This window comes from Mustela putorius, unplaced genomic scaffold (genome assembly GCF_011764305.1).
Source record: "Mustela putorius furo isolate JIRA1106 unplaced genomic scaffold, ASM1176430v1.1 tig00000910_pilon_pilon_pilon, whole genome shotgun sequence".
In the NCBI taxonomy this organism is placed as follows: domain Eukaryota; kingdom Metazoa; phylum Chordata; class Mammalia; order Carnivora; family Mustelidae; genus Mustela; species Mustela putorius.
The window spans coordinates 26600-148495 of NW_025421513.1; the positions used below are offsets into that span (position 1 = coordinate 26600).

Sequence of the window (121896 nt, forward strand, 5' to 3'; positions counted from 1 at the left end):
AAGACTTTTTTGATGTGCAGTTTAGGTTTCTCATAAAATGGAGAGGAAAGTCGAGTGATTTTCCATCCCTCCTGCACCCACACACGCGCAGCCTCCCCCAAGATACTTCATGGAGAGGGACATTTGTGGCAGCTGGACCCCTCGTCATCACCCAGAGTCACCGGTTTACCTCAGGATTCCCTCTGGGCTTGCGGCTTCTGTGCATTTGAACGAACACGTATCCGTTGTGGGGATGCCGTACAGTGTATTCCCAGGGCCCTCAAAACCCTCTGGGCTCTGTCTTCGTCCCTCTCCTGTCTTCCTGGCAAGCACTGGCCTTTTCACCATCTTCCTAGTCTCGCCTTTTCCAGAATGTCCTGGAGCTGCTGGCGTGCCGTGTGTGGCTTCCTCAGTCGACTGGACGCTCTGCAGAAAGGTTCCTGCCTATCTTTTCATGGTTTGACAGTTCCTTTCTCTTCAGTGCTGAAAGAAGGTTTTATGTTACTACCTACAGCATGAAATTCTGATATATTTTTTATTTTTTATGTGACAATTCTTTGCTCCTCTTCCCGGAATGGTGAGTGGCTTCTCTACAGTCTACACTTGGTCCTGCACACGATCTCTGAAAATGATGACCCCTAAATAGTATCACGCAGTGAATTTTATATTCCAGATTCCCTGCCAAGTGTAGGACCTCAGTTATGCACTGAATCCCACAGCAACCCCCAGTTAGGTAGTGTCATTCCCATTTACAAACAAGGAAGCTGGAGCTGAGCCAAGGCTGGAAGCCGGTCCGTGCTAGATGCAAATCCAGGCTCTCACATCCCGGATCCTGTGTCCTTCGGACCCGGCCCGCCGTGCTCACCGATGGTTCTAACCATGTAATGTGGGTGTTCTGGGGGGCAGGGCGCAGGCTGCAGATCTCCAAAGATCCCCTGTGTTGGTCTGGACCACTTGCACAACCATGAGAGTTGCTGTCAGGATTGAACAAGGATCACTCCAGAAGACGCTCTCATAAACGCATTAGAGGTTTTAACCAAATAGGTTTCTGTGAGATGCAAAACCTACTCCCAAGTCCTTTCAGTGCGCGTTTTGACTGTTCATTAAATTACCCCTTGCCTTGACAGCTCTGTTCTCCAGCGTCCCACACCTCCTCTCCGGGTTTATTCTCTTGTCCACGGTGCATCGTTGTGTCGTGTTTGTCTTTATCTTTGTCCGGTGGAACCCTCCCTTCTGTGCTGTCAGTCCGGTCTGGGCTCGAGGCACCTGCCAAGCACTCCTGCTCCTCAGCTCCACCCACACCGTAGCGTGGAGGCTGGGGCAGGGGCGGGGGGGTGGACTGGGCTGTGGTTATATAGTTTGCATTTGCACATCTGGTAGACAGCATTGCCTGTGAAATCTATGTGAAATGCCCACGTAGGAGGTGTCAGGGTTCGGGGGCGTGGCAAGGGCTAGAGGTCCAGTTGGGTGCTAAGTTGCTGCTTAAAGATGCTGGATTACTGGGGCGCCTGGGTGGCTCAGTGGGTTAAGCCTCTGCCTTCAGCCCAGGTCATGATCTCAGGGTCCTGGGATCAAGTAAGGCTGCATTGGCTCTCTGCTCCGCGGGAAACCTGCTTCCCCCTCTCCCTGTGCCTGCCTGTCTGCCGACTTGGGATCTCTGTCAAATAAACAAACAAAATCTTAAAAACAAAACAAAACAAAGAGATGCTGGATTGGAGAAGATGGCCGAGAGACAGCAGAGAGGGGAAGGAGGCAACAGCAGGGAGAGGAACAGGTAATGAAGACTGGAGAAGCAGCCAAAGGAGAGTGGAAACGAGACACGGAGGACAGACCGTGCTGGAGCCTTTGTGTGCGAAGGGTCCGAGAGGAATGTCCTCCCGCTGTGCTGGCGGGGTTCTTGTACCTTGCCTTCCGTGGGACTTCTTGTCCCCTGCACACAGGCAGGTGATGTGGGTGGTTTGCCTGAAACGGCCTTCGGAGCCTCTTCGGGAGGGGGTTACGATGGCAATCATCCGCAAAGAAAAGGGAGCCCTGGGACAGAGGGCGCAGGTGTGCTTGGTTTCCCTGCTAGGGGCGCGGATATCGCCAGCGCCAGCGTGCCACCAGCAGATGCGCGGCCAGGCCGGCCCTGCAGCCTGGGGAGGTCCGGGAGCCAGGCGCTCCCTGCTCCTCCTAGGGTCGAGCTGACAGACAGGTGGCTTCGAGCTAGATCTGTTCTGACATTCAGGCAGCACTTGCCCGCTCGAAGCACCAGGTGGCTGCTCTAGCAGGTGTGCCACTCCTGCCCCCTGATTGGCCAGTCAAGGTTGTCTCGTCAAGGTTGTCTCTGCTCTGGAAAGTAGATTTTATCCTGTTAACCCTGGAAATGGCTTGCTGGCTGGTGGGGAGAAACACAATAGCAATATTTACTGTAAACATGGTGACTTCATATTCCTGCTTTAGAGCTGGGTGTCAGGAAATTTGACGTGAGCTGCCACTTTTTTTTTTTTCTTGACCTATAACCTGTGCTTCCCTGTGGCTTGGAGGAGAGGGCCCAGAGCTGATAGGAAGGAGGGGGTGCTGTGTATAGGCACACGTGGGGGTGTGTGGCCCATGGTTTCTGGGAGTCCTGCCTCCCCTATTCGTCCCTCGCAGCTGCTCCTCCTCCCGAGCGTCCCGCTTCCTCCATCCCCTGTATGTATTTCTTGGCTGGTGATTCAGGTAAAATCCAACCGCTGTTGGCCTGCGTTTCCTCATCTGGAAACGGGGCTGGGAAGCCCTGCCTTGCAGCACTGCTCCGGGGTCCGAGGGCCTGACAGGCGGAGGGGGCTCAGCGGAGGGGGCTGGGAATGACCAAGCAGTCTGTGTCTCCTCCCTGTCCTCTGTGCTTTCTGCTCCCTTTGTTCCTCCTCTCTCCCTCCCCACTTGCTACCCCTGCCCCGTTGTCTTAGTTTTCGGCAAGTGTCTGAATTCACGCATTCGGAGTGTGCGTCTCAGGGACTTCGTAAACTCAGACTTACACAGTCCGCGTTTTTCCACCATCTCCATCATCCGTGGGAGATCCTTTGTACCCTCTGTCCCTCCCTGTTCCCACCTCTGCCTCAGGTGACTTCGAATCTTCTGTCCTCAATAGATTGGCCTGTTCTGGGGGTTTCCTGTCGATGGTAGTCCTGCCCCGCTCTGGCCTTCTGTATCTGGCCTCTTTCACTCAGGATACTGTGTGAAGGCTCATCCCGGCCCTCGTCTTGTCTCGGTTCTGCATTCCTTTTCCTGCCCAGTCCTGGTCCGATGTGTGGCCAGACGACACTTGTGTGTCTGTTCCCCTGACCGTCGTGCTGCTGGTTACCTGTGCTCCCGTGCAGGTGGACCCCCCCCTTCCCATGCACTTGAGGGAGGTGGCCCGGCTCTGTGTCCTGGGGGGATGGGCCACTTAAGTCTTTGGAATAGCCATTCCATCACTTGTAAGCAGCGGTGGGGGTTTTCTCCTCATATATCAGGATTGTTAGAAAATCTAATAAACCAAATATCTGAAAAATGTGTCTCATGTCTTTTCTCGCTGACCTCAGGAAGTAACTCTAAATTCTTGTCATGTGGAGAAAAATCCCCAGCTTTATCAAACTGACAGCTAAATGGAGAGCGGCTTCAGGAGGCATATTCTCTATGTAGTTTTTTCTGAAAACGTGTGGTGTGCACATGCCTCGTCTTGCCCTCGTGAAAGCGTGGAATGTGTACTGACCCGAGCAAGGGAAGCCCTGTTGCGGTGGAGACAGGCTTCCGCGCTCTATGTGCTGGTGGGCCATGTCCCGGGGTCGAGCTCTGCGTTTTGTGGTGCCCTGTTTACTTTGCGGTGTGCATCTGGAATGAGGGGTTCAGATGCTTGCTGCCCTGTGCCCCTGGGGCTCCGGCTCCTTCCTCGCGGGGTCCTGGATACGGCAGGGCCCCTAAGTCCTCCCGGGGCCCGGGCTAGGAGGCAGTGCCTTGCATAGGGCTCAGCAGTTGGCCGTCGTAGGCCGCTGTAGGTGGAGAGGTGGGTGTCCCCATTGATCGCTGGAAGAACCAGAGCTGACCCGCCGTTTGCACCTGCTTAGAGCAGGGCATGACGAAAGGGTAGTTTTTCATGCAGGGCGGCCTTCCGGCAGGCCCGGGAGGAGCAGTGTGTCTTCCTGCCATCTGCAGGTCTCGGCGGGAGCCTGGGGAGCCACGCACCCACAACACAGATCAAGTCTTCACTACTAGGAGTCAAAGTGATTTGCACAGAAGCATCTAGAATGGCAAGCAACGCCTCATGCTAGATCCTTTGTTTCTTCTCAGACTTGGAGTGGAAGCCCTCTGCAGCTAAACAAGCCAAAAGGAAACTTAAGAGAACTTGAAGAGACCCTCCCCTTGATGCCGACTTAATTTGGAAAGCATTTGCATACATGGGTCAAAGGGCCGGTGCTTTGTCCTGAACCAGCCTCTGCTTTTGTCACAGGGGGCCCCCAAGCGGTCCCCACTAAGGTGTAGTGATCAGCCTTCCATGGAAGGAGATCGGACACCCAACGACGGGGCTGGATGTGTTAAATTGTGGCATCGTTTTCTGGAATGAAATTTCACCACGTGGCTCTTGCTATTGATAGACGTCCTGGAGCAGGGTCCAGTATACGCCGAATGTTCTCGGTCCCTTCCTGACTGGTGTACTGGTCCCAGCAACCTCTGTGTGTGCTGTGTGTTCTGTGAGCCAAGAGCTGTTGGGTTTCCATACCGGTGGTGTGGGAAGAGGAGGCTGGGCTCCCCGGGGCACCTGTGCTCTGGGTGTGGCCTATTCGAGTGATTGGTGGCCTTGTCTTGTCACCCATGTGTCCTTACCCCCTCTGGGGGGAAACGTTCGCTAGTATGGCGGGTCCTGAAGGTGAAGAGCGGCTTGGCACCCCCTAGCCCTCCAGAAAACAAGTGACTGAGAGCTTTTGAAAACTGTTAACTGAAATTCTTCTTAACAGACTTAGGTGACTTTTTTAAAAAGATTTGTTTACTTATTTGAGAGTGATCATGAACAGGAGAGGGAGGGAGAATCTTAAGCAGACTCAATGCTGACCCTGGAACCCAGCTCGGGGCTCGATCTCAGGACCCTGAGATCACGACCTGAGCTGAAACCAGAGTCGGACCCTCAGCCCGCTGCACCACCCTGGTCCGCGCTGCTTCCCACGCAGTTCTTAACTGCTTAGAACCAAACCATGAGCCCTTGCACAGTTGTTTGAGAGGGATTTATTTATTTATTTATTTATTTTTTTGAGCCTTGAAGGAGTAGAGTTGAGCTGAACAGTTCAGTGAGGTTTTGACTTATGTATGTATCTGTGAAACCTCCCATGCTTGAGGGAGGGACACCAGCCATCACCCTGGAAGTGACCTCCTCCTGCTTTGTCACGTCTCCTTCCGCCACCTCCCCAGCCACGGCCCCGACCTGCTGTCACTGCAGGGCCGTGTGCTTGCTCTGGAGTCCCCTAGGAATGGAGTCCTGGGGGGCGGGTGGCAGTGAGCATTTGTGTGTCTGGCTGGCGTCTCCTGCTCAGAATGAGCGACGTGTTGTCGAATACGCCCGTCACACCTGTCTCCCTGCGTAGTGTTGCGTTGGCAGGTCATGTGTTAGATGCTGGTGGGCTTCTTTCTTTTTCTTACTCTCAGGGGCTCATTTTCAGGAAATCACTGAAAGGAGAGCCCACAGGGGAACAGACCCTCTCCCTTCTCTGCAAATGTACCTCTCCAGGCTGATGGGTTGGGGGCGGGGGCCTGTGTCTTTTCTGACTCTCATATTTATAGCACATGCCACGGACCTCTAACTTCAACCTTCACTTGACTTTCCCAGTTGAGATAAGACCTTTTTTCTGCCAGATTTGAAGTCCTTGGAGGCCTTGGTTGTATCATCACCAGGAGGACAGGGGAAGGTGGCTGGTGATGACGGGGTATGATGTCACGTTAGAAAGAGAACTCCGCTCTCCACGAACCCGGCACACCTTAATTTCCACGTATCATTTCTAAGCCCCCTTGCTATGCTAATTTTTAAAATTTGAAGGGGTGTATATTACTTTTATACAGAAAATTGTATCATCTTTTCTACAGAAAATTCTATGAATTGAACTCTCATGTAGCGTTAGTTTCTATCCTGCATTCTTGTGCATAGGTTAGACTACAAGAAGTTCAGTTTAACTTCAGGGTTAAGATCTATTGCTGCTGTTTTCCACAGTCGCTAACTGAAAAGAGATTCAGTGTTCTATGAAATTATTCAAACTGTGAATATCCTACAGCAATTCAAGCTGCTATTTGGGGAGTTTATAGGAGGGCAAATGCTTATAATTTAAAGTTGCATATATGACATAGAGAAAAAATTGAATACATCAAGGTGTTAAATTTTTTTAGTTAGGGAATGTAGGTGAGTGTTTTCCCACCCCGCCACACATACACTTCTTTATGCTTTTATACAGTGTAAAACTTCTTTGTACTGAGTATTTTTAAAAAAGAAAATGAATGTTGTATACAACTTTGCAGAACTTGACTTTTCCAACTAGGGTTCTTTGAAGATTTAAAGATTTATTTCTTTTACAAATTCTTTGTAGCCTCCATTGCAGTGAGTATGGTAAAATAGTACATGTGCCAGGCTTTGTATGAGGCATAAAACAGTGTCTAAGTTATCGTACTACCTTCTGATGAGACTCATGCCTTGTCCCTCTGGCTTGTGTGAGGACCAGAGAAAGCCCTGTGGGGTTTTCGATTCGGGCCATCTTGAATCCCCAGGAGAAGCGAGAGGGGAGGGGGCAGGAGAGAATATCCCAGAGGCGGGGATAGGAGAGCAGCAGTGTGTTGCTGTGTGCCCGTCGGGAGATGCTGGCTGCGTCATTCATCACCCGAACGGCTCCGGGTCCCCCTGCCTCCTGTCCTGGGCAGCCGTGAGAATCGAGTCTGTGGGCTCTTTCTTCCCAGCATTGCCTGGCACTCTCCAGAGATCATTCAGAAGGCGCTGGGTGCAAACATGATCTGTTTTCTCTACCAGGCCACAGAATGCGATCTTCGAGTTCAAATGTTCTGATGCTGGGTGGGGGGGGGGGGGGGGGTGTGTGTGTCCTTGGGCTTCTGTAATCTGGCGGCATGAGCGTTCTGTGTTGTAAATTTCTCTTATTTATGACTTCCCGAGAGTTCTTTCTTTCAGTTCCTCTTAAAGTTATGTAAACTTGGGGAGTTTGGACCGTTTCCCTTTTAACCTATTATACTTAGGAATAGATTTTTTTATTTAGAGAAATTTCTGAGGGTCCATGTGGGACTCAAAGGGATTTCTCTAAAGTATTCCTATTTTTCCTTTGAACCACGATGGGCACATGGACCCTCCTTAAGTCCTTGTGAGAGAATTCACACGGCCCTGGGCATGGTGGCTGGATGACTTTGACTTCAAGTCATAAACATGGTGGGCTCTTTTGACTGAATCAAAAGAAAGACCCTTCCCCACCTACTGTCCTTGAGTCTAAAGCGAGCACCTAATCTGATGGCCAGATGCCTGTGGTTCAGGGTTTGTGAAGGCAAGGGGAGCTGACACGTTTCAGGCCTGCCCTTTGGTTAGATGAGCCTGCCCCGCCTCTCTTTTCCTATCCCTTCCCTACTCCCTGTCCTAGGCATGGTGGATGGGGCTTTTCTTGGGAGGGAGGGAGAGAAACTTTGAGATCTGTCCCCAGTGATTCTATGACCTTTTCCAGCCCTGTCCTGCCTGTCAGTGATGCGGGGTGCCCTCTGTCCGCCTGGCGGGATCCCATAACCCCATGTGCCCTGGAGAACACCCGTGGCCTGTTGTCACCCCCTTCTCAGGGACACAGGAGCTCCTGGGGTCTCCAGACAGGAGAAGAGTGCTGGTCCCTCCTGGGGCCGGTTGCTCACGGCCTGGGCACACGCAGTGCACTGTGGCTGCTTTAAATAAAAGTTGTATTTTGGGAAGAGTGTGTGATGTATAGAGACATTTCACCGCTGGCCCAGAGCATTCCCAGATACGGGACACCCAGCTTTCCTGCGGTCAGGATTTGACGTTAGGACAGTAAGTTTCCCCGGTCCAGGAGCCAATATTGGTAATGATCAATAAGCTCATTCTCTGGTCAGATCTCCTGAGTTTCCCCCGATCTCCTTTTCTGTTGCGGGATTTCCTCCAAGGTGGCAACATGATGTCCTGTCCTCTTCTTGCCTTGGGCTCTCCCTGATAGCGACCTGTTCGTTCGCAGACGCCCTTGTCTGACTGCCCCTGACCATGTGGGGCAGGGCTGGCTGGCTGTCGTCAGCACTGCTCTGCTCACTGGGATTTGTCTGATATTTCTGTCATGGTGAGGCCCAAGGTTCTGGTTTTCTGGGAGGAAGACCACAGACAGAAAGCACCATTCTTATTAAGCGTGATGATTTTTACTTGGATTTTTCCAACTTTTCTTAATTCTAGAACTTAAGATTTTTTTTTTTAAGATTTATTTATTTATTTATTTGACAAGGAGAGAGAGATCACAAGTAGGCAGAGAGGCAGGCAGAGAGAGAGGGGGGAGCGGGCTCCCCCCTGAGCAGAGAGCCCAATGCAGGGCTTGATCCCAGGACCCTGAGATCATGACCTGAGCCGAAGGCAGAGGCTTATTAACCCACTGAGCCACCCAGGTGCCCCTAGAAATTAAGATTTTTTTTTACAACCTCCGTGCTTTGGAAATTTTGACACTTTTAGGGGAGGGAAATCAATGAATTAACTTTTGAAGGTTTCTGGCAAAGGAACTTTCCTCACTGGAATTGTCCAGGTGGGGTGATGGTATAGGCGGAATTTTGTACCCCAGAATTCATATATTGAAACCCTAATCCCCAGTCCCTCAAAATGTGACCATATTTGCAGATAGGGCCTTTAAAAAGGTAGCAAAATTAAATGAGGCTCCAACTCATCCTGACTGGTGTCCTCCTGGGGAGAGGGAGAGACACCAGTGATTCTGGCACAGACAGAGGAAAGGCCTGAGGACACAGCCACAAAGTGGCTGTCTTCAAGCCAAGGACAGCAGCTTCGGGAGAAAGCAATCTTGCTGACCCCTTGATCTTGGACATCCAGCCTTGAACTGTGCGGAAATAAATTCCTGTTATTTAAGCCACCCTGTGTGCAGAAGTTGTTATGGCAGCCCCAGCAGATGCATATTGGGGGCTGGGGGGAGCCAGGGATCAGTGCTGCTGTGCTGTCCTGTGTTTGTAGAGCTGATCCTTTGGGGCAGGAGAGCCTGCTGCAGGTGCCCCGTGTTCCTGGTCTTCATCCTGTCCTTCATTTTTCATTTCACACTGAAATATTTCAAGTCTCCAGGTAGTGTTGGGCATCCCGGGCGTGCACATGCTGCCGAGAACCTCTTATCCCCACATCGGGAGAGGGGCCTTGTCGGGGCAGATCTCGTCCTGTGGGGCCGACAGAGGGTGCTCCCTCTGCAGCGTGGGGGTTGACTCATGATCTCCAAGAGCGGACTTTCCCATTCCCGAAGCCCCGTGGCCGCCGTGACAGCGGGTCGGTGCCCCTGGCCGCCCCTGGCGCAGCTGCGGAAGTACATAGAGCCATGCCTCTTCCTTGTGCTTTGTAGTTATCTTTGCTTTCGTTTTTCTGCTTTTTTCCTAGGTGAGTCCCTCTGGAGACAACAGTCTGATGTGTTCATGTGCAAGTGTTTCCCAGGCACCTGGCATCTGCCGGGCTGCTAACCAGGGGCTCTGTGGCTCTCGACGGTTTCCGAGATCTGGAGCCACACGCCGGCGCTGACTGAGGGGCAGGCCGGAGCCACCAGACCAGGTCACAGTTCTCCAGAGTGTCTCCCCCTGAGCCTGCTGCCTAAACGGCAGGGTTTCATTTCAAGCTAGCATCCCCTCCTCCCAGATGTTTTTTCTCTTGAAAACAAAGGCTTTTATTGTCTCTAGTTGTCGGGAAGGATGAGGGGGTGGAAGCTTCCAGAGTTGAAAGGGCTCAGAGCCCAGGGGTGAACTTTGTCTGGATGCTAGCCCTTCCTGGCTCCTGGCCGCCCTCCTTTCTACTTTTCTCTGCCCTCCTGAGTCTCAGGCTCCCCCATGCTGCAGACTCACTGCCCCAGGGGTTGGACATCATGCTTGGCGGCTACACTCCGGCCTCGGGGAAGGGGGATGACTGGTCTGGACCCTGTGCCTTACCCAGATGCCCTGGTGTATGGCCTTCTTCTCCCTGGCCACAACTGGAGGCCACATCCTGGTTTCCTGATGCTTCTGCCGAGATGCCTTTTATCCGTTGGCATAACCTTGACTCTAGGGGCCCTAGGCCTCTCAGCAGGGAAGGAGCTGGCCGTTGCTAGATCCAGCTCTCAGACGGGAGCTCCCCGACGCCAGTGTTCCAATGTCCGTGGTATAAGGAGGTGCCACTCCGCACCCCAAGGAAGAGCTGGTTCCCTCTGGAAAGGAGCTTTCAGGGACGGGCTGCTGCATGTTCCCTGAATGTTGTTGCCATTAGGATTTGTTGGGAATGGTGGGGTCCCTTCATTTGTTAATAGATACATTTTGAGAATGAAACATAACTGCATTCAGAAAAGTGACCAGGCGGCTAGGACAGCTGCATGAGTCTTCACGGAGCAAACACGGGTGTGTAATTCGTTGTCCACATCAAGAAGCAGAACATTCCTGGGGCACCTGGGTGGCTCAGTCGGTTGAGCGTCTGACTTCAGTTCAGGTCATGGGCTTGGAGTCCTGGGCTCGAGCCCTGCATCAGGGTCTGCATCAGCAGCAAGCATCTGCTTCTCCCTCTACCCCTCTGCTGAGCCTCCTGCTTGTGTGCTCTCACTCTTTCTCAAATAAATAAAATCTTCGGGGAAAAAAGATTGATTTATTAAAAAGAAAGAAAGAGAGAGAACGTTCCTGTCTACATGTACTAGTCTCCAGAGCACCATTGGGCCTTGCCCCTAAAGATACTATATCTTAAATTTTCACACCGTAGATTACTTTGGTCTCTGTTTGATGTTCTTATACATGGACTGCATATGGACATCTGGGTCTAGGTTTTTCACTCTTCCTTGTAGCAGATGCATGTGTGTTCTTGCTTGGAGCTAGAGGAGGTCACTCAGTTTGTCTCCTGAACCACAGGGGTATGTGTGTGTGTGTACATGTGTATGTTTCAGGGTACTTTTTGAAAATTCTTCGTGGCTTTGACCTCCTTGTGGTCCCTTTTCATCCTTCCCTGGAGATCAGCCATCTTGAACACAGATTTGAGATCTCTTGCCTTAGAACTCATCCTGGCTGCTCTGTGGTTAGGGTCAGCCTTTCAGAAGATTCTGTTTTCCCACAGGTGCTTGTAACCAGTTCAGTACAGCATTGAGATTCATGCTAGCTGCTTCTGGGTTTCCTTTCCTTTCCTGGAATTTCATCCTTGGAATCTGGACTCCAAGACACATCAACTTCCTTTTTTATTTTTTTTTTTTAAGATTTTATATATTTATTTGGTAGAGAGAAAGAGAGATCACAAAATAGGTAGAGAGGGAAAGCAGGCTCCCTGCTGAGCAGAGAGCCCAACGCGGGGCTCGATCCCAGGACCCTGAGACCATGACCTGAGCCAAAGGCAGAGGCTTAACCCACTGAGCCACCCAGGTGCCCCTCAACTTCCCATTTTTTTAAGAGGATAATCAACTGCTAGAATATTGCCTTTGATCTGTTGGGTTTTGTCTTTTAGGTTTGTTAAAGCTGTTAACTGTTCTTACTGTTCTGTGTTTGAATTGGCTTCAGCTCAGTATTCATGAAACCAGGCGCATCTCCTCGTGGAGTAAGCCGGGCATACAGCCATGATAGCCATCAAACCCGGGGGCAAGGAGTTGGGCCCTCTGAGGTTTGGGGCTTCATTCTGAAGCATAAGATAACGTGCTCAGGCAGTGATAATATCTTAGGGACTTTCAGGGCCCATCCTGGTCTCTGAATGAGATGCAGTCACAAAGGCTCCTGCAGTGAGTGACCACAGCGTGTTGGAATGCAGTGTGCTCCAAAGGAAGGTGGGATTGATTGATCTTGTCCTAAAAGCTGCGTGAATCCAGATACGAGTGCAAAACGCTAACATACTCAGGTACTCGCAGGTGAGCACAAGAGGGGCGGTGGTGAGTGGGCGTCCAGACACTGGCATTTGATGATGGGTGGAAGGGAGGGGCTAGCAAGGAACCAGGGGTCTAGAGAGAATGAGTGACTGGTGTCTAGCAGTGTCAGCTGTGCTGTTCCTATGAAGTCGGTGGGGTGAGCCTCAGCCACTCTGGACATATGAATGCTACTTGGGATGTGATTCATTCTGTATTCTTGTCCTCACGAGTGGGTTCACAGCCTGCGTTCTGATGTCCTGCCAACACGCTTGTGCTGCCTTCCGTGCACTGCATTCCCCAGTCTCATTTAGTGCTGGCTGATTCTAAGGATTTCTCCCCTTTGATTTAATCATGTCCTAGTGGAATGAACTTTTAAAAATGGTTTTTCTTTCCTCCTTTGCGCCTGTGGCTGCATTTCTCCTTACGCATTGTGTAGGGGAGGGAAGCGAGGAGCTGATGTAATCAGAGAGTTAATACCCCCCGTGCCTCGGAGCCTACTGAGAGGCAAGTTCTAGGAGATAAAAATCTTTCGCTACAGGGTTACCAGGAGAGGGAGACTGTAGGATATGTTTTATGTTTCACCACTAATTGGATATATGACCTTGAATGAGTGACTTCATATCTCTGAGCTGAATAAACTGCCCTTTGGCCAACTTTTCAGCCTCATGAATCTGTTTTATCTCCAAGATAGGGGTGTTCCTAGGTACATTTCCAATGCGGAAAGGTTTCATAGTGCATGCCAGGAGCCCAACCCAGTGTCACCAAGTGAGCCGTTCAGTGAAGGGTCTTGTGTTGTTGTTCTGGGAATACACAGATTCTGGTCCATGCATCTGCCTTGATCACCTAAAGGGCCAGAGCAAAGGACCATCCACTTAGGACCATCCTCAGGGCAACAACATTTACCCAATAGTACAGCTAACAGTACATCCAGACTTGGCCATCTGTCTATCTGCGTGTGTGTCTGTGTCTGTTTGTGAGAGAGAAAGAGCATGGGATCACCGTGCAGCCTCTGTCCCTGCCCCATAAGCATGGCTCATCTGCAGCTCTAAACCATCCTGGGATGGCTTTTTTGGCAGCTAGTGCAAGAATGCTAAAGGCCACAGCCATGTGAGGGCTCAGGAAGCAGGTCACGTCCTCTGTACTTACATGCACGCCGCAGGACAGACTGGGCGTGCCACCGGCAGGAGTGGCCCTGGTGGAGGCCGCTACTTGGACTGCAACTCACTCACCGTCTGTCCTTCATCTTGTTGACTTTGTTCCTTCCATTTACGCAGAGTTAGGCGTCTGACTCTTGATTTCGGCTCAGGTTCTGAGATCTCAGGGTTGTGAGATCGAGCCTGTTGTGGAGCTGCTCGCGCTCAGTGCACAGTCTGCTGGAGATTCTCTTTCCCCTTCCGTTGCCCCCCCTCCCATGCTCCTGCTTGTGTGTGCACGTTTCTCTCTCTTACTCGGTCTCAAATCTTTTTTTTTAAGACTTTACTTATTTATTTGAAACAGAGCAAGAGCACAAGCAGGGAGAGCCACAGTCAGAGGGAGAAGCAGGCTCCCCCACTGAGCAGGGGGAGCCCGATGTAGAGCTTGATCTCAGGGTCCTGGGATCATGACCTGACCCCAAGGTAGACGCTTAACCTACTAAGCCACCCAGGCACCCTCAAATAAATAAATCTTAAAAAAAAAAAAAAGATTTTCCAAACATTTATGAATGCTTCATACATGGCATTGCTCACTGGTTTTTTAATAAGGTGAGGGTAAATGACAAGGGAGCACTCATTATACAAGTGTTGCTTTTTATTTTCATGCATTTTTTTTTTTTTTTGCCCCAACTGTGGGAGAACTGAGGAAAGGTGGGAGAAGCAATGACTTATGGGATACCTCAAGCATGGTGGGAAAAGTAGAGGATTGTGGGAGTTGTGGGGCATGGTGGGAGAAGAAATGGTTTATGGGAGATGGGAGACATGGCGGCTGAAGGAATAGACTGAGAGAGGCAGGGGATTGTGGGAAGGGGAATGGATTGTGGGAGAAGTGAAGAATGATGGGAGAAGAGATGGTTTATGGGGAATGTCAAGGATGGTGGCAGAAGAAATGAATTGTGGGAGATGTGGGCAATGGTGGGAGAAGGAATGGATTGTAGGAGAAAAGGCAGGTCTTATTTTCATGCATCTTTTTTTTTTTTTTCTTTTGGTCCAGAAAGTATCTGAGTGCTTACCATTACCTAGGCTCTGTACTAGGCCGTGTACTACATGAAGACTTCGAGGGAAGGGAGTTGGGTCTGATTTGGATTTATCACGTGACCGTTTCATAATTGTCCCGAACTCCAGCAATATGTCATTACTTCAGCCTTTTGATCATCTGTTCACGAGTCCTACTAGCAGTCGACCCAAAATAAGGCAGGACTACTTTTGTCAACTTCAAAGGCCTATTCCTTTAGAAACTTCCCAATAGGTACTCGAATGAGCATGTAGTTAAAAATCTCTTACTAAACGGGCACCTGGGTAGCTCAGTCAGTTCAGGGTCCGGCTCTTCATCTCGGCTCAGGTCTGGATTTCCGGATCCTGAGTTCACGCTCTGCATTGGAGCCTACTTAAAAAAAAAAATGTGTGTGTGTGTGTGTGTGTGTGTGTGTGTATGCACATGTATATAATGTTACTAAGAAGACCTCTTATTAAGCTCAGAGGGACACCACATCTAAATTCCAGGGTCTTGTGTTTCATTGAATGAGACATATTCACATCAATAAACTATTATTGATACTAGTGTGCAGCTGTCAATTAATTTGGAAAATGTACTTTATTATAAAAACTGAGTGCCTTTAATGCTGTTGAAACCTAACGCTGTTACAATGAGAGAAGGGGGCTGTGGGCAGTGTGCTATAGACCCCCGGCCCCTGGGGTTTCTTTGATCTCTGTAACTTTTGGTTAATTTTTTCTATGGGTGACTTGCTGACAGCCTCCTGAGTGTCTGTGACAATAAATGATGTTTCTGGAACTTTGGTAGAGTCTTTTTGGAAATACTTTTTTTTTTAATAAGATTTTAGTTATTTGAGACAGAACAAGCAAGGGGGAGAGAGAACACAAGTGGGGAGAGGGAGAAAGAGATGCAGACTCCACGCTGAGCAGGGAGCCCGATGCGGGGTTGACCCCAGGACCCTAGATGATGACCTGAGCCAAAGGCAGACACTTAACCGACTGAGCCACCCAGGTACCCCGGCAATATCGTAAAAGTAGCTTCAGGTCATACAGTGAGTTACTCACCTGCTTTTCAGCTACAGAGAGTCCTCATCTCCTCCAAAGTGCGCAGTGGATGTCGGTGCTGTGGGTTTTTGTGGCTCACACAGTACCCCTTTCTCACGGCACCCCCATTTCCTTATAAAAATCTCCCCATTGTTAGGCTTTGTCAGGAGGACCCCCTACTTGTCACCATGACCGTCTGCGGGTCAACGAAATCTCTTTGCTTCCTGGCCCCTGGTTGAAGCCTGGTAGCCTCATGATGTCTTTGCCAGTCTCCCCCAACCCCAAATTAAGCACTTACTTAATGCAATAACTGTAGATTGAGTTGCCAATGTGAAAAAGATCGAGGTTCCCTTGGTCGTTATTACATCTTGCAAAAACTCTAGTAGCAGCATCTCAGCCGGGATATTGTTGCGGGTAGTCAAGATCCAGCACCCTTCCTTCACCGTGAGGATCCATGCCAGTTTCACTCCAGCCCCATCCCACCCTTCTACAGCTGTATTTTAAGAATAGTACCTAGAGGGTGCCTGGGTGGCTCAGTGGGTTAAGCCGCTTGCCTTCAGCTCAGGTCATGATCCCAGGGTCCTGGGATCAAGGCCCCGCATCGGGCTCTCTGCTCAGCGGGGAACCGGCTTTCCCTCTCCTCTCTCTCTCTCTCTCTCTCTGCCTACTTGTGATTTCTGTCAAATAAATAAATAAAAGCTTAAAAAAAAAAAAAAAAAGAATAGTAACCGAGATGCAGTCCTCCAGTCTATACCCTCAGACTGGCAGTTTTTCACTGAACTTAAGTCTCTGGAGATTCGTCCAGGGTATCAAGAGTTCACCCGCATTGCTGAGGAGTAGTCCCTGCTCCTTTGCATATATCGTTCGTATCTGTTCATGTACATAGTACATGTTCACATATTACATCCTGACCAGTAGGTGTGTGTCTGGCCCTGAGGCCACTGCTGGCTTCCTGCTTTCCTGCTCTCCTCTTTGCTCTCTGGAACCTTCTGGGGCCGTTCTCAGTCCTGGGGTTTCTGTAATTCCCTAGATCCTTGAAATAGATGCCACTTTGCTATTGAGAGCCGGAGTATCTCTCTGTGGGAGCCTGGAGTGATGGGGAGCGCAGGGTTACCTGGTCAGATCCGTGCCTCTTGTGCTTACTGGCCGTCCCGCAGTCCGGGGCTCAGAACCAGCAGCACACCGTGCCCCCGCCGCTCCGATGTTTGAGCTCCTTTGCCCGGCATGCGGACGGAACTTTCCTGCAGTGTCTCTGTGGAGACAGTGCTGTCATTCAGGGGAAATGGGGAAAGGTAGGGACACCTGGGTGGCTCAGTGGGTTAAAGCCTCTGCCTTCGGCTCAGGTCAAGATCTCAGGGTCCTGGGACTGAGCCCTGCATCGGGCTCTCTGCTCAGCGGGGAGCCTGCTTCCCCCCCCTCTCTCTGCCTGCCTTTCTGCTTACTTTTGATCTCTGTCTGTCAAATAAATAAATAAAATCTTTTTTTTAAAAAAAAGAAAGAAAATGGGGAAAAGGTACAGAATTTCAGTGTGCCTGTCCCACACTGCTGCTTTCACTTTTTGCTTACAGTGTATGCTTTTAGCTTCTGCTCTGTCCTGCCTTTATAAGGATAAAAAGCTGAAAATCTTACTCTGTAGAAACTCTCTATTAATTATTGACTGTTCAGCCTGGAGTTAGAACGGAGGACGTTCCCCAAGTGACTTAGAGTGTGTTTGATTCCTTAAACTTCTGGTTGTGAATTAACAGGCGTTCACTGAATTAGAGAAGAAACCTGTCGCTTCCTCTTTCTTTCTGCTGCTTTCAAGAGTTACGGCCCAGTAGAAAGGGCCCGCTCAGTAAAGGCAGTCTCTCATGCAGACAGACATCTGTGGGAAGGCAGGGCATGACTGTCAGCTGGCTGGGCCATTCAGAGCTTTTCGGGAGGTTAGTGTCCATTGAAAAGGCTTTGTGGCAGTCTGCAAAAAACCCAGCGTTAGGTCCCGACAACACATTCCACTAAAGATGACTGATTGCAATATTCAGTTAAACAGCACGGTTTTCCACGTCTCTACTTGTTTTCTTTCTTTCTTGCTTTCTTTTTTTTTTTTTAAGATTTTATTTATTTATTTGACAGAGATCAGAAGTAGGGCAGAAAGGCAGGCAGAGAGAGAGGAGGAAGCAGGCTCCCTGCTGAGCAGAGAGCCTGATGTGGGGCTCTCTATCCCAGGACTCTGGGATCATGACCTGAGCCGAAGGCAGAGGCTGAACCCACTGAGCCACCCAGGCGCCCCTTTCTTTTCTTTCTTTTTTTTTTTTTAAAGATTTTTATTTATTTATGATAGAGAAAGCATGAGAGAGAGTGAGCACAAGCAGGGGAAGTGGGAGAGGAGAGAAGTGGGAGAGGGAGAAGCAGACTTCCCGCTGAGCAGGGAGTCTGATGAGGGACTCCATCTCAGGACCCTGGGATCATGACCAGAGCCCTCCCCCATACACCCCACGTTCTGCTTTTAAGAAAGGACCCCCCACATACACACTGCACCTTGGCAGCTCAGATGGTACCAAACATATTCCCTTCTGTTGCCCCAACCCCTGGCGCAATTGTCCTGTAAGGATCTGTCTCACTTTCTTGCTGGCTTTTCATAACATCTGAGGCTTACTTTTACTTACTACCACCACCACCTTGAGTTTCTCTTTGAACTGGGTCTGTCAAAGGGTTGCTTTCTGTTACCTCCAGTCTCCCCTGGGAGCACAGTTCACCCCTTGGTAATGCACAAACCTCACGAACTGTTGAATTAGACCCCCCCCCGCGAGAATGATTGTAGAACCGGAGTTTCCAGATTGGAAAGCGGAAAGAAATATACTCAGGTTGGAATTGCTGATTTTGATGCGTAAGGAAACAAAGGCCCAGAAAAAGAGGCACTGGTTTGACCCAAGTGTGTGTTTGTATCTCTGGGGAAAGCTGGACATTTAAGCTCTTTCTTCAGTCCCTGGCACCCCAGCCTGTGAGTTTTAAACAATGGGTGATGTAAGTCCTCTGTGTGTGCATTACCCTGCACCCTTCCTGTCCCTCCTCCCCCGCCCCCCGGCATACAATATAAAACAATCCAGAAAGCATCTTTAAAGGTTTGAGAATGTACCTCTGGGCTTTGTAGATGATTTCCTTTAAGAGAAAAAGAAAACTGGGACGCCTGGGTGGCCCAGATGGTTGCGCGCCTGCCTTCGGCTCCGGTTGTGATCTCCAGATCCTGGGATCGAGCCCCAAGTCGGGCTCCTGGCTGGCTCATCAGGAACCCTGCTTCTCCCCTCTCTCTCTCCTGCCTTTCCCGCTGCCTGTATGCTCTGTGTCTCTATCAAATGGATAAGTAAACCCCCTTAAAAAAGAGAGAAAAAAATCCTATCTTCATGTGATTGTCTCTTGGGTGTGTGCTCATAAGGGAGCCCCCCAGCCTGTCCTTGGTTGGGGTCGGGGGAGGTCCCTTATGCCACGGTGGGGCAGGGGTGTAGCCTTCCTCCTGCCGGGTCTCCGGAAGGCAGGTGGCCAGTAGGGGCGCTGTTGCGGGGTCCCTTGGAAAGCCCTTGCTCAGAACCTGGTCTTATCCTGGAACCCTTAGTCGCTGTGCCAGAAGGTCCTGTGTCCCATTTTCATCGCAGCCTTGTCCTTGCGGAAAAATGTGATGCAGAAGTTCCCCGGGGCTGTCATAACCCAGGACTGCATAAATTTTACTGCTTAAATTTACTGTCTCACAGTTCTGGAAGCTGGTTGGTAGAAAGCAAGTGTCCGCAAGGGTCTGGGGACGATCCTTCCTTGCTTTCTCTCTTCCAGCTTCCAGTGGTTCCAGGCAACCCGTGGTGTTCCTTGGCTTGTGGTCACAGCGTTCCAGTCTCCGGCTCTGTCTTCACGTGGTCTTCTTTCCTGCCCGGCTGTGTCCACGTTCTCGTTGGTTTCGGTTGTGCTTTTGAATCTTGGATGTTGCCGACACTTTAGGTCGGATATACTGTAGTAAAACACCTGATGATAGGTGTTAGGAATTCACCTAATGCTTGCATGGTAGGTGTATTTAAATGTTTGTTTTTTATTTAAGAAAACCTCAGGGGCACCTGGTTGGCTCAGTGGGTTAAAGCCTCTGCCTTCAGCTCAGGTCATGATCCCAGGGTCCTGGGATCGATTCCCGCATCGGGCTCTCTGCTGGGCGGGAAGCCTGCTTCCCCTCTGTCACTGCCTACCTCTCTGCCTACTTGTGATCTCTGTCTGTCAAATAAATCTTTAAAAAAAAGAAAAAAGAAAAGAAAACCTCAGACTGAACAGGTTTCACCTTTTGTCTGCAGTGGCTTCTTGGAATTCTGTTGTGAGGAATAGTTATAAAAGGGGTAGCTTTAGTAGCAGTAATCGTATTTAAATTAAGAGCTGGGGTGGAGGGGACGTGCCTTCATTCCATTTCAGGTAGGACCTGTGTCATGCTAAAGCATATCCCCCACCATAACTCGCATTGCTTTGCCACTGTTTTGGAAGGCTGCTGAGTCCTACGTCAGGCTGCTGTGCATTCCCCTTTTGAGTCTCTGATCTCTGAGGGGAGAGGGTTCTCCTCCTTGAGGGGTGGTCGTGGCTGCAGCCCACCTCCAGAGCGGGGCGAGCTTCCCGAAGCACCAGACGGGGGCTTTTCTCTCTTCTGAGTTTCTCTCTGTATAAAGGTGCCCACTCATTCCTCCCACTTCTAATGAGTGTCACGACACCTCTCTTTGTGGCCTTTGGTGTGCTTTTCTAGACAGCTGGAGAGAGGGCAAACTTGCCTGGCGTTCCCTGCAATTGTTTCTTTCTTTTGTTAATTAATTAATTTGCTTATTTGTCAGAGAGAGACAGAGAGCACCTGCACACAAGCAGGGGGAGCAGCAGAAGGAGAGAGAAGCAGGCTCCCCGCTGAGCAGAGAGCCCGTTGCGGGACTTGATCCCAGGACGCTGGGATCACGACCTGAGCCAAAGGCAGGCTCAGGCTTAATATTGAGCCGCCCGGGCGCTCCTTGTTTTTTAGGAGTGGAAGTAGAATCCGGCAGATGAGCAGTTTGTGTTCTGCAGGAACCAAGCAGGGAAAGAGTGAGAAACGAACTCGAAGCACGGAGGCAAGGCCATTTGCCTTCCTATTTATTTATTTTATTTAAAGGTATTATTTTTAACTAATCTCTACACCCAGTGTGGGGCTCGAACTCACAACCCCGAGATCAGGAGTTGCACACTCCACCAACTGAGTGCGCCAGACCCCCCGGGATGGCCATTCTTAAATTAGGGTGGGTCATACTATGGAAAGTCGGATTATACTGAATTGAGAAGAATCGGGATGAATAGGAACACGGGGTTCCGGTCTTACTATAAATTCCTCCTCGGTGATTTTGATTGGCACCAATAATTTTACCACATTTCTTGTCAGAGAATGTTATACATGATACAGAGCTATTCAAGGACTCTTCTTTTCTCCTTTTTCTTTTTTGTAAAGATTTTTTCCCTTTTTGAAGTAAGCTTTTGTAGGTCACTCGCTCGAGCCAACAACCCTGATGAAATGAGATCAAGAGTCACTGTTCACGCTCCACAGACTGAGTCAGTCAGGCGCCCCTCAAGGACCTTTTCTTTAAATGAAAGAGACCAGGAACACTGTTTGCTTTTTCTTTTGTCACTTACGTTTCAAAATCTGGCTTTTAAAAATCTTAATTATTATAGAATGTCTTCACTCTTTTGTAAACAACAAAAAAAACGCACTTCTTTCTTCTGTTCTGAATGTCACACACAGTGAAGAGAACCTTTGCCGGTTGTGTGTGGGTATTTTAGCTGTTATTTTGGTAATCTGTTGCTGTTTATCTGTGCTGACTTATTTTCCAAGCCCTTGGATAGAATCTCTCTTTATAGTCTGTCATGGGGAGACAGTTGCCTCCCTACTTTTCTGAATAGTGATTTAACAATCCCAAGTAGTTCCTATATTAGTCCTAACAGACAAATATATATTATACATCTAATTTTGTCCTTACAGGACTGGATCCAAAAGCATGAGAGACAAAATTAAGCCAGGCCACCTGCAACGTGCACAACCCCAGGGGTTTGTGGTGGGGTTCTTGGCACGTCTGGTGCCTTGCATCTGCACACCTTCTGCCTATCGTAAACTAAGCACATAAAAGTAAATCCATGTTTGTAGTTAACTGGTGAATAATTCCATCTTTAACCTGGGAAAAAGAGGAGGTGGACTACTAAGCCAGGTCTGAGATCTGGGAAAAGGTTGCATGCCCCCCAAATCACAGCACAAATCTTCGAATTTGCCTGGCTGGCAGTGGGCAGGGCTCTGCTGTGTTAGGGAAATGAAGTCCTTTTATTTTGACTCTTTTTTTTTCTTGAGACCTAAGAATGTTTCCCCTTTCTCCCCACAAAAGCTGTGAATGAGCTCGGGAGAAATAAATAACATTAAGGATCGAAGATTGAGCCTGTACAAGTTGGGCTGTTGGAAAAAGTCAGCAAAGCATTTCTGATTTTTTTTTTGTGCCCTCACCGTCAGAGTAGCTTAAACCTTCAGTGTTGTTCTTTTTCGTGACCAAGAAGAGTTCCAAGTTAGATAATCATTTGGCTATTTGGGTTTGAGTCTGACTTCAGTTTACTGTGGAGAAATAATATTACTGATGAGGTGAGGAATGTGTGTAGTGTCAGGAAAACCTGCTTTCGCGCAGTCCCATTGCGTTTGAACAATCAGATTTTAGACGTACCAGCCCCTCTTCTGCTCCAAGGTTTTTTGTGTTGATCTGTCTTGATTCTGTTACAGTGCTTTATACCACATTTTTTTCTTTGCCAGCAAGGGATACAAGCCTTAGATGAGGAGAAATGTAATGATTCCCCCATTCCTCCTAGATTGGGGCGGGGGGTAATGCAGATGCAGTAGTCTTAATAAGCAAGACATTATAGGTTTTTTTAGCCTGTTTTCTCAGACATAATAAATTATGCCCCTCCATACCTTGTTTGCTTTTGTAATTAAAAAAATTTTTTTTTTTGCTTTTTAGAAGTATTCTGTATGTTGATTTTCAAATTACAAGAAAGATCAAAATGATCCGGATTTATAAAGAATTCTGGCTCATTCGAAAGCGTCCGTGTCTGCTGGATGAATGTTCTGGTTTTCTAAGGACTTTGCCCCGGGCACTGGAAGGAGCGGGCAACCGAGGCCATTGAGTCTGCTGTCCTGCATGCTGTGTCCCGGCCCGGCTGTCTGCCTAAAATCCAGGGGCCCCTGGCGGCGGGGACTCTCTGGGTCCTTCTCTGCCTCTTGGCCCAGCAGCTGCAGCGTCCCGGGGACACCAGATGTTTCTGCCCCCTGCTAGCAGCCTCCCGCTGTCCCCTGTTCCCATCCCCTCTGTCCCTGCAGGGAATTGTGGCTGTCCGCTCCTGGGGCGATTCTGACTCTGGGGAGGGCTCCTGAAGGCAAGCAGTGTGGGGGGGGCCATCACCCCGAAGGACGCAGTCAGGCCTGCCGGACTTGGGAGTTGAACCCGAGGCTGACAGACGGCCTGCAGGTGGGCACACCAGCAGAGTCTTGGGCAAAGGGTCGAGTGTGCAGAGTTCCCGCGTGGTGCAGCAGAGTATCTCCTGACCCCCAACCCTGCCTGCACTGAGCCCTGGCCTGCGCCTGACTGATGTCTGTCTGGGGTTTTCTGGGCTGCTGTAACAAAGATTAGTGCAGGCCGAGCAGCTTATCCGAGAAGTTACTCCTCACAGTTCTGGAGGCCAGAAGTCAGAGATCAAGGTGCCAACCGCTGGGAGAGCCCCCTGCTGCAGTGCGGGACGGGCTGTCCCCCACGGCGGCCTCCTAGGGCGGGAGGGCTCTCGGAGCTCTGTGGGGGTTTCGTGTTAGAGCAGCCATCCCATTCCTCGGGGCTTCTAAAGAAAGCCCCTTGTGTTGATTGAGGTCATCGGTCATTTCCCAGGAAAGAGACGAAGGCTTGCCCGGGGAACTTGGGGTGTCCCCAAAGGAAAGGTTTGAGCTGTGTTTTGGGCAGCCCCCCTCGCTGGGCTCAGCGCGGCCTTATCTGCCCTGCAGCAGCAAGCGCTGCGTCTTTGAAACCACACTAGGCTGGGCACGTCCGTGAAAAATAAACAGCCGTGTGCTCTGAAAAGCGGGGACACTTTGTTCTCGTGTCCAGAAGTTCCTTTTCCTGTTTCGTGATTGCCCTATCAGCCCTTTCAGATGGGCTTTTCTGCTTTGAAAAATTGCAAAAGGCAGTCATTCCAGCCATGGTCTGCAGGTGGGACGGGCCGGGCTCCGCGCCATCAGTTTTCAGCCGCGCTCTGGGAGCAGGGTGAGAGCCCGAGCAGCTTGGTGGGGGGGAGCCTGCCTGCCATGCTGTTGTTCCAAGCGCCCCTGAAAGACCAGGACTATGGTGTGGACTTCTATTCCCATGACCCTAGGACAAGGTCAGGGCCTTAGGCAAAAACCTTGCGATCTTCAGGGATCCTCTTCTCCCCCTGCTCACCCCTTCCCAGCAAGGTTGCCGGCGGCCTTGGAAAACAGACACCGGGACTAGGGAAGGAGTGCAGATCCGTCTGGGCCATGTCCTTGCAGACGTGCTGGTCCTGCTGCCAAGCCAGGCACCTACACTGGGGACCATCAACAGGGTCCGGGGCGGGCCCTCAGCAACACACCCTGGACAGTCAGGAAGGCTGCGAGTAGGACGGCATGTGGTCCAGGGATAGAGGAGATCGGGGCCTTGTGCGGGATCGAGCCAGGCAGCGTGTGTCCGTGTCGCTGGCGGGGCTGGGGGGTGGGGTGAATTGCAGGGGAACCCGGCCCAACACGGCCTTGTGGACAAGAAGGACTGTTTTCTTCAGGGAGAAAGAACAAAGGCCTTCTTAGTGGGTGGTGGCTGTGTGATGACGGGGTGGGACTTGTGGCACCCAGAACAACAAGGCCTGTTTTGCATGGTGATGATGGGCTTATTGGACATGGCGGTTCCGTCCGGCCTGACGGGGCCCTCCTGCGGGGCTGCCAGTGACCACAGAGACTCTCTGTGTGGGGCTGCCCACTTCTTGCTTCTTGCCGTGCCCAATGCGTATTCACGTGGCAGGGCACTGAATTGAGATTTGGGAGGGACTCACTTTGAGTGAGAAGCGGTAATTGTCTTCTGGGATACTTCATCCTTTCTTCTGCAAAAAGGATTGGTTTTTTTGGTCCCCCTACCGGACATGGAGTCATATCTGGAGACATTTTTAGGTATGACAGTTTGGGGTGCCCAGATGATACTGGTATCTCGAACGAGGGGATCAGGGATGTCTCTGATAAACGTTCTGTGCCCAACACGGCCCCCCAGGCAGGGAATCTTCCAGCCCCAAAGGTTGGCAGTGCTAAGGCGGAGACAGTGTGACAAGACCGTTTGCGTTGTGTCCCGGATTTTACGTTCTGGACACCTGGGTCATCCCGCAAAGGTTTGCAACTTTCATTCACCGATGGCGCGGGTAATGGACATCCTTCTGTGGGTCTCTCTGGGTGACCGCACAGAATGCATGGCTGAGCTTCCGGTGGTGCAGCCTAGCTGTGTGGGTGGCCACATGGGGTCGAAACACCCACCCGTGTCTGCTCCGGGGTCCTGTGCCGGGGTTTTGCGGAGCTGGAAGCAGTGCCCGAGCGTCCACTGAGAGACGGGAGTGTGGACAAAAGGCAACGCAGGCATATGACGGCATTGAGGAGCGGAAGGCTGCTGAGTGTCCCGCCCCTGCTGTAACACAGGTGGACCCGAAGTCCTGTGAGTAGACAAGATGACAGACACCACATGGTCACACTTACACTAGTGTCTGGAATAATCCAAGTCGTCGAAGAAAGAAAGAGAGTGGTGGTTGGGGGGTCAGGGGGGGCAGAGGGGAATGGGGCGGCGCGGCTCAGATAGAGATTCTAGAAAACGTGGTTTCCTGTTTTTCAAAACCAGGAGGGACCCATGACTGATGCCTTCGCGACAAACACAGCAGACTTGGACTTACTGTCTGTTTCGAAGGGCCACCTGGGGATATCCGTGTTCCTTTCTCTCCCTTAGCTTCATGACAGATCTGCAGCATTTTAAAGCCGACGAGTTTCGTTTCTGGAGGCGTTTTGGTCTTACCCTGAGCATTTAACGGCCTACTAAAATAAGGCTTTTTTTTAAATGGGGGAACTGTGGCCCTGGTTTCTGCCTGATCCACTTAGGCTAAGTTTTTTTGTAAAACACCCCACTTATGATTCAACTTTGTCTACTTTCAGTAAGTGTTTCTGTAATGCCTTTAATAGCTAAACAGAGAGGAAAGGAAAATTTTGAGTTTAAAGGAAACGATAACATCTAGGAGTGAACACAACTGAACTTTTTGGGATTTTTTCCCCCCCAAACGGCCTTATCAAAGGACTAGAAACAATTCTACCCCCATAACTAGCGTGGAGCACTGTAGATGAACACTCTCCCAACTGCTTCAGCCTTTGCTTCCTGAACATGAAAGCCAAGAAGAGGATCCTTTGTCCCTGAAACTTGAGAGTCCAGAAGCCTAGCCAGCTCGTTTCCACCATGTACACACCAACAAAATTAGAAGTGAAAATTGTTTGTGAATATGCTTGTATAACACTCTAGAGCTTACAAAATAATTTTGAAAAAAATTTTTTTTTTTTAGGTTGACAAAACAGACAAAAATAAGTGACTTTCTCTCTAAGTCGGGTAGTTAAAGTCGTGGAGGCAAGACTCATACTAGTCTCACACCTCCTCTTTTTTTTTTTGTTTTTTGTTTTTTGTAAGATTTTTTATGTTTAAGTCCAGCTCTCTACCCAGCGTGGGGCTCGAAACTCACACAACCCTGAGAGATCCAAGAGTCGTACGCTCCACCCACGGAACTGGCCAGGCCGCCCCTCAGCCCCTCACGTCTTTGAAGCTTTCCCTGCCCCCACCACAGTATCGTTTTGGTGCTTGGCCCCCGGGCGTGTGTTACTGCACTGACCACCCGGAATTCATCCCGGTCAAGTCAGGTTCGGGAGACAGACCGTGCAGTAACTTGAGCAGGAGAAGGAAACGCTTCCCTCTGAAGCGGGGTTTTGGCACCCCGGCCAGACGGCGGCCCCCCACTGTGTGTTCTACGTCGTCGTGTGTTGGCTGGGCCAAGTGGGAGCCCGCGAGCCCTTGAATGCTATTACCGTGGGGGCCTCTAGTTCCGCTTGGTTTGCGGGGGGCCCCCAGGGCCAAAGGTGCCTGATGGTGTGGCCATGGTTTTTTTGTTTGTCCCCAGGGGTGGAAGCCGGGTGATTAACGGGGGTGACGGAGAAGTCCTCCGTTCCCTGGTGGTCAACAGCTTCCTGTCCCGGGTGAAGGTAACCTTAAAGAAGGCCCAGCAGGTGCTTGCAGGGAGCAGACCTAAACCCGGAGCAAGACCTTACCCACAGGACTGGGTGAAGGAGGGGAGCTCAGGGAGTGCGCACTCCTCCCCGCTGGACCATGGGGACTTGGGGACAGGGCAACGGAAGTCCCACAGAGCCCCCACGGAGCCGGGCCAGCGAGCGGCATGATCCATGGCCAAGGCCCATGCCTCCTGGGAACGGCACTTGGGATGCTGCTGGCCGCCCCTGGGAGGCCTGGCCCGCTGGAACTTGCCAGGAAGGCCGCCGTGCTTGCTGGGCCCCCTCGGGAGCGGCCCGAGCGGAAAGCAGGCCTGTCCTCCTCCCGGGGTCCCTTCCACGCCCTCATGGCGGAGCGGGAGCCGGCCTGCAGAGCGGGGAAGGTTTGCAGAAGGGTTCCCGCCGCAGTGTCCACACACGGGGCGGTGAAGGGCAGGGTCTGGACCCAAAGCAGAACGTGGGCCAGTGTGGCCCGCACTGTTGGAACAGTCGCCAACAAAGCCTTCTCTTTCCTCCTGGCTTGTCCCCTCCCTGCCGCACAGTGGCACATGCTTCCCCTGCATGTTGCCTTGCAGACTCTGCCCCTTTCAACAGACAGGCTGTGTCCCCTAAAAGGGCAGTGATGCGGCCGTGATCAGACGCGCCAGCCTCATGCCCTAGACCTTTGCCCCGTGCTTCTGAAAGAGGCCTGAACCAGCCACTTTATTGTACCTCGGGGCCTCTTAAACCCTGCCCCAGGCGGGCACTGGAGCTTGGCTCAGAAGGAAGGGCTCTTCTCCGGTTCCCCGTCCAGCTGGTCTGCCGGGTGCAAACCCCTCTCCCTGCTCCATGCCCCCTGAGCGTTCCTCCCTTTTTTCTGTCTAGACCCTCGGGCTGCTACATGCAGCCTCCAGATATCGTCCTCCTCCTCTGATGGACTTTCCCTTGACGTAGGTGGTTGTGATTGGCCGTGCGCCACCCCTTGGGGCACACGGGCCCGTCGTCACCCAGTCCTCTCTTCTTTCCTGGCTGTCTCATCGGCCTGGCCTCTGTCCGTTTAGTTGCCACGGTCCCTCTTGTCCGGGCCACATCGGCCTTTCTCTGTGGCAGGGCCTCGCGGGATGAGCATTCCTGTCCCAGAAGCTGGAAAGGAGTGTGTGCACATCTTCAGAGCAGACCCTCCCTCGTGTTCCTAAAAAGCCTAGGACTAAAACACCCAGCCTGCCTTATCTACCATCGGAAGCCTGTGAGGCGGGTTGTGGTTTTATTTGGTTACCTTTTGGGGTAACCAAAGGTAACCAAAATAAACCAAACCTTTGGGGGGGCATTGTTTTTTTATCTTTTCTCCGGCCTTTCCGATTTTGGGTTCTCCTCTATGGAGGAAAGAGTTTTTCCTGTCACCACTGTGGGATCTGTTCTGGTTGGTGGTTTTGATGATCTGTACGCTGACATTTCATTTTGTATGGTTTTTAACACAGATACCACAGATCTCAAAAGATGAAGCTCCCAGATGTCCTCCATGGTCTCTTTCCTAAACTGTTTATTCCGGCGACTTTCCAGCTTAAAATGTGGAGGCAAGTTTGTTTCTTTGAGCAGATATCAACTGCCAGTGTGTTCCATGTGGATAGTGTGCTTCAATCACAGATTCGCGCTCGCTCGCAGCATTTCGCCATTGACCTGTCCTGACCCAACACATGTTCGGATTGTCAGGTTTTCAAGGCACGGTTGACAGAGTGTGTAGGGAAACTGGACCCACGTGCTCAGGGACCGGGAGAGCCAGGATCAGGGAATTGGTTTTGTTTAGGCAGGGAATATAGCGGGAACTTCCAGTGTTCAGGGAAGTGTTAAGTATTCCCCACCGTGACTCCAAAATTGCCATGTCGTGCTGCTTTGTGTACCGGCCCCACCTGTGGAATGTCACACTGACCCCCCAGACAGCCAGAGCCTCCCTGAATTCAGTATCCTGCTCTTATCTGGTTGTACCAGAAAATAACCAGCAAATGAGTTTTATTTCTTAACACTTACACCTAACTTGGACGAGATGGGATTCCCTCCTTTAAAAAGTATTTCATAGAGCTGCTGGGGCAACCTGGGTGCTTCGTTTTTCCGTTGGTTGAGCGCCCTACCCTAGCTCCTGACTCTTGGTTTCGGCCCAGGTCATGATCTCAGGGTTTGTAAGCTTTGAGGCCCCGTTTGTAGGGGGTTCTGGTGCTCCGCATGGAGCCTGCTTGAGATTCTCTCTCCCTCTCCCTCTTGCCCCTTCTCCGGCTTGCACGGGCCCCCGTTTCTCTCTCCTCTTCTCCATTTCCCCAAATAAATAAATCTTAAAGAGAAATATTCCTAGAGCTACTAAAAAGCTTACATTTCCAAAAATAGGAAATAAAATCTTATGCATTTGTAACTGGGAGACAGGGCCCGCCGGGTTTTTTTGGGTAAGACACAGCATGAGTAGGATCTTAGACGGGTCTTCCTCCGGACTCTACTTCTCTGCAGGCCGGACTCTGCACAAGCTTTAGTTTCTCTGTTTTTGTAGTCTGTAGGCAGAGAGGTCTTTAGTTTCTGGGTTAGCCCCTCTGCCTGTTTTTCCCCTCGTGTTGGTACTTTCCTTTTCCTCTTTGAAGACTTTTCGCTTCATTCCCTATGGTCTTCTTCCCCGAGGTTTTGTGCATGGGGGAAGCGTTTTGTTTGTAGCCGGCAAACTTTGTGGGTCTCGCCTCTAGGGACCCCCTCCCTCCCCGCCCGTCCGCCTGAGTTGACTCTTTCTGTTGCATAACATCATCTGGGGCGGTGGGAGGGGGTGACAGAGTCAGGTGCCCGCCGAGATGCTGAAGAGATGAGTGGTTTGAGAGGAGAGAGCCTTTCTTGGATGCTGGGCTGCCTGGCTGGCGGGGCTCCTCCCGCCGCAGGGGCCGGTAATGATTTACCTGTGAAAGTCTTCCACACATCTCGGTGGAAAGTTTCCAGTTTTTTCAGTGGGCTTCTCTGTTACGATAGATACACACTCAGATTATTTCACAATGTGATACTTCCCCTGGGTGAGTCAGCTTTCCTTCTTCTGCAGTCAAACCGGGCTTCGAGGAGAATGAGTAATAATGATATTTCAAATTAAGCAAACTGAAGCATAATTTTCAGGGGATTTTCCTGTCTAACGAAAAAGCCTGTGCTTTTTTTTTTGCTTTGTCGTGGAGGGCCTATTCCCTTATTGTCTGGAGGGTTGAAGCATTCTTGAGAGAGAACTGATAAAATCGCAGGGTGTGATTCATGGCCTTTGAAATAGGATATTGGACTCAGTGCCCTTTTTCTTCTTTCATTTTGAATTCTTATGGTCATGGTGATTTTCTGACTCATTGGAGTCTCAACACCTCTTTATTTTTTTTTTGGCACCACTTGGCCTCTTTTTTTTGGTGGGTTGGCGTCATGTCTGACCCACACCGTGAGGGCCTCACGGATTCTGGAAGTCCTATTGCTCCTCACACTTGTTCTCTGCCCGGTGTTTGTGGTGGGAGTCCTTGTTTCACAAGGTGGGGTCAGTTCAAAGGATCCGTCAGCCAAGATGGAGTCAAGGGATCTTCCTGGGGGCGCCTGGGTGGCTGAGTAGTGGATTAAGCCTCTGCCTTCAGCTCAGGTCATGGTCTCAGGGTCCCTGGGATTCGAGCCCTCCATCAGCCTTTCTGCTCAGTGGAGAGCCTATTTCTCCCTCTCTGTCTGCCTGCCTCTCTGCCTACCTGTGAACTCTCTGTCAAATAAATAAAATCTTTAAAAAAAAAAAAAAAAAAAAAAAAGGATCTTCTTCCTTGCCGTTTTGTTCTTGTTTTGGGCAAGAGAAAATTCATCTTGCGTCTGCCTGCAGGATTAATCTTCCAGAAGAATTGGCTTTGAATAATGTCACTTCCCTGTTTCCATGTCCCTGCCTTCTCTGGGCCGGCCACTGCCTACAGGATATTGTCCGGTTGTTTCAAGGTCAAGTTTCCTAATCTTCCCCCTTCTGCCCTTATCGTCAAACAACCGTCCCTCGTGAAAGCCTCAAACACCCTGCCCAGGCTGACGTTCCTTGGTTGCGCCTAGGCTTCCTGCCTCTGACCCTGTCTCCACGTGGAGACCTCACCGGGGAATGTTGCTCCCCGCCCACCGCTCCCTCCTTTCAAGCCGTTGTCCAGGGCCCTTCTGATGCGTGAAAACATCATTTCCTTCCCCAAGGGCAGAATGAAGGCCCCTCGCATGCCCGCTGCCATGGGTGAGGCGCCCCTCAGTCCCCTACCGGACTAGACTCTTTTTTTTGCCTTCGTGGGGCCTTCGTTCTCATGATCCATCTGTGACGCCCCTTCCCCCAGGTCCAGAAACTTTTGTTTCCAAGAAGACTCTCGGTAAGCTCTTTTCTCTCCCCTGCCGTTTCCAGCCAGAACAGTTGCCGTGAGAACAACAATGAGACGTTCTGCACATTGTGGGTCTCCCGCACACGTTTCCATCTCGAATCCCTTAGAACAAGTCCGGATCGATTCCCCAGTCCGGCCCTGCCCCCGTAACAAGAGCGGGAGAGCCTCAGCTCGCTTGAAAATATATAGGATGGCTCTCGTGAGATCAAACTCACATAGCGTACCCTTCACCCTTCAAAGTTATACAACTGATTAAAAACATTGTATACAAAAGTTATACCGTGAATGCAGGTGATTCTTACTGTATTCTCAAAGTGGGGGGCAGCCATATTCAAACATCACCGCCCTCCATTCTAGAAACACCTCCATCCCCCTTAGAACATGCCCTGGACCCTTATGTCATCCCCGCCCCCCACAGAAGTCCCCCTCCCTCCCAGCCCCCGGTAGCCACAGGTCCCCCACCTGTCTCTGTGGATTTTGCATATTACAGACACTTCAGCTAATTCACGTGAAATGAGAGCACGCAGTATGTGATCTTCCGCCGCTAGCTCCTTATACTTTGCATTGATGAGGTCCACGGGGGTGGGGGGGGGCAGCAGGAGTTCACACTTCATGCCTTGTCATGGCCGGATCCCCGCCAGTTTGACCCCGCCGCACTCATCATCATCGCCTTGCCACTCGTTCAGTTGGATTTTAGTTCCAGACCGTGTGCGCGCATATATTCATTTTTGAAAGCCTCCCCAGGGACCACGGGCACACGTCCTCCATCTGGAATGCCGGTCGGGTAACTCAGGGTGCGGCCTGTGTGGCCTGCCGTGGGCACTTGGGGCTTCCGTGCTGGATGTGCAAAGAGCGTGGCACATGGGCGTGCATCGTGGGCATGGAAGGGTTTGTCTCTGCTTTGCCTGCCCCTTTGCGCAGGGGGCTCTTCCGAGGTGAACCCAGGGACCTCAGGGAGACTTTGCCTGACTGCTGCCAGCCACAGTGGCTCTGTGGTGGGCCCCCATGTTCTGCAGACGTGTCGCGTGTGTGGGTTTGCTGTAAAATGCAGACAGGCGTCGTCCTTCTACTCCGTGGCAAGCACAGACGTCTGGTTTATTGTTCACCAAGTTCAAGCCTAATGGATCCTACCTAATAACTGTTTTGCGGCGGGGTGGCGGGGGAGTACAGAATGGAAGCTTTCACGGCTGCTCTTTGTCTTATAGCTGCTTCCCCGATAAGCACAGTCAATACCAAAGAGAAACTTTTCTCTTGGCAAAGAAGCCGGCCAGGAGCTAAAAAACCCAGCAGCTCTATGTGCCCAACCCAGACCTGTTTTTTCTGGGAAGTGTGGGTGTGTGGAGCGTGGTCAGGACGAGGCGGAAGGGTGCTTTGCAACGCAGTCTTCATTTACAGACAAGAAGTCACAAGATCTTCTTGGCGAAGCCCCCGGAGACGACCGTGCTACAGAGGGTCTCACGGAACTGGTTCCTAGGAGGGTTAGTGGGGGGTGTGACCAAGAAACCCACCCCATGGTAGCTGAGCCAGACCCTGGTACCTGTCCCTCCTCCGACCCTGCAGGGCGTTCATCAGAGTGGTTTTGCCTCCAGACTTTTTCTCGTAACACTCGGATTCGGAGGCAGTTCCTGTAGAGAGGGCACTTAGGGTCGCTACTCCAGCCGGGCCAGAGTCCTTTTCTTGTTAGAGACTCAGGAGGGTGTGATGATGCTAAGAGTACGGAACACGAAACTTAACCGTTTCCACCACTTGCAAGCGTGTGACTCCGTGATGTTGACATTGGCATAGGGGTGACCCTTAACGAACATCAGGACTTTTTTTTCATCTTACTGCAAAACCGTGACTCCCAGTGCCCCAGCCCCTGCGGACCTTTGTCCTGTGTGTTGTCTCTGTGAACTGGCCTCTTCTGGGATTCCCCCTCCCCCTGAGCGGGGCTCACACAGCGCCTGTCTTTCTGTGGTGGCGTATCTCACGGTGCGTTACGTCCTCAAGGCCCATCCATGTGGTAGCGCATGTCGGGGCCGTCCTTCCTTTTTTAAGGCTCACCAACATTCCCTCGTGTGGCTGGACTGCATTTTCATTATGCATTCATTTCCTCATGGACCTTTCAGTGGTTTCCACTTGGAGTGCGTAAATGTTAAAGGGGAAAAACAAAATTGTGTCCTGAGAAATCAGAATGAGTTGTACATTGTAAATGTGCATTTCTGAAAAAACCACTCAAAATACAGGCCATGATGCCTGCGCGGCTCGGTGGGTGAAATATCTGCCTTTGGCTCGGGTCATGATCTCAGCGTCCTGGGATCCAGCCTTACATCAGGTTCTCTGCGCAGTGAAAAAGCCTGCTCCCCAACCCCCAACCCCCCCCCCCCCCCTGCTGCTCTCTCTTTCTCTCAAATAAAAAATTTTTAAAAATTGCAAAAGCTCAGCCTCTACCCTGGACCCGCTGAATCCGATCTGCATTTTAAAAACCCTGGGAGATGGGTCTGCACAATACAGTTTGGGAAGTGTTTGGTGTCTGAAGCCTAGAAAGGTCTTGGAGGCAGGAACTCCCATCTTGCAAGACCCCCCTCCCCCCCCCCCCCCCCCCCCCCGCCCCATGTAGCCCCGTTGCTTGTACAGAGGACTTACTCTCTAGATCGTTAGTAGTAGAAGAATAAATACCAAGTCTGAACTCACCCACGTGATGGCCTTTTTGCATTCAGCCCACCAAAGCATTTAACTGCTAGTGTTTAGGCACCCGTTAGTACCTACAGACCCAAGTTACTCTCCGAGTGCGCTCTCTTTATATTCTAGATTGTTCCTTGCCCGTCCCGTGCCTGGTGCTTGGCAGGCAGGGTGGTAGAGATGCAAGGGATCTAGGCACTACTTGGGCGGAGTCTGAGCCCGCAGGTCCTAGTGTGGGAGACTGGTGCTGCTGTTCCAGGTAGGGGCCCCTGCTGGTAAGCGCCCCCGAGGGGTCCCCCCGACTAGGACTCTGGTGGTGCTGGTGGTGGCAGTGGCTCCTGGGACGTTCACTCGTCCCTCCTGTATCTCCTGCCCTGTGACCTGGCCCCCTTTTCTGCCAAAGTTCTAATTACTCAGGTTTCCTGCCATGTAGTTCTCTGTCCGTGGGTTCTTTCTCTGTCTAAGCAATGTCCCTTCAGTCTCCGCACTCCTCCCGTCCTTAAATACCTTCTGCTGGGGGTCTCTCCATGTGTGCACCACCTGTCCCCCTGCCCCTGGGAGCCCTCCTCCCACCCCCAGCTGCCCCACTGCACCCTCCACCTGGATGGGCCCCTTGGCGTCTCCCAGGGGACGTGTCAAAAACCCAGGCTCTCCACTGCGTGTAACCTGCGCCTTGCCCGCACACAGCCGGGGCTGTAATCTTGGGTGGGTGGCAACTTCCTTACAATCTGTCTGTTACCACCTTGGGATAAAATTGTCTAGACTCTTGAAACCAGTTATTAACAAAAATCCGAAGCAGTCCATTCGGTGAACAGTAGCCATTTAATTTTGTTTATGGTGTTGACTTGCAACGAATAATTGCTTGGTGAACCGAAGAGTTCGGCTGTCCTTGATCCAGGTAGAGGTTTTAGGAAAATGCCGTGCACTTGCAGAAATGAGGCATTGTCGGTCACAGTACCCGGCGGTTCAGCCGCACAGGGAAAACGCACTGCTCCAGAAGGTGCGGAGGGCTGTGGAAGTAAGTCGTAGCTTAGGTGTGGCCAGCAGTGGACCAGTGAGCTGTCGGGCTGTACACAGATAGGCTCGTAACCATGAACTGTCTTCACTAGTTTTCATAGCAGTTTGTAAAGAGAATAGTTTTTTGGTCTAAAACCGGGGTTGGGCAAACTTCTCTCTTGTTTTTTTTTTAACAAGCCAAGTAGTAAATACTTTAGGCTTTGTGGGCCAAAACACTCAATTCTGTCCTGTCACAGTAGATAAACAAGTGGGTGTGGTGGTATTCCAGTAAAATTTTATTTACTGGGGGGAAAAAAAAGGCAACTGGCTGGGTTTAGCTCATGGGCCCTAGTTGGCTAAGTGCTAGTACAGAAAGCGGGCTGGGTTTGTTGTTGCTGAGTTGATGATTACTGTATAGGAAAAGCCAGGGTTGGAGTGCCTGGGTGGCTCAGTCGTTACGTGTCTGCCTTTGGCTCAGGTCATGGTCCCACGGTCCTGGGATCGAGCCCCACATCAGGCTCTCTGCTCAGCGGGAAGCCTGCTTCTTCCCTCTTTTCTGCCTCTTCCTCTTCTTTCTTCTTCTCCCTCTTCTTCTGCCTGTTTCTCCCCCTGCTTGTGCTCATTCTCTCTATCAAATAAAATAAATGAAATCTTTGAAAAAAAAAGGAAAATTCTGATTTCTCAGGATTAAAGTTCTCAAATGGGCCAACCTTGAAGCTTTGCGTGAGTCACTACATGTTCATGCATACGTGTTTAGCACGGAGTAATGCAGAGCGTGAAATGATCTCATGAGGACTGTAGTCGATGGCTACGTGTTAGCAGGGACGTGGAGGAATTGGAACGTTTGGATGCAGGCGGGACGGCCTGACCGCTCCTCCTGCAGAGCTCGCCACAAACGCGCCCTAGGAGCCAGCGGCTTCATTCCTGCGTGTAGACCCACGGGAAAGTGACGACACATGCTCACCCAGAAGCTCGAGCACCCTGTTCGCAGCAACATAACAGCCAGAAAGGAAGAACTGCAGTGTCCAGCTGCTGACGAACAGATAAGTCAGACGTGGCAATCCGTGGGAAGGGATGTCTGTCGTTCAGCCACAGAACGGAGTCAAGTCCTGACCGCGGCTAGCACGTGGGATGAGCCCTGATGCTCTCTGTTGAGTGAAAGAAGCCAGGCACAAATACCATGTGTCGGGGGGAGGAGTCTTTTTATTCTTTAATTTATTTCTGCAAGAGACAGTGAGCCAGCATGAGGGGCAAGGAGGGTGGCTCAGAGGGAGAGAAGCAGACTCGCTGCAGAGCTCAGAGAACCACACAGGACTCGATCCCAGGACTTTTGACCTGAGCCGAAGGCTGACGCTTAACCGACTGAGCCACCCAGGCGCCCTGTAGGACTCTTTTTATATGAGTTGTCTGTACAGGCACATGCATAGAGATAGGTAGTAAGTTGGTGGGTGCCAGGGCCAAAAGGGCTCAGGAAGTGACTGCCCACGGCTGCCAGGTTTCTTTCTAGGCATAGGGAAAGTGTTCTAAAATGGGACACGGTGCTTGCACAGTTCTCTGAAATATACTAAGTTTACTTGTATATTTATATGGGGGAGCTTTGTGGTTTTTCAGTTCTTTCTCAAGCAGTTACAGAAATCTAGGTGTGGGATTCATGTACGAGAAATAATAAGTAATGAAAACGATCCACCCTTTCTGCTTGGATAGAAGAGATCCAGGGGCCGAACCTGTGTCTCTGGGTCTGCGGTTCCAGGCTGTGAGTGTTCCTGAGCACGAGGGCTCTTTCCCGTTCCCCCTGCGAATGGTAGCCCCGGGTGAGGGTGGGGTGTGTGTCCCTTCTTCCCCAGGTAGGAATCAGTGCAGCATCAGGGCCCAGGAGGGGTCCGAGCTGATCCCAAAGCCCATCATAGATCCTGTGGGCCCCCCGCATCGCCTCTGTGTCGTTTCTGGCTGAGTTCTGAGCACTGGGTTTGCACATTTGGAAGCTCACGAGACGTGCTTCTCTGCCGCAGATTGAAGAAGGAAGTAAAGCGGCGGCGGTGGACAAGCTGCTGGCGGGGGACGAGATCGTCGGCATCAACGACATCGATCTCTCGGGCTTTAGACAGGAGGCGATTTGCCTGGTGAAGGGCTCCCACAAAACCCTGAAGCTCGTAGTGAAAAGGTAAGTCTAACCTGCGCCTCATGCCATCTTTACAGACAGAGTGGGTGAAGATACAGCCTATGCAGCCCATATGGCCTGTCTGTATCCCCACACGCAGTCCCAGCGTGGGCTTGATTGCGTGTGTGTATGTGTGTCTGTGTGTCTGTGTGTGTGTCTGTGTGTACACATAGAATTACATCTCTTGGCCAAGGATGAATCCATCGTCAGAATCTCAAAATATGCCTTCTTGTATTCTTAGGGATTGTTCATCTGATTTATGAAGTGAATTTTGAAGGCTTTGATCTTTTCTTCTAAAAGAAGTAGAGCAGCAATGCACTACGCCTGTGTTCCAGACGAAGTGTTGTTCCTGTCGTTTCCACAAGGTGGCAGGGCTGCTGCGTTTTTTTTTTTTTTTATGCTAAAATAAAGCCTGACTGCGCACAGAGGGAGTGTTTTCCAGCGCTGGGGCTGAGGTCTTGGGGGGGTGAACAAGCTGCCTGTTCCTACAAAATCAGATGGCGAGAGAGAAGTTTGCAGGACTTGAAGAGGGGTGGAAAAAAGCGGGGCGCCAGGGTGGCTCAGTTGTTAAGCATCTGCCTTCGGCTCAGGTCATGATCCCAGGGTCCTGGGTTCGAGCCCTACGTCAGGCTGCCTGCTCAGCGGGAGGCCTGCTTCTCCTTCTCCCATTCCCTCTGCTTGTGTTCCCTCTCTCTCTCGCTGTGTCTCTCTTTGTCAAATAAAGTCTTAAAAAAAAAGAAAAACTTGATAATCTTTCTTAAAAAAATAAAAAAGAGGGTGGAAAAAGCTGAATTAGGAACATGATGCTTTCAGACATGGGAGCTCCAGCAGGACTCCTGGACCCCCGTAACTTGGGATTTGTGGTCTTCATAAAGAATTATTTCCTCATCTTGCATTTTCTGAGTTGGCTAATTCCTAGTACAGTGTTTGCATGCCCCCCCTGCACCCTCCCCTTATTCATTTTTTATTTTTTTTAATTTTAGCAGAATTAGTGCAGTCTTTCTAAGCTTGGCTGTAAATATATTTTTTTAAGATTTACTTATTTATTTGACAGAGAGAGAGAGCGTGCACAAGAGGGAGCGGCAGACAGAGGGAGGAGAAGGAGAACCAGGCTCCTACAGAGCAGGGAGCCTGGCACAGGACTCGATCCTGGGATCCCGGGATCATGACCTAAGCCAAAGGCGGGACAAACAACCGACTGAGCCATCCAGGCGCCTCTTGCCTATCAATTTTTTTCAAAAACTAAATGGACTCAGGCATTTACTTCAGGTTTTTTAATACCAACTTGAAGCCCTGTTCCCAAAGGACTTTTTTTTTTTTTTTTTTTGGACTCAAACCATATCGAAGGAGGAGGCTCAAAAACAAGGAAGAAAAAAAAACAAAACTCTTAATCCGTTGCCACACTGAATTTGCGATCTCATTTCTAAGTGGTACAGGCTGTCGTCTTTGTAAGTCAGAAAAAAATAAGGGAGCAGTTTGGGAGCCGTTTGGAGAGGATGAGGTAGAGGAGAGATGCTGTCATGTTGTAAGTGACTCGTCTGGTGTCGTGTTTAGTGACCTTACTAAGGCAGGGTGTGTGTTCTCGAGGCACGCTGCGGGAGACAGCGCAGTGATGACGGTGGTAAGGGAGCGGTAAGCGGATAGCTTGGTCCACAGAGGTGAGCTTGGCGCTATCCACGATCTCTGGGCCTCCTCACCGGCCCCTAGGATGCCTGGGGTTGCCGTCCGTTTGTGTCCCCCTGCAAATCTGCAGCTTTACTTGACTGTCGGAGCGGGCAGACAGTAGAGTAGCCAGGCCTGTGAGATGGTGAGATTGCGGGGACCACGCACAGACCTGATATACTGCCTGTTAGAATGCGGATTAGACAGGCTTTCTGGTGGGGGCTTTCGCAGCGTGTTTCAGACGGCGTATCTGGGACGCACAGTGTGCGTTTCTGGGATCCCAGATACTCAGCAAAGGGAAATTACGTGAATGGGAGACCATCCGCTGTGTAAAATGCTACTATCACGAGTGCCATCAGCATTTGCTGACACGGAAGGTGCCCCACAGGGTCCAGCTGCGCGCAGTGCATACAAGCAGTCAGAGAACCGTGTATGTCCTATTCCTCCAGGTGTTTTTAAAAGATTTACGTATTTCTTAGAGCAAGTGAGGGTGGGGTGCGCGGCAGAGCATGAGAGACCAAATCCATTGGAAGAAAGAATCCCGAACAAGACTCCCTGCCGAGTGGAGAGCCCCATACGGGGCTCGATCCCAGGACCCTGAGACCATGACCTCAGACAGAAGTCAACAGTCAGCCTCGGAGCTGCCTGAGCCACCCAGGCGCTGCCCGTTCCTACAGTTTTAATTTTTTTTTTAAATATTGTGGAACGATATGTATAGCATAAAACTTAGCATCTTAAACATTTTTTTAAGTGTAACTTAAAGTAGCATATTACTTCTATAACACATAACAACCATTGAGCATTGTTTGTTTGCATTTTTAAAAAGAGTAGGAGCTTTTGGGGTTCTGTGTGCCTATGTTCCTAGAAGTCAGCAGGAGGTCTGGTCCCCAGAAAACCGTCAGATGTGGCATCGTGTTCTGTTCTAGGCCAAGCCCCAAAGGGCATTTATGTATTACTCTGTGATCAAGACAAAAAGAATGACCCTGGAAAGGGTGGGTGTTTGCGTGCCGGCTACAGTAGTCTCTCAGGCTAAGTTTGATTCTTATTGATTTATTCTTTTATTTTTTTCTTTTTTTTTTTTTTTAAAGATTTAATTTATTTATTTGTGAGGGAGGCAACAGTGAGAGAGATCACAGAGGGAGAAGCAGGGCTCCCCACTGAGCAGGGAGCCCCATGTGTGGGACTTGATCCCAGGATGCTGGAATCACGACCTGAGCCGAAGGCAGACACTTCAACAACTGAGCCACCCAGGCTCCTATTCATTTATTTGAGAAAGGCAGCACGAGAGGGGAGAGGAGCAGAGGCAGAAGCAGACTAACCACTGAGCAGGGCGTAGGGTTCAGTGTCAGGACCCCGACCCGAGGTCATGACCTGAGCCAGAGGCAGATGCTGAACTGACTGAGCCCCCCAGGCGCCCATATCCAGTTTTCTTTAAATCAGGGCTGCACAGAATAATTATCTGGTTTAAATGGGAATTCATGGTTTAAACAATATGCATATAACAAGATATAAAAGCAAACCAAGCACTGTGTTAACTTTTATTTTTTTGCAAACATACTTTTATTTATGTTGGGTTTTTTAAATGTATTTGACACAAAGCACTGTATCAGTTTGAAAACAGGTTATTGTGGAATTTTTAAAAATAACTTTGGATTTTTTTTTTTAAAGATTTTATTTATTTATTTGACAGACAGAGATCACAAGTAGGCAGAGAGGCAGGCAGAGAGAGAGGGAGGGAGGAAGCAGGCTCCCTGCTGAGCACGAGAGAGCCCGATGCGGGGCTCGATCCCAGGACCCTGAGATCATGACCTGAGCTGAAGGCAGAGGCTTTTAACCCACTGAGCCACCCAGGCACCCCATCTTTGGATTTTTTTTAAATATTTTATTTATTTGAGAGAGAGAGTATGAGTGAGAAGGGCAAGCAGAGGAAAAGGGAGAAGCAGACTCCCCACTGAGCAATGGAGCCCTATTGAGGTCACCATCCCAGGACCCTGAGCTGGAGGCAGATGCTTAACCGACTGAGCCCCACAAGCGTCCCTGGATTTCATTTGTAATTCTCTATGTGGGTATTACTTTTGCTTAGTAGAAAAAAGTGTGTGAAATGGTGTTTGTTTATTTTTAAGATTTTATATATTTATTTGACAGACACAACGAGAAAAGGAACACAAGCAGGGGGAGCAGCGGCAAAAGGGAGAGAGAAAAGCAGACTCCCCGCAGAGTAAGGAGCCCAGTGTGGGGCTCGATCCCAGGACCCTGGGATCATGACCTGAGCCGAAGGCAGGTGCTTAACTGACTGAGCCACCCACGCGCCCCCCTGGATTAATTTTTAATACTCTATGTGCATATTACATTTGCCTAATAGAAAAAAGTGCAAAATGGTGCTTTGTTGAGAAACATGAATGAAATTTTTCTAACCCGGTTTAATTAGTTAATATTAGGGCCCCGCAGCTCTCACCCAGTACATGGTGAATTACTGCTATAAAATCCTGCAGGTGCAAAGTAAGTGTGAAACCTCACACTAAGTTTCTAGATTTTCCTTATTACAGAGGCCTCGATGTACTTTTAAAAATAATTTCTCTGGGGCACCTGGGTGGCTCGGTCGTTCAGCATCTGCCTTCAGCTCAGGTCATGATCCCAGGGTCCTGGGATCGAGACCCCCCATCAGGCTCCCTGCTCAGTGGGGAATCTGCCTCTCCTTCTCCCACTCCCCCTGCTTGTGTTCCCTCTTTCACTGTGTCTCTATCAAATAAATAAAATCTTAAAAATAATAAAAATAATTTCTCTGAAATGGGTAACACGTATTCTTCTCTCAAATTAAATCTGTGCCTAAACCCCACCATTCTCCTCTTTGCCCGTCCGCGGGCAGCCGCCGAGCACGCATCTGTCCCACACATCCGTCAGCCTGGTCTAGCATTCGATGTAGCGCTCCAAAAGAGATCGTGTACTGTTCAAAAAAAAAAAAAAAAAGGAAAAAAAAGTGGCTCGTTTATAAAAAGGCGCCCTGTAAATTATTCCTAGACCAAACTCCAAACGCACAAGTGCCCTGTGTCGCCCTCCCGAGGAGTGTGGCCGAATGACCAGTGAGCTTCTCCGGCTGTCGTTTGACTTCATTCTACTACTATCTGCCGCTTCCCCAGGTGCCCTGAGAAAGGGGGGCATTTGTGATAAAGACCGACAGTGGCCAGCACGGATTTGGTGCTTCTGGGAGGTTACGGGGACGGGAGTGTGAACCTCCGTGTCAAATGCTGACCCAGAGTTTTGGGGGGTATTTTTGTTTTGTTTTGGTGTTAAGTAGGGTCTGCACCCACATGGAGCCCAGCGTGAGGCTTGAACTCAGGATCCGGAGCTCAAGACTCTGACGCTGAACCAGTGGAGCCATCCAGGCCTTTTTTTTTTTTTTTTTTTTTTTTTTAAGAGTTATTTATTTTCGTGACTCGGGCAGGGGGAGAGGGAGAGCGGCATCCCAAGCGGACTCAGAGCCTGACACGGGGCTTGATGCCACAGCCCCAGAACCATGACCTGAGCGGAAACCGCGAGTCGGACGCCCAGGCGCCCGCGCCCCCCAGGTGCCCCACTGTTGGCTCTCTTTTCCTCCTCGGTTGGCTTTATTTCAGTGTGTGAGGCGATCAGGGGACCCAGCAGCCAGGAAGGCATCGCCGTGGGCCAGTGGGACAAAGCGGTGGCCTCCTGTTTTCAGGGGGGCACGGGCGGTGCCGATGGGAAGCCGGGGCTGGGATTGGTGTCGCGTCGGAGCCGGAGCCGTGCGCAGATCTCTATCTGCGTCCCTGGTGACATTTCTTTCCCAGACAGATGAGAGCGAGCGCTTCCCTTCTGCCCGAGTGGTGTTGGCTACAAACAAAGGGCTGTAAATGGGATCCCCCACAGGTGCACACATGCCCAGGCGGTGTGTGCCACCTGTCAGATGTGGAGGCGCGACGGGGTCACCTGCCCGGGGCAGGGGTGGGGGAGCAGAAGGACTGCAGGACCCTGAGGCCAGCCCGAACGGGACGTCCTTCCCTCCCAGGCCCTCTGTGGTCCTACTCGGCCCAGAAGTGCTGCTCGCAAGAAGGTGTGGCACGGAGACGGGAACCTTTGCCCATGTGGGTGCGCACGGTTGTCATCTGCCCAGGGCCCGTGCTGCAAGGGCTGACCGGCGGCTCTGCAGGGGTCCCCTGCGGGCGTCTGCACAGACAGCCCCGGGCGCTCTTGCTGGGCAGCACCAGGGGCTTAAGCAATTGTGCTTAGGGAAGGTGAACTGAGACCGGAAACTGGGTCACAGGTGGCGTTTCCCTGATCCCCGTAGCCGAGGCGACAGGCCTTCGCCGTGGGAGAGGTGTGCGGCTCTGCCCGGGGCACGCGGTGCGTCGGGGAGGGCAAGCATCTCGCTCAGAGCGGGGGGGGGGGGCTGTTGCCGTGTGATTAGATAAAGTGCGGGCTGCAAGCTGGGCATAACGAGCGCCGGGCAGTCCTCCATCCCCCTCGCTTCGCAGGTCAGCTCCTCGCAAGCTCGGAGAACTTCCAATAGCCTGTGGAATGTTTCTTTTCCATGTCATGCCATTCGTTATTTTGGAAAGCTTGCCATCGCCCTTTTGGCTTCTCTTTCCAATCCTTGTGGTAATCCTAGTTTTGCTTGAAATGGAGTCCGGCTGCCAGGCACATCGTTCCTCTGACTCTCAGCCAAGACTCAGAGCTGCCGTGAGCAGTCGGACCAGGGCCGAGTTATCAGTAGGGTTTTGTGGACTCTTCTGCCTCTCAGTGGGCGGCCCGACACCAGCTGTGACTCTGATTACGGCCACTAAGCTTGCACTAAGCTTGCATCTGGGAGCAGATTAAGGCCCAGGGTTAAGGCAGGTTCTCTGCGGGTGGTTGTACAGGTTGGCGGGGCTGTGCAATGATTCCATACATGAAGGAAGGAGGTTTCAGATCTCGTGCGTGCAGCCATGCTTGCCATGAGCAAACTTCTTGGAACATGCGTTGTTTTCTGGAAGTCGCTCAGTTGCAGCGAATTTCACAGCAAGCCTGTGTTGTGCCGTGCCCCCCTCTGCTCCTGGCTGCTTGGAGCTGTCCTGGAGCAGGTGGCTCTGTGCGTGGCCCTGACATGGGGTAGCACAGATGTTCCTCGAAGCAGCTTCTTGCAGCCATGCCGCGGGAGCACAGGGATGGCCAGCACGTCCGCAGGTTGTATCCGCCCTACCTTCCCCTCCTGAGAGCTCTTCCTGGGACAGAACCTCTGTGTGTGTGTGTGTGTGTGTGTCTGTGTGTGTCTGTGTGTGTCTGTGTGTGTCTCTGTGTTGTTGCAGGCTGGGAGCCTTAGTAGGGGTGTTGGCAGGTGTCCTTGGAACCCTGTACTCTCAGAGGCCAGTCTGCAGGTGTTGGCTGTAGTGTCAGGGGAAAAGCTTCTGTTTCGAGCATTTTGGGACTCATGACTGTTTGCTCCATGCCTATTTCTTGTTAAACAGAGCAGACCCAGAAATTAACCTGCACAGATACCCTGACGTCTTTGGGCTCTTTTCCATTGTTGTTTTTATTGAGTAAAATCAGGAGAAAAAGAGAAGAATTGCTTCTCTTCAAATGTAGGCTCAGCTTATGGCTTGAGCGATTTGATCACATGAATTTCCATTTACATGAGACATTTCATATTCTAAGTCAAGGAGGGAGTGGTAAAAAAGTTAAGATTTTTTTCATTGAACAGCACATAAGTGATGTTTATAAAACTTAGTGTGAAAACTTTGAGGGTTTCTAATAGGTTATGCAGAGATGGTTTTAATAATATGCAGAGAATGTTTTATTTATTCATTATTTAATAATGTGCAGAGAATGTTTTACTTATTTTCATTTCTTTTATATATGACTCCTCAGCCCTGTTTGCTGATGCTGAGAGTTGTTTATAATCAGTTTTATTAATGCCTGCACATTTGAGTGTCCTGAGTGTCTTTGGCAAAAAAAATTTATTCTCTTGAAACGTAACCAGGAAGTTGGGTTGGCGCCCTTTTAAAGCACTGAGTTGGGCTTACTCGTGTGTTCGTCAGTTGACATAGTGGACATAGGCGGGTGAGATCGTCTTTCTTTTTTCTCTTTTCTGACACGAATCGGTTTATTGATGTGAAGATGATAGAAGTTACTAGAAAAAGCCAGTCATTTGGGTTTGTTCCCGTTCTGGCCATGTTCACAGCGTGACCTTCCTACACGGTGTTTTGAGCGGACACACGCAGGGGCAGCACCAGAGGCCAAACCAGAAACGAGGACTCGCCCTTGTGGGGGGGTGGTGAGGATGCAGGGCGCCCCGGCCTCGGGACAGGAACCCTGGTGCTTTCATGCGGTGGGAAGGCCACTTCTGAGCCTGGCCTCTGTGCGAAGTGTGGCTTTGATGTCTGGTGTCCATTTCGACTACTTAGATCCCTAGGAATTTCTATCTGAATTCTCACCGACCTGTTTAAAAGCAGGGACTGTCTGCCCCGTACCCCACAGTAGACGTAAGCCAGCGTGCCATCCCCAGGACACTGTCACATTGTCGCACCACTGGCAGGGAGGGGACCCGTGTGCCAGGTATGGAGTGCTGTGTGTGCTCCCGCAGCGGGTTAGAAGCGCTCCAGGGAGAGGTGAAGGTCACAGCATGAGGTCCAGCCCTCCGGGAAGTAGCCGGCCACTGAGTGTGCTCATAGGCACAGACCGGGAAAGCTCGAGCACGAGCTGAGCCAAAAGACGTCAAGAGGAATGGAAGCAGATCTCAGCAGAGTCTTTCTAGAGCAGAGGGGCTCTGGCGTGTCCTTGGAAAGCTGAGCCAGGGCTGAGCCGCCAGTCTGGTCCCACGTCAGCTGTACCAGAGCCTCCTCAAGAGATGGCACCCAAGGGAGCGCAGGGAAAGGGAGCCAGAGGCAGAGAGCATGGGGCCCGAGCCCGCATCTGAATGTGCCAGGAAGGTGAGCACAAACGCATCAGCCCACCCAGGCTGTGCCCAGCCGATGCCCATGCTGCTGGCCCGGGGGCACATGCCACACGACAGGTTGGCTGGATGCCTGAGAATGTGAGGGCTTGGGCTTCCTTCTGATCTTCTGCGGCCACTGGGAGCCGTCGAAGATTCTGGAGTGAGAGCAAGAGCTGTCCGGAGCAGAGTTGCCGAGTTGCAGAGATCTGGCAGGAGCTAGATAGACGCGCAGAGGGAGAGGCTGGTCAGGACATGGCCTTCCCTAGGCTTGGCAGAGACAGGAAGTGGCGGGGTCAGAGCAAGGTTTGCTTTTTGTGTTTGTAGACTGGTGCTTTTTTTTTCTTTGTTTCTTTTGGAAGGAGTAAGAAAGATGCTGGCACTCACCCCTTCTCCAGCAGAGACTCCTCACCCTCCATAGCCCCCCCACCTCCTCTGCTGGCCTGGACCCGCTCCCCTCCTTGAATTCCGGGGGCTGTCTGCATAGGGCCAGTCCTGCGCACACTCGGGCTCCCTGAGAACCATTTGCCGCGTTGTCCAGCTCCCCCTTTCTCTGGAACCCAGGTGTTTCCCAGTCCAGGCCCCCAGATGCTTTTCTGTGAGATGCTTTCCACACAGCCCTGTTGACGTTTTCTCTCTTCTCTTTCCTGTCTCTTCTTTTCTCCCGCCATGAGCCTTCCCCGACCCCAGTGTTGCCTGAAAGCCCTCACGCCCTGTGCACGGGCCCATCACGGTGTGCACCCAGAGCCGGGGCCCCTGGCCCATCCCACCGATGGGTCTGGTCCCATCAGGCTGATGGAGCTTGTGGTGACGAGGCACAGACTGCGTTTGTCTTGTGCGGCAGTGCCTGTTGGCTTCTCATTACGGAACTTACCCAGCACTCACGGGACTTTTCTTTTGGGTGCGGGGCGGATATTGTTCTTTATGACAATGATGAACATTTTATTGAAGCATTTATCTTCATATTTCCTTTTTGTAAAAGGATTTCTGATATCTAGATTTGTTTCTTAATTTTCAGGGATAGCATAGCATTTTTCAAATCTGTGATCTAAATCCTGTCCTTCCAACATCCCCTCAGAGACTACCTAGCATATAAAATTATTTTAAAAATTAACATAAATTTTGTATTTTGTAATTTGTGGGAAAGGCATTAGGAGAATTGTCATTAGGGTGAATAATTTTGTCTGGAGTACCAGAAAATATTCATGGTCAGTACTGTGGCTTTTCAGTATGTATATCAAAGGAATATTAAGCACGGAAGAGAGATTTCGTTTTGGAAGAGGGACAGCGGCCTGGGGGAGTGCACAGAAGCCGGCGGGCTGTAGAAGGAACGGACCTTGCTGTCTGCAGCATTCCCCCAGGTCGTCTAGAAGGAGATGGGGCAGAATGCGCACACGGCGCCTGTGGTCTTCTGTAGGTTGTGGCCCACTTTCCTCTGGTCTTCTCAGTGCCTTCTTCATTTTTAAATGTTCCATATTTTCTTTTCTTTAAGATTTATTTATTTGAGATAGAGCAAGAGACAGAGAGTGCACAAGCAGGGGGCAGAGGCAGAGGGAGAAGCAGACTCCCCGCTGAGCAGGGATCCCAATGCAGGGCTCCATCTCAGGACCCCAGGATCATGACCTGAACCGAAGGCAGATGCTTCACCAAGTAAGCCCCCAGGCGCCCCGTGTTTCCATGTTTTCTACAGTAAGCGTACACCGTAAGGATTACAAATGTCAGTAGCCCTTTGAATAGAAAGGATTTCTTCCGTGTACACTGGGATGACCGTAGTCCGGGGTGCCTCTAGACTGAACCCCATTTCTGGTAGTCCTGGTATTGTGGGGCTCAATGCACAGTGTGTGGCATTGTTGGTCTTTGTCTGGGGCACCCCTGCCCGCGCCACCCTGCACAGAAGCAGGACCTCGAGTGCCACTGGGACAAGCTAAGCTGCACAGGCCTTCGTGGTTCCAGTGAGCTGCGTGCCTGTCCGCCACTCGTGGCTCATTCCAAGGCCAGAACTGTCCCTGCCACACAGCAACAATAGGGGCGCTTGGGTGGCTCAGTGGTTAAAGCCTCTGCCTTTGGCTCAGGTCATGATCCTAGGGTCCTGGGATCAAGCCCGTGTCAGGCTCTCTGCTCTGCGGAGAGCCTGCTTCGTCCTCTCTCTCTTTCTCTCCACCTGCCTGCCTGCCTCTCTGCCTACTTGTGATCTCTGTCTCTCTCTCTGCCTGCCTACTTGTGATCTCTGTCAAATAAATAAACAATTTTTTTATTATTTTATTTTTTTATTATTTTATTAAAGATAAAAAAAATTTGTTTTAAATATTAAAAAAAAATAATAAAGCCACCCGAGGGGCGCCGGACCGGGGTGGCTTGCTCTGTCGGCAAAGCGTCCACCTTCGGCTCAGGTCATGATCTCCAGGTCCTGGGATGGAGCCCCGTGTCGGGCTCCCTGCTCAGCGGGGAGCCTGCTTGTGCTCGCTCACTCCTCTCTCCGTCAAAGAAAAAAGTGAAATCTTAAAAATAAATAAATAAATAAAGCCACCTGTGTGAAAAGAAACCCCACGATCCAGCGAAAAGGAGGATCTTCAATCCACTTGCAGTTCTGCTGCCGCTGGGTCTGGTTGAAGCGGAGCCAGAGGCGCAGTGACTGTATGTGCACACTGGGTGGCGCCAGAGCGCTCGGTCCCCAGAGCCTTCCTGTCTCGCATCCGCCCAGGGTTGGGACTGATGCACACATGGGTGCCCAAGGTCCTCCTTTCTCTTATCAACAAGTTTGAACCAGGAGAGGGGCTGACAAGCAGGAAGGAGCTGGAACCTTGCTAAATACGTTCATTATGCCCTAGGATGTTCAGAGGACCTGCTGCAAGCGCCTGTGTTTTAGGAAAACATCACTGTGTCCAGTATCCGTGAGATCCTTGTTTATAGCGGATAGGTGTAACCTCATCACTGTGTTATCATTTTGTTCTTTTTTAATTTTTTTAAAGATTTTGTTTATTTATTTGACAGAGAGATCAAAAGTAGACTGAGCCACCAGGCACCCCTCATTTGTTCTTTTTTTCAAAAAAAATTTTTTGGAAGCCTGGGTGGCTCAGTGGGTTAAAGCCTCTGCCTTTGGCTCAGGTCATGATCCCGGGGTCCTGGGATCGAGCCTCACATCAGGCTCTCTGCTCAGCTGGGAGCCTGCTTCCCTTCCTCTCTCTCTACCTGTCTCTCTGCCTCTTGTGATCTCTGTCAAATAAATAAATGAAATCTTTTTTTAAAAAATTTTCTAACATTTTATTTGCACGTGAGAGAGAACGAGCACGAGCAGGGGGAAGGGGCAGAGGCAGAGGGAGAAGCAGGCTCCCCGCTCAACAAGGAGCCCAATGCAGGACTTGATCCCAGGACCCTGAGAATCATTACCTGAGCTGAAGGCAGATGCTTAACCAACTGAGCCACCCAGGTGCCCCTGTTCCTTTCTTTTTTAAAGCCCTTAATTCATACTACAACTGCTGACTATGTCTTCTTGAAATAGATTTGCATCTGTGTGGATTATCCTTTTAAAAAAGAGAAAACATGCTTATGCTTGGAACACTGCTACCCCAGTAAGCCAGCCCGTACCCCAGTCTTGCCAGTTGCAGGGTTGGAAGATGTTGCCAGAGAAGACAAGGCATTTTCCTTTCCTGGCCTTTTTTTTTTTTTATTTGTTTCCCTTTGCCTCCATTCTCCGTCTAGTTTCTTTCCTTCATTAATTAACTATAAAAGAAGATGAAAGAAATTGTGGATATGGTAGCACAAAAAAAGACATCTGAAAATGAAATTCACAAGGCCAGAACCTTTCTTACGAGGATTCTGAGGAACTCTATGAGGTACAGTTTGGTTTTCAGTCCCTTTACTTCTGCGGTGCGATGAATTTGTTTCTTCTGTGGTTTTGTTCATGGGGAAACTCCTGAGGTCAACACATTCCACATGTCCGTACCCAGCGAGGCACATTTTGAGGTCTCTCTGTGTTCTTGAAGGGGATGTAGGCTGTCCAGAGCGAGCAAGTTCTGTGCCACACAGGAGAAGCGGAGAGTGCGAGCACAGGCCGGTGGGCCGCCTTCTCTCGGAGGCTGTCAGGTTTTCACGGCAGCCCCGCGGACTTCCGACTCCAGTTCCCTTCCCGCACCCAGGCAGTGCAGCCGGAACACCAGTGTGCCCGCCGCGGGGCGGTGGGGACCATGGGGTGGGAGCCCGGGCAGGGCGGGCCGCCGCCTGTAGGTCTAGGACCTCACGTTCCCGGAATGGGGACACTTAGCCGACTTCGCAGACGCTCTGAGGGGCCCAGGGGAGTGAACACACGTCCGCAGGTCTTCGTTCACGTAAGTAAGTGTCTGTGTCTCCTGGGTTAAGTGAGTAAGTCACGGCGGCCTAAACTCTGCATGACCCGGCGGAGCGGGGCACTCTCGGAGCTTCTGTCCTGTGCGGTCCGTGTTCCGCAGGGAGGCTGAGGGCTGTGCGCATAGCGGTGCAGAAGCAGAGACGGAAGAGTCTGTCTGCGGTCGTGCTGGTGGCCCAGGGGACAGCAAGATGGATTTACTGCTGGGAATAGATGTTGGAAAATAAGGGTTAATTCACATGTGGAAGCTTGAGATGGTCTCTGCATTAGCATGAGTTCTGTATTAAGAAATGTGTCACACACCGTGTTCATGTCCAGATCCAGTGGGAAGCACCTGGAGGCGATGCTCTGAACCGGACGGAAGTCACCGTGACTTCTTTTCCACGTTGCACTTCTGTCTTGGCACGGAGTCTTCCTTTGTTCAGGGTCCCTGAGCCGTCTGCGTTCTTTTTCAGGAAGAATGAAGTGAGCTGGAGGCCTCACTCCTGGCACGCCACCAAGTTCTCCGACAGCCACCCTGAGATGGCAGCAGCGCCGTTTCCCCCCGCCGGCGCCTGCCCTTCTTGGCACGGGCAACACCACACCAGGTAGGCACGCGTCTCCCACCGGGACGGGCGGTGTCCGTCGCTTCCCAGCCCTGCCACGAGAGCACCTCTCTCGCCTTCAGAACAGCTTCGTCTTTCTGATGAGGAAAAGCCACTAGCACAGCATTCCTGGTAAAACTTTCCAAGTTTTTCAGAGTAGGGAGGTGGCCAACCTCTGGGAACAAAACCTGAAACATCAAGAGCAAGGATTAGTAGGTGTGCGTTCTCCTTCCGGTGCTCATCAGTCCGTCGGCAGCCTGAGAGCTGGGCTTCTTGCCTGAACGCCTTTGGGCCAGCTGCCAACCTGACTGGGGCAGCTACCATGCCACCGCTTGCCCACAGCCACCACCATTCTTTTGAGATTTTTGTGCCTAGATTGGAAGACAGGCGCTACCTACGGGTTTGGCAAGTGTAGCTCACAGAGGCTCCCAGGCAGTCCTGGGAAGCATCAGCACCCTGTCCCCAACGCCCAGGCTCTCCTGTGGCAGGACAGAGGAAACCAGGGCTTCACAGCCCACACGCCAGGCTGGCAGCCAGCCTTGAGGGCCCAGTGGTGGTTCCCAGTAAGTGCGAGACCAAGACGGTGGGAGCTCTTGGTTGGCAAAAGGAGGCGGCGTTCTGGTCGACCTGGCATCCACATATCAGGTGCAGAAGTGCTGCTGGATGAGGTACATGTGTGACAGCCCCACAGCGGTGTTGGCTTGAGGAAACTCCAGCTAGGCACCCATCCTCTTGGGTCAGCCCCCAGCGTCATCACAAGTCTCCTATTAAAAGGATGACGGTGACAGCAAGTAGTGTGGGTTTGATATGTGTATCTATGTTTGTAGGTGTATCTGTGCATGCTTAGGATGTGTGCACGTGTGTGTGTGTGTTTGTGAGTGTGCGCCCTCAGGGCACTGGGGGAGGACGGAGTGGACGGTGTTCTGTGTCTGAGGGGCACCTGCTGTGTCCGTCCAGAGAAGGGTGTAAAACCCCCACAGTCCCCTCCCCTCAGGAATACCTCCCTGTCCCCAGGAGCCATGAGACCTTCAGAGCATGTAGGTATAATCTTTCTCCCCGTGTGTTTTCATTTGTCTTGTTGCTGTTGTTGTTAAGAGTCATTTAGCCGGTGCAGTCTCCTCGCTGTGCTGACATGGCTTGCTTTCTTATCCGGTTCTCCCCAGACCTAAAGTAGCAACAGTTGTGGGCAGTAGGTTTTGGTTTTTGTTTTTCTGACCTCGAAGCCTGCAGGTTCCAGCTCCGTTGAGCTTTCGTGAAAGTGTTTTCAAGGCTGGATAAAGAGCTCACCACAGAGGGCCCTTAGGCTCCCCTGTGCACTGTGACTGCCTGGTAGAATGCAGACTTGGTGATGAGTGTGCATCACCCAGCTTGTAGCAGTAAGCCTGGCTTTTGCATTTCCTCCTCCTAGACCCCCGTGCTAGTTGCAAACCAGAATGTTTGCAGTCCGGGTACAGCTCCGATGAACTCTGCCAGGCGTCATAAGGCCCCTGGCCCCGCAGTGTCGTGTTTTGCTGAAAACGCCTGTCGCTGGAGTTCTCTCAATCACGTGTTGCCTTCAGTGACAGCTGAAAGGAGTTGATGGTACTTGAATGCTTAGGTGTGGAAAAGTCACATTATCCTGCACCTCCTGCATTTTTTAAAATTTATTGTTATTGTTTAGATATTGTCAGAGGAAGAGTGAGCACAGCAGGGGGAGCGGCAGGCCATGAAGAAGCCGGTGGCGGCTCCTCACGGAGCAGGGAGCCCCATGTGGGGCTCAGTCCCAGGACCCCGAGATCATGACCTGAGCCAAAGGCAGACACTTCACCGACTGAGCCACCCAGGCGCCCCGGACGTCCCCTTTCAATGTGAAAGCTGTCATGGTTCAGTAGGTCCTTCTCTGTTAGTCATTCGAACAAAAAACCCTTTCGTATGCAGGGGTCCACAGACCTGCTCTAGAAAGGGCCATGTAGGAAGTATTTTAGGTTCCGTGGGCCCGTGTCTGTTGCCAGTTCCCCAGCTCAGAAGCAGTCACGGATGGCCCCTACTGGGTTCTAATCACACCTTATCTGTAAGCAGTGACATTTGAATTTCTTATCATTCTCATGAGTCCTGAAATGGTCTTTTGATCCACGTGCCCCCAACCTTTAACGCCTAACTGCCTAACCCCCGTGCTCACGGGCTGTGGACCGCCAACTGCCGTACTTTGTGATGGAGGATGAAAGCGCTCACGTAGGCAGAGTCTCCCCGCTGCTGACCGCTGTGGTTTTGGCCACCCTGAGGGCAGGAGTGTGTACAGCTAGCACATGAAGGCATGTGTTTGGGGAAAGAGCATCGAGTGAGTCGGGCTGGGTTTTTTCAGCCTGTTGTCAGAGTTACTGTTTCAAATGCTGTGCTGGTGCCTCTCCCTCTCTCACTCCTGCCTCTCTGCCTACTTGTGATCTCTCTCTATATTTTTTTTTTTAAGATTTTATCTATTTATTTATTTGACAGAGAGATCACAAGTAGGCAGAGCAGCAGGCAGGCGGTAGGGGGGAAGCAGGCCCCCCGCCAAGCAGAGAGCCCAATACGGGGCTCGATCCTAGGACCCCAAGATCATGACCTGAGCTGAAGCAGAGGCTTTAACCCACTGAGCCACCCAGGCGCCCTGATCTCTCTCTCTATTAAATTAAGGGGGAAAAAATCCAAAAAGGGGCACCTGAGTGGATCAGTGAGTTAAGCCTCTGCCTTCAGCTAAGGTCATGATCTCAGGGTCCTGGGATCGGCCCCGCATCGGGCTCTCTGCTCAGCGGGGAGCCTGCCTCTCCCTCTCTCACTCCTGGATGCCTGGGTGGTTCAGTCAGCGAGGTGTCTGCTTCTGGCTCAGGTCACGATCCCGGGGTCCTGGAGTCGAGTCTCACATCTGTCTGCTTCTCCCTCTCCCTCGGCCTGCCGCTCCCCCTGCTTGTGCTCTCTCTCTCGCTCTTTTTCTGTCAAATAAATAAAATCTTTTTAAAATAAATTTTAAAAATAATAAAATGCTGTGGTGAGGTCCCCTGTCAGGTCAGGTCCCCTGTTCTGGGAAGAGTTCTGGGCGTCTGGATGTCTCGTGCGGGCCATCGGCATTCAGTGTGCTGTCGCGCTCATCTTCCCCGCCGCTGCTCGTCGATTCTAAAGCAGACTCCCCTGTGCTCCTTCCCTGCTAGCTCTTCGTCTCACGACCTGTCGGGCCCGTGGGAGCAGACAAACCTGCAGCGAACCTCGGACCATTTCAGCTCGCTCGGGAGTGTCGACAGCCTGGACCAGCCTTCCCACCACTACCCCTCCGGACGCCTGTCTGCGGCCAAGTCCAACAGCAGCATCGACCACCTGGGCGGCCAGAGCAAGCGGGACTCGGCCTACGGCTCCTTCTCCACCAGCTCCAGCACACGCCTGACCACACCCTGCCCAAGGCCGACGCCTCCTCCACAGAGAACATCATCTACAAAGTGGGCCTCTGGGAGGCCTCCAAGCCAGGTGGCAGCCGGCAGGGCCAGGCTGCCAGCGATGCTCCGGGCCTGGAGGAGAGGCTCGGGTACTTCCCAGCCCCGGGTCCCCTGTGACAGCCGCAAAAGCCCCAGGCCGGAGGACAGTCCTGAGGCCAAGCTGGCCACCGCGGGGGAGGTCAAATTTTGGGCCCGTCTGGTATGTCCCTGAGAAGAAAAAAGCACCTTCGTCCCCTCCTCCGCCCCCTCCCCCTCTCCGCAGTGACAGCTTCGCAGCCACCAAGAGCCACGAGAAGACCCAGGGCCCTCCATTTTCAGAGGCGGCCAACGCACAGCACTTTCTGGGCCTGACTCGGGCCCAGCCCCGCAGCGACTGGAGAACAGAAGCTGCCGATCCGTGGAGGCCAGTGCATCCCAGTGGCAGGAGAGCCGTCGGGAGCTCGGACTGCGTGCCGGACGTCCCCCTGGACGGAGGAGTGCTGCCCTCCGACCACAGGGCCGGCGGCCTCCCAGGGGCCCCCGGCCAGCTGCAGGCCTCCCTGTCCAGCACGGATGTGCGCTTCCCGCCGTCTTCCCACGGCTGCCAGCACCCACGCCAGTACAGTGACGACAGCCCCTTCTCCCACGAGGGCCCCAGGGCCGCCACGTCGCTGAGGGAACAGCCCCGCCTGGCCTTCCCCGGGAGCCGCCAGGAGCCGCCTGCTGGCCGTTTCCAGGACGACAGCCCCCCTCAGGTCAGGTGGCCCAGTGCCACCAACCAGAAGGGGGACGGCGGCGGGCAGAGCCGCTACTACTGTGTGACTAGCAGACATTGCCCGCAGGGGAGCACACAGGCGGCATGGCTGCACGAGGAGGCCTGGCAGCCTGACGTGGTCCTGGGCGCCCCCGAGTACCCTGCCTCCCACCCGATGGGCCAGAGGCCCCGGTGCTCCCTGCTGCAGCCCGAGGTGGCCGCAGGCCCCCCCGAGAGAGACGGGAGTGACCCAGGGGACCGAGGGGCAGAGGGCCGCTCCGTAGCATGTGAGGACACAGAGGGAGCCAGGCCCGTGGCGAAGGCCGGAGCGAGGGGCTCTGCGGATGGCTTCGCATGGGCGGACGGCGAGAGCAGCCAGATCTCCCGCCAGAAGACCCCCATGCTGCACTCGCTGACGCGGGAGGGGACGCGGCGGCCCGAGAACGGGCAGGAAACCCACACAGAGAGGCCGCCCCCGACAGATGCCCCCGGGGGCAAACCGACACGGAGGAGTGACCGGTTCGCCACCACCCTGAGGAACGAGATCCAGATGCGACGGGCCAGGCTACAGCAGAGCAAGAGCACGGTGGCGCTAACCGGGGCAGGGGGCGTGGCGGGGGAGGCCGCCGGCTGGGGGATGCAGCACGGGGCTGCCACCAGCGCCACCCCAGAAGGGTCCTTCACGGGCACCTACAGAGACCACGTGAAGGAGGCCCAGGCCCGGGTGCTCAGGGCCACGTCGTTCAAGCGCCGTGACTTGGAGCCCAGCGCAGCCGATCCTTATGCAGGGTCACCGGAGCACCGGGCTGAGGACCACGGCACCGGTCCGGACCCCGTCCCCCGCGTCTGGGAGGGGGGCTCGGCCAAGCCATCCCCGTCGGGAGCAGGCGGGCCGCACGTTCCCCGCATCGGAGGCCGCAAGCGGTTCACGCTGGAGCAGAAGCTGAAATCCTACTCCGAACCAGAGAAGATGAACGAGGTGGGGCTCTCGGGGCACGAGCGCCCTCAGCAGCACCCCGGGACATCCGACGAGACACTTGGCACGTTCGCCGACCGATGGAAGTTCTTTGAGGAAACCAGCAGACCTGTTCAGCAGAGACCGGGGCCGAACCCAGCGCTCTGTGGTTTCCCGAAGGAGAGGCTGGAGAGGCCGCAGACAGCAGGCCGCGGGTACGAGGGTGCAGAGCCTTGGTTCCAGAAGCGGGCCCGCACCACCTCCTTTGGAGAGCACCCCAGTGGTCACGGAAAAGCGGGGAAGGTCGGAAAATGGGAACCGCCCCAGAGACTCGGGACGTTTGCTGAGTACCAAGCGTCTTGGCGGGAACAGAGGCCAGCTCTAGAAGGCAGGAGCTCCGGGCGGTACCACTCAGCCGACGACATCCTGGACGTGGGTCTGGAGCAACACGAGAGGCCGCAGTACGTTCACGGGCGGTCCCGGTCATCGCCATCCACGGACCTCTACACGCAGGTAAGCCTCGGGCCGCAAGCGAGGGGGCTGTCCCCCGCCTGCCGTCCTAATCACTCAGAGAGGAGGCCCCGAAATAGAACGGCCCGAGTCAGTGTGACGTGTGCCCAGCGGTTTTTGAGCACCCATGTGCTGTAGCCCTTCTGGCGTGGCCCTGTGGGAAAGGTCCCTGGGGACAAGTCAGGACATTCGTGACCCCTAGAGGGCCATCTTGGCGTGCAACTCTCGAGTCCCTAGCCGTCTCCTCCTCTGTCACTACAGCTGTCTTTCCCCAGGTGAACGTGCCCCAGCCTTAACACTACGCAGAGAATTTGGGGGGGGTCCTAGAAAATGGCTGCTTCTCCTCTGAACCAGAAAGTGGTACTTTGGGGAAGTGTAGGGCGGCCTGTCTTCAAGCCTTCAGACCATTTACAGTTTTTAGTGTTTGTTCTTTTCATTTTTTCAGGTTTTTTTTTTTTTTCCCCAAATTTTCAGAGACTGCTCCAGGGCCGATGTAAGTTAGCACGCGTGCATTAAACTGTTGCACTTTTCAGTCAGGTGAGAGTTCTGACGGTCAGGGGAACGTTAAGCTTGCCGGAACAACGGAGTACTCAGAGCCATAGTCAGAGTCCGTGCCACGCGATCCCTCCCTCTCTCTGCCTGTTCCGCCTCTTTTTTTTTTTTTTTTAAGATTTTATTTATTTATTTGCCAGACAGAGATCACAAGTAGGCAGAGGCAGGCAGAGAGAGAGAGGAGGAAGCAGGCTCCCTGCTGAGCAGAGAGCCCGATGTGGGACTTGATCTCAGGACCCTGGGATCATGACCTGAGCTGAAGGCAGAGGCTTTAACCCACTGAGCCACCCAGGCGCCCCCCCTGTTCTGCCTCTTAAACCTATCTCTGTGTTTCAGAGAAAAGGTTTGCAGGGCGCGATGCGGTTTCTTTTCCCAAGAAAAAGTCATGGGCTCAGGACGCGACAGTGTGTCTGTGTGTATAAGAAGGGTGGCCTATTTGTCCATGGCGCCCCTGAGCTGACAGGCCTACCACCACCGCCTGTGTGGCTCTCTGTCGTGGCTGGGTCCCAGCCCGCGGCCCGCGAGGCCTGACCTCGGAGCCTCCCACGCTTGCTCAGGCCAGAGAGAAGAGCCCCAGACTCTGCCCAGTGCTAGGGCTTGGGGCTTTGCCGCAGCGAGCTGTCACCGGCTGTGTGCAGGCTGGTTTCTGTCTCATTTCCGCTTGGGCCGGCTGTGTTGCGTGGCTCCACGGGCCTCCCTCTGGCTTCCCGCCCCCTGCCTGGGACAGACGTGGACTCATGGTCTGGTGCATTCGTTTTGACAGACCGGTTTGGAGAGCTGAGCCAGCCGGCCCCGTGGCCGAGCGTCAGCACGGGACGGCAGGCTGCGTCACTGCCTTCGTGGTCCAGGCCCGCAGGGCAAACCCACAATGAGGGGGTTCGTAATAACAGACGTCGTACAGGAGGCGGCTTGGTGACTCGGTGTCTCACTGTGCTGCTCTTGGCAGGAAGCTGCCATCGGACCGCAGCAGTCCGTGGGGGACACTGGTGAGCGCAGAGAACGTTCCTCCGCAGTCTGGGCCGAGGAGGGACAGCCCCATCCGAGGTAGGTGAACTTTGGGTGTAGGGTTGCGGAGAGGACGTGTCGGGGGTAGCCTTCTTTGTGGCGGCTGGGCGCCAGTGAGCATGACAGGGCATGTTTGTGGCCAGAGCCGGACGGGCCGCCAGCAGCTGTGGATTGCGGCGTGCTCGGTGCGGGCGGCGCGTCCTAGGCAGAGCCCGCGGGCCGGCACCACTGCCGGGATCAGGTTCCCTGGGCCCAAACACCTTTGGGGCATCCTCGGGGTGCAGAATGGCTGCTGGGTTTGCTGGACAGCAAGCTTCTTTATCTGGAGACGATGAGAACTCTGGTGTCGCATGCGGGAATGGAACGCTTCCTGCAGACCGCGGGATCAGGGGTGTGCTGGGCCGCTCGGGCAACAGGTCCACGTTGGGAATCACCCGGACGGGTTGTCAGGAAGGAACAAGCCAGGTTTTCTCAGCGGGGCTTCTTTTCAGCCTGAAAATAGAAACGAATTCCGTGGGGCCCTCAGAGGGTCAGAGCATCTTACGGAACGGTGGATGCCCGAGAGCAGGGCGTTTCCGGGCCGTGTGCTGTACGTAGTTCTAAAACGCAGCCAGTGTGGCTGTTCAGCTGTAGTGAGGATGGATGGATACGTGGATGGACAGACAGACTGTCATCTCGCCCTTGACACGCGTGAGGAGGGAGGGAGGGGAAAAGCGTAGATGCTCTAGGACCTGTGGGGTCCCCTTATTTTAAAAGGGCTGATAGAAGCATGGAAATAAATGTACACAGTTGGGTCAGTGGATTTTTCCGTTGCTTTGAAGAATGTCTAGTGATGGGTGTGATATTCAGAACCTCATAAGGTTCAGGTGCAGAAATATCCAATTTAGATGTTTGCTTTTAAGGGCCTTCTATAACGGGCTTTAGTTTCGTTGGGCTGTAAACTTGAGTGCTGTTGGCTGTAAGCGAGAGTATCCAGTCTTTACGCAGCCCCGCGGGACAAGAGTGGCATTTTGTGTAGGAGGTCCCTGCAGTTCACCGTCTGCGTGGCTGAGACCAAGCCTCCCCGGCTAAGAACGAACGCCGGGCGAATCATGCACCTACCGCACGCAGCCATTTCTGAGAAACACAATCAGCACTTTATTCCCAGAGCTGCTGCGTGAGTCCGCGCCCAGCCCCAGCTGTCCCCGTCTCGCCCAGCCCGCTGCCCGGCGCTGCCACTGTCACGTCACGAGGGGGCTCAGAGCCCTCTCGCTCGTGTGGATGCCGCGTGTGTCTGTGCACCTGCCCTGGGCACGGCCCTGCCACCGCGGGGGCGTAGCCCCTGCTGTGAACGGAGGCCTCCCGGGCAGCCGGCAGCAGCCCCGTGGGTGCATGCCGGTGCATGTGCGTGTGCATGCGTATGCACGTGCTGTCAGTGGCACTGTCAGTAGCCACAGGCTCACGAGCAGCAGCAGGGGGACCACAGGCTTCCTGTATCCCAGCACGTGCACGAGCTCTCCGAAGAGAAATTGGGACCGGAGCCTTCTGCTTTCGCGCTGCACAGCCGGCGATCTGTAGAATTGCGTGTGCGTTCAGAGGGTGGTGAGGCTCCTTGAAATTCCAGAACAGAAAGCCATTTTCCTCTTTTCTCACAGAATGTTTGTTTTTTCACGTATCGGTAAGAAATCCTGTACCTAAAACATGAAATCTGGGAATAAAAGAAATGAAAATTCAGGTCAAGGACTGTCTCTTTGCCCACTGCAACCGAAAGCCTGTAATGCAAACATTTAAAGACGCCTGATGTTTTGCATAAATTTAAAACAATGTAAATGTGTATAAAAAAATAGGAATTACTGAGGCACCTAATCAACTCAGTCAGTACGGTGTGCAATTCTTAATCTCCAGGTTGTGAATTTTGAGCCCCATGCTGGACACAGAGATTACTAAAAAAATAAAATCTTAAAAAAAAAAAAAGGATTACTGATCTGATAAGTGGTACAGGATAGTGAATGGTTTTTGTTTTTGTTTTTTGAAAGATTTATTTATTTATTTGACAGAGATCACAAATAGGCAGAGAGGCAGGCAGAGAGAGGGGGAAGCAGGCTCCCTGCTGAGCAGAGAGCCCGATGCAGGCCTCGATCCCAGGACCCTGAGATCATGACCTGAGCTGAAGGCAGAGGCTTTAACCCACTGAGCCGCCCAGGTGCCCCAGTGAATGTTTTTCATTGTAATCTGCTGAGACAACAGAATAGCATGGAGATAAGAGTTACCTGTCCATTCACATCACATGGAGAACATTTTTGTGAGGTTCAAGATTCTGTCCTGTGTGAAGATACGGAGGACAAAGGTTCTGCTCCCAAAGGACCTCACCATGTCAGAGGGAAGGCGAGACACCAGTACTTACCGTGAAAGTCATGACACATAATGAGAATTTTTGTAAAAAATTATGTGGTGCTTCCGAATCTTGGCGGAAAGACGGCGAGATGACTTCTGCCTGAGTACTGGGCAAGACAGGTAGTGTCTGATCCGAGAGGAGGCCAAAGCCAGGAGAGCAGATCCCACTGCGTTTGCTTACTTATAACTTTTTCTGTGGCAAGCAGCCCCCCTTTACCCACCCACCCCCCGGCCTCACCCCCCAGCGTCTCCTGTTTTCTCCCAGGTTTTGCACCAGCTCTCTGAGCTTAGTCATGACCGGCGGGAGTCTGCTTCCTGCCAATTCCCCCTGCCCCGACTGGGGTACCTCATAAGCTGGATGGAGCAGCTCGCTCGGGCTGTCCTAACCAAATGCCTCAGACTAGGCAGCATCGACAATGGGAATTTATTTTCTCAGTCTTCTGGAGGCCAGAAGCCTAAGATCAAGGGGCAAAGGGTCAGCGGCTTTGGTTTCTTCCAGGGCTTCTCTTCACAACTGGCACATCGCCACCTCCTTCTGGTGTCCTCGTGTGGCCTTCCCTTGGTGTGTCTCTGCCCAGTCTCTTGTAAGGACACCATTGAGACTGGATGAGGATTCACCCTGATGACTTCATTTTACCTTACTTATTACCTCGTTAATAACCCTGTCTCCAAATAGTCACATTCTGAGGTCCTGGGGATTAGGACTTCATCTTAGAAATTTTGGGGGGATTCAGTGACTCCATAACCCTGGGGAGAATCTCCTTTCTGCCTTATGCCTTGGAATCAGTGTGTCAGCTGCCTCGGTGCTTTTGGGAAGTGTCATCCTGTCATTGAACTGCTGAGGTCACACCTGATGTGGGGGCATTTGAAACAAAAGGAAGAGGGAGGCTGCCATGCTCGAGTGTGGCTGGTGAAGAGGGGAGTTCAGCTAAACCTCTCTGGAGGGCTTTTGGGGGGCACATAACCAAGCCTTGCTGTTGCAGGCACCTTGTGATTCAGTGATTGCCCTGTTAAGCGTCCACCTTCTGAATATGTGGCCGTGGTGTGAGGAGGTGGGGACTCGGACACTCACCTGGGAGATGTATGCGTGCACCTCTCCTGCTTCTCACAGAGCCACCCCTACGCGGTCTGCTGGTCTTCCTGCCTGGATGGCTGCTAGAGCCTCCGAACAGAGCAGAGATGGCCATCCTGTCTTTGCTGCTCTGGCACCCCCTGTGCAGGACTCCTATCTGAGCCACAGTTTCCCTGGTCACCTTACTGCACAGGGCAAGGCTCACCTCCCCCTGGGCAACACATTGCTCTCTGAGGAGCTCTGCTTTGCCTCTCTGAGATCAAGTTAAAGCCTTCTTCATCCAAGCTTTCATCATCTCCAGGCTGGACCATGCCTGATACCTCCTTGCTGGTCTTGGAATAGAAATTAAATGATAATTGTCCCCATTCTCAAACAATGCAACAGCTTCTGGTTAGACTTGGAATAAAATGCAAGCGCCTGACCATGACCTGCAAGGCCCTTTGTGGCCCTCTTCGGGGCAGCCTTTATCATACTTTCCTTTTCCCATCCAGTCCCAGGACTCGTTGCCACCTTTCCATCCCTTGAACAAGCCAAGTTCATTTCTCCCTCCGGGCCTGATGGTTATTTAAAGGCTGTTCTTGAAATACCACAAAGCCTACCTCGCGACACCTACCTAGCAAATGGCAACTGGGTGTTCTTGCTCAGCTGGGGGAGAGGGCCTTGTGTAAGCACAGTGACTGGAAGGTGGATGGACCAGTTGGCAAGTGGATGAATGGAGATATTTGTGGGTGGTGGTGGGTAGATGAATAGATGGATGGGTATCCACCCAACAGCCCTTGGTTCAGTCCTTGGTTTTGGCAAATAATGATCCGTGTTGGTACATTCCATGTGCTAAACTTTTATGTAACAGTTTAGTTTACACAACAGGAAGGGAAATGGGCTTGTCTTTCTGTCCTGGCATAAATTCAGAATCAAGACAAACATGTCAACGTGCATTTATGTGGTAGTGGCCTTGTTTTCCAGCATCCTATTTTAAAGCTTGCAAGAAAGCTAAGTTGTGCTGTGGTCAATTCTTGCTCTTGAGTTTGAGAGTTCAGTGAGTACTGTGTTCAGGGAGGCTCTGGTAGACCAAGGGAGAAGGGAGATCTGGGGGTGGTGGAGCGCGGTGGCTGTGGGTGCTGGCAGGTTCCATCTTCATAGCTGCCTTGCGGGCATTTCCACCCCCGCCTTTGGGAGCTGCTGCCAGCGGGCTGGCACTGACCTGCAGGCTTGTATCTTGTTGGGACAGATGAGCGAGGGGGAGGAGAGTGAGAATATATCCCGAACCGCAACAACATGTAAAATTGAATCCGTATGGAATCGAGCTCGAATCCGTATGGAATCGAGCTCGTTAGGGAAGACGTGGTGCTTCAGTATAAAATTCATAAACAAACTAAACCGTGGGGGGTCACCTTCCTCTATGTTTTCCCTCAGTGTGTGCAGAGGTGAATGCAAAGACGGATTTGTCAGTTAGACAAGCTTCGTACAAACAGATTTAAAAGTAAGAGAGACTGTCCAGCCAAACTCTGCCCCTCATTTGCGGCTTTCAGGAAGACATTTGCTTTTCCTGGCCCTCAATTAGCTAAGGGGCAATTGCAGCTTTCCATTCTGAACTGCTTACAAAGCGAGCGCCGGCGCAGGCACAGACTAGGCGACACTCCCGCTGGGACGTTTTGCAGGGCGGAGCCAGCCTGAGGCAGAGCCCGCCCAGGAGGTGGTGGCGGTGCGACGAGTGCTAGTCGACCTGCCTGGGACCTCCCTCCGGCAGAGGAGGACAATGCCGGGCAGGGGTGGTGGGGGCCGGGGAGGGAGGAGGGGGTGTGACTGCAGTTCTCCCTGAGGCTGGGAGAGCCACGTGGCTTTACCAACCGTGGGATCGGGGCTAGAGCCCGAGCACACATTGGCTTCCAGGCTGCTCTGGCCTGGCGGCTTCACGTTATTTGGAAAGCGGCGTGTGTGGGTTACAGGGCTTGCGGCTGGGGCGGCTGGAGGGAGCCGGAGCCCGCACTGCAGGAAGAGGCGTGCGGGCGGAGGGCAGGCGGTACTCCGTGCGCCGAGCACTGGGGGGCGGCCCCGGGGGAGGGACGGAGACGCGAACGGACCGCAGACCCAACTTCCGGGTTCCGGGTTCCGGCCTCTCCAAGAGCTGCAGGCGGAAGGCAACCTCGGCCACCGGAACTGCGGCGCTCGCGTAACTTCCGGCGCTCCCCCGGGGAGACCGTGTAGCCCCATGGGCAGCTGCGCCTGCGCCCGTGGTGGACGCCCGAGCTGGCGGGTCAGCCCCGGGACCGGACAGCAGGCCACGGCCGCCGCTTCCCAGATGGAGAGCCCTCCGCAGCTGTCCTGATGCATTAACCCTGCGCACGTTTACCCTTTATCTCCTCTGTCCACTTCACAGCTCTCTTCAGAGCTCAGGCCCTTGTCAGCCGGCCTTGGTTGAGTTTGCACCTAAAGAGACTCATCCGTGTTTCTGCCTTTCTCCAGAAATCCACCCAAACACACCGAGACCCGTCTCCTCTCCATTTTTCCAGCTGTGCTGCTCTCTCCTAGGCTGTATTTGAGGGCCGAGATGGCCCGGGGAGCACCCACTCACTCAGCCGTTCGGCTTTCCACACTCCTTAAATTGCTGCTGTTCATATCGTCAAAGGCATTGGCTAAGTCCGCTCTACGTCCTTTGAAGATAATCTTTGTTGCCTTTTGACTTTTGTGCGCTCTTCTGGTTGCTAGCGTAGTTAGGTGCTTTCCATCTTGGCTCAGGAACCAGGCTGTGAAGTATCCCGCCTCCAGTTCCTGTTCTTCCACTGGGACTGAATGTGGCGCTCTACCGACTATTAAGTTGGCTTTCTTGACATGAGTGGGTGAAGCCAAATGTGTAAAACCTCCGTGATCAACCCATGTTTGAAGTATATGCACATCTCAGGACGCCTAAGTGGAACTGTCCCTTAAGCTTCCAACTCTTGATTTTTTCTCAGGGTGTGATCTCTGAGTCCGGAGGTCCAGCCCCCCTCCTGGGCTCACACTCAGTGTGGAATCTGCTTGAGATTCTCCTTCTGTCTCTGCTCGTCCTGCTGGTGCTCTGTCTCTTTCAAATAAATAAATAAATTTTTTTAAAAGATTTTATTTATTTATTTGACTGACAGATCACAAGTAGGCAGAGAGGCAGGCAGAGAGAGGAGGAAGCAGGCTCCCTGCTGAGCAGAGAGCCCGATGCAGGGCTCCATCCCAGGACCCTGGGACCATGACCTGAGCGGAAGGCAGAGGCTTTAACCGGCTGAGCCACCCAGGCGCCCCTCAAATAAATAAATGAATCTTAAACATATGTACATCTTATCCATAAATTGTGTTCCCTCCCTTGCAGAAGGTACAGCCTATGAAAGGGCATGGCCATGTCCTCCTAGGATGGTAATGAGACTAAGCATTGAGCAAAAGTGGACATTCTAGAATAATGGTAGACTGCAAACTTGCTTCACAGAGAGGGGCAAGGTTTGGGCAAACAAGGTCATCAGGGATGACACAGTAGGCGGCTGAATCCGTGCATTCCTTCTACACTTGCCTACCCCCAAGGCACCTTCAGTATCTTGCATTTTTAGAAACTTTGGAAAGGAGGCACCAGATGCAGGCAGCTACTTTGGGGCCAGGGGAAGGCAGCTTAATTGCAACAAGGTTTTCCTTTGTTCTTTTTCCTTTGTTGGTGTTTATTTTTATGTTAGAACTCTGAAATCATTGTGTGTGCTGAAGACCATCAGGGAGTGTCAGGCCCACTGATGCTGAGCTCCCTCACAAGGTGCCTGTGAGGACTGGACAGCCACCTGGTTCTCTGTTCTACCTTCTCCCCCTTAAAATCCACAGGCTTGTAGATACCTGTACACAGGGCTACAGTGGTTCGTCTTTGTCTGTGAGGTTACTCTAAATTACTTACCTTTTTTTATGGGATTGTAATGATTTATTTAATAGTAAGACTCACATAACCTAAAATTTACTATTTGAATGTGTATCATTGAGTGACACTTAGTATATTCGTGTTAGGCAGCCATCACTACTATGTAGTTCCAGAACATTTTGTCACCCCAAAAGAAAATCACCTACCCACTGAGACTGAGCAGGGATTCTTGAACTGACTTGACTTTCTTTAACTTGAAAGATAACTTGAAGTGGTTTTCTCTGTGCATCAAGAATATGCCTTACTCAAACACGGTCGCCATCAGTTGGATGGGAGATGGATGTTTGGCTATCAGAACTTATTTCCCAGACTCAAAGTATTAAGTGGTTGTCAGATTCTTGCAGCTAGTCCCAAGTCAATTTAACACATAAATTTGCTGACGGTCCACACATCTGAATTAAAAAAGGAAAACAGGTCTGCAAGTCACCTGTTGCCCTTAAGCAATCTAAAGTGCATCCAAATATTTCTTTTTTTTTTTTTAAGGATTTTATTTATTTATTTGACAGAGAGAGAGAGATCACAAGTAGGCAGAACAGCAGGCAGAGAGAGAGGGGAAAGCGGGTTCTCTGCTGAGCAGAGAGCCTGATGTAGGACTCGATCCCAGGACCCTGAGATCATGACCTGAGCCAAAGGCAGAGTTAACCCACTGAGCCACCCAGGCGCCCTGCATCCAAATATTTCTAAATCTTTGTTAAACCCCCACGTCCCCCAAGAATTCATAGAAGACCACACAGAGCCAGGAGCATGTCTTATGTCTGTGCCCACACCCCCATCCCTAGTAGCGCTCTTTCCTCCCACTCCCAGTACAGAAATCCTCACCACCTCCACCAGGATTCAGAGGAAGGGAAGATGAAGGAGGACACGGGCATGGATTGCGGCAGTGGTAGCCTGAGAATTCTCTCTAGTTCAAGTTTTCTCAAACAGCATTTGCAGCATATTCTTGGGAATATGCATGTTGTCCTCGTGAGTGTAATTTTCCATCTTTGTTTCCATATTAACCCTTAAGTTTATAACAGGATATTTTGATGGTTTGCAAGACCACACCTGGTACGTGCGGCAGTGTCTCCTTGCCAGCGCTAATACCATCGCTGTCCCCGGCTAAGAGGAAAGGATTTGTCCACACTCTCACGCAAACCAAGCTCTGTCTCTAGATGAGGGAAGAGACAGACAGGTGCCAGTCTCTCAGAGCTCTGTGACCTGTCTTTAGAAGAAAAGGGATGGATGAAATTAGTCCTTCTGTGGCATCTGGGAAACTGCAGTAGCTGAGATTGGGGACCGCAGGAGAAACAGCTCATTCCTAGGAAAACCCCGTCACTTGTCACGTTAAACATTTGCTTTATGGTTTTGTTCTTATATAATTGTAAGTGTGTTTTGTATTTCCTAGCCTAAGAGATGTGAAAATAAGGAAAATAAAATGTTTTGTATTTAGACATATTTCACAATACAGTAAAAATAAAGCCATACACTGCATGATTCCGTATGTAGGCAGAATCTATAGAAACAGAAAGTAGATTCATTTGCTAAGAATTAAGGGTTGGGGGGAATGGGAATGACTGCTAGAGTTTGGTATGGAGTTTCTTTGGGGGGTGATGAAAATATTCTGGAATTAGATAGTACTGATGGTTGCATAACTGGTGAATATACTAAAAATTACTGAATTTTGTATACTTTCATAGGGTAATTTTATGGTATGCAGTACCATAATAATGGTACCAGTTTTTTGTTTTATTTTTTTAAGATTTTGTTTATTTATTTGACAGAGATCACAAGTAGAGGGAGAGGAGAAAGCAGGCTCCCTGCCGAGCAGAGAGCCCCATGCAGGGCTCGATCCCAGGACCCTGGGACCATGACCTGAGCCGAAGGCAGAGGTTCTAACCCACTGAGCCACCCAAGCGTCTCTTAAAGATTTTTATTTATTTGACAGAGACACGTATCCCTGTCTTTGACATGGACCATTTGTGCGCTTGAAGAATTCCACAAATAAAAAGGGAACAGAACAAGATAAGTACCCTAGCACTTCCATTCCAGAAGATCTCTGTCCCCCAGCCTCTCAGGTAGTCTTGGTCAAACCTTAAGCCCTTCCCGAATCTCTTCACCTAACGTGGCATGCCAGACTTTATAGCCTGAGGGTGCCTTCCCTACCCCACGCCACCACTGCAAGGCAGAACATCACAAAGGAGCTGTGGTCAGAACTCTCTACTCCCACGCTGTGAAGGAGCCACGGCCACGCCTAGTTGGGTGGACAGAGTAAACTCCTGAAGTCCAACTGCTGCCCCGGAGACAAGTAAAACAAAGACAAGAGAAATGGATCTTATTTTTGCAAGAGAATCATAAAAAGCCTCTCTATGGGGCGCCTGGGTGTCTCAGGTCGTGATCCCAGAGTCCTGGGCTCGAGCCCCGCATCAGGCTCTCTGCTCAGCAGGGAGCCTGCTTCCCCCACTCTCTCTGCCTGCCTCTCTGCCTTCTTGTGATCTCTGTCTGTCAAATAAATAATATACTTGACAAGTATTTCTTTTGTTTTTTTAATACTTATTTTTTTATTTGACAGAGATCACAAGTAGGCAGAGAGGCAAGTGGAAGCAGGCTCCCTGCTGAGCAGAGACATCCCCCCCCCATACGGGGCTGGATCCCAGGACAGCAGGACCATGACCTGAGCCAAAGGCAGAAGCTTTAACCCACTGAGCCACCCAGGCGCCCCTAAACATAGCTTTTTTTAAAAAGCTTACTTGTTTTTTATAAAGCTGTTCTTTTTTTAATTTTTACTAATTTTTGAAGATATTATTTATTTATTTGACAGAGAGAGAGGGATCACAAGTAGGCAGAGAGGCAGGCAGAGAACGAGATCACAAGTAGGCAGGCAGGAAGAAAGGGGGAAGCAGGTTCCCTGCCGAGCAGGGAGCCCGATGTGGGGCTCAATGCCAGGACCCCAGGACCATGACCTGAGCCGAAGGCAGAGGCTTTAACCCACTAAGCCACTGAGGCACCCCTACGACAAGTATTTCTAATGTAAAGTCTCCAAAGTATTAAAATAGCACAAGCAATGTAAATGACTGTCTTAGATCCCCTGATAATTATGCCTACTGTAGTAAACATGGGTGTATGAAAACCCAAATTACTAATCTGAGTGTTGTAAAAGTGCTTTCTCTTTGGAAATAATACACTGAGGGCATTCTTTAAAAGTCCTCAAGCACAGGCAGCCCGAGGTGTTGTTTCCCAGTACCTTCTGTAATCAAAGTACCCAGTACTGCGTGCAGTGGATGGCTGGGTTTAGGCCCCGGTGGAGGATATACAGAATGAGCCTGGAACATCTTGTAATGCCAAAAAGTAAGGGAGAACTAAACCCAACGAGCCCAACAATAAGGATATGTCAAAGGGACTCAGAGCTTCCTGTGACCGGAGTTGAAGCAGGTGCAACAAAAAAATAAGTAGTGTTAGATTATAAGCCTGTGTATAAATTAAATATTCCTGAGTCCATACTGATCTACATGTATGATCGAATAAATAAGTGGAGAGAAAAGAGACCAAAAAATTCCAGATAATCTGTGTAGATCCTCTGCCTTCGTGGAGGTGTATGGGTAACCTCCTTCCAGAGAGGGCAGAGTGGCAAGGAGGAGGGAGAGAAGGCGCTGATGATGGAGAAACTGACCGAGGCTAACCCCTGCCAGGCGATGCACGGAGAGCAGCTGCATTGACAGCCTGACCTTTGAGATCCTATGAGAATGGCACTTTTTACCTTTGTGATTTCCCCAACATCTGTAATCATATAGATAGATGCTTATAAATCTATAATCTGACCAAATCTATAATCCTGACCAAAACATCAGACTAATCCCAGTCGAGAGACATTCTGCAGTGCCCGACAGTGCTCCTCAGCGTTGTCAAGGGCATCCAGAACAAGGAAATTCTGGGAAGCTGTTCCTTAGGGGAAGCCAAGGAGATGTGACAACTAAATGTAATGTTCCCTTGACAGGGTCCTGGAACAGAAGAAGGACATTAAGTAAAAAAAATATCTGAATCAAGTGTGGACTTTAGTGAATATTAATATCCCCAGATTGGCTCATTAATTGTAACAAATGTTACCACACTAAGGTGTAAGGTGTTAACTGTCGGGGAGACCAGGTGTTGGCTATAATCAGAACTTCCTTCTTGTAATTTTTCTGTAAATCTGAAAACATTCTAAAATAAAGTACTCATTTAAAATTGTAATTTTAATCCCAGGGTACTGGGATCGAGCCCCGCATCGGGCTTTCTGCTCAGCGGGGAGCCTGCTTTCCCCCTTCTCTCTGCCTGCTGCTCTGCCTACTTGTGATCTGTCTCTCTGTGTCAAATAATAAATAAATAAAATCTTTAAAAAATAATAGGGTGCCTTCATGGCTCAGTGAGTTAAACCTCTGCCTTTGGCTCAGGTCATGATCTCAGGGTCCGGGGATCGAGCCCCACATGGGACTCTCTGCTCAGCAGGGAGCCTGCTTCTGCCTCCACCTGCCTCTCTGCCTACTTGTGATCGATCTCTCTCTCTCTCTGTGTCAAATAAATAAATAAATTCTTTTAAAAACCATAATAAATAAAAATTGTAATTTTTTGAGATTTTTATTTATTTTTTTTAAGATTTTATTTATTTATTTGACAAACAGAGATCATAAGTAGGCCGATCCCAGGATCCTGAGATCATGACCCAAGCCGAAGGCACAGGCTTAAACCACTGAGCCACCCAGGTGCCCCGAGATTTTATTTTTAAATAATTTCTACACCCAGCGTGGGGCTTGAACTCAGAATCGTGAGATCAAGAGTCCCATCTCTACTGACTGAGCCTGCCAGGTGCCCCTAAAATCATATTCTTACAATGCATGTTGAGTTATTCAGTCTGTAAATAGCAGGAACATGCCTTTTGAGCAGTGAGTGTGGTGAAATACCTAATCAGCCATCAGATTCTTACCTGATGTGTGTTAACCCTGCACTAAGGGTTAAGGTCACCGAGATGGCCCGGGGCAGATGGTGCCCTTTCTTAGGAGGAGGATTATGTCCTTAGTGGAGTAATCAGTGGAGATGAGAAGTTGTAGGAAGAATGTAAGCTTTGGGGTTGAAGACACAGGTTCAAATTCTCGTTCTTCTTTTCACTGTGATTGCATCAGGCTACCTAAGTTAATAACCTCATGTCCCCGGCTGACGAGATACCATAGCAACCTTCCTTGCAGACTGCTCTAAGTGCTGACTGGGTATAACATTCAAGCTCGGTGCTTAAGATCAAGCAGGTGTGGAAAAAAAGGAAAAGTCGCTCTTATAAATAGAGCCGTAATCTAGGACATACTGCAGGGTAGCCTGTGTCACTTGATTAAATGAGCAAGGCTCGGAAATCATGAATTCAGAAGAGGCTGACAGAAGAAGGTTGAAAAGAGAAAACCGGTTCTGAAGGGTAAGCACAAGACGGGGAGGGCTCGGGGCTCTCAGTATGGGAAGGGGCTGTTAGGGACAGCGGTAGGGGGGTGCTTTCCGCTTGGGGGGTGGCACTGAGGTCTTGGGCTGCTTTAGGAAGGGAGGGCAGGGACTTTAAATACGGATCATTGTGAAGTGACAGGCTGGTAAGTCACAGTCAGCCTGTGACTTCTTTGTCTTCCTCACTGAATGCTTTGCACACAGTAAAATTCCGGAAATACTTTGTTAGTTGTTTGCTGGATTATGTTCCCAGTGAGTGTGTAATAAACCCAAAAGGACAAATAGGATACAGATAGATATAAATTAGGCTATTCAGTGGGACTTTTTTCTTTCATTTGTTCCATCTGATTTTATAATGGTTGGATTGAACTGTGTATCACACATACTATGTGATTAGCATAGTTAAATAGTAAAGCTGCGTGAAATGTGTTCTGTGGGCTTTCCTCTATTTTCCCCCTTTTTAAAGTATAAGGAGGAAGACACCCAAGGCTTTTGGGGTTTTAAAAAGGGCAAGTCTTTCGGGGGTCTAAGCATAGAAGCCTTGGGAATGTTCACCCTGAGGCCAGGAGGAGTTGTTTGAGTCTCGGAGGTTAGAGTTGACGGAGCCTGCGTGAACTTGTCCATCACGAGGCGGCAGGCACAGACAGGCCAGCTGCTGTGAGCGTGGCTTTGAGACTCTGTGCCGGAGGCAGCTAGACCCAGGGGCTGCGGCAGAGCGCGGCTGCCGGTCCCTGGAGGAGGCGGACCGCGGCGTTCACGGCCCACCACCACCCAGACGGCAGTGAGCGGGGAGCCGGTAAGCACCTCCTGCATTTGTTCGTAAGGCAGCTCACCCAGGATGGGACTGTCGGCCAGCCCAGCATTTGTAGTTAGAGCGTTTCTTTTGTCCTCCTGTCTTTAAAAGCAGGTTGTCAGCTCGCAGTGCAGTGGGGTAAGATCTGAGGAGATCTGCAGAGATCTCCCTTGTTTATTGTTCTGCCTGAAAATGAAGAAGAATGCAAATCAGGGTCCAGTTCCCAGCTCGAGCCTGCATGCGTGCACGTGTGTGTACGGGCATGTTGCGTGTGTGCCACTTGTGTGCAGATAGATATATGCACATTTTGCAGCTTTGGTCTCTGCAGTTGGCTAGAAGTGCGCTGAAACTAGAAAGCAGTGCCTTTCAGTCCAGCGTTCCGGGCTGCAAGTCGTCGTGCAGGTGTGAACGGTAGCCGTGGCATGTGGGAGCCTTGCTCCACGTGAGAGCTGCAGACCTCTGCCCTCCCTGCGGAAGGCCAGCGTTGCACAAGGATCGTGTTCCTTGTCTGGCCTTTTCTTTTTTTCCATGCCAGTAAGAAATTAGCATTTTCATGACTGAGACCCTGACTGCTGATATTGAAAGGAAATTGGTGAGTCAGCCACATGGAAAAGGGGCAGTTGGCGGGGGGGGGGGGGGGGGGGGGGGGGGGGGGGGGGGGGGGGGGGGGCAAAATCAGGTGTGCATGTTGAGTCATGAAAAAAATGCTCTGTGGGTAAATTCACACATAGCCTGATTGCTAATTGCAGTGAAAACATCTCACTGGAGAACATGGAATCAGTGTGGTTCTGGGTGTTTTCCAGTTCTTAGATTTTGCTCTCTCATGTGATAGTGACAGCTGAGAGGCATGTCGTCTCTTTACAGGTTTCAGCAGACATGTGCTATGAATCTTTTTTTTTTTCTTTGACCTTTTGTATCATAAAAGAAACATCTGTGGCCGTATTTCTGATTGATGGAAATGCTTTGCCTTTACTGATGGAGGCTTTTGTGTGTGGAGGGAGGATGCCATTTTCTGAGAAATTGCTGCATGTGTGTGTGTGTGTATCTGTGTGTGCATACACACGCACACACACGCATCTGCTGATGGGTCTGCATTTACGGACTCAGGGTAGCAGTTATTTTAAAATGCATGTGTTTAAAAAAAATGCACGTGTTCGCGGTCATGCTGGTGAGAAGGAAAAAGGAAAAGGAGTTGGAAGAAAGCTTTTCAGAAATCTGCCTGACAGCATTTATAATTAAATAATTAGAGACCCTTACACATTGAAGACTTACAGAATGAATGAATGAAACATGTCACATAAAATATTGGAAAATTTGGTACGGATTGGCTGGCCGGCTGGCCTTTTTTCCTTGCAAAACAGAATCTTTGAGGGGCTATTGTCTGAATATTGTTTATGATTACATTGCAGAAAAGTATTCCACAGATGGTAGGGAGAGGTACATCTCTACACTGGCTTTTTGTCATGCGTGGTGGTGGAAAAACATTCTCTGTCTTTTTCTTTCACGTGTGCACACACACTCACACCCCTTAAATAAAAAATGTGCAGGGTATTCTCATAGATGCGTGAACAGAATAGACTCAGAAGTAATTTTTTTAGAGTAGTACCCAAAATAACCACATATGTTGGTATGATCTGTCTGGGTTGGGTTCGGCGTCTCCTGCCCAGCCAGAGAGACGTGACCCTGGGAAGCGCGTGTTTGCTGCTCCTTGTTCTGCTCGAACTGGCTCCTTCCCCAGAGTGCACCTTTGGATTTCAGAGGTGTATTGGCAGCTAATATTTCATGTGGCCTTTAGAATGCATTTGTTTCACTTTTAATGCTTGTAATTCTTTGCCTCGTCTGTGTCTTAAAATTTCAGAAGATTAAGGTGGTGAAGTAGCAGAAACAAGGTCGCTGTTTTGTGTCCACTGGGCCCATCTGTATTTTGCTGGTTAGTGGCCACTAGTGCTTTCTAGCTGGCTTTTCCTAGATGGTCAGGTCCTTTCTGGGAGGCTTACACACATAGCTGGATGTCTGAAAAGATCTTAAGAGTTACTGAGTTTTTCGCCTTAAAAAAAATTTTGCAGGGGCGCCTGGGTGGCTCAGTGGGTTAAAGCCTCTGCCTTCACTCAGGTCATGATCCCGGGGTCCTGGGATCGAGCCCCGCATCAGGCTCTCTGCGTAGCAGGGAGCCTGCTTCCCTTCCTCTCTCTCTGCCTGCCTCTCTGCCTACTTGTGATCTCTGACTGTCAAATAAATAAATAAAATCTTTAAAAAAAAAAAAATTTTGCAGAATCCCTTCTGTTAATTTTTAAAGTTCACAGAGCGCCCCTTCCCCACATATATCTTGGGTCTTACCACATCGCATGTGGTGTTCATTCTACGTAAACAAAGTGGGCCTTAAGTGACTGGATTCACAGAGCCAGTTCGTGGAGAGCCCATATATGCACTTTGGCTGGTTTTTCACCTGGTAGGGTTCCTGCTGATCGATACCCCCCCACCTCTGATGTTGGAAAGGTCCTACCGGTGAATACGGGCTGAGCAGAGATCGTGGTACATGTTGCCAAACCCCGCCTCTTGCAAACGTTCGCGGCCCACGTCCAGCGTGCTGAAGGTGCAGTGAGAAGGAATCCCAAGGTGGTCTCCCAAGGGGGTGTGTAGTATCAAGAACCCGTCATCAGACAGAGACAGGGGATGTGTGTCCCAACCCCATGTGGGTGTAAATTTGCAGGTCACCCGGGCTTTCTGATCCTCCATTCCTTTGTCCATAACAGCAGGCATTTGGAGTCACTGATTTCTAAGGTCACGTTAAGCCGTAATAGCGTTTCATTCTCAGGGAGAGAAGCCGGGGACTTGAATTCCCCCTAAGGTCACCCTCCAGGCCCATAGGTCACATTGTCTGACTCCCGTGCAGCCAACACTCACATGAAAGAAGACGTAGACGTGGAGAGGAGACACACACGCGTGGAGTAGCTCTGTGATCCACTTAGAGGGAACGGGCGCGCCCATCAGCAGCCTGCACTTCGCGCCGGCCAGCTTGCCAACACCGTGGCAGCACCCCGGACAGCTAGACCTGCCTCGGGGCTGGGCGCCAGCACCCCCACAAAGTCAGCGGCTGACAAGCGAGGTGCTCTGCGGGGTCACGTGCATACCGAGTGTTACTGAATGACTGTTACGGAATCTAGGCAGTGGGCCCTGAAATGTGCTCAAAGGCAACGAAAGGTGGAGTAATTAGAAATTCTAGGAAGGTGTTTAACACGGATATACACATGCATGTGTGTGTATATATGTGCAACACACGTGCACTCACGTATGAGACACTTCATAGAGGTATACAGTCTAGAAGGTCAACTTTTACGTACAATAAGTATATCAAAAGCCTATTGGGTAAATCACCCATTTCCAAATTTGGTTCAGGCAAGTAGCAGTAAGTAGACGCTCTCCTCGGGTGTGAGATTGTAGAATTTCGGATCACATTTAGTTGTTGTAGGAGGAAGACAACGCAAATGATTTTCTCTTCAATTATGGGAAGAATATACTATTATAATTCTATTTTCATCTTTTTTTTTTTAAAGATTTTATTTATTTATTTAAGAGACAGAGATCACAACTAGGCAGAGAGAGAGAGGAGGAAGCAGGCTCCCCACAGAGCAGAGAGCCCAATGCGGGTGTCTCGATCCCAGGACCCTGGGATCATGACCTGAGCCGAAGGCAGAGGCTTTAACCCACTGAGCCACCCAGGCGCCCCCTATTTCCATCTTTTACCAAATAATTACCCCACATTCAGAATGGCTCCTTAATTTCATGAGCTTGACGTATGTTTTTTGAGAGAATTTTTACTAGTTTGGGACGCCTGGGTGGCTGTTTGTTAAGCGACTGCCTTCAGCTTAGGTCATAATCCCAGGGTCCTGGGATCGAGTTCCTCATTGGGCTCCCTGCTCAGCAGGGAACCTGCTTCCCCCCTCTCCCTCTGCCTGCTCTCTCTGCCTACTTGTGCTCTTTCAAATAAATAAATAAAATCTTTTAAAAAAAAAAAGAATTTTTACTAATTTGAAGATTATGGCTCCCTAGGTTGTAAATATATATTAAAATATTTTATTTATTTATTTGAGAGAGAGAGAGAGTGCACAAGCAGAGGGAGTGGCAGGCAGAAGGAGAGGGAGAAGCAGGCTCCCCGCAGAGCAAAGAGCCTGATGCAGGACTGGATCCCGGGACCCTGGGATCATACCTGACCCGAAGGCAGACACTCAACCAACTGAGCCACCCAGGCACCCCTACAGTTTGGTGGGAGGTTTTTTTGTTGTTTGTCTTTTTTTTTAAGGATATATTTTAAAATCTGCTATGCTAATTAAAACAACCTTAGTAAAAATAGAAGGAAGTTCTATATATGATGCATGGCATTCTGAGATACGAGTGGCCAGTAGAGGTCCGGTGAACTCTTTGGGTTGTCTCTAGTCTTTCACAGTTACAAGTAATACTGTAGCAAACATCTTGTAAAATATTCATGGTCCGGCAAGCTAATTTCCTCAGAATAAAATTCTAGATCTGGAATCGCAAGGCAGGCTTTTGGGAAATATGCCCAAGAAGCCTTCCATGACATGTGTACTATTTATGCCCAGTCACCCAACAGCCTAGGACAGTCCTGCCCTTCCCACAACCGTGTCCATAGTGGATGTTTAAAAAATCCTGTGACTCAATAGGCAAAAATGTTCATTTGTCCATCTGTCCTTCTTGCCTTCCAGTGGGCTCCATGCCCCTGAGATCAAGACATGAGCTGAGATCAAGAGTCAGACGCTTAACTGACTGAGCCACCTGGGCACCTCCTAGTTATTTCATTTTTAACTTGCATTTTCTCAGGAACTAGCAAAGTTAAACTTTGTGTGTTGCCTAGCCATTTGTATTTTTTTTTTCTCTTGTTCATTACTGCTCACAGCTTGTGTTCATTTTCGTTCTTTTTCCTGTAGGGCATGGGGACTTTCCTTCTTGATTATTGTTATTTAGGTTGTAGATAGATCTGCTGTGTGCTTTTCAAACATTTACGGTTGGTTATAGTAGGTTTTTTCCTTTTTCACGTACTAGTGTTGATCATGTCATTGCCCCTAGCTGGTGGCTGTGTGCAGTCCATTCCCATTCTGCTGGCTCCTGGCGATTGTGTGCTGGCATTTGCATTCCTGCTGTAGAAAGCATAACCATTTGGGGCTCTGTGGGCATGAATTTCCTATGAGCTGTAGACCGCCACCTGCAATATTCTCCGGCAGGTTTGCAAAAAAGATAAAACTGCTCAGGCAGAGAAGAACCCCAGTGTTTTAGGAGAACGTCTAACGTGGTGTTGCAGACAGAAAGCAGGAGTCAGAGATGAAGTCTCCAACCTAGCTCAGGTTAGGAAACAAGAGACTTGGGCTCTTGGGGCCTCACTGTGCTGGAAATGCTGAGTTGTGTCTGTCATGCTTGCTTTCTGCAAATGGAGGTTAGTAATAGGGTCATCTCTGCTGAAGAATGGAAAACGTGCTTGGCTTCTCAGTGCTCCAGGTCCGCGGAGGCACAACCACCAGACCTCCGGGTATTCTAGCATTTGCTCATTTGAGCATTTGTCCATGCTTGTGTGTTTCTCCCTTCTGTTTCCTCTCGTTGTGATGCGTTTATGTTCATTTTCGTATGTTCCAGTTGTGTGTTTTCCTTTGATACTTACACCCTGAGTGGTCTAATGTTTTGGCGTGGTGTATGTCAAAATAAAGTCATTAGAAGCCATATAACTATAGACATAAACAAAGTGGGAAGAGCGAAAGGCCACTCAGTCGCGAGTTCCTATTTTTTATTACGGTCCCCACTTTGTTGAAAAATCGAGTGACTTCCAGTGGCCTTTCACGGGCAAGTAAGCATAACTGAAACCGTGAGCCGCTTATTTCTGCGACATTCTCGGCGGTGTGACGTGAAATTGGAAGAAGGCAGGAGCCCGCTACAGAGAAGAGCCAACGCACGCAGTCCTCCTCTCCTTTCAGACCAGGGAGCAGCGGGAGATGCTGTCCCAGTTTCTTCTTTTCTCCGCTCCCCCGCACGCTGGCGTGCGCATGCGTGGGTGTGCGTGCCTGTGCGTGCGCATGCGTGGGTGCGTTTGCGCCTATGTTTTCATTGCCACGAGACAGGAAGCAGCACAGTCTTCAGAGGACCAATGTGTTTCTGGTAATTGGTCTGTATTTCTGTGGTCAGGCACCAGAGAGCCTATAAAATTGAATCAGGCTCAGAGAGAGTCTCCCTCGAAAGCTCTTCTCTCTCTTCTTGGGGAGAATAATCCGTAACAGACTACCGTGAGCTGACCGTGATTGCTCACGGTTCCAGAGGCTGGAAGTCCAAGACGGGAGGGAGCGCAGCTGATTTGCTGCCTGCTGAGACCCGCCTCCTGGCTTGTAGAGGGTTGTGTTCTCGCTCTGTCCGCTCTGTCCTTAGGTGGGGGGGGAGAGTGGAGAGCAAGGCAGCAGGCGTTCTCGTGTTTCCTCTAGAAGCACGCTGTCCCATGGCTGAGGACTCTATCGCCCTGACATCATGACCTCCCAAAGGCTCCGCACCTCACACCTTCCTGTTGAGGGTGGGTGTTAGCATGTAACACATGGATTTCAGAGGGACCCAGAAATAAATGTAAATGCTGTGATCTAGAGTAGTCAGAAGGCGCAAGAAAATCAGCCTGCCAGCCTTGTCTTCCTCTCCCCGCTCCCTTTCTCCCTGTTACCTCCCTGAGTCTTTGTTGAAGGCTGCTGTGTGCCAGGGACAGAGGTGGGTGCTGGCATTGTACCCAGGAAGATCGATAGTAAATGAAAATAACATAGATGAAATAAGAACAGTGTGGGGACAAACACATTAAGTCCTTATGGGGGTTCAGCGGAGAAGGGGTTATGTTTGTCAACAGGTCTGGGAAACGCTCCATGGAAAAGGTTGCACTTCATTTGGATCTTAAAGAAAACAGGAATGGTGTCTCTAGGGCATCTCCTGAAGAGTGTGGTTCAAAGCGGAGATCTGGAAACCATGAGGCATCGATGGCAGGGAACGGCTCCTGTCCAAAATGTATGTTGCAGGAGTCCCTGAGGACTCGTAAGTGGCTTGGGAAGGATCATAGGGGGAGCCTAGAAGATCAAGACTGCAGTCTGGCCTTGATTTGGTGATGGTGAGAGGAGACACTGGAAGTGTCCGGGGGGAGGACCAAGCTCTCTAGTTTTCCATGCTAATTATGACAAAAATGTGTGTATGTTGATAAAGTGTGGTAAATGGAGGAAAGAAGAAGGTTGGAAATGTCCATCATGGGGGATCTGTCACATGGAATACTTTATTTCACAATCTGGAAAAGTTACTGTAGGATGCCTTTGCTTTCAGAAAATGTAATTTGTGAAAGTTGTGGTTAGGTTCCCCCTCAAATTTATTGAAATGGGGCGTTTCCCTGTCATTTTAGTAGTGGGGGGTTGGTTTGTAGTTCTAAGACAAATCTACATTTGCCTGAAGTAGGCTCTCCTGCCAGATAAGAACACTGAGCAAACTCACAGTGGTTTCAAGCCAGGCCATGATGACTGCCTGAGAGCAAGCAGGAACTTTCTGGGACAGTGCAATTCTATTTAGACTCAGCTGTGGTGGTGAACACACACAGCTCTGTACATTTACCCAGACCTCTGATGGCTTGAATTTTATGGTATATAAACAATACCTTAATAAAATTATGGTGTGTGGGGGGAAGAAAAGAGGTGAAAATGTTTTGTAATGTGAAGAACTCCCAAATCCATAGCGAGATTCTAGGAATTCAAACGTGGTTTTAAAAATTTTAGTGGGTCAGAGGAAAAGCATGTAGATCTGGGGCAAGAATTAAGGTGAACTCCAATTCATTTATTGCTTGTTACCTGTGCTGCAATGCTTGTAGTAGCATTTAAGTTCCTTACTAACAACAGATCATACCTCATAAAAACTTAAGCACCGGAGATGTTCCCAAAACTACTATTGAGATGAATGGAATGTCTGCCATCATAAAATATTGATCTGATCCGATTTTTCCTTCTAACTGCTTCTAATGATTTCAAGTGACAGTTTGTGACACACTCCACTCTGGTTCACATGCCGTTGGTCACAAGAGACTGTTGCTCCCATCAGTAGCTAAAAAATGCCCATAAAAGTTATAAAATCATAGCTTTAAAAGAACTCAACAGACCCTGCTCTTGGTGTAAAGAGCTCTTCTCCGCTTTGGTATTCCATTCTCCTCATATGTTCTTCATAGTACTTTTCAAAATGAGCTTGAGTTTTTTAAGGAATTAATATCTGCCTTGCCCTCTAGACCAGGGTTTGGTGAATTACAGCCCAAGAGCCAAATCCCCTGGGCTCAGGGTTTGAGAACTCTTTCTGGGTGGAAGATTAAGGATCAAGGATTGGTTCCTCCGCAGCTGGTAGCCAGGGGCACTTAACGTTGCTGTTTTTTCAGATGACGATAATCTAGTTTTAGAGCGACATGCCAAGCCGAGGACTAGGCTCAGAAATAATTGTTAATATTCATATCAAGTGGTTAGGAAAATGGGAGATATGGAGGTGCCTGGGTGACTCAGTCATTAGGCATCTGCCTTCAGCTCAGGTCATGATCCCAGGGTCCTAGGATCGGGGCCCACATCTGGCTCCCTGTTTTTTCAGGAGACCTGCTGCTTCTCCCCCTCCCAGTCCCCCTGCTTATGTTCCCCCCTCTCTCTCACTCTCTCTGTCAAATAAATAAGTAAAATCTTTTTTTAAAAAGGGAGGGGAGAAAAATGGGAGATACAGAATTGGGGAAGGGAGAGTCCCATAGAGCCGAGATTCTCCACGCTGGCAGAAAATCCACATTGCTGGAAGGCTTTCGCTCAGATACAGATTTGCAGGCATGTGTGTCCTCATCAGCCCCTACCTCTGCCAGGCCTGGCTTCTGGTGGGGGGGGGTGGTTTAGAAGAGCTTAGATTTGTATGTCTGAAGTCACCCCCTACACTCCTTTAGAATGCTCTGGAGAATTGGAGGGTTGGGTTCAGGAAATAAAATGAACCAGGAGTGCAAAGTGGTTGACCCTAGAGGGTGGATACTGGGGGCAGACTGGATGTGCCCTCCAGTATCTGGTGGAAATGGTCTTCCTTAAAAAAGCTTTAAAACCAAAATATCAGACGAAAACACTGCCCTGCTCTCGTCCATGAGGGCAGGGTTTGTTCTGGGTGAGAAGGAGGTGAGGGGTTGGGGTAAGGGCAGAGTCTCAGGAGGCTGCGTGTACCTGCAGCATCACGCTCCTTTTTACAAACCCGAGAAATAAATATGGATAGAGTAGCATCGCGCCTGGGAGGATCAAAAAGCCTGGACCATTGATGACCTTGTCCCCATCTTCTTTAGATGGGCTTCAAATCGGTAATAGCGTCCCATGCCCTGTGGAAAGAGCTATTCAGGGCATCAGAAGTCAGAGGGGACTTTTCTTTACCCTGTGTCTCTCATAGTTTGCATTTCGTATCCTGCTTCCTTTACGTTCTGGTCAGACATTGGTTGACACATGCTGAGAGGGGAGTCCTGGGTGCTCCACGTGTGGCCTAAACCAGAGCACCCGAACCTCCATCAGAAGAGATGACCGGTCTCTACTGGGCCATGGGGGGACTGGTGGCATTTCCGGAGGACACAGAAGACTAGTGGCGTCCTGCTGAGTCACCGGGTCAAACTCGCAGTGCAGGCTGAGTGCAGTCTGTGGCCGGCCCGCTGAGTGACGTCATTTGACAAGCCCCACTCGCCCCTGCAATCCTGATTTCATCAGTTCGGCCACTTCTTAAAAGAAAATATCGCATTTGGTATCAGGCTTGCCCACACTTTGAACTTTGCGCAAAAACATATTTTTAGGACAGCCAAAAACAGAATGCAAGGAGAAAACACAGCTAACAAATCACATGCAAATGTCATTTTCATTCCATCTGTCTGAGCTTTTGATTCTAACTGGCCTGGAGCTTTGATTGACAGAAGGAATTTGCATGATTTTTCCCAAGTGTCACATCTTGGAACCAGGAATGAGGGTCTCTAGCCATTAAAAAAAAAAAAAGAGGCCTGGAATAGATTCAAAACAGGTGTTCTGAAAACAGAGCTGGATACTTGCTGGGCCGTCGCAGATTATAATCTCTAAATATACGTGTTTTCTGTGATTGGATACCAGCCCTACCTGAAGTCTATGCTTGTACACTCGGTTTTGGATCATCTGTGAGTGGAATCTCTCTATGAATCCGTTCTCCACTCAACTACAGAGGACATATCCATCTTCATTCTAAAGTGATGTTAGAATCACAAAGAGAGAGCCTATTTGGGATTGGTGGTGCAGAGAGAAAAACTTTAGTGGAGACGTTACAATAAAGAAAGGACTGAATCAAAAATGATTTCAGGGCTCCTGTCATCCCGCAACATGATTCTCCAAGACAGAGTTGGAACAGGACGTAGGGAACTTGCTGTCCCCATCGTCACAGGCATATCTGTCTGCTCGACTGGCAGATCCTGTTTTGCATGCTTGGAAACTGGGATAGGACAAACCAGACAGCCTCTGACCTACAGGGGTTCACCATGGCTGAAGTTCTGTGCTCATCTGGCCTCTTTCAGAAAAAGAGCGGATGGTGCCACCATTGCTGGGTGTTCGTGCAGTGTGAGACGTTTTCTAGAGCATTTCTGTGTGGTCCTTAGTGAATCAGTCAGTTGATTGGTTGATGACCTCTCTGGCGCTCTGAGCATTCCCACACCTTGCCCGTCATCTTTCCCCACATTGTTTGGCCTTTGTGGGGTGCTGTGTGGACAGAAGACCTTTCTGCCTGTGCTTCCTCGAGGTGATACGTGTCTGTTGGGATTTCCATGGGGGCGGGCGGGAAGATGAGCAGGACGCCGGGCATTCCTTCGGGAGACTTGGACTTGCGCGGTGAGCGTCCCGTGCGTGCGCAGCCTTGTCTTGTCTGCTTCCCTGGTGGCGTTGTTATTCTTCAGACAACCTGGCTGGTTATGTTCTGCACAGATACAGGGCAGACAAGCTGTGTTTTGTTTTGTTTTTAACATTTTATATTCATTATTATTTATTGAGGGAGAGAGAAGGAGTGAGAGCACAAGCCCAGTGAGAGCAGAGACTGAACAGCAGTCACTGGAGAGTGAGACCTGTCCCGTGCTGGGGGCGACCAGGAGCCAAGGGCCTGTGTGATGGGGAGCAGAAAACTGGGACCCAGACGGACAAATCCAGGGCTGCCACAGGACTTGTCATGAGCAGGTGGAGTCTGGAAGTAAAAAGCGGCTTCCTCTCCAATACGGAAATGGCATTTAGACGTGGGCCTGGCCCTCTCCATACCCAGATCAAAACTGCCGATGTGAGAGCAGTTGGGGGGCGGGGATTTCCAGAGCATTTGCTGTGTATGTGTGTCTGGATGCGTATATCCACTATCTTTTTCTTTTTGGCCCTTTGGTCCTCTCTGCCCTGTCACTGGGGGTGTGGGCCACTGAACAGCGTTCACCATGGCCTTTCCTCAGGCGTTTCTCTCCCAGGAGAAAGGATGGCGCGGGCAGGGTCCAGCCCCGGAGCGCGCGGCAGGGCTTGGGGAGTCTGCGGTGCATGGAGCCCGCTGGGCCTCCCCCGTCCTGGACCCACGGGGAGCAGTGTTCCCCTTCGTAACGTGTCATTAGCATGTTCTGTATGACAGAGAGCTACCGACGCTGCACGTGAATTCCTGGGACGCTAAAATGCAGCTGCCTTTTCAGTGTGCCTTTGGATGGCTTGATGCACTGCTCTGGGAATATCCGGGAGCAAAAGTCTTTGATGCTTTCGCTGACGGATCCTTCAGACATCCTTATTTTCTTTATCTGTGGCTCTTACTATCACCATTGACTTTATACTTGAAGTGAGAGCCCAGCAAAGGATGCCCCACAAGGGAGACAGAAGGGAGCTCGTGGGACCTCGTGCCTGACAGAAGCCGGGACACAGCCCTTGGGCACGCTCTGTGCAGCCGATCTTTCGCTCTGAGTCCTTATTTCCACATCTGCGAGTTCTCTTGTGTTTCTGGGAAGACCTCTATAGAGAACCCACGCTACAGATAACATATATCGATAACATGTTAAATGTGAATCCACATGCACTTGTTAAATGTTTAATTTATATTTTAAATGTGAATCCACATGCACCTAGAATCTGGAAAGCACTTAGATTTAAGCAATACATTGTAGCTAAATTGTGTGTGTCTGTGAGCACCAGCTGCTTTCCTGCAGGTCTGCGGATGCTGTATTTCAAGCATGTTAGTAGGAGAGGAGAAAAGATGCAAATGTGGCTCAGCTCTTTGAAACGAAATATTGGGGAGGCACTTGTGAATTGTCGTGAATTAAACATTTTATGGTCTTCAGAGGCACAGTGGCTGGATGGCAGGGAGACCTAGGCATTGCGCCCCCAGGTCAGACCCCCTCCGCAACACACACCTAAGCCATGAGTTGCACGTCTCGCATTGCATTCTCAGTTCCACGGGGTTTATTTTAAAGTGTGATTCGGCAGCCAGACAGCTGCTCAACTCTGTTCTGCAAACATCCGTTGCTGTGTTCAAGTTATTTTGAAAAACTTCTAGCTTCTTTTAGTGTATACCTGATCGTTTTTTTTTTGTTTGTTTGTTTTTTTTGGGGTTTGTTTTTGTTTTTTTTTCTGAAATAGCTAACTTCGGGAACTGGGTTAATATTTTAAGCTCTTGTGCTTGGCTGTTTTGTCACGGTGTGTCTTCTAAACTGAGGCGTTATGTTCGCTTCTTGCCCACAGACATCAGTGCTGCCCTGTCTCTCTCTGGGCCCTGCTGGGACTTAAGTTCCTGTGCCCTCTTCCAGATACGGAGAGCCTCTAGCTTCTAGGTGGGGCAGGGTCTGGCTGTGTCCCCCGCAGCGCAGGGTTGGGGGGCTGGCCCCGCTGGTGGACCATGGGAAGCAGGAGGGAATTGGGCATGGTGTGGGTTTCTACTTCTCCCGAGGACATGGTCAGAGGGATGTGCGCAGGACACTAGACTTGCAGAACAGCAGCCGTGGGTGGGGATGGTTGGGACGTCTGTAACACTCAGGCCAGGCATCCTGTCCCAGGGGGCCAGCTCACTCCTGGGTCCCAAGGCAGGCACTGGAATGAGGTTCCTGCCCAGCGTGTCAGGGGAAAGCCTTATCTGACTGTTACCTAGGAGGTTCCGTCTCGCCTGGGCGCTGGTGCTCTGTCTCCTGGTTCTCCCATTGCTGCCCTTCTTAGAGTTTCCTTTAACAGCACAGTTGTCTCCTCAGTGCAAAACTGTTCTTCCCTAAACTGGAGATCCCATCAGAGGCTCACTTTGTGACTCCAGTCAAAAGAAACCATGTGTTGGCAAAGATGCGCCCCTGCTTTGTTTCGGGCTTGGTCGTTGTTAGCCCGTGAGAGTTGGCTACAGCACAGAAGCGTGCCAGGGAAGCCTGCGGTGGGGGGAGGGGTCTTTCCGTGGGGGGGGGGGGTGCACATACTAAACACACATATACGTGCCCAGAAAGTGAAGATAGAACTGGAAACAGATCACAGGATGGAAACATCAGTGAGCTGCTTGCAGTGCCCAAAAGTCTGTGTTTTTCTCGTTTTTAGTAACACATGACTGATTTTAAAGGGGTTTTTTTTAAGGTTATTATTAATAAATGGATTTGTGGCTCATGTTTGAAAGTTCTAACCCTTTGTATGTGGCAGTTTCCCAAAGTAAGCCACATAAAAATACTGTTGTGACACAAAATAAGGATTTCTGAATATAGCCGTAGGAGAATTTTCATCAACGTAGTTTTTTAAAACGTTTGTATAAATTTTTTTGCCCCAGAATGCAACTTGTGTGTGCACATGTACGGGAAAACGTACACGGATTTAACTCCTTCAGACAGTTTAAGATTATGCAGATCTGGGTTTTAGTCCCATTTGGAGAGAAGATGTTACTTATAATCATTTGCTCATTTTTATACTTTTTCTCCCTCTAGACAAGCAGATGCCCAGTGTCCAGAGGTTGGTTCGGCAGCACAGCAGGACCCTCCGGAGCCGTCCCAGGAGGCCCGCTGCCGAGCGGGGACCCTACCTCGAGATTACAGATACCCAGAGGAAACACTCGGCCCAGGACCACACGTGCCGGACACCCCTTCCGCCCTGCACACTTGGGGGCAGGACCCAAGGCCCCGTGAACACCGCAGCGCTCCCCAAGAAGCCAGCCCCACAGAGGCCGCCACACCCCAAACGTGAACCCAGGCAACTCAAGGGCCTGGCCGGTGGCCTGCCCTGGGGCCGCTCACCTAGGTGCCCCCAGCCGGCCCCTGGCCCCGCCATCCCCGGAGGCCCTGGAGGCGTGTGTGGACCGTCTGTCCCTGTCCCACAGCCCGTGTCCCTTGGTGGAGAAGCTGAGTAGTGTGCAGCCGGAAGACGGTGTGAGGGCGGCCAGCGAGCACGGCGGGCGGCATGTAGACGAGCACGCAGCCTGTCCGAAGCGTGAGGGCCACCCGCTCCCTTCCAGGTTCCGGCCCCTGCCGACGTCCGCCATGGAGACTTCTCGCTCCCCTTCTCCTCAGTTCGCGCCCCAGAAGCTGACCGACAAACCGCCCCTGCTGATCCAGGACGAGAATTGCGCAAGGTACTGTTCTGGGACGGTGGGCCTGTGCTCTTCCCTTTCCTGGGCTCCCGCTGGAGGCTGCCGGCGCATCTCCCCTGGGTGCTGATGCCGGGGGCCCTGCTTTGGCTCCTCATGTGGGATTTTCAGTTGCTCCTGGGGACTGATGCCATGGGGAGAATGCACAGCTGCAGTGGTCAGTTGAATCTTGAACTTGGTGGGGGGACTGTCCTGTTCCGCAAGAGCGAGGGGTTATGTGGCGGAGGTGGGGGACCGTCCCCTGCCCCTTTCACCCAAGGTGGGTGTGGATGTGTGCCTTTCGCATGGGCAGCTGCGCATCAGGCCTTTGTTTTCCCCCTAAGCACCTGTTTGTAATCAGAATCCAGTTTAAACTAAGCAGGAGACCTTCAGGAGAAATTGGTATATTTCATAATGTCCAGTGTTTCCACGCTGTTTTTCCTCTTTTCTTTTAAGATTTTCTTTATTTGGAGAGAGCAGGCACAGGGTAGGGAGGGGCAAAAGAGAGAGGGCAGGGAGAGAGAGGCCAGAGCAGAGTCTGTGCTGATTATGGAGCCCAATGTGGGGCTTGATCCCAGGACCCTGACATAGTGACCTGAGCCACAGCCTCAGAGTCGGCCACTTAACTGACTGTACCCCGGAGGCGCCCCTCCACATTGATTTTTCCTGTATCTTACGTGAAGAGCCCACCTGCTGTACACCTGTCGTGACAGCAGAGGAAGTGTTTGTCACAGTGCACGGAGCTGCGGTGAGAATTTCAGGCGTGGGGTTGTCCGCCGTGCTCACTGAGACATCAGCGGATGTCAGGCCAGGGACATGTGGACAATTCCAGAGCATGGGCTGTTTTTCCTTTCTCCCTCCTCTCTGAGGGCCTGTGAAGAGCCGAGAACTGGCCGAAGTGGAGAATTTTCCTCTTCTCTAGAGCAGTGGCCCTCAACCTGGGGGAGGGCCAGTTTGTCCCCAGGGCACATCGAGCTGTGTCGGGAGATGTTTTGGGTGTCCCTGCTGAAGAGGGAGGGTTGCTTCTGGCATCTCATGAGCAGATGTGAGGGGTGCTTCTCCACGTCCCCAGGTCCGTCCCACAGCCAGGAGTGCTCACGGTGTCCCCAACCGTCTCGCACTGTCGCCAGCAGTCACCTGTGGCGGTGCGCACGTCCGTTAGTGAGAAATAAAATAAATTCCACATGTCACTTGGAGCCCTGTACGGCTGGTGGCACAGAATGCATCTGTTTCCACCGTTCCCAGAAAGGTCTGGGGGATCTTCCTGCTCTGAAGTCTCAAGCTCACTCTGTCTTTCTTTCTTTTTCTTTCTTCCCTTTTTTCTGTAACTTCAAAACCTCTCTGCAGAGAGCACATTCCCGGTATCATCCTGTGTCTCCGAGTGTGGCAGTGTTCCCACAGCTGCATCTTGGGGCCATCGCTGTGCTGTGTGTCCTTCACAAGGTGGATATCATGGAAGTAGCCTTGCAGCGGCAGGTGACACTTTGTGTTGTGAAAGGAAGGAAAGGCAGTGCGGTGCTCTGCGGTGGGGCCAGCGTGTGCTGCTGCTGCTGCTGCTGCAAGCCAGCCAGCCTCGGCCCCCATCGGCCCCCCTCCCTGCGGGGCTAGTGGGAGCAGCACAGGCTCCTCCCACAGCCACAGCCACAGCTCCACGGTGCTCCTGACCTGTGTTCGCTCTGGAAGGAGGCAGTAGCTTTCATTTTTTTCTTCCCTGAAGCAGGTGTTGATTTGCTCATTGCATCTTCCCTGTGAGCTTAAGAGGAATTTCAATAAGCGGAATTCAAAAGCGGTGACGGTATTATTGAAAGATCCTGGTCAAGGGGAAAAGGGTTCTTTGGGGACCCACACTACTGAGTTTTCCATCTACTGTCTCATTGGGGCCAGAAAAGGTTGTCTTGGGCCCACGTCTCCTGTTGTACCAGTGCTCATAGAGAGCTGAACTCTGGTCGCTGTCAGGACCCATACACCCAAATAGGTCCTCTCTGTCTCTGGAAGTGCAATGAGGCAGGGGTGCCCGTGCGGCCTCTGGAAGTTGCTATCGCGGGAGTTGCTCGAAGGATCCTGAATTATGTTCCCCACAGTGTGTTGTGGGTCAGTCCTGGTATGAACATGTGCAGTCCCAGGGACCAGGGAGACAAAGGAGAAGCCAGAGCCCAGGGTCGGTGCCCACAGTCCGCTACTGGCGGCGGGTCCGCAAGGAAAGCGTGCCGCAGCGGGGCTGGCCACACTGCCTGTTGCCGGAGCTCAGCCCAGGGCTGCTGTCCTTATCCGGCCCTCTGCAGACTCGGGGTTCCAGAGCTTGAGCCGCTCCCCTCCACTCCCTCCGTGTCCGGTGTCTCCCTTCTTCCGGTATTCCCCGGTCCCACATGTGCGTGTGCCGGCTGCCCGCCGGGGCGCTCGCACCCATGCGCCTGCTGAGCAGGTGCCGTGGCCGGCGCGGGGCTGCAGCCGACGCCGAGGGCAGGGTGCAGCGTCGCTGCCCCGGGGGTTTCAGAACAGGCGCTTGTGCTCCCCCCAAAAATACATCAACTCCTGTCCTCAAGCTAGGTAGCTTACTTTCAAATCTTTAAAAGTTCTTGGTAGGTTTTTTGTTTTTAACTACAAAGTAGAGATGTCGGCCAGCAGCCTCTTGGGTCGTGGCCAGGAACAGACACATGGTCCGTCCTAGAAGCGTTCTCAGGGGAGTTTCCAGAGAGCTTGTTTCGATTTGGGCACGTACAACCGTGGAGTGCCGGGAGGCCTCCTTCGTGGCCACGTGCACAGCATCAGTGCACCCTGAGCCTCTGGGTGAGGGTCTCCCGAGTAGGTCCTGTAGCTCATCCCAGCCAGAGCGGCGTGCAGCTGACGGGCTCCCATGGGCAGCGGACGTGAGCAGAGCTGCGTGGGGCACTTGCTGTGGGGCCGGGCTCCCGTGGGCAGCCAGCGCTTTGAAATGGGCCCCGGGACATAGAGCTGGAGAGTGGCTCAACATACCCCACCTTCTCTGTCTCTCTGCTCTTGCCTTTTGATTAGGAATTGATGAGATCTGTTTGCATTAAGGTCTTATCTGCTGTGTTTTGTCCTGACTTTGGAGTAAGAGTTCATCAGGCTTGTTACATGTGGAGGTCTGGACAGTTTTCGTGAGGAGAGACCACGTATGGCTAGAAAACACCAGGAAGAGATGCTTTGCTGGGAAGTAATAGGTCAATGTGCGAAGGACATGTTCTCATTGTGTTCTTTTTTACTGTCTTCCTGCCTTGGAAATCCAGTTTCTCTACAAGTTGGGGAAGATATTAATAGAGGCCAACTTAGCAGTCAGTAGGAGGGCAGCGCCTGGCTGGTTAAGTCGGGAGAGCATGGGACTCTTGATCTCTCCGGGTCATGAGTTCAAGCCCCACCTGGGGGGTGTAGCGCTGACTTTAAAAAAAAAAATTTTTTTCAGGAATAGGTGGTCTAGGCTTCTAAGTATGGAATTAAAGGAATGAAGAGGGGAAGTGGGGGTTCTTGTCTCTCTGTCTTTGCCTGGATAAGATGCCAAAAGCTTCCTTCTGCAGTTCAGCACATTTAAACGGTATTTTCCACAGAGCCAGTGTCTTTTATTTTTTTATTTTTATTTTTTTAAATATTTTTATTTATTTATTTGACAGACAGAGATCACAAGTAGGCAGAGAGGTAGGCAGAGAGAGAGAGAGGAGGAAGCAGGGTCTCCGTGGAGCAGACAGCCCGATGCAGGGCTCCATCCCAGGACCCTGGGATCATGACCTGAGGCAGAGGCTTTAACCCACTGAGCCACCCAGGCGCCCGAGCCAGTGTCTTTTAAAATTTATTCGCAAAGAGGGCATTGGGGGCGACTGTACATGAATACCTAGGTAAAACATCTAAGAATTTCTACTTAGAGAAGAGAATACAAAATTATTTTAGCCCATACACTGTAGTAAACAGGGAAAAAAAATACTATGTTCCCAGCCACCAGTCAGAAGGTGAAAAAAAGGACTGACTTTAGAGCACTGGAATGATCCTTGTGCTACACAAAATTCAGTCCATCAGGGTCACATTGTAGATGTGATCTTGGCCCGCTAAGTTAGAAACAAGTGTGGAACTTTGTCTTTGTGATTTTGACTTGGGGTTTCCTTCCATTTTGGGCACCAGCAGATGGCTCTCTCTTTCTCCAATACGTCCTTTAAAAACAGTTGAAACAGGTTTGTCCCTGTGGCTCTGGTCCACAGGATCCCTGGGTGTGGTCCAGTGAGGTGTAGCTGAGGGCACCATGTGGCATTCGGGGAGCCCTGCACGAAGGCCCATCGCACTGACCCATTCTGTGTTCTCTCCCTTCGGCGTGGGGGCCCCCATAGCTCCTTTTGCTGCAAAACCTTCTTTATTAATCTTTTTCTTTTTTCCTTTTTTTTTTTTTTTTAAGATTTTTATTTATTTATTTGACAGACAGAGATCACCAGGAGGCAGAGAGGCAGGCAGAGAGAGAAAGTAGAGGAAACACTCTCCCCCACTGACAGCCCGATATGGGGCTCAATCCCAGGACCTTGAGATCATGACCTGAGCTGAAGGCAGAGGCTTTAACCCACTGAGCCACCCAGGCACCCCATTTTTTTTTTTTTTTAAGAGAGAATGTACAGGCAGAGGAGAGAGGGAGAGAGAAAATGTTAAGCAGGCTCCACACCCAGTGCAGAACTCAGTGCAGGGCTTGGTCTCGCAACCCTGATGTCCTGCCCTGAGCCGAATCAAGAGACACTTAACCAACTGAGCCACCCAGGTGCCCCCGCCTTTTTTTTTTTTTTAATTTTTAATTTTTTTTGCCCCCCCCTTTCTTTTTTTAAAGTAAGCTGTACATCCAATAGGGAGCCCAGTGTGGGACTTGAACTCACAACCCTGAGATCAAGACCTACACGGAGACCAAGGGTCAGATGCTCAACTGAGTCCCCCAGGCACCACCTCGTGCCCTTTTTTTTTTTTCTGAAGGAAAAGTGTGTCCTCAGTAAGTCACTTAAAATAATGCCGAAGCCATGTGCCCTGTGTTTGCCAGAAGCTCGTGTGTCTGTTTGAGAAGCCGCATGAGGGGTGGCTTGCAGCGCTGAGCAATGGGAGGCCGGTGGTGGGCGGCAGCGCAAGCGCACGGCCCAGGGGGAGGCTCACGCTAGGGCCGGCGGTGGCGGGTGCTCAGTGTCCGCTCCACACGTAGCCGCCCCGTCAGGAAGTCTGTCCGCGGGCCCCGCTTGGAGGCTGCCAGGGAAGGCTGCTTGTTGCGGGCTGCCCTGCCCACGGAAGACGCACCTGCACAGGTCTAGCGGATGGCGATGACCAGCCCGCGAAGAGAGAGGTCCGCCACCTGCCTCAGTGAGTCAGCCCGACTCCAGTGTTGGGAGGTGTGTGCGTGATTGGAAAGTGGAAGGTGCCCAGACACTTGGGGTCAGGAAATGGGACCTCCGCAGCCTCCACTCCCAGTCCTGGGTCGGGGGATCACAGAGGCTCTCGTCACCACGGTGGCCGCACGTCCCACAGCCGTCTGGGCAGGTGAGGGGCCCGCCGGTATCGGCCCTGCGTAGCCGTCTGTGCCGGGGCTCACCCGGTGTCGTCAGCTCACGGCTCTTCTTTTTCCAGGATCGAGCGGGTGGCGGACGGCAGCGGCACGGTGAAGAGGGTGCCCGTCAAGATCGTGCACTCAGAGAGCCGGCCCGAGAAGGAGAGCCGCCAGGGCCTGGCCCGTGCCGCCGAGCTGCCCGTGCTGCCCAGCGGGCTGGAGAAGGACCAGATCAAGACGCTCCGCACGTCCGAGCAGTCCTACTCGCGCTTCTGCCTCTACAGCCGGGAGGACGCTGAGCCCGAGCCCCCCGCGCCCCAGCGCCCCCACGCCTGGCGCCAAGGACGGCGGGGGCCTCCCCCCTCCGGCCTCAGCTACTTGAGAGCCCAAAGAGAGGACGGCCGAGGACCTGAAGTCGGAGGAGCTGGCCCGGGAGATCGTGGGGAAGGACCGGTCCCTGGCCGAGATCCTGGACCCCGGTGTGAAGATGAGGACCACCATGGACCTCATGGAGGGCATCTTCCCCAAAGACGAGCACCTGCTGGAGGAAGCCCAGCAGCGCCGCAAGCTGCTGCCCAAAGTCCCGTCTCCGAGAGGCGCCGACGAGAAGTGAGTGTGGAAGCGGCGGGCTGCGGCAGGCCCTCTTACCTCCCAGCTTCCGCCGTCTCCGGGGCTCCAGGCTGCAGGGGACCCGGGGCTGCCCCGTGCATCTGTTCTCGTGGTTGCCTTCCAGGGGCCCATTTTCAGAAGCACTGCCCCATGCTGCAGCCCATGTTGGCTGTTGGGTGACCCTTCCCGAAGAGCCCCGGAGGCCCGTCCCTGAGGATGCCAGCTGGGGGCCGGTGAAGCTGTGACACTACCACAGCTCCCGTGCATTCCTGGCTTCAGGCCTGTGGGCTTCGGGGTGACGTCCACAGGCTCCTCTCTGTGAGGACAGCGCCTCTCAGCTGGGACGCTGTCTTCCTCCAGGGGACAGTTGGCAATGTCCACAACGTGTTTACTTGTCACACCTGGGAGGTCCTGCCGGCACCCTGTGGGTGGAGACCAGGGAGGCTGTCCTTCCCTGCCCAGGGCTCCCCCGTAGCAGAGAAGGCTCCACATGTCCGTCCTGAAGGCTCCAGATGGCCGCGGTGACAGAGGAGGCTTTGTGCTCCTGGTTACGGAGCGCAGCGAGCGGGTGCGTTGCCGTGGCATTGGGACACTGTCCTTTGCAGCTGGCCTCATTTGCGGGCCGTCTGCATGGGCGTGTGCCGTCGCACCTGTCCTGCTGGTGTCCGCTGTCTCCGGAAGCACCCTGCATGGACAGTAGCTGGGCGCTCCAGGGGAACGCAGGACAGAAGGACAGAGCAGATTAGGAGGGCCCGAGCCGGGGGCTGGGACGTGGCGGCACACAGAGAGGCGCAGGTTGCACTGGGGACCTCGGGGCCCTGCTTACAGTTAGCTGCACGCACGTGCTCCCTGTAGAGCTCAGGCCCCCGGCCAGAACTCCCCCCCCGCTGCTCCCTTCTCTCCTGCGTGGAGATTTTTAGACATCCCTGTTTATTGGACTTTTCCCCTTTTTAAAAAAACAGCATTGTGTAGGCTTGGAGCAGCCCTCTGGCGACATACTGTTTAGTTCTAACGTTGTTGCCTACTGCCGGCCCCCTTCAGCGGTCTCGTGCCGCTGGCCGTAGTCCTTGTGTTGGCAGCACCATTTGCTTGTCACAGAGCAGACCGTGGGCTGGCGGGGGGCGTCTGGCGTGGAGTCACAGCCAACTGAAGCTCTGACCTTGTTCCCCAGGAGAGAGGAGCCGGGTGTGCCCGCGCCATGTGTCCCTAGCGACAAACTCCACCTACTACAGCACGTCGGCCCCCCCAAGGCAGAGCTGCTGATTAAGATGAAGGACCTACAGGAGCAGCAGCAGGAGCCGGAAGACGACGCAGGGAGTGACGTGGACCACGACCTGGCCGTGAAGAAGGTAGGAGAGCCCGTCGTCAGTGACTGCGTGGCATGGGCCCTGCACCACGTGTGCACGGCCGTGTGTGGTCCGTTTCTGTGCGGGATGGTGACATCCGGGGCAATAGTATGAAGCCCTTCCTGGCTAAGTTAGTCTTGTCTAAAATTCCTCACAGTTTCTTTACCATTTTTTTTAAAGATTTTATTTATTTATTTAGAGCAGGAGAGAGAAGAGGGGTAGTGGGGGAAGCAGACTCCGCAGTACGCAGGGAGCTGGATGCAGGATTTGGTCCTGGGACTCTGGGATCATGACCTGAGCCAAAGGCAGACGTGTAACTCGGTGAGCCGCCCAGGAGCCCCCTTCACCAACTTACATAGTAAGATGCAAAGTCATATTAAGTGGGTACCACTCTCAGTGAAAGTTCAGTGGATGCATCTCTTCTCTCCCATTTGAAATCTAAGGACTTGGAGCTCCTGGGGAGCTCATTCGGTTCAGCATCTGCATGTGGCTCAGGTCATGATCCCAGGGTTCTGAGATCAAGTCCCGCATCAGTTAGTCAGTGGGAGGTCTGCCTCTCCCTCTGCTGCTCTCTCCCTTCTTGTGTGTATTCTGTCTTTTTCTCAAATAAATAAAATCTTTTAAAAATAATAAGTAAAAATAGTATCTAGGGACCTCACTCTGTGAGCTGCAGTAAGTCACACGTACTGTTGGAATATCAAATTCTAGAGCCTTCACCAGCAGATCATAATCCCAGCAGTAGGTGTCAAGTGCTTTGTCAAGCCAAAAAGCACCGCTTGTTAACTCAGAGAACCCCTCCGGCATTTGGGGATACAACCATAGACGAAACAGAATGGAATCCCGCCTTGCCAGAGGGGGAGCTTACGATCAGCACAAAAAACCCGAGTGCGGTCCGGGCTCAGCACACTCTCGGCTGCGGACCACACACGGCCCGCCTCCTGCTTCGATAAGACCCGTTTCACAGAAACATGGGCCACACGGATCTGTCGGGCTCTGCGCTCCGCTGGCTCCTCCACACCACCCGGAGCCGCAGACGTGAGTGGTTGCCCCGACCGCGCGGCCTGTAGGGTCGGAGGTCTTCGCTGTTGGGGGCCCGTTAGGGAAGGACTCTGGCGAGCCGTCACGTAGTACGTTGGACAGTGAGAGAGTTCAGCAGGCTGGAGGGATGGAGCCAACAAAGGAATGCGGTTCCACAGGGGGCCCGAGGAGGTGAGGACTGGACAGTGACCCGGTGGTGTGTGAGGGAAAGCCGTGTGGACGTCTGTGTGCCCGTGGGGGGGGGGGGGCTGCCAGTGCTGAGTCCTGAGCAGGAGCCTCACGACATGTTGGAGAAGCAGCAGGGGCCAGCGGCGGGCGCTGTGTGGACGGGGAATGGAGGATTGGAGATGACGTGGGCGTGAGGTCGGGGACGAGTGAGTGCCCATGAGGTCATACTAGGGACAGAATTACTGCCGTCAGGGTCAGTGTCAGCACCACTGTATTAGCCTTCAATCTTCGTGATGTGTTGGCATGCCAGACCGGTGCCATCCAGGGGACGACCTGGGTTTTTGTTAGGAAGGCCTCCGCATTAAGGGGTGGGGGGAGTGCCAAAGGTCTGCCTCGGAGGAGACCATATGCTGTTTATTCCAGGGGCTGGGGCCTGTGTCAGTCATCGTAGGAAAAGAAAAGGAGGGGACCAGCATTCTGTGAATGTTTTCTCTATGCTTCCTGTTTTAGAAAAGAGCTTTCATTAAAAAAATTCCCACCCCCTTTTTTTTTTTTAACAAAAGTCTTTGCAAAAGGTTTTGCTGGAAGTCTGCTTGTATCATTAGTGGTTTAAAAATACCACTGGTCGATATAATAGATATATCGATATATCTATATTGATATAATAGATAGATAATTTCAGATATAATAGAAAAAATATCATGGTCTGTGCATAAAAGAAAATTACTTTCAGTTTGAGAAATGGTCACTTTTTGGTTCATCAAGTTGAGGGAAATGAAAGATAAGCATTTTGGTCCTATGCCTTTTAGAGGCCCTGTATCAGGCTTAGGGTTGCATTTTCTGTTGTTGTTTTTAAATAACGAATCAAAAATGTTTTTCCTGCTCCTAAAACTAGAGAAAAATATACACTCTGCCCGATTCTGATTCAGTCCTGGTGCTGGATGTGGAGGACAGTGTGGTCCACGACATGCCCCTGGGGTGCTGCACGGCATGCTGTGTCCTACTCCCCTCGTCTCTGTGGCGCTTTCTCGTTTTACTCTTGGGAGGTGCGAGGCACTAGGGCACCCCCTTCCCACAGGTGGCTGCTTCGGGATTGAGGTACATCCCTGTGGGGCTCCTGGGTGACTCAGTCAGTTGAGCATCTGCCTTTGGCTCAGGTCATGATCCCAGGGTCCTGAGATCGAGCCCCACATCAGGCTCCCCTCCTAGCAAAGAGTCTGTCTGCTTCTCCCTCTGCCCCTCTGTCCTACTCGTGCTCTCACTGGCTGTCTCTCTCAAAAGAAGAAATAAAAAATAATTTTAAAAAAGAGAGAGAGAGGAATCCCTGTGAACTTGCCTCCTGATGGCCTGCCCCACCTCACGCAGCCCCCCCACCCCACCGGGACTGAACTCTGAAGCGGGTCGATCTGTTGGGTTCCGTGTGCACCTGCCAGGCGGTTCTGCCCTGAACGACTGGTGCTAGAAATCACAGTTCTGTGCAGCATTGCGGCTGAGGAATCCTGCTTTTTCGGCTTGAGCCAAGAAGGCCAGCTGCTGCCCTGTCTTTGCAGCGTCTCGCAGCATCCGCACATACACTGTGTCCCCTGGTTTGGCAGCGTGGTTCTGCCCAGGGGAGGGGAGGAGGAGAGTGCTGTGCGCGCGTGCCTGTTGGGCCACGACGGTAGAACAGCAAGACTCCGAGTCCCCCGTGTGCCACACATCGCCCGCAGGGACCTTGGCTGCCAGGATCACAGCATCACTGTGTGCTCCCAGAACCGAGTGCCAGAGCGGGGGACCCCGTTGTTTTAGGGGAAGACTAGGACACAAGCAGGAGAGAGCGGAAGGCCCCACACAGGCAGGCAGAGGAGTACTCCGGTGTCCGGCTGGAAGCATTATTCCATCAAGGCTAATAAATACATGTTTGTCCCTGGGGGGGCGGCTGAGGCTGACTGCTCCGAGGGTGCCCTGGTTGACTCGCGGGGTTCTTCAGAACCACACAAACCCACGGGTCAACGTCGAGACTCTCTGAGGGCTTTTCCCTGAACGCAAGAGGTGGGTGCAATGCCCAGAGAGAAAAGGCGTCATTTTTCCACGGAGTGGGACCAAGTTAGGTGTCTGGGGCCATCCGAATAGAGGTAAGAGGCAGCGTTGCCCCTGCTGTGAGCCCCGGGGACTGGACTGGCCTCCACCGTGTCGCTCTCCCAGGCTCCCTGAGTGCCGCGGGCTGCGGAACATGAGCCGAGGGGCTGGTGCGAGGCTCGGCTGGTGCGGCCGGTGAGGCCCACCGTACCCGGGCTGGTGCTGAGTGAGTGGTTCCCGTGCTGCCTGCGCCAGGCCTCGTCCAAGGTCTTTGAAAGTCGGTGTCTGTGCTTTTAGTGTCCCTTTAAGGAGGAAGGGGAGGGTGTTTCTAATAAACCTTATGCAAGACATATGAAGGAATCAAAGGAATTTGGGCTCCTTCCAGAATGCCCAGTTTCACGTTAGCTCAGCTGGTACTGCAGGTTTGAAGGCACGTTCTCGTGCGTCGGCATGCGGTCTGCGGTACGATAATTGCTGAAGAATAGTGACAGTGGAGGACCACCGGTCACAGCGGCCGGGCCTCCTCATACACGCACGGCCCTCTGCATTTCCCGAGGTGTTCATTCCGGTTCGCACTGGCTTCAGGCAAGAATTTGGAAAGTTTTCTTTCCCCATAATCCCCGTAATTTATTCTGTGCTTTTCCCTCAAGTCATGGATATCTGCCAAAAAGCCATCTTAGCTGTGGGATTCCAGGTCCACGTAAAGCACGTCCCCAGATAGCGAGGTGCGCAGAGACGCAAGCCCGGGGCCCGCTCAGATGCCCACACTCAGAGCATCAACCACGTGTAGACACGTATGCTTTTAACTGCCCAAGGGACGAAAATGCCTGCCTTAGCATCGTGGGCAGCTCTGACGAAAGGCTGTGGCTTTCGCATCCGGGCGCTTATTTTTATCCATGTGTGTGGACTTTTCCCACCGGTACAGTCATCGGGACCGGCGCTTTGGGCCTGCCTGTCGTGTGTTCACTGGGGCGGCTTCTCCCCGCGCACCCCGGGTGTCGCTGACACCTGCTGAGTGTGAGCCACCCCAGGGGGCTGCCGACGGCCACGTCACGGGCAGGGAATTCACTCGGCCTTCAGTCGGCCCTCCAGGCCGGGGTGCCTGTTCCTTTGGAGCCGTGGACGTGGGGCTGCAGAGACTTCTCTCCCGCGTTCTGCAGGCTCCTTCGGGGGTCACAGTTGGTAAAAGGCCCCAGGACGAGGGGCAGCGGCTCAGGTGACTTCCACACGTCTGCTTTGTACACATAGTGTCGCTTATGACAGCAGAGAGAGCTAAAAATCCTAAGTGGACTTGACTGTTGAGATGATACTGTCTTCACTTGGGTTCATACCCTTGACCGCTGCGTTGGTTCTCAGACTCTATCGGGGTCAGCCAGAGTCGTGCTGGTGGCACGGTGGCTCTCAGAACTCACCAGGTTCGGCTCTTGGTGGACCTGGTGGCAGAGAGATGCCCGTGATCATCACAAAGTGGTTTTTCCCAGTCAGGGCTCCTGAAAAGCCATCCCTGGGATTCTCCCCAGGTGGGGCAGGAGGCGGATCACGTTTGCTGCTCACGGCGGACCATGGGGTGCATCACCTTGGGAGGGCTTAGATAAAAACACGTAGATGTTTTTATGTTTGTCGTTTACAAAATAATCATGTAAAGGGAGGTGGGAGAGCAGCATGGGGGGTTGGTGTTGAAGGGTCCGAGCTTCAGTTGGGCCACACGAGAAAGTTGTGGTGGCGATGGCCGCCCAAGCACATGGACGTACTTCGGGCCACAGAGCGGCACGCTTCAAAATAGGTAAAACAGGGCGCCTGGGTGGCTCAGTGGGTTAGGCCGCTGCCTTCAGCTCGGGTCATGATCTCAGGGTCCTGGGATCGAGTCCCACGTCGGGCTCTCTGCTCAGCAGGGAGCCTGCTTCCATCTCTCTCTGCCTGCCTCTCCATCTACTTGTGATCTCTCTCTATCAAATAAATAAATAAAATCTTAAAAAAAAAAAATGTTACAAAATGGGTAAAACAGCCAATTGTGTTATGTGGATTTCACCATATGAAAAAAAATGAGTAATTTGCACTTTGGCCATATTCAACTCAGGTGTCTCTCAAGGACTTTGCATTTTACTGACAGCCGTTTATTTGTTTTAACTTTAAATTGCTCATTCCGTGTAGAACATATATTTTTTTTAAAGAATCTTTTTCTTTTTTTCCAAGATTGTTTATTTATTTCACACACAGAGAGATCACAAGTAGGCAGAGAGGCAGGCAGAGAGAGAGGGGGAAGCAGGCTCCCTGCTGGGCAGAGAGCCCGATGCGGGGCTCAATCCCAGGACCCTGAGATCATGACCTGAGCCGAAGGCAGCGGCTTAACCCACTGAGCCACCCAGGTGCCCCTAGAGCATACTTTTTAATCATGCAGCTTAGTTCTGGGCGTGAGACTCGGTAGCTTCTGCACATGCAAGTCTTTAAATTGGAAAATTCCGGGGACGCCTGAGTGGGTCTGTCAGTGAAGCATCTGCCTTCAGCTCAGATCATGATCCCAGGGTCCTGGGATTGAGCCCTGCATCAGGCTCCCTGCTCCGTGGGGAATCTGCTTCTCTCCCTCTCTTTCTCTCACATAAAGAAAAGAAGTCTTTAAAAATAAATAAATGAATTGGAAAGTTCCAAAGTATGAAGCACAGAGTGTCACGTGGGCCCCGAGAGTGCTGGCAGAGGTAAAAGGGTGAAACGAGGGAACCTTGAGGAGCCCCGGGGGGGCCGCCTGCAGTGTGTCTCCGAGGACACCCAGAGGATGAGAGCAGGTAGTTCGTTTTAGTTCTCAGTGAACTGCCAGGAATGTCACCAGGAGCTGTCACTTGTCTCCTGGCCTCATAAATCCTCTCTCGTTTGATGCAAAAATGAACTCTTACTGAGTTCGGCTGAATTCCACTCAGGCCGCTTAGGTGAGACCACGGACTGCCACCGTGGCTGGAGGGGCTGGGCCAGGACCACCCTGGTGAGCGCTCGCACGCCACCCCTGTTCCCACAGCAGGAGCTCATCGAGAGCATCAGTCGCAAGCTGCAGGTGCTGCGGGAGGCCCGGGAGAGCCTGCTGGAGGACATCCAGGCCAACAGTGCACTTGGGGACGAGGTGGAGGCCATTGCCAAAGACGTCTGCAAACCCAACGAGTTTGACAAGTTCCGGATGTTCATCGGGGACCTGGACAAAGTGGTGAACCTCCTGCTGTCACTGTCCGGCCGCCTGGCCCGCGTGGAAAATGCCCTCAATAATTTGGATGACAGCACTTCTCCTGGTGACAGGGTAGGTGCAGCGTGTCTGAGCTGGACATTGGGGGGCCCGTGGGCAGGTCGTGTGTGTGGGTGCCAGGAGTTCCCGCCAGGAAGCCTCACACAGTTCCTAGGCAGCGCGCCCGGGGCTCTCCATCTCCTTCCGTAGAAATGCCACGGACAGGTGCTGCCAGGGTGCACGGGGCCTTGAGTACCCCGCTGTCGCTGGGCGGCAGGGCTGCCGTGCTGCCGTGCTGTTGGGGAAGAACTGTGGCAACTGTGGCTTCTCTGTGGCGCCTTTCCATTCGCTTCCAGGGATCTTTCCTGATCACGGTCTTTCCCTTGGACATTATCTTTTCCACTTGACCACGCAGAAGTGGAGCTCAGCAGCTCTGACAAGTTACAAGCACTCAGTGGTCATGGAATTCGCTGTCGTTGCTGCTTTTAACGGGAGTGGCACACGGCAGTCTGGAAAGAGCCAGCGGCCTTGCCCGCCTTTCCTCCCTTTCTCGAGGTGTGCAGCTTGGAGCATGTCTGTTAGTGGGTTTCTGTGTGTTTCTGACATGCAAGACACAGGAAGTCATGTCTGCTTTGCTGCCTTTCCTTCCTGGGTCAAATACCAGTAAAACATTGAGTTTGATTTTTTGGTAGGTCCTCAGATGGTCATCTTGAATATTGATAAGACGCCTTAACTTCTCTGAAAGGGAGGCAGAAGAGGCAGCCCTCTCCCGTACTCCCCGTGAGAGGGTGTCGGCCGCGTAAATCTTCCGGAGTGTGGCTTTCAGACTGTTGTAGCTCTGGGCCTCGCTGAGTGCTTAGTAACCACCATTTGAACGTGCTATAGGAGCATTTAAACAACTGAAACCCTTGGGTGGTGTTCAGATTCCATGTTTCTGTCTTGCCCGTCTTCTCCAGGTCTATCTAGAAACAGGAAAATAACATATATAGGAAACAGATTTATTTATATGTAATTGCAATGTTCTCAGGTATTAATTTGAGGGAAAAGGTAGTGTGGTCTTTGCAGCTCAGCCCATTTTAATCCATCTTTCCCTCTCTGTGTGTACAACAGAGACTTCGTATAGAATTCAGGGATGATAGAGGTGCCTGGGGGTTTCAGTGGGTTAAGCCTCTGCCTTCGGCTCAGGTCATGATCCCGGGGTCCTGGGATCGAGCCCGGAGTTGGGCTCCCTGCTCAGTGGGGATTTTGCTTCCCCCTCTGCCTCTGCTTGTGCTGTCTCAAATGAATAAAAAAAAGTCTTCTTTAGAAAAGTTGAGTAGGGCGCCTGGGTGGCTCAGTGGGTTAAAGCCTCTGCCTTCGGCTCAGGTCATGATCCCAGGGTCCTGGGATTGAGGCCCGCATCGGGCTCTCTGCTTGGCTGGGAGAGCCTGCTCCTCTCCTCCTCTCTCTCTGCCTGCTTCTCTGCCTACTTGTGATCTCCGTCTATCAAATAAATAAATAAAACTTTAAAAAGTTGAGCAGATGCTAGAAAGAGTCATAGCACTAAGGACCATGGCCATGGTCCTCTCGGATACCGGGCTCTGTAGGGAGCGTGCGTCAGCAGCCCTCACTGCGTCGCAGGGGTCTTCTGAATGCAGGGCCTCATTGGCCCGGCCAGGTGCAGTGCAGTGCTCCAGTGCCCAGCAACACTGCCAGCGGAGGAGAGTCTGTCAGGCAGCCGCAGCTTGGGGAAGCCAAGGTTCTCAGACACGGGTATGGTCACCATTTAGAAGACATGGAGGGAGGTTTTACAAGTCTCCCTCCATCTTTGCAGTTAGAAATTGAATACGTGGGTCGATGTGAACACGTCGGGTCCTCCCCCGAAATCTCTGCAGCTTCCTGTCACCGGTCAGCCCAGATGGCATTAACAGCCCAAGCGGACTTCTAGAACCAGTTGACATCTGTTTTCCTTTGCATTGGGACCGATTGCTTTGCCTCCCCTCCTTCCGTGAAAACTCCCCGAACATTAGTTTGACGTGGAGATGGAGGTGTCCCACAGGAGTGGGCGGGAGGCCCTGCACGCAGTGGGGTCCGGGCTGCGTCCCAGCGCTGTCCCTGTGCCTGGGCATTTTGCAAAGCGCTGCCATGTCCCAGACGCTCGTGCGCAGCTGTCGGGAACGGTCCGTGGCCAAGACACAAAGTGGCGGAATACCGTAGGGGCTGTCCTGGTGGCCACGTGATAGTCACACCAGGGAGTTGAATCCCCGCCTCCCTCGTTGGCCTTCGGAGACACTGCGGAATGTGCTCGGCGCTTCCCTTCTTAGTTTTCATTAATCTCGAAGGGGGTCGGGTTGGTTCGTGTGTGTTTCATAAGCAGAGAGTGACTGTGAGGGCTACGTTTTGGGGAATGGGGGTTGTCTGTGCCCCCCCAGGGAATGTCCCCTGTCGCCCTGTCTCTTCTGCCTGTCCTCGCTCCCTCACCGCATCCTTCGGCAAGTTTGCACAGAGGCTCCTCCTGCCAGAAGCGGGCAGGCTCCTGCTCTGGGAGTTCTTAAGAATTTCTTCCTTTCGCTGACTTCCCCATAGTCTTGTCACAGAGAGGCCTGCGGCCCACCTGGCATCCCTAAGTCCGTCACAGCTCTCGAGCTTCTCGGAATTCTGTAGTTGTCGGTGTCTGGACCGCTCATCCCGGCTGTTTCTCTGAGCCATTCAAGGCCACGGCCCGTGGGAAGAAGTGGAAGCAGGACAGGCCTGGGGGTGCTTACAGGTGGGCGGGGCCTGGGGCCCGCCGTGGCCTCCCAGCGCGTTGGCCCCCGTCCCGCGGATCCCAGTCTCCAGCCCCCAGCCTGTGTGTCCCAGCCCCTGTGTGATCTCCGGTCGCTGTCTTGGCTGTCCCAGCCGACTCGCCGGCACCGTTGGGCTGTCGCCCGGAGCCCTGCTCTAGCCCCGCTCCTCAGCGGGCTTGTTTCTCTCTCTCCGCAGCAGTCACTGCTCGAGAAGCAGCGGATGCTCATCCAGCAGCACGAAGACGCCAAGGAGCTGAAGGAGAACCTGGACCGCCGGGAGCGCGTCGTGCTCGACATCCTGGCCAGCTACCTGAGCGAGGAGAGCCTGGCCGACTACGAGCACTTCGTGAAGATGAAGTCGGCTCTCATCATCGAGCAGCGCGAACTGGAGGACAAGATACACCTGGGGGAGGAGCAGCTGAAGTGCCTGTTCGACAGCCTCCAGCCCGAAAGAGCCAAATAAGGGGAGCCCTCCCTGGCGGAGGACGGAAGCTGGCGCCGGGCGCCCCGTTCCCAAGGAGGCGAGTAGGAACCCCAGCCTGTCTCTGTCTCCTGGAGCGCAAATCCTCCGGTAGCAAAACGGCTGTTAGGAAAGCAATAACTCTGTGTGTGTTTGCGATGGTCTATTTAATATTTTGGTTCCCCTTTTGAGAGCGCCACAGAATGTCTCCCCGTTAGCCATCTTTCCTTTGCAAGTCACGGTCGTGGCGGAGGGCGACTTGGTGCAGTCCGGAGTGTGGCTCCTCCCGCCGCGTGGTGCATGCAAGGGGTCGTTTCCACAGGTGGGTCTGCCCTTCCTCTCACCTTCCCGTCCTGAAGCAGCCGCTCGGGAAGCCAGCCGAGCAAGCCCGTGAGGTGCATGAGAGGGGAGACCCTGGCGCACGTCTTGTCCTGTGATTCATCCAAAGCATGGGCTGCCACGTGTCCTCCCCGTTGGTCAGGTGGTGCGGACCATTCATTGTCCTACTTCCTTGTCCCCCAGCAAAAACTGTGATGATCTGTGATGCTCATGCATTCACATTTTGGAAAGGTGAATCATTTCCAAGTGGTTAAAAACCAACCGTGGAACGAGTCACCGACGTGTTGGGTTCACTCATTCTGAAATCACCACTTTCGAGAATAACGTGCATGCTGTAAAACACAGGCACAGAGCAGATAGTTTCAGTCCTGGTATCCCGGTTCAAGGGGTGTTTTCCTTGCAAAGAGAAATTACTCAGTTCATAGTATGTCCCGTAGTGTGATGTGCTTGCTAGAAGTCTGTTTTCCTGAGACCAGGAGATTATTTCTAAAGTTCCTTTGTCCCCAGAATGCTTACTTTGTGTGCACTGGGTCATTGACTATAATTGGCTTCTTGTCCCCTTTTGCCTCTTTAAATCCACGACCATCCCGTGTAAGGGTTCCGTTCCATTTATGTGTAAGAACCTTTTCTCGAGGGCCTTTCAGAGGCCGTATGGACTCTACAAGCCCTAAACCTGGCCTTTGGCCGCAGATTCTATAGGTTCTGTGCCCTTTTCATTAGTTGAAATGACAAGATTCTAATGAGAGTCTGTTTCACTCAAAAAACACTGTCGTGCTGTCCGTTTCCGGCGGAGAAGTCACAGACTAGGAGAAAAGATTTGCCGGTCACGTCTGTGACAAGGGATCTGGACCTGGACCGTGCAGAGAACTTTCAGAGCTCCACAGCAAGAGAGAGCACACAGCCCCATTAGCACGTGGGCAAGAGACTTAACTTGGCGCTCCACCGAACAGGGCACAGGTATGCGTGGCAAACCGGCACGTGGGGCGACGTCCACCCGCAGACAGCTTGGTTGTCACCGGTGTTTTATCCGCGTCGCTGCCGACCCGCTGTGCTGCTTCCCAGACGCTCCTCTGATTCGGTGCCTGGTAAATGGCAGGGGAACCTCACGATGACTTCATGTTGGGGGTGATATCCCAGATACTTGTTTGATAAAGGGATCATCTGGATCCTCGCTTCCCCGTATTGCCGTGAAAGTTTTCCCACAGGTGGGGGGACGTCCCTTTGTCAGCAGAGTGTTCCCTTCCCGAAACACACGTGCACATGAGTGTCTTAACTGACCGATGTCTGTACTTCCTGCGCCAGGGGGTGAGCTGGACTCCTGAGCCACGGCACGGATGTGTGTGCGCCCCCGCACAGAGGGGTCCAAACTGGCAGGCTTCAGTCATGCAGGCAATAAACACTCTTCCTGGCAACCCCGCCATGCCAAAGAGACAAATGCCTTTTCACAAGTTGTCATTCCTGTCGAATTAAGCTATGTCTGACGTGAAGAATGCCCATTCTGCCAATGAAGTGTCCTCCTGGCCTCCTGGTGTAGTCCCTGCTGTGAAAACTGGTCACTTCAGAAAAGGTGAGGCCGGCTGTCCCCGGACCTCCGTCACTCTCCCCCACGGGGACAACCACAGTAATTTGACTGTATTTTGCTTTTAATTTACACAAAGCTTTTATCTGTGATCCTTTCCCCTCAAACACAGTATTGTGAACCATTTTGATGATAAATATGTAAAATGTGAATAATGGAATTTATGTGTCTGTGTCCAGCCTTTTGAGGTCTCTGGAGGACGTTCTCTGATACGTAGCAATATGGAATGCTCCACTGCGCTTTCAGCAAAGCACATGTCATCATTACGGTCCTGTGCCCTTCCCGTTGGCCTCTTAGATGTCTGGTTAGCAGGGGCCCAAAGAGTCCAGTGAGTCGGTGGACGTAACTTTGTAAATACCATGTTACTGCATACAAGAACAACCTGGTGCTAACGTTCTGCCCTTGGCGTAGGTGGTGGCTGACTCCTCCCCCCGCCATAGCTCGGCTCTGCAATGCCCTGTACTTCGGGATTTCAGTCAGGGCCGCTGCCCGTGGGCTTTTATCCTGCTTCCACTGTGGAGAATGTGTACGTACTTCATGCTCGACACTCACCACCACCTCTGAACACATCATCCTGCTTGACTTTAACAAAATAAATGGTGTCTTGGAGTGAATGGAGCATGTCTCCGATTTACCTGTGTGACGTCTTTTGTAAGTAACCAGACCGTCCTCACCTTAGGTCAGATTCCCCAGGCTGGGGATATGTTGCCATGTGCCAGTCTAGCCCAGGCTCATCCGTTTGCAGTCAGGACAAAGCCGGGGACCCGGGCTGGATCAGTTAGCTGTTGCCGCCGTGATGCTGTGTAACAAGCAGCTGTGAAAATTCATTGTGTGCATATGCCTCTCTGGAGCTCATGAATTCGTAGATCCTGATGCCCTCTGCTCCGCGTGTCTGGCATCGTGCTCCTGGGACCGGCAGTCTGGTCTGGGGACGTCCAGGGCAGGTGCATGAGAGAACCAGCGTGGTCGCAAAGCTGTTTTCCCACGTACCTGGTTCTGTCACACCTGTGTTCCTTCCGCTGTCAAAGCGAGTCCCCAGGCTGAACGCGGGGGCGGGGGAGGGGGTCTGTCCCCTTGCTTGGGCGGGAGGAACTGTGAAGTCAAGTGCCAGAGAGTGGGTACAGGGTGTGACGAATCACCGCTGGCCTCCATCTCCCACACCAGCGTCCTGGACCCAGAAGTCAGATTCCCCGAGCAAGGCCCCCTCTGCCGCTCCCTAGCCTGGTGGCCATGGGCAAAGCCCTTGGCCTCTCCGAGCCTCCGAGGGTTGCCCTCTGGAACTGGGGAAGGGCTGCGGAGCTCAGCCGAGCTCACATGCTGAGACGTCGGGCCGGTTCAGGAGAGCGCTATGGCAGTGCGGCTCTGGTGTCCCGCATCCTGTCCGCACCCAGGGGGGAGTGCCTTCCCGGAGCAGACCTGCCAGAGCCATCCGGGAGCGGTGCACTTCCTCTGCTTCAGAGGATCAGAAAGGTTCTGTTCTGGAGGAGGTTTTGGGGACCTGTAGGCTAGATAGGAAGGGGGAGGGTCTGTTGAAGAAAACTTCTCAGAGTGTATATTTACTGAGAATGGGGAAAAATGTACAAGTTCAGCTTTTATAAAAGTGGACGAACACCGCCCATTTGTTTTTCACTTCTGGCCTCTGCCCGGGCTACTACAGGTCGTGGCGTCTGCGTTCTGAATTGGTCAGGAGAGGAGTAACAGAACAATTCAGATGCAGCTGTGAGTCACCGCTCTGCTGCAGGGGCTGCGATCCTGCCGTCCATATCCCGTCACCCACGGGTGACAAAGTGCGTGTTTCTGTCCCCGAGACCTTGCATGCTCAGGCTGGTGAACCACACTGGCGACCGTGTGGTCTTTGCTGCAGGCCTGTCAGACTTCTTGCGGGTGAGCGCCCTGGGGTACCCTAACACACAGTCTGGGACGTGGGAACCCCAGATGTTCACTCCATTTTCAGACCTGTCTGCTGTTCTGTCGCACATCTGTGCCCTACAAGACAGGCATTCTGGAAGCGTGTTTTCTGCATCTCCCGTTAAAGAGGAGAAAGACAGTGCACGACCGCACGGTGTGTTCCTTGTGCGAGGTACGTCTTGAGTCAAGGTGATGCAGTGAGCATCCCACAAAGCCCAAAGTGTGTATTGCTAGCCTCCTGCCTCTCCACCAGATGCCCCCAAACGCTCATGGCCATCCCAGCGCCATCTGAGACAGGCAGGCGGACAGGACAGAGATGGTAGAACAGCGCAGGGACAGAGTCTTTCGCAGATTCGACCAAAGCGTAGAGCTCCGCTGGCTTCCATCTGGTCATCAAATTCAAAGTCGAGGCCTGCCCGATAGTGTTCTCCAACCTGGTGAAGACCATGTCAAGGGGGTGTTCACACGGCTGACGGCACCAGGAGGGGGACACATGTGCCGTCCCTGGAGGGTTCTAAGAAGGATGCAGTTTGCGTCCCAAAGTGAGGGAAGTTCTTTAAAAACAAGGCCAAGCCTTACCAGTTGGGCCCCCACACGGGGCCCACTCGAAAGAGAGTAAGATGACCAAAAATAAAAAAGAAAACAAACCCTTGGTTGTTAGGTCCCAACGCCAGGAAACATTGTTTTTTCATTGATCAGCACACCTCTTTGCTTGCTTTCCTTCGTCACGTCGAAAGGGGGGCCAAGACGATAAAAGATAGAGCGGGCTACTCAAAACAGGCGACCCGGCAAACAAACATGCGTGGCCCTAGGACACATCCCGGGCAGCAAAAGGACATCCGCTGGCTGAGCGGTGACGTCTGAGCAAGTCCTGAGATCGTAGTGGACAGCGATCTCTGGCTTCTGATAGTCGCACCGTGGCTATGTAAGCAGTTTCCGTTTGGCAAGTTTGGGTGGAGGCTGGAGAGGTCTGTGCCACTCGCAACGTTTTCGTAGGTCTGAAGCTACTTCAGGATGGAAAAGTTAGTTTAGTTTGTTTGTTTGTTTTCAAGGTTTTCCTTTTGCTCTCCAAAGGCCCTGCCTCGTATCTCTCTAGTCCTCTCATGTCCTCTGGGGAGGGGGCTCCCGTGTGTGCAGTTCCAGTATGCCGTCCTGAACAGGATCCAGCAGAACGAGTCTCGGGGCTCGTGCCTGCGTGTGCTTCTGACCCCAGCGCCTGTTCCGCTTTGTGCAGTTTGAGTTTCTCTAACTCACCTGCCCACGAAGCCGTCAGCCCTCAGAGCTCCCGGTGGGGAGCTGCGTATATCCGTGCTTGTCTGCTGGGGGTGCCCGGTACGAGGGAGCGCTCGCTGTACCCACGAGTATTGAACAAGCAAGCGAACAAAGCAGGGCATACAGTGTGCGTCACAGAGCGGCGTGAGGTCGCCTCTGCTTTTCCCCCGGGAGACCCCTGCGGGTCGATCAGGCCCTTCGTGTGCTCTATCCGCTCTCACGCCAAGAATGGTTATCTTCCTTCCGGCGCAGAAACAGATGCTCGAGCTGTCAGACCTGTTGCCGAGGGACGGAACACGTTCACGTATCTCCTTCCCTCCTCTCTCCTTTCCTTTTTCTTTCCCCCCCTAAGAAGCAGAGGAGTATACCAACCACACATTTTTGAAATTTTTTCTATTTAACAAGGTTGGTGGAAGGGCGCCTGGGCAGCTCAGTTGGTTAAGCATCTGCCCTTGGCTCAGGTCATGGTGCAGGGGTCCTGGATCGAATCCTACATCGGGCTCCCTGCTCAGCAGGGAGTCTGCTTCTCCCTGTGCCTCTCCTCCTGGTCATGCTGTCTCACTCTCTCTCTCTCTCTCTCTCTCTCTCATATAAATAAATAAAATCTTTAAAAGAAAAGTGTTGGGAACTTTTCCCTTAACTAGTCAACATAGTCTTGACTTGCTGGGTAATACTGCGCTCGAAGGAGAGAAATGGCTCACCGAATGTGTTCTCGGACTGGGATCCCAGTTGTAACCTTGGTTATAAAGGTCACTGGGTGTGTGTTTCACTTACATCTTTGTACATATCTCTACTCATTTTCTTGGAATAAATACCTTATCGTGGAAACACTAAGTGATTCTGGAGGAATTGGGGTTTCTATATAGAACTAGTCCTAGGTGCCGGTCAGCTGACGTGATAGGACTTTCCAGGAACTCCATGTCTACAGATGCCCCATTGGAAGCTATTCCCAGTCGTAGGTCAGTTTCTCACAGATGAGGAATTATTACACATAGTCTAGACGGACGGTCTCCCCCGTGTGTGTGGTGTGTCAACAAGGCTGTAGTCAGGCCCAGAGAAAAGGAGGCGCTCCCCCACGAATTAAGGGCATCGTCTCTAGTATTAGCTGCCCGCAGTCTTTCTCAGCGCAGCGCGGCCTGGTGGGTGCCATCTCTGCCTACACCTGCCTATACACATTGCCACAGCCTATTAAAAACAACAACAACAACAACAAAAACAGTCCCTCCTTCCTGAAGATGTGGGTTAGATGCCGTGCCAGGGCAAGAGCAGCAGCAAGTAGGAGACAGGTCTGACTGAGATATATCTTAAAAGCGGACTCTGGGCGCCTGGGTGGCTCAGTGGATTAAAGCTTCTTGCCTTTGGCTCAGGTCATGATCTCAGGGTCCTGGGATCGAGCCCTGCATAGGGCTCCCTGCTCAGCGGGGAGCCGGTTTCTCCCTCTCTCTCTCTGCCTGCCTCTCTGCCTATTTGTGATCTGTCAGATAAAATAAAAATCTTTTAAAAAAAAAAGTGGTCGCTGATGGTCTACTGGCAAGCCTTACCTACCCCCTCAAAGAAAACCTGAAGGAGAGGATATGTGACGAAGAAAAGAAAGCAAAGGGGTGTGCTGATCAATGAAAGAACAATGTGTCTTGGCGTTGGGGACCGAACCACCAAGGGTTTGTTTTATTTTTTTATTTGTTTTTATTTTTGTGTTCTCTTACTCTCTTTTGAGTGGGCCCCAACTCACGACCCTAAGACTAAGGCCCAGAGACCAAAGCCCAAGCTGCCGTCAAGAGGCCCCCGTCTAACCACCTGAGCCCCGCCCCGGACATCCCCTGTACCTAGCAACTGAGAACTTGGAAAGCGAGGACAATTGGGGGCAGAATGTGGGGACCGCGGAAGGCGGGGGGGTGGGGACGGCCTTAGCGAGCGGCTGGCTGGTGCGGTGGCAGAGATCTTCTGTGGGCCCTGCGGAAGGGCCGTCACGGAGAAGCCCTGAGGTTGTCCTTAGAGGAGCGGCGTGGGCTTCTGCACGCCCAGCTGGGTGGCAAACTGTCCTCTTCCCCAGATACTCGGTCCCCGGGAGACCGCGCCCCTGCCGGGCAGAGGTATGGCCCTTCTCGCTGTGTGTGTGTGACGGTGGGGAGAAGAACACAGACGGGTTGCTTGACTGCACTAAGTGTGCGGTTCGTGGGCACGTGTACGACGGCCCTCCACCGCCACCACCATCCCCGGCCGGGACCCCTTCCTCTTCCCAAACTGAGCGCCCGTGGAGCGCCACCTACCCGCCACATCCCTCTGTCCCCAGCCCCTGGCCACCGTGTCCTGCTTCCCGTGTCTAGGACTCCGGCTGCTCTAGGTGCTGCCTGGAAGCAAGTCCCGCGCTTTGTCCCGGGGACTGGCTTGTTTCCCTGCGGTGTCTGCAAGGCTCGTCCGAGTCGGAGCCAGTGTGAGACTCCCTTCCTCTTTCAGGCTGGTGGGGAGACTCGGGGGGGTGTAGAGACCCCGTTTTGTCTCTGCAGCCATCCATGCTGGACACTCGGGTTTCTGCCTCTTGGCTGTGAACGTCGGGGCAGGGAGGGGGTGGTGCGCGGGTGTCTTTCTCTTCCGTTGGGTCTGCACCCGGAGCTGGGATCGCTGGGTCACACGGTGATTTCACGTTTAATTTTTCGAGTTTTTTATCGTGTTTCCTGTCCCTCTCCTCCGTTGTGTTTTGACTCCTTGATCATCCTACAAGTGTTTTGTCTCAGTCGCTCTCAAAGATGAACTTGCTGTTCCTTGCTCTCCCATCCGGATGCCCCTCCCTGGTCTCTCCTGGCGTGGATTCGAGCGGCAGCACATCAGCGTCCCCCACCAGGGCAGACCGAGGGCAGTGGACGGGGCTGACCAGCGCAGGGCGGCGCCCTTCCCCTCGGCACCACCTAATCCCCCTTCTCTCTCCCTTCCGTAGCCTTTGGGCTGTGACGCCACAGGCACGTCATCGTGAGACAGCCTCACTGGGGTTCTTGTAGGTCACCGCCGCTTATTTTGTTGGTATTTCATTGCCCGGTTTCAGGTCCATCTTTCATCCTCCACAAGGCCCATCTCTGCTGAAACTGCTTCTCTGCACGTGTCCTCACCCTCTGCTTCCCCCTTTTCTCTTCCATATTCTCCCATTACCCGATATATGGAGCCCTCCAATTGGACCTCCTTGGCTAGTGAAACAAACAAAAAATCTGACCGTCTCTGGGACAGGCCCTCGTTCCGCCTTAGACCTAGAGACTTTCCAATCGGAACCAAAGACGTGTCAGAAGTCAGGCAAAGTGTGTGGGGTGTACATTAACAAATGTTAGTGAAGACTAGGACCTACTACAACACTGCACTGAAAGGTTTCCCATCTTGGAGAAAGCATTTCAGAGTTCACAAAGCTCTGTTAAATTCGAAGGCTGGAAACTACGTTCAGGTTATGAGCCAGAGTCTGGTAAGAATATCTGTGTTTTAAACTTCCCGAGGCCAGAAAATAACCAGAAAACTACAATGAGGCGCAGTCTTAAAGTGCCTCTTGTTCCTAAGGGTCCTTTACACGGAGCGCCCATGGTGATTCCATATACGCAGTCTTCAAACTCAGGCGAGCCACAGCAAGCCTTACAAGGAGGCGGGGAAAGTAGATTCCTCCTACCTTGCTGGTAGGATTAGCAAATGGTGCGGCCATGTAGGGAAACAATTTGGTGGTCCCCCAAAATGTGGACATAGAGTTAGCCTGTGACCCAGCAGTTCTGCTCCTAGGTACATACCCAAGAGAAATGAAACTATATCCATACACACACTTAGAAATTACCGTTCACAGCAGCATCTCTCATAACAGCCCAAAAAGGAAAACCACACGAGTGCCCACCTTCTGCTAAGTAAACGGTAGTGTAGCTGTACAGTGGAATATTACTGGGCCATGAAAAGGAACAGAGTCCCCACACATCTCTAGATGAGCCCCCAAAACATGTTCAGAAGAAGCCAGACACACCGGCCGCATATGGTAGGACTGTGTTTATGCGAGCTAGAACAGGCAGATCTGTAAGAACCAGGGGTGGGGGTGGGGCGGAGCAGGAAGGAGGAACTCCTAAGGAGGAGGCATTGCCTTTATGATTCTCTTAGGGAGTTTAGCAAATGGTAGACGAACCCTAAAATGGCTGTCCTTTCCACTCGGGTCCCATGTCACAATGGCCCCATTATTCCAGAATTCTCTCCCAAGGTTTTAGAATGTTGGATAAGTGCTGATGTAGGTTTGTCAGTGGTTCATAAGTGGGGCCAGAGGACTTCGATGAGATGAGATCCTGACTGTTGTGACAACATCCTTCAAAGTCCCAGTGGCCCCATCCGACGGTGGGTTGGAAGTGGCCTGTTAGCAGAGAAGGCATCGGCTGCCTGATGGCAGAGGGGGTAGCAAGCATCCACAGAAGGTAAGTAACCCCAGGCCGATGGCAAGAAGCAGATCTCCCCCGGAGCCAAAGACAAACGGGTCGGTGTGCCCACTTTTCCCATTAGGTCATGGAGCTTTGTAACATTTCCGTGAGAGCAAGAATGTGATCATGTTCCTCTTGGCCTCCTGGCAGGGTTACAGAGAGCCTGGGGGTTCTATTAGGAGTTTCTGACTCAACAGGCCATCAGCGCTGGGCTGGGTCTCCATCCCACAGATGACCTCAGGTTTGAGCAGGAGTTTTCTGGAGGAGGCCTCTGGGGACCCATCTGGCGCACTCAACAAAGTCCCCATGCCGCTTGGGTCCCGGCCTCCTGCTAAGTGAATCATGAGTAAGTGAGACACTGTTTTCTGCCCAGCTGGAGGGCGTGTGTCACTGAGTACTTACGACAAGCACCACAAATGCTATCATAACCGTTTGTGCAAGCTGGGTAGTGTTCCATCGTACGGATAACCCCACAAGTCCTTTGTCCCTCGTACTGTAGGTGGCGGTTTCAGTTGTCCCCATCTCTATCCTGAACCGTGCTTCTGCTGATTTGCCTCTTTCCCTACGTTTTTAGAATTTAGTGTATCATTTACACACAATTTGTAGATTGCTGAAAGCAATATCCTCTAAGTTCTGTTTGTTTGAAAATATAGTCACTTTTCATAAAAACCCTGGTTAATATATATTTATCACATAAATTAATAAGCAATCTTATATTTCTCAGTTTTAATTCCTAATACGGTAAGTATGGATGGATGCAAACTCTGGGAACAAAAACTCTTTGGGGTCAATACCTTTTTTTTTTGTTTGCTTCTTATCGCAGGAAAATATATATCACATTATTGACCATTTTAACCATTTTAAGGGTACAGGTCTCCAGAACGTTTGACCCAGTAACTGCCTGCCTCTCCCGCTTCCAAGTGCTAAGTGCAGAGACCCTTTTGGTCCCGAGACCAAGAAGTTTAGGAACTGCCGACGTGGCACTCCCCACGAAGTCCTCCTGTGCCCTCCCCTCCCTGTCCCTCCTCCCCGAAGTCCAGCTCAGCCCGGGGCCCAGCAACACTCACCTCCCTCTGCGGTGTTGCGACCTGCCTCTGTCCTGCTTCTCGGTTAACTAATCATTTACCTTTGCAGAGCACTACGTGTTTCTGGCAGAAAATTGAGACCGTGGCAGAGAGGATCCTGGGCAGCGAAGGGAAGGCTGTACCTCCAGGGCCCTTAGCCAGTTCTCCTTCCCAGAGGCCACAACTCTTAAACATTTCCCGCACCCAGAATTCTCTGTTCATATGCAAGCATGTTTCCTATATTGTGTTTATACACATTTAAACGTGTTAGATGTTCGCCCTAGTTTTCACTGACACGGAGCCATTGATTTATTTCAGAGAGAGTGAGCACGGTGGGGCACAGAGGCGAGAGCAGGGGCAGAGGGAGACGGAGAGAGAGGATCCAAGCAGACTCCACGCTGAGCACAGAGCCTGACGCGGGGCTGGATCTCGCAACCCTGAGATCACGACCCCAGCCATAACCAAGAGTCGGATGTAACCGACCATATCCCCCAGGCGCCCCAACCGAGCCATTTCTATACACTTGCTTCTGCAACATGCATTTTCACTGAGCGAGATATTTCTAACGGCTTTCCTTGCAGACACACACCTCTTGCTCACACGCAAACCACGCGTGAATGGTAAATAAATACATGCCAGTGTGGGAGGCCCCCACGGGAGGTCCGGAGCCCTCCATGCTCTCCATGCACGGCCCTCCACTCCCGCTCATACTCCTCACTATGCTTGCGTCCCGTTGCCTGTGCCCCTGTTTTTCCCAATTTGGGAAAGTGATAGACTCTTACTTTGAAACACAAAACAGTGGGCTGCCTGGGTGGGCTCAGTTAAGCGGCTGCCTTCAGCTCCGGTCGTGATCCCAGGGTCTTGGAATGGAGTCCTGAGTTGGGTTCCCTGCTCAGTGGGGAGCCTGCTTCTCCCTGTCCCTCTGCTGCTCCCCCTGCTTGTGCTATCAAATTAATAAATCTTTTTAAAAAATGAAAAAAAAATCACTAGTAATCCCAATAGAGGCATGTTGTTTTGCTTATTTAGGGTGGGCAAAAATAAGATCACACTAGGAACTTGGGAGTTTTATTATCTGTTTTACATTCACCTACCACGGGTGTTTTCCCACATTGTGAAATACTCTTCTACTGTTACATCTGCTGTGTCTTATGGCAAATGAATGACCAATAACGTCCTACAGTGTAGTTATGTATCAGATATAATTCATCCTCCATAGCTTCATAATATCAATGAAGCCTTAGTTATTGTTTCTATTTTAAAAAATCAGGCTCATGGCAGAAATGCCTTAAAAGGTTTGAACAGTCAGGGGCACCTGGGTGGCTCAGTGGGTCAATGCCTCTGCGTTCGGCTCAGGTCATGATCTGGGATCCCGGGAATAGAACCCTGTATCAGACTCTGTTCAGTGGGGAGCCTGCTTCCTTCTCTCTCTCTGTCTCTCTGCCTACTTGTGATCTCTGTCTGTCAAAATCACCAAGTAGCAGGTTTTGCTCTCGCCACTGTAGGATGGATTCTCACCACCATGTCCATGGGCCTCATGGACTAGACAGTGTGGAACATGGACAACACCTCCCTCTTGCTCTCTGGCCTGGTGTACATGGGAATGTGGAAAGTCTGCGTTGACCACCACGTCAGCAACCATAACAAAGCCACCCTGTGTCACCGTTACAGCTACTGTGACGTCTATCTCCCACTTGATATTCATGTTTCCCAAAACCACCTGCTGATCGCTAGCATTCTAGGCCTCCTGGGGCAAGCCTCCATCATTTTTGTTCTCAGGAATGCCTACCTGGGAATTCTGTGGGAGAACGCCACCTTCAATCCATTCATTGCTTCAGGAATTCTGAACCTGGCCTCCAGCGTTATCACTCAGTGATAAGTGAGCAGGATATTACCTTCTCCCCCACTCCCAACCCCCATCACCCCCTCCCCCCATCTCTTATCTATACCTTCAAGCTAAACACTCAGGAAATCAGCAGTGCCTTTCTGGTGGCGTGTCTGGCTGCCTTCATGATGTTTCTGAGTGGGTTGATTTTCCTTTTTTATTTTGAGTGGGTTGATTTTCCTGTCCCACAAATACAGGATGTTCTATCAAATATCCCAAAGATTCCAGACCATGGCAAAGGTAATATGTGCAGAAAGTGATTGTTTCTTTCTGTTATCTTCTGTGCCTTTAGTTTATTGATTCAATGTTTCATTGCTTGAATTAAGGAAATTTCATTAAAAAAAATTTCCTCACCTGCCAGTTGGTCTTACAGGATCTGAATTTTAATTATTGTTGAATAAGTAATCAGTACTATAAACCTAGTGTACAATTTTGGAAGGTGAAAATGTTTTGGAGATGGATGATTACAATTATGTACAATAATGTGAATATCTTTAATGCTGCTGAACTGTACACTTCAAAATGTTTAAAAAGGCAATTTTATGTGATGTATTTTATTACAGTAAAGTAGAAAAAAATGACAGATGGCCATGATTGTAATTGACCTAGAATTTGTCTACTTTTTATTCTGGTAATGTGAATAAACGCCATCTGCTATTAGGAGAGCCAAGAAGCAGTGTCAAAGTCTGTCTTTGCCCTTTATATCTATGTGACCTTGTGTAAGTTACCTTACTTCACTGTGCTCTGTCTCCGCATCTAGAAAATGGGATCAAAACTGTGGATATATCATTGGGCTGTTATGAGGATTGAATGTTTTGTTTTTTGTGTTTTTTTTTTTTTTTTCAGAATTCCTTGGAAACTTTATTTAGCCTCATTATATTGACTGTAAATCTAAATTGCCTCTATACTGTATACCCTTTTGATTGAGTAAAATTTTTGGAGAAATAACAATATTGACATCATTTGCTTTACTGATCCACTAACTTTTCCCAAAGGGAATATTTAATAACTAAAATACCATGTAACATAAGTTAATATCTAAGATTTCATGTCATAATCCAGAATGGTACTAATACCCATTGAATGGCAGTTACCAGAAATTTTAGCTTAGTCCTAGAAGTAGTAAACAATTTTAAAGTGTAGGATTGAATGTTTTAATATTCAAAAACTATTTGGAATGGGTCGTAACCTATACAAAACAAGGTATGTGTAATATTTGGTAAAGGGCACAATATGTTGGGTTACAATATGTTATGGTTACCTAACCATACTTCTTTTACTATAGGTGGATGATCTCTCTTCATGGATTTTTGAATGTTGACTGGAACATTTCCCTTTCCTGATTGAAATATCCTACTGCTATGAAGACTATTTGCCTTTCTCTAATCTTCTGAATGCTTGACTACTTCTACATGGCTCTTGGGTAAAAAAAATTTTTTTTAAGATTTTATTTATTTATTTGACACACAGAGATCACAAGCAGGCAGAGAGGCAGAGAGAGAGGAGGAAGCAGGCTCCCCGCTGAGCAGAGAGCCAGATGCGGGACTCGATTCCAGGACCCTGAGATCATGACCTGAGCTGAAGGCAGAGGCTTTAATCCACTGAGCCACCCATGGACCCTTGGGTAAAATCTTAAAAAAAGATATAGGGAGTCTTTCACATTTGGTCTTCAGGAAAAACATATTCCCACCCCTCTGGTTTCAGATACAGCAGTACCAAAACTTCTGCGAACTGGCATATTTTCCTGTATTTCTGATCTTCTCTTTCCTAATTCCTTTATGCTGTCAAAACTCACGGTTCCTGTGGTCTGTTAACTTCAGACCTACATTGGTAAAGAAATACTATTCCTGGACAGTGAGGCAATCAGCCTTGCAGGTGACCCCAAACTCATTTGTCCAAGGTCACTAAAATTCCTGCCTTTGTACCATTAGGAAGCACATTCCCCAGGAGATTGTGGAACAGCAGATACAATGTTGGGAATATCAGTCTTCATAGCAAGGAGGTGTATTTCTGCACAGGAAATGGTTGATGTTATTCATACACCAACCCGCCCTGAGCCTTGCCTCATTCCCTTCTGCTAATCAGCAGAGAAGCTCCAAGAAAAGCATGTTCTGGCTATCCCTGTCACGAGCTCCCAAGGATTCAAATGGAAAAATAAGTAATTTGGCCACAATCTAGATTTTGCATCATGCAAAATACATCAACTTATTGTGACACCAGGGGGGCTCAGTTCATTGAGTATCTGGCTCTTGATATTAGCTCTGGCTCTTGATTTCAGGGTTGTGGGTTTGGGGCCTGTGTTGAGCTCTGCATTGGGTGTGGAGCCTACTTAAGCTTAAAAAAAAAAAATTATACTATTTTTAAGTAATAACCAAAAGAATCCAAGTCTAAAGGTAGAGTTTTAAGCAAGCGGTGGGCAAAAAAATTAAATAGGCAGGATGTGTTGTTCATAACACGTTGTCAAGGTCATGTTTATTCTGTTTTTCATTTAAAAATATGTACTTTGGGGCACCTGTGTGGCTCAGTGGGTTAAAGCCTCTGCCTTTGGCTCGGGTCATGATCGTGGGGTCCTGAGATCAAGCACCACACCGGGCTCTCTGCTCAGCGGGGAACCTGCTTCCTCCTCTCTCTCTGCCTGCCTCTCTGCCTACTTGTGATCCCTGTCTAATAAGTAATAATCTTTTTAAAAAATAATAAAAGTATATGTACTTTATTAAAAACCATATAAATTTTAGGAAAATATGGATGAGTCTCTGCCCCTACTCTTTTTGTGTGCATCCTTCTAAAAAAATTTTTAATGGCCCATTTTTAAAAAAGATTTCTTATTTATGTACTTGAGAGTGAGCACAAGCAGGGAAAGCCACAAGGAGAGGGAAAGGGACGGGGAGAAGCTTGCTTCCTGCTGAGGACCCTGAGATTATGACCTGAGCCAAAGTCCAATGCTTAACTGACTGAGCCACCCAGGCATCCCTCATACTTCTAAATTTTCTAAAAGTGTATGTACATATCTATTTGTGGAACTGTAAAGAAATTAGGTGTGTTTTCTATTGACACAAATGATCAGACCTTATATATTTGTTTTGCTTTTTCTTTTTTGTGTACTATAGAAATTTGTTCAGACAATTCACATGGATTAAGTCATTGGTAGTAATGGCCTTGAAATGTAATCTTGGGTGAACAATAATGTAGTTAATCATTCCTCTATTACTAGACATTTATTATTATTTACTTCTAGTTTTTCTCTGTGATAGATGGTACAGAAACTAAGATCTCCCTTTGCATATTTTTGCATACTGTTATGAATACCTTGTTATAATTTCCAGAATTGGAATTGTTGAGTAAGAGGGTGAGTATTTCAACTCTTGGGAGATATGTCACATTGCATTCCAAAAATGTTTTGCAAATTAATACTGTTACCATGGTCATTCTATCATTGCCTAAAATATTTAGAACACTAATTGAAAGCCAATATATATGTAGGATACTTACATGTAACTTTTAGAAAGAGGGACAAGACATCAATATTTAGCATTTTTTAAATTGTGGCTCACTCCATGTTTATTTTTTTCTCTTTGGCGTTCCTGGCTTGACTTCATGATGCCTCCAACTTGTCTTCAGTCAATCTGAATTGAAACACTCTTTTCTCAAAGTGTTGGGCCTCTTCTTTAGTTATTTGGCCTGGGCTTTAGGCATCAGCCTAGCCAGCAGCCGATCCTGGCGGGTATGGGAGTTTAACAGCAACGTTGTTCCCATTGTGTTCATTGGACTTTGGGAAGTTTTCTATTTTCAAAAATTTAACATCTCTGGCTCCATTGTTGAGTTGCCCATGCATAACAGGATGAATGGTAGCTGGGTCATTTCAAATGAAATCTGGTATGGGCAGGATCTGATATTGTTAGCAAATTTTATGAAGTCAGTAGTCCTGATTTTTGGCTCAGTGGCACTTTTAGTGTGCTGGATCTATGTCCCATTCCAAGATTTCCTTCGATCGTGTTACAACATCTGTGCCTTCTTCCTTGTCTTCAGCAGTAGTTGTACTATGATTACAGTGAGCTGGAATTTTGCTGTGGATTTTTATGGCCAAAGCACCCTTGACTTTCCACTTAGCTTTCCCATTGGAAAAGCAATGCTAATAAGGAAACACTTCTCCTATGTGTTTCCACTAGGAGTCACAACTGCCACAATATCGCTATTAAGTGCTGCCATGTTTTTCTGTGAAACATTTTCCATGAAACAGTGGAGTCAAGTGAAACCCTTGGCTGTGGGCAAATGTCCAAAATAAATGATCTGAATGAAGGGCCTACTCTTGTAATGGCTGTCAGTGTTTTTTTTTTAAATAAATATCTACCTACATACATTGTTCTAATCATCTACTCATTTAAAATAAAAACATATTTGGCTTTTCAGAGTGTGCCTGAAGCTTTTATTGTCCTGTTCTCTGTTCTGCAAACATCTTCCTTTCTTTGAAGCTGTAGGCAAACATACTGTTATGGAACCTGGACGGGATCATCCGAGTGAAGCAGCAGCACTGGGGGATCTTGGAGGATACGAGATTTACTTAATGGAGGCAGGCTCAGAGGAGAGTGATCTCCAAAGGTCTGAGCCCCCGTACAAAGTGGGTAGTTATACGCTTTTGCTTCTCTATATGTGGCACTTTTGTGCCTATGGCAGGCAGAGCAGGAAGGAAAACCCAGAATGGCCCCGGGGCCAAGACTGGGATCCCCTGATAGATTGGTTGGCCACCTTAGAGCACAAATTTCCCTTATTAACACTATTATTATTAACACTGTCTGCACACTGTGTCAAAAATCAGGGTATCTGGGTGGCTCAGTTGATTAGATGCCTGGTTTTGGCTAGTGTCATGATCTCTATGTCCTGGGATAGAGTCCCATGTTGGGCTCCCCACTAAGTGGGGTCTGCTTCTCCCTCTGCCTAACCCCAACTTGTACTTTCTTGAATATATAAATAAAATCTCTAAAAAAGAAATCATGCATGACTTAGTTTGTTAGGTGACTGCCTTCAGCTCAGGTCATGTACCGCTCTTGGCCCACAAGGAGGACAATGAGCCTGGTATGGTGTTAATGTTTCATTTCCGTTTATTTAATCATCTTCCTTAGCTTATATACAGCAGGGTGACCAATAAGGGGTCAAGCCATGGGGAGAGCCAATGAGAGTCCTGTTACTATGGTGATTAAATTTGATACAGCCAATAACTATGTCCTCCTTTAGGCGGGCTTCACCAGAAAGTTCATTGTATACTTGCAGCATGTTTTGCTAGCAGTGAGCCAAGCACCTTCTTGTAATGGCGGGGACTTTCCTGGCCGGAGGCAGTCCCCGACATCTCCCCCTTTTTTGTTTTATGGCAGAGATTGTGCCTGTCTTAGGTCGTCAGTAGCAGAAAACATCCTTACCCGTCATCAGACACAAGATATCGATGATCTCTGTCCTGTCTTAGGTTGGTATGTTTCTCTACTGATCTTACCGTCTGACTACTGATCTAGCATGCTTAGCCATATCTGGGGAGATGTCCCAGCCTCTATTGACATAGGGGCTTGTGCTATAGCTCGGCTCTGCTCTCGCTGCTGTGTTCTCCATTGGTGAACGTTTCTGAATAGAAGCAGAATGCCAATAAGGAGGAGGACAAGATGACCAATTGTATCAGCCCATTTTTGGTGAACTGGAACATATTGCTGAATGTTGGAAATAGCTCTGGGAGGGAAGCTGGTTGCACACGCGTACTATTTACTCGAGTTATCTCAGCCAGAAGGATTCGTGTGAAATTTTGAAAATCGTCAGACCAAGTACCCTGCAAATACTAAGAGAGCTGTTGGGAGGAATTGCTGGCCTTATTAAGTTGAGAGAATTTTACAGGGGTAACACAAAGCGCAGAAAAAGGAACAATAGAACCAACACTCAGTACATCAGCTAGTGAAGAACGGGGGGGGGGGGGGAAGATAAAGGAAGAATTAGTTAAAGGTAATGGATAGGGCCAAGCCTTCAGAATAGCCCATAATCACGTGTCGCTGTTGGGGGAATTAGGAATATCAGAGTCCCCCACGACAGTAGGAGGATCACGGCTTCCTCTGTCCTCATCCTCGTTCTCAGGGGCCTTCCGGACCAATCTCTCTGGAATCCAAATCGGCACTTCTTTGTCCTGTGGGAAAACACAAACGGAGCCTCTGCTCCAGATTAATACAGGATCCGGGCCTTTCCATTGTCCCGTAAGGATATCCTTCCAAAGAACTAAGGGCTTGGGGGAAGAATCCATACGGGCTGAATGTCTTTCAGCTGCTGCTTGACCGTTTTTATCGAGCGTCAAAAAATTTAAAATAAATAGAATTGTATTTAGTTTGTCTTTAGGGGACCGGAACGTGTCCCCTATTCCCCTTTTGTTTTAAGAGTTTGATGGTTAAGTGGGCACGTTCCACGATGGCCTGTCCTTGAGGATTGTAGGGAATACCATGATTTAGGGTAATGTTTAGTTGAGTAAGGAAACCGTGAAATACTTGTGAGGTGTATGCAGGTCCATTGTCTGTTTTTATTGTCGAGGTTTACCCCAAGCAGCGAAGGCTTGAAGGCAGTGGGAAATAACATCTTTGGATTTTTCCCCAGCATGGATAGAGGC

The 121896-nt window shown here is 51.2% G+C and overlaps 3 protein-coding genes across 4 annotated transcripts; all 3 read left to right on the plus strand.

Moving 5' to 3' along the window:
* The first annotated feature begins 36456 nt into the window (after window positions 1-36456).
* On the plus strand, window positions 36457-85269 carry LOC123393629 (protein Shroom2-like). Its single transcript, XM_045086218.1, has 6 exons — window positions 36457-36764; window positions 50143-50274; window positions 53436-53849; window positions 53893-55915; window positions 57411-57508; window positions 85014-85269. Exons 2-6 carry the CDS (start codon window positions 50210-50212, stop codon window positions 85267-85269), a joined length of 2856 nt encoding a protein of 951 aa, XP_044942153.1. The 5' UTR covers window positions 36457-36764; window positions 50143-50209.
* Window positions 85270-85522: 253 nt separating this feature from the next.
* On the plus strand, window positions 85523-103093 carry LOC123393630 (protein Shroom2-like). Its single transcript, XM_045086219.1, is given in 8 exon segments — window positions 85523-85654; window positions 91241-91547; window positions 91549-91769; window positions 92941-92968; window positions 92970-93011; window positions 93014-93118; window positions 99387-99659; window positions 102546-103093. Coding segments are annotated over 8 exon segments (1335 nt in total). The 5' UTR covers window positions 85523-85562; the 3' UTR covers window positions 102813-103093.
* Window positions 103094-109912: 6819 nt separating this feature from the next.
* On the plus strand, window positions 109913-119744 carry LOC101678385. 2 transcript variants are annotated; one of them, XM_045086221.1, is made up of 3 exons: window positions 109913-109997; window positions 116557-116694; window positions 118890-119744. In XM_045086221.1, exons 2-3 carry the CDS (start codon window positions 116666-116668, stop codon window positions 119551-119553), a joined length of 693 nt encoding a protein of 230 aa, XP_044942156.1. In that variant the 5' UTR covers window positions 109913-109997; window positions 116557-116665; the 3' UTR covers window positions 119554-119744. The 2 variants fall into 2 exon arrangements, with proteins under 2 accessions (XP_044942156.1, XP_044942155.1); XM_045086220.1 differs by lacking the exon at window positions 109913-109997 and adding an exon at window positions 111216-112322.
* The last annotated feature ends 2152 nt before the right edge of the window (window positions 119745-121896 follow it).

Coding starts and splice junctions, on each gene's coding strand:
- LOC123393629 (XM_045086218.1), top strand. CDS start 50,210: ATGGCAGCAGCGCCGTTTCCCCCCGCCGGCGCCTGCCCTTCTTGGCAC. Junction 50,275..53,435: donor CACGGGCAACACCACACCAG/GTAGGCACGCGT, acceptor CTTCCCTGCTAG/CTCTTCGTCTCACGACCTGT. Junction 57,509..85,013: donor GAGGGACAGCCCCATCCGAG/GTAGGTGAACTT, acceptor TTCTCCCTCTAG/ACAAGCAGATGCCCAGTGTC.
- LOC101678385 (XM_045086221.1), top strand. CDS start 116,666: ATGCTTGACTACTTCTACATGGCTCTTGG. Junction 116,695..118,889: donor TACTTCTACATGGCTCTTGG/GTAAAAAAAATT, acceptor ACTTGTCTTCAG/TCAATCTGAATTGAAACACT.